Genomic DNA, 144,179 nt, shown 5'->3' on the forward strand with positions numbered 1-144,179 from the left:
CTTTGCCTCCTCAGTAGCAAGGACCCACAAAGTGTGGATTTATTGACCTGCAAAGAGTTTCACATGGAATCTTACCAATTTATGTTTTGAGGTCCCAAGCCCAAGGACTCTGGTTCAGAGGTCTGGGCAGACTCTGTTCAGACAACCCCTGCAAAGGCTGGGTGGGGCTGCCCTCTCTGTCCTGTGCTTTGCACTCAACACTCTACACTTACAGAGCAGAATCAGTATCTGAATGGAATCTATCACCTTCTCCATCAGTTAGAGTGTTCCCTGAGTTCATGAAGATGTAGTCATGAGTCAAGAACCCAGCACAAGTCAGAGTCAGAGCTCCTCACACACCATATGCTCTGCTGTTTAGAAATGCTTCGTGTGTTTTACTCCCCAAGTAATTTAGTCCTGGATTTTACTTGGAATAGATTTTAAAAGATAATTTTTTCTTTCATTTAATTTTTTTGTGTTGTAGTGTGTGTGTGTGTGTGTGTGTGTGTGTGTGTGTGTGTGTGTACGTACATACATGCACAGGTCGATTCCTCTGTGTTAATATAAGCATGTGCATGCTTTTGTGATGTACACCAGGCTAGAACAGGATAGTTGACTCATGCACTTCCTGTTGGGCATTGGCTTTCCTGTCTGTGCCTCCCATCTGCCTGTATGAGGGCTGAGATACAATTGCTCACATGGAGCATCTGGCTTTTCCATGGAGTCTGGGCATTCGAATTCAGATCCTTCCCTTCTGTGGCAAATTCTTTTACCCCACTGATGTATTGTCATAACCTGAAATAGGCATGCTTTAAAAAACACACATAGTGTGTGTGTGTGTGTGTGTGTGTGTGTGTGTGTGGTGTGTGCATTTGTGTGTGTGTGTATGTGTGTGTGTGTGTGGTGTGTGCATTTGTCTGTGTGTGATGTGTGTGTATGTGTGTGTACATGCATGAGCGCCATGGAGCATGAGTGGGGGACAGAGGACAACTTTCTGGAGTTATCAATCATTTCAGCATGTGGGTCCCAGGGATTAAATTCAGATCCTAAGGTTTGGTGGCAGGTGCCTTTGCCCACTGAGTCCATCTCCCTGACCAGAAGCAACCTTTCTCACAAGGGAAGTGAGCCTCACTCAGTTCCATCCCTGCTTCCCTCATCACTGGTGCCGCCTGGGAGGAGATATGAGCCCGTTCTTAATTCTGTACCTCCTCTTCTCTCCTTCCATTGAAACCTGCCTGTTCCCCTGTTCACTCTTTCATTGGCCCTGTGAATGTTGGCTGCCCAGTGCTAACCCTGGGAATGCAGCCAAGTAGAACAGGCCTTGCCATCAGGACCAAGGTGTATGTGATGTAAATAGTAAAGATACTACTTCCTGGCTTCTGCCTCTTCTGCTGGGCTGATGCTTAGAAAGTGTCCGGTGCTGACAATGTGACTCTTTATTCTTGGCAGTCAGAAAGGACTTCGGCACTGCAGCCCATGAAAGAAGTGAGCTGTACAGAGGGGCTGGGGAGCAGAGTCAGAAGGGGGCCTCTGTAGAGGGACCTCTCCTGACATTTCAAAACGTGTGGTATGCAGTTAGATGTCTATCCCGCCTGACCGCTCTCTTCAGGTCATTTCAGGAGCATGTCCTGAAGTGCTGCACACATTCTATGGTGGCACACAAGTGTGACAGGTGTCTCGGATGTGGCTGGTGTCCTGAAGTGCTGCACACATTCTATGGTGGCACACACAATGTGACAGGTGTCTCGGATGTGGCTGGTGTCCTGAAGTGCTGCACACATTCTATGGTGGCACACACAATGTGACAGGTGTCTTGGATGTGGCTGGTGTCCTGAGGTGCTGCACACATCCTAATGGTGGCACACAAGTGTGACAGGTTTCTCGAATGTGGCTGGTGTCCTGAGGTGCTGCACACATTCTAATGATGGCACACACACTGTGACAGGTGTCTCGGATGTGGCTGGTGTCCTGAAGTGCTGCACACATTCTAATGGTGGCACACAAGTGTGACAGGTGTCTCGGATGTGGCTGGTGTCCTGAAGTGCTGCACACATTCTAATGGTGGCACACACACTGTGACAGGTGTCTCGGATGTGGCTGGTGTCCTGAGGTGCTGTACACATTCTATGGTGGCACACACAGTGTGTAGGTGTCTCGGATGTGGCTGGTGTCCTGAGGTGCTGTACACATTCTATGGTGGCACACAAGTGTGACAGGTGTCTCGGATGTGGCTGGTGTCCCGAGGGTACCAACAAGGCACTCCTTCCTCTCTGTTGATGGCTTCTAACCATACAGGTCTGTGACCACGTGCCTGGGGCAGCCTCAGGTGGCAGGAACTGGCTTGGTCCACTGTGTACAAGAGGCTTGCAGTGCAGGGAGTGAATTCTCTACGTAAGAGTCTTCAAAGGATGAAGAAGGACATGGTGAGTGAGTGCATCTCTGAGGCCCAGTCTGGGGCATGGCAGTATTGTGTTCCTGGAGCCTCCCCAGATAATGGCCTTTATGCTCCCTGGTTCCCTGGTGATCCCTCCTGGGAACCACCCCCCCCTCCCACCCCGGCCAAACAAAAGGTCTTGAATCCTAGTTTGAACCCAACCTAAGAACAATAGCACGTATTTTAGTATGTAGTGAAAAAATTTGAATTGATAACTTTATCTGTGATTCCATGGCTATTACTGAAAGTTTATAACATGAAGCTGAGAGTTACTGGCACAGGCCTGTAATCCAACCCCAGCACTCAGCAGGCTGAAGCAGGAAGATTGTGAGCCTGAGGCCAGCCTGGGTTAAGTCAACATGTGGAGAGCAGTGTATTGGTGGAAGACCAATCACAAAGCCACTGTGAATGGTGACTGTTGGCAGCTACTGCTGACTTTGTCACAGAATCCGAGGGTTCCTGCCAGGGTGAAGCTCCTCAGGTGCCTCAGGAGCACACAACCCTTGAAGAAGTTTGCAATTTTACATGATCAAATCCTCTCCCCTCTAAGTTGTCTTCCCTTAGTCTCATAAAGAGGGAGGGGAGGAGGGAGAGGGGGAGAGAGGGAGGGAGGGGGAGAGAGGGAGGGAGGAAAGAGAGCAGAGGGAGGGAGGGGGAGAGAGGGAGGGAGGAAAGAGAGCAGAGAGAGGGAGGGGGAGAGAGGGAGGGAGGAAAGAGAGCAGAGGGAGGGAGGGAGGAAAGAGAGCAGAGGGAGGGAGAGGGGGAGGGAGGGGACAAGCATGAAAGCTGTTAAACAAAGGAGGCTTCTTTTCTTTAAAAATTAAAACGATGTTTATTATTTTTTTCTTAATATTTTTTAAGGTAATAACCGTGATGGTGTTGTTTTATAAGGAAAGACTGATAGCAGAGCCAGAAAACACAAGGAACCCAAGTATCTTAGTGCCTGATTTTGATGCATTTCACAGGTAATTGTGTGCTGTGCCATCAAAAATGATTCAGTCTGAATTAGAACGAGCTGTAAGGGACAGAGAATCCAAAATAACATCTGCCTGAAAACAGCTGGCTTTTCTCGTGTGAGACTCTGGGTAAATGGTCTCAGGTCATGTGACAATCCACAGCATGGGGACCTTGTGCTCTTTCTCCATGCTGCTCTTCACTCTCACGCTCAGTTACTGCCCAAGAAGACTGCTGCAGCTCAAGCCATTATGTCCACACTCCAGCAGCATCAGGAGATAGAGAAGCTGCTTCTTAGGGGCACATCTGTGAAATTGTACACATCACTTCCATATATATATATATATATATATATATATTTGCCAGAACTCAGCTAAACTTTGCAAAGAAGACTCGTCTTTATTTTGGGAGGCCACATGCTTAGTAAAGCACCCTACTGAAATGTGAGGGGGTGAGCGCAGGAAGTGGGTAACACAGGCATCCCAGCCACCCCCTTGTCTCACTCACACGTAGTTCCAGGGGGTTAAATTTGGCCTGCTCTTAAACCATCCGTCCTATTTAATGTACTAATGACCTTGCTTGGCCCTGAGATTACTCCTCATTAAACCTTTGCTGAAGCCCATAGGCAAAGCACATTTTTCCTTTGCCTTTCTGTCTGATGGGCGAAATCCAGCCCATGTTACAATCATACAGACGCTTTATTCTCTTTTCTGATCATCATCATTTGACCATTTTCTCATTATTCAAAACAGGGAATGATGAAAAAGAATGCCTGGCTGTTTTTTCTCTTCACGCCATTTGCAGAGGACCGAAGGAGAAGATATTGAAATAATAACTAAGCCGTTGGGTTATCTGCCCTAGAAACAGTCCCCGATGCCAGGTGCTGGCAGAGTCCTTTTCTTTGCTGTCTGTAATTGCAGCAGCAGCAGCCTGGGGAGGAGGTAATGACACCTCCATTTGGGAGAGGAGATTTTCGAGATTTGCGGAGGAAACAGTCACTACTGTCCTTCCCACTGCTCTACCCACTGACTCCCTCCTGCAGGAGTTCAGAAGCATTGTCTCTCTGCTGGAGAGACCATCTCTGCGTGCACACGGGCTGGACTAAGAGTCTGCCCAGAAGATGCAAGCAAAGTGGCTAGGCCTGCTGCGTGCCCACCATGGTCTCTCTGCCACCCACATTTTGAACTTTGCTATTAGCAGCACTTAGGGGCACTTGAAAGAGTGGTCCCTGGGGTGTTCAGGCCAGGCACTCCATAGAAGATGGAGCAGAATACACTCATGCTGCAGGACTCTGAAAGACCAAAGATGGATTTGGGATGGTATTTACTTGGCATCTCATCTTGAGAGGGGGCAGCCACCACTTGTACACATACTCACACACTCATACAGTTACACACACACTGTTTGGCCCAGGGACTCTTCTTTAAGGCCTGATAGCAGAGCCTGGGAGTGGTCCCTCTGTTAGTCCCCAGACCATTCTGGCCTCTGTTCCAAAGGGTCCAGGTATAGGATTTGGATACAGAATCTTGAGTACTGGAGTATGAGGCAGTACCACTGGCTGGAGGTTGAAATGTAGGCAGCGGAGAGTCAAGTCTGGAAAGAATGGGTAGGATGCATATTTGAGGACATTTTTAAGGTGAAGTGGTTTCAACAGATCATGTGATGGGCTTTGGACTGGTAAGCAGGTGCAGAGGTCCTCCTCCTCACCCCTGTGAGAGAGCAGGCTGCAAACTGATTAGAATGCACTGGGCCACCTGATTGGCAAGCCTCCCTCTGGGCTCCTTCTGCCTCATCCCTGGGCTGGAGACTTCCCTTGCCAGATGTCTCATACTCAGCTGTTTCACATCTGTATTACCACACTGACCTTCACTGTTGACATCTGTTCTGACTGGCCAGACCGTGTAGGAGATATTTTAATGATCACCCTTGACCCTGTGTTAATATCCTTCAACTCCCATCAAGCAAGAGGGTTGTGGCTTTGCTAGCACAGTTGGGAGGCTTGAGAGAATCCTCGGAGTTGGGCATCTCACATTCTGCACTTGAAATGTTCATGCTGCACTGTAAGGGAATTGGGGAGAGAGCTGGCTTGTACAGTCTGGTGGGAGGCTGTGCACGGGAGCAGTCCAGAGGCCAGCCAGTCAGTCTCTGTCTCTGTGGGATGGAGTCAGGGGGCAGGTACATACTGGAAAAGCCATCTTTGCTAGGCCACTATTTTAATCTGGATTCCCGACTCCAAGCTGATGCTACTATAAGTTGATGAAGGAAATGCAGGCAAAGTTTGGGGAAGTGACCCTGGGAAAGGGACGACAGGCAGCAAACAGTGGTCTCTAGCTGGTCATCTCTGCAGGCAGCTGGAACTCAGGTGTGGAAGTGCCAAGAGATTAGCAGAGGGCTGGGCCTGTTGTTAGGCGGTCTAGCTGGTTCGAAGAGTCAGAGGAATGGCCAAGAAAGTGAATACAGAGGTCTGTGTTGGAACCAGGCCTGGTGCCCCACAGTGGTTCCCCTGAGGGCTGAAGTGGAGCATTGGCCAAAATTGGTACAGTTGTTAATGTTCTAGGCAAGGTGGAGAGCTGTAAGCATGTGTGTGTATGGAATGGAATGTGTATGTGTGAGCATGTGTGTGTGTGTGTGTGTGTGTGTGTGTGTGTGTGTGTGTGTGTGTGTGAGTGATTTTAGGGCTAGAGATTCAGTTACCAGAAGCATCGCAACAGACACTGGGAATCCAAATGCCAGACTTAAGTCCCACTCTGGGTCCTGAGGTCTTTGGCCTCCCACTCATTGCCTGCTGGGAGCTTCCCCTGGATCAACAGGGTTGTCCAAGCCAATGTTGACTGGTAGGGCCACAACTTCATCTCTGTTACCAGGGCAGCCAGTAGCTCTAACTGGCTACTGTGCCTTTGAGAGGGGACACTGGAACGTTGGAACCGAGATAAGAGTCACTGCTGTATTCCCAGAAGACATCTGTCAATCACACGTACTTCCCCACATGCCCCTGTTCATTCTCTGTGACCCTTAGAGGCAAAAGCATTTGAGAATAAAGCTGTGAGAATAATCCATCTTGGGGAAGATGAGAACTCACATCCAGACTGCTGACAGAGGCTTTGTTTCACCGCGCCGCCTCTCTGGAAGGGAACCAGAGTGAGTGAGGGGAGCTTTGGGGTCTCCATACTGGAGCCCGACATCCTCCATGTCTCCAACTAGGAAGCTTTTCAATTCAAACTGTTCATTTCCCTTTTTCTTCCAAAGATCAATATATATATATGTGTGTGTATGTGTGTATACACATACACACATACACACACACATATAATGCATCATTTTAAGTCTTGTTTACATAAATAACAATATTTATTGTTAAATAAAGCACTTCTAAATGATTCCATTTCTGATTGATATTTCGATATTTAGTATTGTAAATCCCTCATCTGGATCAGTGGTGAATGGCAGATGCCTTGGGGAGCATACAAATACATGTGCTTCTTCCAGCCTTCTGAGTGGCATTAAATGGGTTTATTTTTCACCCTGCACCCCCTCTGCCCACTGCACATCATGACCCTTATTAACCTTAAGTGTTCTTGCTTTGTGCAGCTTGAATGGCTGGCACACGGGATGTGTTTCAGGGAAAAAAATTAGATAAGAGTTAAAAACTCATGATTGTAAATATTCAGCAGGCATTTATTGTTTCAAAACAGCTTTTGTGATGTAGGGAACATGTTTTTCTGTCAGCTGTTCAATATTTATTTTAACATATTAAACAGCCTCAGAAATATTCAATGCACGGAAACCTTTCTGTGTCTGAGTGGATTAAATTCACAAGCTGAATTAATGGTATAAATTGCATTTACATAATTCATTTCCCACTAAGCAGAATTTATTTAGCTGGCATCTCTGCTAATATATATATTTATGGAAAAGGCAGCCCCTTTCTGTTGGCCATGTAGTTAATTTAGCCTAAGTAGAACTTAGAAGGCATCTTTGTGTTTCGCTACCAGATGTCTCCCCTCCACCAGACACCATCTAAATGTGACAATTAAATAGCATACGTGTGCACAGTCTCACGCAAGGAGACAGATCTGCTGAACAAGCCAGAGTCCCTTATTTGGCTTTCCAGAACACTCCGTGATATCTTTACAAATCATCTATTATTTGTACTTTGCTAATTTTGTGTGAAATGGCAAAACCAGTAAGAGATGAACAGAACAGGCTGAAGATCTCACGGAAACTTTGAAACTGTCAACTCAAACCAGAATGATGTAAGATGGAAAAACAGGTCGAAAGAACCAAGTTGGGATGCTGGCAGTGCACACAGGGACCGGAAAGGCTGTGATCTGTCCTTTAACTGTCCTGTCGTTCTCACAGAACAGGGTGACAGCCACCTTGCATTTGCTGGTACAATTCTGAGTTTGAGAATGTTTGGAACAATGTGTTTTAAACAACATCAATTGTTAAGGGCCCCGTCGTTGTCCAGTGTTGGGTCTCTTACTCTGTCACTGGCAGAGGGGACATCACTTCACATGTGAGGCTTGGCTTCCTGAAGTGGGCGCTAAAACAGGCATTGTTGCCTCAATCTCCCCTCTCCCGAGTGTTCCCCTCAATCTCCCCTCTCCCGAGTGTTCCCCTCAATCTCCCCCTCTCCCGAGTGTTCCCCTCAATCTCCCCCTCTCCCCGAGTGTTCCCCTCAATCTCCCCCTTTCCCAGAGTGTTCCCCTCAATCTCCCCCTCTCCCCGAGTGTTCCCCTCAATCTCCCCCTTTCCCAGAGTGTTCCCCTCAATCTCCCCCTCTCCCCGAGTGTTCCCCTCAATCTCCCCCTCTCCCCGAGTGTTCCCCTCAATCTCCCCCCTCTCCCCGAGTGTTCCCCTCAATCTCCCCTCTCCCAGAGTGTTCCCCTCAATCTCCCCCTCTCCCAGAGTGTTCCCCTCAATCTCCCCCTCTCCACGAGTATTCCCCTCAATCTCCCCTCTCCCGAGTGTTCCCCTCAATCTCCCCCCTTTCCCGGAGTGTTCCCCTCAATCTCCCCCTCTCCCCGAGTGTTCCCCTCAATCTCCCCTGTCCTGAGTGTTCCCCTCAATCTCCCCCTCTCCCCGAGTGTTCCCCTCAATCTCCCCCTCTCCCCGAGTGTTCCCCTCAATCTCCCCCTCTCCCCGAGTGTTCCCCTCAATCTCCCCCTCTCCCCGAGTGTTCCCCTCAATCTCCCCTCTCCCCGAGTGTTCCCCTCAATCTCCCCCTCTCCCTGAGTGTTCCCCTCAATCTCCCCCCTCTCCCCGAGTGTTCCCCTCAATCTCCCCCCTCTCCCTGAGTGTTCCCCTCAATCTCCCCCCTTTCCCGGAGTGTTCCCCTCAATCTCCCCCTCCCCCCTCCCTGAGTGTTCCCCTCAAGTGTCCTATTAAATCACTTTGTGAAGAAAGCCAGCTGCTTGTTTTCGCTCAAGATAAGGGCTGAAAAGAGCATTTAAAACACTCCCGAGGAGCCTTCTTTCTGTAGGTCGTCTCTGTTCTCTTGGCTATCATCTGTCTAGAAGATGGCATTTACTAATTCCATGGTAATAAAAATTCACAGAAATACAAGATCATAATATGGTGTTGGAGTCACCACGGAAACCGAGGGTTCTCACCTTCGCAGGGCTTCTTCTTTCCCCGTACTAGTTTTTAAACTAAGCTATAATTTTTATATACAGTTGGATGTGCAAATTTTAAGAACATAATTTGCTGAGTTTGGACAAGTGTGTTTTCACACATCGCCACCATCTCCACTGAGATATAAGACATTTATTACCCCAGAAAGTGCCTCCCCACCCCCTGAAAAGCCACTGTGGTTTGGCTTGTGGTCACCGTCAGTGGCTTTGGCCAGATTTTGTACTGTCCATAAGCAGAGTCTTATAGGGTGTGTCCTCCTGGGTCTGGCTTCTTCCTCAGTACACCACTCTCGAGATTTACCCATCTGGGAACACAGACCAGTGGCTGGCTGCAATGTCCTGGGCAATGTCCTTGAGCTGTTCTGTTCCTGGGCTTGTTAGTATTTTATTTCCAATTTTGGTTATTTCTAACTACAACAGTTATGAATGTGTGTCTATATAATATACATATCTGCATACACACATGGTTTTGTGTTGATATTTGCTTTCATTTCTCTTGATAAATGTTAAAGTGTATAATCACTAGTTTGTATGGTAGGTATGTATTTTACTGTGTAAGAAACCATGACAAGGCAAGACAGTGCAGAGGTTCCCCATCTTCTATTCTGGCTGAGGCCATTTCAGGTTCAACAGTAATTTGATATCCTCGATGGGAAGCCCTGTGGAAAATTACCCAACTCTATTCTAGGAACCTGACAGGGTCAAGATGTCCCAGCTAACTTTTCTTAACTTCTGTTAAACTGCCTGCTTGTACAAACCTCCCCATCTAACTGCACAGAGAGATACCAGGATGTGGTTTTTGCCTTAAAAATCCCTTGGTCTAAATGCTCAGAGCTACACATGAGTGTCCAAATACCTGAGTGTAGCCCCAGCCAGCTGGAATAAATACTTTCAATTGGCTATAAATTGTGTCTGAGTGATCATCTTTGGTGGGCTCCCCATGACAAAAGTGACAAAGAGCTGTCCAAAGTGGCGATTGAGTCCTTTTCTCTTTTAGGAAAAATGAAACATAGATATTGAAGAAATAATGAATTTTGTCTCTGGTGGTTAGACCAAGAGACTATGGAATTTACCTGGGCGTCAAGGCAAGATGTTACCTGTCCTGTTTTATTATTGTGGTTGTTTTGCTTTTTATTTTATGTGTATGGTTGTTTTCCATGTATGTGTCTGGTGCCCATGGAGACCAAAAGAGGGACTTAGATCTCCCAGAACTGGAGTCACAGATAGTTGTGGGCTGCCTTGCGGGTGCTGGAAGAGCAGTGAGTGTTCTTAGCTGCCGAGCCTTCTCTCTCTTGTTTCTGCTCTTCCTCTGCCTCTGCGTTCCATGACCATGTGACGATGCACATGCGCCACATACCCAGCTTTGCCTTTCTTTTTGGCACACTTACTTTGGGGTCAGTGCCAGGTCCAAAGGAAACTCCAGTTCCCTAAACTCCAAAAGGGAGTCCATGTATCCAGAAGTGAGGACTACAGAGGATTTCTGGTGGTAGATGAAAGCCAGATTTCCTTAGGAAACCTGGAAAGTGGTTCCTGTCTGCCAAAAGGAGCCATTCCCTTCTCTTCTGGAAGGGACAAATGATTACTAGCAGTTGTACATCAAGCACTTGCCAGCCTCCAGCCTCCCTCAGTATCATATTTGTTATGTATTTGATGTACATTTCAAAGACCGTGCCAGTAGCCCTTCTCACCTCCACAGGCTTCCCTCCTCCCAGATACTCAGCCCCCCATTAGCATATCAAAGTGGACCCTGGCTGCCACGCTCTTCCAGGATCTCTTAGTCCCCACCTGTTACAGGGTCCTCCAGGCTGGCACACTCCTCTACTCTGAACTCTTCGGCCCAGGGGCTGGGCTGCCCTTCCCCAGCGGCTCTTCCCTGTATAATCGAGCCATTTTGGCTACATTGACCATTTGCCCTTTTTAGCTTTTTTGTCTCCTGGTCTCTTGGTCTCCCCTCCCCGCTCTCCTCACATGGCCTGATCGAGTCTGCCCCGTATGTCCACTCTGGACTCTCCCAGATGTCTCTGCTCATTCCCATACCTAGGAGCCGTCATGTCCTGTATGTATGTATATATGTATTATTTTTCATTCATACAACAGCTGGCCTTGAACTCACAGACCTGCCTGCTTCTGCCTCCTGAGCACGGGGATTAAAGTCGTGCAGGTCCTTCCCACAGCCTCTGCTGTTCTCACTGTCTTCTCTCTATTCTCAGCTCCCTGCTATTCTCCCTCCTCTTGAAGACAGTCCCCACCACGTCCAGACTGCTGGCCATGTTCAGTCCACTTCTTTCTCTGCTCTGGACTCTTCCAGATGCCTCTGCCCACCCCCTTCCCCTGACAAAAGAAACCCAAAAAACCTTCCCAAACTGGAGCAGTTACCTAGGCAGTTTCTTACTGAACCCCCTCAAGTACAGAAAGGGCCTAGTTTTGCTTTTTGTCAACAAAGACATTTGAGGTGTGACAACCCTACCTTAGTTAGTGGTATTTACTTAGCTTCTCTTCTGCTTTAAGAAGGAGGACCTGTGCCCACGACCCAGGCTGGCAGGAGCTAGATATAAATTTGAGCTACATTGTTAAACAATCAAGAATGAGACCCGGGGAAGCCTGAGGCAAGTGTTCCCAGGAAATATGACTATGTGCCCCAGCTGTATGCTCTAATAGACACAAGACCAGATCTGCAGGTTCCCCCACGAAAGGAGTTTGTCTTTCTGTAGCAGAGCTCAGTCCGCATCAGTCTCTGATGCGGGCCACAGAAATATATCATAAGAACTCAGCTGGTTATGGCAAAGTCACTACCTAGAGGGATCAGGGAATTCCTCCAGAGGAAGCCAAATTCCAAGGAGCTTTTGGTGTTATTTGGCTTGTTATATATCAGCTGTATTATGTTATGAAAATCATGTGTGCCTTCATAGTTTTCCCAATTGATTTTTCCCTAAGAAGGGCTAACAGTGTGGACTAATCACTCTCTGGACATACACATTCCAGGTGTTTGGAGAACAGCCTCAGGAAAGGCTTTCTCTGGAATCAGATATCTCCCTTAGCCACTTTCAAGGACTAACAGTAATAACAGTCCACATGAAAGTCTCCTGATTTAAGGTAAATTCCACAAGGAGACACCACCTAGGTCAGGTGGACCTTAAGTAACAGCTTTACACAATTTAGCTCGGACCCTCCTTTCTTACAGCCTTACTAACTTTATAGACCACTAACTCCTTACCTAACCACTTCTAGGAATATTTAGATAACCTTCTGCGCTGACAGCTATGCTCAGCCAGAACTCCAGTTCAAGCCTCCCTGTAATTATCATCATTGGCAGCATCTGGCCAGGTCCATCCCCAGATAGAGGAAAGTACCTTATCAGAGATACCTCTGTACTCTCTAAGAACAGACTGAAGCATCCAGGCTACCTGTTTGAGAAGGCCTGGCAGATGTGCCAATTAAGCTTAACTTCCTCCTTCCCCAGACCTTACCTCTAGTTCCAGATCTCCCTTTAACTATCACCAGAGGCATCTACCTGTACACAGGTTGCTTAGCGACTGAGCATACCTTCCCCCACCCTACAGAAAAACGGCAGATAGCTTGGACAGATAGGAGCCACAGGAAAAAAGAAGACAGTTTTATTTTCTCCCATTGACCTAGCAACTTATAGATTCTTAACATTTTCTACCAATCATGTTTAAGGTTATAGTTGAGCACATAAGATCCCTCTTCTTAGATATTACCCGAATTTAGCTTTTAGTTAATTCATTTCCCCATTGGTCACTTCCCTTTGGGGTTGCAAATGATAATTAATGGTTATTGCCCCTCTATGTGATTCTTATCACCCCTTCGTTTGACCCTGGAAGCCTGGCTTTGCACTGCCAAGGGATTACTGCTTGTAAGTGTATATATACTGGGACTTCCGGGGCATGTGGAGAACAGAGAGACGGAGAATGGGGAGGAATAAGGAGGATTTTGACCAGAGAGTACATATGGACGAGATGGAAGATGAGGAAGAGTCAGATGGGGAAGTACTAGCTGGGTAAGAACAAGATAAAAATGAGATGAGGCAGATGAGGCAGAATTAAGACGAGAGAATTAAGATAGAATTTGGAGGGAGCAGTAGATAAATACACAGAGAAATCAGGCAAGAAAGGAGCTAGACACGAGAACAGAACTAAAGCTGTGTGTATAGGATGTTATGCCAGAGGAATTAAAGCAAGTGGACTATAGAGCTCGGTGTGCTGAGATTCCATTTCCCAAAAATAGTCCTCACTGCTAGTAGTTCTCTCTTCTGAGCCCCTGGGATGTATAATAATAAGGCTGGTCCCTCTAATATTATACAAGAAGTCTCTCCATGGCAACACAGATGTCCCATGCTGATCAGTCAGAGGAAGGAGAAGAAGGCCGGAAGCTTGACAGCTTTCTCGTGAGCTCTGGGACAACGATGAAGACTCATGGATAGTGTCATGCCCGACAAATGTGTGGACCTTCTTCACACACAAGTTGCTCAGGTACCTTAAATTTGCCATAAGCAAACTGGCTTGGATATTTTGTAATGTTTCTGATCCGTTTATCTTGATGTGACTGAATACTACTAATAAAGAAATAACACTGTATTCTGCCATCTAGTTTTCCAGTTTGGCAAGGCGAGCCAGGGCCTGTGGTGTGAGCAGGGTCGTGGGTATCTCCCTCACCTCTCCCCAACTTTACAGGCAAGTTATCTAACCAGCAGAGTCCTGCTTAAAGTTCAGCATCCCTGGCTTCTTGGTTTTGAAAATTAACACCATACTAACTCTAGAGCTGCCCAGTCATATAAACCAAAAACCAGAAACCAAACAAAAGGAATGAAAACAAAAACAAAAAACCAAAAGAAGAAGCCTGGGAGATGCTCAGAGGGTGTCAGCGTTTACAGCATAAACCTGAGTTTACTCCTGGGACCCACAGAAAGGTGGAGGGAGGGACTGTCACTTACCCCTTGGGTTGTGGGCATGCTATGTAAGAAAGGCCTTATTTCCGATTCTTAAAACTTTTTTCTTCTGAAAACTCAGCAATATTATATTATATTATGCATCACTATACTATGCTAATGTTAATCATCACTACAGCTGTACTCGCTGTGCCTTGAAGAGGTGCTGAGATTTTGCTCACTGTTGCGTTAGATCTCACATGTCCCTGCTCAGCCCATCTGCCACTTCCTGTTTCCTGTTCTCCTTGGTCTACAGCCTGTGGTGTTCTTGGGAGGTGGCCTGGCAGGAGGTGGGGCCTACCAGAAGGAAGTTAAGCCACTGGGGCAGTAGCCTGGAAGGGGAGCTGGGTGTTGGCTTCTCCCTCTCTTTTTGTTTCCTGTAGAGCAGCCTCCTCTACAACCTGCTTCCTCCACTGTGTGCTGTCTCAGAGCCAAAGCAACGCAGCCAAGTAGCCACAAAGCTTCTCCCTCATGCGCTAATCATCTTAGGGTTTTGTCTGTGAGAGAAAGTAGACACGCACGCATGCATGCACGCACGCACGCACGCACGCACGCACGGCTTTGGGAGATAAGTCCCTGGCCATCTTACCTCCAACTGTTCACCCCTCCAGCCCCTGCTGCAGCTTTGGGAATGCTTCCCTGCTCTTCATTCTTCAAGCCTGAAGCCTTGGAATCCACCGAGAGGCAGAGGCGCCTCCCCACCCCACTTGCTGCTTAGTTCATCCCTTTCCAGTTGGTGGACAGCTGTACTGAAAGATAAGTGTTGTGTGATGTCACCACAGACCAAGAATTGGTGACACACGGGAGTAAGATTCCACCAAGTCTCACTAGGTGGACCAGTGAGTTCACTGGGGTCACTTACGGGAGCTGAGATGGCTCAAAGGCAGCAGCATCCCTGATGCCTACTCCACACAGGTGATGGCTTATGGAAGTGGCATCCATGGAGTCCTCTGCACTGTTGGCCGGTAGCGTGGCTGCTCAGAGAATCCTCTCTGCCCAGTAATTGTCTGGGGAGGAAGAGGAAGATCAAAGAAGGGTGAGAGAAGAGGGGGAGGAGCTGAGAGAGAAGGAAGATTTAATGAGGGCCAATGCCAATATGGTGTTTGGGGCTCATGGCCAGCCTGTCTGGTCATTGAAGTACCCGTCTTAGCTGGATGATCTTAGAACATTCACAAGTGTGCCACCAAGTAATGGGCTTTTCCTCTTCTTTGGCACCAGTCCCTGAGAACCAGCACAATATCAGGTTAGAACATTTTTTTTTTCATTTGGAGCTTGTAATGAGAAATGTCATTTGCCATGGGCAAACCAAGAGTCTGTAGTAAGGAAGCAGCGCCATGGTCTTTGTCCCTGTGAAAGGGGCGAGTCCCTGAGGGTGAGAGGTGTGGTGGGGGACGGTGAGGGAGCAGATGCTTCTGAGTCCCATTGCTTTCCTGGGCAGTTGCAGCGGCAGGAATTACCATTTTTCTTAGAAAGAATTCCAATACCTCTAGGCTGGAGAGACAGCTCAGAGGTTAAGAGCACTGGGTGCTCTTCCCGAGGACCTGGGTTTGATTCCTGGCACCCATATAGTGGCTCCAAACTGTCTGTAACTCTAGGCCCCCCGAGATCCAATGCCCTCTTCTGGTCTCTGTGGGTACTGCATTGATGTGGTGCATAGATACATATGTATACAAAAACTCACACATATACAAATAAAAATGTTCTTAAAAATTAAAGAATACAACATGACCATACTTCTTGCTAGTTTCTAGATGTGTATGGGAGTCCCAACAGGAAAGCGCTGCTCAACAGAGTTGAGCCGCTGGAGATAATGTCTTGTTTGGGACATCGCTACTGCCAATCAGCCCAAAAGGATTTGGGATCTAGGACCCAATAGTGTTGAGAAGGCAAGTCAGGAGCAGGGGAATTCTACCTTCTGTTGGATCCTTCGGCTCCTAACAGAAGGAACTTGAGGATGCCCCTAGTGGGGGGAGTTTAGCTAAGTACTATGTCAATTGCCCAGTCCTTTCCTTCATTGGCAAAAACTCCCTTTCTTTTAACTCCAAGACACCATCCCATCAACTCCTTTAAATCTATATATAATATATTTAATTATATAATATATATAACATATATAATATACTGTGTGTGTGTGTGTGTGTGTGTGTGTGTGTTTCTGCATTGAGAAAAAGTCAGAGGAAGGGTCCATCCTGGGGGTGCATAATAGGACAGTTTAAAAAAGAACAGATGCAAAGCAGGTTCAGGGACCTTAAGTTCCTTGGCGGCAGCAGGATCTTTCCAAGGCCCAGGATGCTTTCAGAGAGGAAGTCAGCACTGCAGAGTGAGAAACAATTTCATGGGGCCTGGGAATGGTGGTAGGAAAACTAGATCCCCTTTCCCCCTCCCCACCTCACAGGACAAGGTAGGTGTGAACTGAGGGTCCATAGCTTTTACATCATAAAGAATTGTAACTGTGAGGCTGGAGAGACGGCTCTGAGGTTAAGAGCACGGGCTGCTCTTCCGGAGGACCTGGGTTTGGTTCTTAGCACCCACACAATGGCTTTCAGCCATCTATAACTTCAGTTCCAGGGGATCCAACACATTTTGTTCTGGCTTCTATGGGCATCAAACATGCATGTAGTACACATATGTACATATAAGAAAACCACTCATGAACATAAAATGAAAGTAAATAAGTATGGTGGTATTTTATTTGTACTAAAATGGAGAGGAAAATTAAAACCATATATGGCTAACATAGCTATGAACCTGTGGGGTCGAGACTTGTTGTAACAATGGAATACTCAGATTAACATTCTTCCAATCTCAGAACCAAATCATAAACTAGCACATGTTTCTGAGAGAAATATTACAAGGCATTATTCTGAGTGGTTACCAGCCAGCCATATTATACAAGAACAGGGCACAACAACTGATGATCTTCCAAAGACACCAACAGCTCTACCTTTAAAATGGTTAACAGACAAGCCTGTATGGGTTCAGCAATGGCCTTTAACAACAGAGAAACTCCAGGCTTTAGAAGAGTTGATAGAACAGTTAAATGCTCAGCATATTGAAGAATCAACCAGCCCTTGGAATTCTCCTGTATTTGTTATTAAAAAGAAATCTGGTAAATGGAGAATGGTAACAGACCTTAGAGCAATTAACAAAGTAATTCAGCCAAGCGACCTCTCCGAAAGAGAGCTACTTCCTGTCTATTTGTCTTTATATAGACTTTCTGTTCTGCCTTCTCATTGGTGGTAAACCCAACTACATGACTGCCTCGTCACTGCCTGTCTGTACAGACCTCCAGGTCTTCTATGGTTGGTATTGAGATTAAAGGTGTGTGTCTCCAATGCTGGCTATATCCTTGACCAAACAGAGATCTACCTAGCTCTGCCTCCAAGTGCTGGGATTAAAGACGTGCACCACCACTGCCCAGCTTTTGCTATGGCTCTAATAGCTCTGACCGGGCAACTTTATTTATTAACATACAAATATCATTTTAGTACAAATAAAATACCACCATAAATAAGTCTTTTAAAAATGGTGATTAGAAAGTTTTATAACTTTATTTTGTTATTTTAAGCTAGTGAAGCCTGGGCACTTGGGCTTTTTGACACATAGGACTGAGTGAGGCCTGCTTGATGTTCATTTTTGCTCATTTTGATTATCGGGCAATGGGAACAAGGCCACCGGCCCTTGAAAATGAGGAGTAAACTGTATGGAGAGGAACGTTCAGCTTTCATTCTGTCAAGTTAGAGACACAGTGTAACACTCCATATCTGATGAGCTTTCATTCTGTAAAGTTAGAGACACAGTGTAACACTCCATATCTGACTAGCTATCATCACTGACGTTAGTGTCCCTGGGCTGGATCTCAACACAGGCTGCTCCATTTGTGACTGTCATTCACCTTAGCGAACAGGATGGCAGTTGTTCCCCTTCTAGCCTTGAGTGTGGCATCTGTTCAAATCATTTGCCTAGCCAACCACTCAATGTCTGAATCCCATGTCTGCTCCGACATCTGGGGCTGGCTCGCCGACTCTCCACTTGAGCAACCCTGAGTGCTTGCCTGAGCTGCGTTGCTAGCCAAAAGGAGAGGAAACTGAACAGCTGCGTCTGCAGGAGCCTGAGGAAGTAAACAGGAGCAGGACTAGTGTCCGGCCCAGGATAAGAGTGACTCATTTATTTTATTTTTTTATTTACTTAAGTTCATATGCTAATTTGAAAAAAATGAATGAATACTGTTTGCAGAATAATGATGTTTAAAATTTTAATACCACCATGGGCTGGAGAGACTGCTCGGTGGTTAAGAGCCCTGGATGATCTTGCAGAGGACCTGGGTTCAGTTTCTAGAACCTGCATGCTGTCCCACACCCTTTATAGCTCCAGTCTCAGGGGATCTGACGCCCTCTTCTGGCCTCCTTGGACACTGCCTGCATGTGGTGCACAGTATGTTTTCCAGTGCCAACACCAGGCATGTGAGTTCATCCTGCAGATACTCACGAGTCCAGTTTCGGTTCGTCTATAATCAAATGAGTGACCCCAAGTGAGAACCACCCAGCTGAGCCCATCCTCTCAACTTGAGGAGCAACATTTAATAGTTGGTTACTCTATTAGGCTTTGGGGGTAGGTTTTTTGTTTTGTTTTGTTTTGTTTTTTTGTGATAGTAACAGGAATGACTTAATTATGAGACAGATGTGATAGGTTGTAGTTTGAATTTTAGTTACAATTCTCAGTCCTGTTAAATTTCATGATAGATGAGACTAGCTTGAGAAAATGCCATGATTTATGGTTTAGAACAGCATTGGCTAGAGTGCATTGAACTCACTGATTTTATGCTTGGAATGGGCTTTTATCTGAGATATATGTATGTATTTTATCTCTGTAAATGTCCTGAAATGTAGCTCAGTGTCAGAACGCTAGCCTAGCATGCACAAGAGGCCCTGTCATGCTTTTAATCATTTCCAAATAGAAAAGCACCCTAGAAGCTGAACGTATGACCACCTTGCCTAGCCAGTATCACCACTGTCCTGAAATCGGAGGCTTAGGAGTGTGGCCCAAGGTCACATAGCTAGTGAGTGTGGGAGCAGGGTTTGAATCCTTCTGACTCGATAAGTTTGGTCTCTGGGCATTTGACTGGCAACCCCTGAGGTGACTCATTTCCTGGCATTCTATGGCTAAGGGTTCTTCTTCTCTCTTCCCCTTTCCTCACTAATCCCCTCCGTGGGATGGCCTACCCATGCAGACTTCTGTTTCTGGCTTAGTGGAATGGTGAATATAAAGCATCCCAAAGTTCATATGGTATAATCGTCGTTTCACATGAGCACTCTAGCCAGTGGGTGTCCTGTATCCAATGACTGTTTGGAAGCAGCATGGTAATTTAAAAATTTTAAGTGAGAGGCAGATAATGCCTATTTATAATAACTAGAAGCATCATCTTGCTTAATAGTTAAAAATTAAAAATAGAACCCTCTAAGCAGATAGCACATACCTTTAACATAAAAAGATTGTCTGTAGGGGCTGGCAAGATGGCTTGTGGGTAAAGGCACTTGCTGCTAAGGTAGATGATGTGGGTTCAATTCCCAGGAACCACGGTGAAAAAAACGGACTCCAGCAAGTTGTCCTCTGACCTCCACATATACACCTCACCCTCCTTCATTACACACTAAATAAATAAGTGTAAACAAGAAACCAAACCCACAAACCTGTGTTTTGGAGACTCTTTTCATGAAGGGTTTTATGTATGCAGTCAAAGCTTACATGTTTTTGACAGGTTAAAAAAATGAATCATGTATAAAACCTCCATAAAACTGTGAAAGAAAGAGCAAGGAAACCTGAGAACGTATTTGGTTACGATGGACAGGGAACATCTTCATAAAGGGAAGGGCACGTGAGCACGTGCGGGTTGGAGATCTAGCTGCAAATCTGCCCGGCCCTGCATGCAACGCTGCAACGCAGAGGAGAGCCCTTGGGAGCTGCGCCAGTGCAGAGCAGGGACACCTCACCTTCCTGGACATCAGGTCCCACCCCTCCGCTCCCTCACACTCCATTCCCTCAGAGCTACTCTGCTTCCTCCTCACCCTCCCTGCCCTCAGAGCTCACTTCCCTTTCCTTAATGAAGGCAACCTCTTTGGTCTTAGCCTTCTTAGAATCCACACTTTCACCAGGAGCTGTGAAAAGGCTTTAGACATTGCCATGTGTGGGCTGTGGAGATAGTTCTGTGCCTGCTGTGCCAGCAGGACCTGAGTCCAATCCCCAGAACCATGTTCAGAAAGCTGAATGTGGCGCCATGGACTCACAGTCTTTGTACTGGGGAGGTGGAGACAGGCAGGTCCCTGGGGCTGGTTGGTCATCTAGTCTAGCCTATGTGGCAATTCCAGGCCAGTGAGAGACTCTGCCTCAAAAAACCAAGGTGGACGGTACTTGAAGAATGATACCTGAGGTTGATCTCTGGCCTCACATGTGCACCTGTGTACACACGAACACACACGTTTCTGTTTGATTACAGGCAGCTTAATAACTTGATCATTGAGTTAAGGGTGTGTGTGAAAAGAGATGAAAATTAAAAATTCACATTAGCCAGCGTTTTCTACAAATACAGTTTAGGAATAGAGGAATAAGATGAGTGGCTTTTTGGTAGGAAATACTGGGGTCTCCTAATGCCAACGTGACTCATGCCGCATCTACAGTCCTGTCCCAGGGCTTTGTGGTCAGTCTGAAATAGATGAGCGCTGTTATCTCAGCAGCAGAGTTGGTGGTGGGAGGAGGAGGTTGTAGGGGAAGGTGCTTCTCTGATGCTAGTTGGGGAAATAGTTAGGGAGGCTGTGTGTGTTTAAGTCTGTGGCTGGAAAATTCCCTGAGTTAGATGAGACGAATTCCAGGATTCCTTCTGAGCTGCTGCGTGTGTGTGTGTGTGTGTGTGTGTGTGTGTGTGTGTGTGTGTGTGTGTGTGTTATTAACCATCTTTCCTGTTTGCTCTTGGGTTGGGTTATGTTCTCTCAGAAGCCTACTGGCTGCCAACTATTAGCTTGGTTTGGACTGACGGATTGTGTTCTATTAGGGAAAGCATCTGTAAATACAGCCCTGAGTGGGAATTAATCAAAGCATTTACTACAGATCCACTCCATGGAACTCATGTAGAACTGGCACTTGAAGTTCAATGTGTCACAGGCCCTGGCATCCTGGGCATCTCCCCAGCCTGGGAGCATGTGTGTCCATGGCCAGGGCTCGATGTGGGACAGACCTCACATGTGGCTTCCTTTTCTTTCCTATTCTCTCCAAGGCTAAGAGTTTCACCTAGATACATTCCACAAAATGGACCCACTTAAAATGTGAAATCCCACGTTTTTAGTGTGCTCAGGATTGTGCGACATCCGCAGTTAGCAGAACCCTTTTTCCCCTCCAGAAAGAGCCATCATTCTGCTCCACAGCCAACTTCTGTTTCATTAGCTGCTGCCCTGCAACACTGAAGCGTCTTCCGTCTGTGTAAACGACTCTGTTAGAGACATTTCTGTGAAAACAGAACGGTACAACATCGTTTGTAACTGACTTTAAAAATTAAGAAAAATGTTTTCAAGGTTCACCAATGTAACTGTTAGTATTTTGTGCTTTTTTTAACTGTCAAATAGTATTCTATGATATGAACATACTACATTTTACTCATTCATGTTAAAGTTAAGGGGAGTATGTGTGTTTACACTTATTGGTTCAGCTCTAAACAGTGCTGTGTGAGTCTTTGTGTAGACACGCTTTCGTTTCTCTTGGCTATATACCGAGGAGAAGCTGCTGAGTCATACGCTAACAGCTCTTGCCTCTGGAGGGACGCCAGGCCAGGCCACTCTGAAGTGACCTCACCTCCTCCCATTTCTTCCACGCTGGGCAGGCTTCAGCTTCTCCGTATGGCTGTCATCATCCTGCTTTTCAATTGTCACCATCCTAAGGTGGCACAGCCCACAGGGGTTTGATTGCAATTCCCTGATGGCCAGGGATGTAGTGTATCTTTTCCTGTGACTCTTGGCGATTTGCGTATCTGTCTTCTCTGGAAAAATCCGTTTAAAGTCTTTGCTCACTTTTACATTCAGTTATTTGTCTTTTTTGTGATGGAGGTATAAGAGTTCACTGCAATGCCGGGCGGTGGTGGCGCACGCCTTTAATCCCAGCACTCGGGAGGCAGAGGCAGGCGGATCTCTGTGAGTTCGAGGCCAGCCTGGGCTACCAAGTGAGTTCCAGGAAAAGGCGCAAAGCTACACAGAGAAACCCTGTCTCGAAAAACCAAAAAAAAAAAAAAAGAGTTCACTGCACGTCCTAGATACAGATGCCCTTCCAGATGTGCTGCTTGAATTTCCCCCTTCACTCTCTGGTCCTTTTAACTTCCTGGACGATGCCATTTGAAACAGAGAGACATGTAGTTGTTATGAAGCTCTTTGTTGCTCAGGCTCTTGATTTTGTATCTAAGAAACCAGAGTGGCAGAGACTGGCGGCCACTGTGACTTTGTGTTCTCTATCTCACCAACAGGAAAGTGCCTCCCGAGGTTCAACCCCCCCCCCCCCCTCCGACCTCGAGGTCTGTGATACCTCACTTGCTGATACCTCCTGCTCCCCAGCTTGCCATCTCTTCCCACGCACTCCCAGGGCCAGCCTCCTTCCTCTTTAACTTCCTGTCTGTTCCGGTCAGGCTCCCCAAGCCGTGAGCCACACTGCTCTCACAGAGGACCTGTGTTGTGGGATATTTGTACACTGTGTGAGGATGCGTTGCTGTGATTGGTGTAACAAAAAGCTGGATGGCCAATAGCTAGTCAAGAGAGTATAGACAGGACTTCCGGGCAGAGAGGGAACTCTGAGAAGAAGAAAGGAGGACTTGCCAGCGAGACACAGTGGAAGCAGAACACACACCCAGAGGTGTGTTTAATGTGACTCTAAGCCCAGTTGAGTTGAGTTGACAATAAATATCAACCATCACAGAGCCTGCTACTTCAACAAGGTGACACTTTACAGACTCCAGGACTGACCTGTCACAGGAGATGAAGCAATTTGTTCCTTCACTGTTACACTGACCAATTATTTCTCCATTGTAAAATAAAAGATGGTGGTTTGTGGGTATGACCTCATATCCATTCTGAAATTTTTATCAAATACTGACTGGTGTGTCTCAGCTAGGAAATGAAATACATGGTTTATAAACCTGGCCGACTTGATGCATGACCATGTGATGACCGGTATAATGGGCATAATTAGTATGAAGAGTCAATATTTAAAAGTGATACTGGGTCCTGAATGTTGTTTCTTCTCTAAAGTTATTGGGACATCTTGCCTTTGCGGTGTGTGTGTGTGTGTGTGTGTGTGTGTGTGTGTGTGTGTGTGTGATCTCTCCCAGCAGACGTTTCTGAGGGATGATGTTGGCTGAATAGTTGACATGGCTGACACCCCACAGTGATTTTCCTGTCTTGCAGGGTGTGTGGAGGGGAGGGGTGTCTTTCCCAGAAGCCCGTGTTGTCATGAGGCTGTGTTCACACTTGGTGTTCCAAGACACAGTTGACTGCACTCGTAGACACACACTAGAACTGCACAGTTCTTTACTAATTTCTCTTCCCCAGCCATTGTGACATTTGAGGCGAGTCAGGTGGCCACGGAGGGTCAGTCTGTGCCTGTGGTACCACACCTCAACGCTATACAGAAGTGGTTTGCCCATGGTCGCTGCTAAGCGGAGTTTCTGTTCCTGTGACAACCTAGTTTGGAGTCTGGGGAGGCCTGCAGGAAACAGCCATTGTCACCGAGTGTGTACAATTCCCAGGAGGGTCTTCTGACTCAGTAGTACCATAAAACATCCCAGGCTAGAACCCAAAATGCAAAAGACATTGATCCAGTCTGCGACTGTGTGGCTGCCTACATCCAATACATGCCGAGGACTGCCACAAACTGGGGTATTTGTGACTGAACGTCTGGGGCGCCTTCCTCAGGCAGCTTCTAAGCACTTGTGGTATCCAGGGGTGGAAGTGTGGCCAGGACAGGTGTGTGACAAGTGGGCAATGCACCCAGGAGCTGCTGTACTGACCCCCGCCTCAGGTGACTGACATGGAAAGGCACCCGTGCAAATGCAGGTGGCTGTGGACCCTCAGGCACTGGCTGCGTCTCTTCAGACTGGGCCTCTGTCTGGAACTGGAGGAAACGTCAGTGGGGAGGCACTGCTGAGGTGGCTGTGAAGGAGACTGAGGCTGACTGGGAAGCAGTGGATCCAGCCAGGACAGCAGAGCTTCAGGGAGTGCGAGGTGCAGACAAGGGGCCTTCTTCCTGTGGGGAGGTAGAGAGGCGAGAAGACACAGTAGTGAGAGGCCAGGGGTGGGAGGTTCAAGGGAAAGACACAGGACAGACTTGATTGGGGGAGGTGTGAGTGCGGTGTGGACAGCTCTGAGTCCATTAACACTCTGGGAAGGCATCTGGGAGCTTCTCTTCCCCTAAAGATCATTTTGTTTTGTATGTATGGGCATTTTGCCAACATGTATGTGTGTGCACCATGTGTGAGCACAGTGCCCTCAGAGGTCAGAAGAGGGCATTTGATCTCCTGCAATTGGAGTTACAGACAACTGTGAGCCTTCATGTGGGTGCCAGGAACTGAGCCTGGGTCCTCTACAAAAGCAGCCAGTGCTCTTAACCACTGAGCTTCCTCCCCAGCCTGGGGAAGCAAAGCCGCTTTTATACATCCTATAAGCAACCTTATTTAAGGAAAACTGTGTAGGAGGAGAAAGCCCTCTGTCAAAAGCCTGAGGCCCACCGACACGCTGCGAGATGAGCCACAGTGCAGAGGGCAGCTGTGGTGGTGGCCAAGGCACCTGGTGCATGCTTGCCAGGCGTCTTGGTAACCTCTCCTCTTACCAGCAAACCCCGGCTTCCTACCATTAAAGCCAAGAAAGAGGTCAGCAGGGCACAGGAGGGTGAGGGGCGAGGAGCTCTCAGCTGAGGAGAAAGAGTTGGCAAAGAGACTCGTGATCTGAAAGAGGTTGTTTAAAACAAGGCAGGGCTCACCGCTGCGTGGCTGCCATCCCCCCCACTTAAGAGGTTGAGTTGTGAAGACCAGGAGTTTGAGGCTAGCCTACGCTCCTCCGTGGGTTCAGGGCAAACCTGGGCTACGTGAGACTGTTTCAGAGAGAGAAAGGAGGAGGAGAGAGAAATGAGATTTAGGCCAGAGGAGATATAATTCTGTGGATCAGGCCCTGATTCAGCTACCCCTTCCCCATAGAGTGGGGACTCCAATGAACATGAGTTTCAGGAAGTCAAGAAGCTCCATTATTGTGTACATTTGTGTTGAAATGCACAATATATCTGATCCCGCACACACGGTTCTGTTTTACTGGGAGCATATGGACGTTTGCCCTCTCTCAGTCTTTCTACCCTTATTCTTCCCTCTCTGCATGTGTTAATGAGGCAAATTTAACAAACTGCGATAAACTTGTTTACTGTCTTCAGCACATTAGTGAGGGGTGAGAGACAGCATTCCCTGTCTCTAAGCGGCACAATGTCTCTCCGACAGGGAGGGGTGTGGTTGGTTGTTTAATTCCTCAGTGGTGTGATGGAGAGATCTTTCCTAGTCCCATATCACTAATCTAGAAGCTCAACGTCAGAAGACCTGGGAAGATGGCACAGATGAGGCGAATGAGGAACTTTTAAATTCTACAACCATAAATTTTGAAGACTGATGCGATTATTGGTGTTGGGCATGAAGATGCTCCACCCTCAGGAAATCCTGCCTACCATCCTCTTTAAAAAGAGAATAGCCAACAGGTAATTTAAGATGTAAAATATATGTATCCTGCACACAGCTAAGTATTCGGTGGATTTCAATGGTGACAAGCAGGTTGTCATCATGTGGGTGAGAGGCGTCTCTCTCTGTGTTTCATCTATGTTCTTTCCTGTAGCATTTTGCTTGGGTAACAGCAGGCTTCATGAATGTTTGATGAATAAACATTTATGGTACAATAGGATTCCGTTTTATAGGGGTGGCAGGACCCCGAGGGATGGATGTGGGCTGGGCCTGCAAAGCTGGGTAACTTCACAGGCCTGCTGGTTATGTGTAGAGTAGACTCACAGGGAAGCCAAATGCTCAGAGATTCTCCATCCACCTCCAGCTAGTCTAAGTTCCTGATGGATAGAGTCAAGAGAAGTAATATTGGGAACCAAATAGACATTGGCTTCCCACCAAGTCAAGAAAGTGGTCTCCCGAATCCAAAAGAGAGATTGTATTCAAGTGAGGCAATAAAGACTGGGATGACATTCACATCCAAATGCCACTCCCTCAGGGCCCAGGTGCACAGGGGTGGGGGTGGGTGGGTGGGTGGGGTGCTCCCTGCTTTGGCAAGAGAGGCCACCTGGAAGCTGTCTAGAGCCAGGCTAGCTCTAGATAGGCAATCTTAGAGACAGTCTAGGAGATTGACTGGCATTGACTTGGAGACTCGGGTCACCAAGCTAGAGCATCAGGCTGTTCTGGGCTCTGTTACAGCTGATGCTCTAAAACTACTGCTGTGTGTTTTGATACATGGCATGTTCTCTTCTGGGGCTTCCAGTGTCCATGGAGTTCCTTCTGAATCTTTTTATAGGACCCCCATGGGTTATCACTGATGACCCCTTCTGCACAAAGAAACCAGAGTAGTGGCTCTCGACCTGTGGGTCGCCACAGGGTCACATATCAGTCATCCGACATAGCAGATATTTACGTTACTATTCGTAACAGTAGCAAAATTACAGTTATGAAGTAGCAACTAAATAATTTTATGGTTGGGGTCACCATACCATGAGGAACTGTATTCAAGGGTCGCAGCATTAGAAAGTTTGAGAACCGCTGGTCCAAAAAATCTATTCCAGATCTATTCGACCGTCTTCCCAAACTCTACTCCAGCGAGCTCCCTGAATGCTCTTGAGCATTGGCACAGACTTTGTAACAGGTCTTAGAGCCGCCCTCCTCCATTCCAGGCAGCTTTGTGGTCTTAAAGACACCCAGATTCCAGCAGTTGTTTTCAAAGTCTCTACTGATTTGGGCCATGCTGTTGTGTGGTGATTTGGGGGAGTATCTGGCAATGGAGTGTCCAGAAATCTGCCTTGCACTTTGGAATGGGAAGTCAGATCCCTTCCAGGCACTCATTGGTGCTGGGAGTCCATAACACACAGACACATCCTCTCTGTTCTGAGAGCAGATTTCTTGTCTTTGTGTGCACTGTGGGTGTTGGGCTGCAGGCGGCCTTCTCTCGGCACTTGGCAGCTGTGGTCCATGTAACGTTTCATTTTGAGAAATGTCATTTTCTTAAGACCCTGTCGTAATGAGATGAGGTGAGGTGATAATGTGTTGTGAAGCACTCAGAGGGAATTTAGAGACATAAATGAGGTCACCCGTGTTAAATGTTGACAGCTTACAGCACTTTTTGGCATTTAAATAAATTATGAGTAAGGAAAAAGGGTTCAATCAAGTCACCCCATGATGTGAAATTCCCAGAGTTCTCTGAGGCAGCTGAGTTGGGCCCAAAAGGCAGAATGAGAATGTGTGGGGCCTCAGTGGACTTTCTCGGGTTCTTTGTGCGCCAAGGACTGGCCTGTCACCCCCGTCCATTTCCCTCTCTGTCTTCTTAAACATGGGAGGGGGCAGGCAGTCTTGTTCCTCTCTGTTTTATGTTATCATATAATCTCTTCCCACCAAACTGGGTGGTTTCTAGGCAACAGATTTCTAGTCTTCAGCCTGTTGACTTTGAGACGAGTCTCAGTACAGCAAAAATAGTGAAATACATTCTTTTGAAATGTGTTATATCGGATTTTAGTCACTTATTAAAAACAAATATTCACATATGACATAGGGCTGTTTCCTTTCTGTTCCAGGTTTTTAAAATATTTATTTGTATTTTTAATCATGATTACAGTGCTTGTGGAGACATAAGGGATTGGATCCCCTGGAGCCAGAGTTACAGGTGGCCAGTGTGGGTGCTGAGAACCAAAAGCAGCAGAACCCTTCTGTTCTAGTTTGTAAAATTAATTATCTTTTCAATTCTTTCCTTTGGTTTTCTTTGTGTGCATGGGGGTGGGGATGGGGAATTCAAGACAGGGTTTCTCTGTGTAGCAGCCCTGGCTGTCCTGGAACTCACTTTGTAGAGCAGGCTGGCTTCGAACTCACAGAACTCCACCTGACTGCCTCCTGCACCCTGGGATTAAAGGTGTGTGCATCACTGCCTGGCTCCGTGTTTAAGTAACTTTTAAAAAGATTTATTTGTATTATTTTTAACTGTGTTTAAGTGTGTATATCGGCATATGGATATGTGTCTGTAAGTGTAGGTGCCCGTGGAGGCCAGAGGTTCAGATTCCCAGTGTTGGGAACCAGACTCGAGTCCTCTGGAGGAGCAGCAAGTGTTCTAACCACTGAGCCATCTCTCTGGCCCCTTAAGCAACTTCAGAAGTCAGCAGCATTTCTGGATGTTTGAAACCTGAAGCAGGCTGTGCCTCATCTTGTTAGTCACAGTTTTCTTTTACCTAACTGGAAAAGCAATCAAACTTTATCTATATGAATACAACTTAAAGAGCTAGGTACTACTAAGACTTCCCTTTTTTTCTCCACACAAATCCATTTTCTAAAGACAAATATTAAAATCATCTGTAACGTATCCCCTGTTGGCTGATCTATAGCTAAAGAATGCCTAACAGTCTTGATTGGATTTCATACTTTCAATTGTCTTCCCATTTATCTTTAAATCCTGATGAAAAGTTACCTTTTTAAAATTCTGTCTTCCTTGTCATACATAATCAATTACCTTTATTCACAGAATCAATAATCAGCCTTTACATGCTTATGCCTTAGTTGTAGAGGGACATAATGTATTATGACTTCCCTTCTGCCGGTCACACGCTGACCAGCCTTACTTTCCCAAGAGGCAGATGTGTGTGACAATTCAGCCGCCAGGTTCCACTTGGCTCTGGACTCAACAGCTGTGCTGAACAACCCTGGGTGGTGCTGGACACTACCTTCCTGGCTCCCTTTCCTGATCTTTATTCTTTTTCTTTAAAGTATTTATTTATTTTTATGAACATGAGTATTTTGCCTGCATGTATGCCTGTGCACTGTGTGCATATCTGATGTTTGAAGAGGTCAGAAGGTCTCAGATTTCCCTCAACTGGAATTACAGACAACTGTGAGCCACCGTGTGGGTGCTGGGGAACTGGAACTGAGTCCCTGGAAAGGCAGCCAGTGCCCCTGTTGGTCTGACAGTCTCTAACCCCTTTCATTCTGGCTTCCATTGCCCTTTGCTAACTGCATAGCACCTGGTGTTTGGGGCCCAACTTCACCAGGAAAATGGCAATAATGAGGTGTTTACTTCCCAGGCCTTGGGGTAAAGAGTCAATCGATCTGTATTTGTAAAGCAGTTTGAATGGTGTCTGGTCCAGGAAGCACTATGCATACAGGAGCCATTATTATATCTTGTCAGGACACCGATGCGTTAGTTTCCCTGAAAGAGGTCGATGGGAAGTGGATTTTAGAGAACTGATCTCAAAGCCTTATTCTCACCATTTTCCTTGTCGACCCTTTGACTAAGAGGCCTTCCAGGGTGAGGGCATTTTTCAGTTAGTTCGTATGGCAATGCTTTGTCTCTGTGCTTAAGCTGGTGCGATTCTGGTGACATCCTCTTTGCACAGGAGTCCTTGTTTTTCCTGGGAGCTGCTGGAATCATCGTTTAAGATTCAGTTTTGGATTTCTGTTTGATGTTTCATATTCATTCACTATGCTGAGAGTTTCAGTCTGGTAGATATTATCATTATCATTGGAGTTGTTTCCATTTTTATAATCTTTAAAAGATTTCTTTTTATTATTTTAAATTATGCATGATGTATGTGTCTGTGTAGATAGATTTTTTTTTGGTTGGGATCACTGGCTCCCCAACAATGACATGTAGACTTATTATTAATTATAAATGATTGGCCCATAGCTTAGGCTTGTTACTAACTATCTCTTACAACTTAATTTAACTGGTATTACTTATCTATACTCTATCATGTGGTGGTACTTTTTTTCAGCACAACGTGTTTATCATGTACTTCCTCTGCTTCTGTCTGGTGACTCCACCCTCCTTTCCCCCAGTGTTCTTTCAGTTTGACTCTCCCACCTAACCTCTTCCTGCCTAGCTATTGACCAGTCAGCTTTTTATTAATAATGAGAGCAACACATCTTCACAGTGTACAAAATGGTTATTCCACAGCATTTCCCCCTTTTTGTCTAATTAAAAAGGAAGGTTTTAACTTTAACAGTAAAATTATATACAACAAAACAGTTATCAGGTAAGAATTACAGTTATAATATCTAGTCCATTTCTATTTGGCAAATTTAGAGTATATCTGACAGACATTTCTGAAAAGCAGGGAGTTTTGAAGGACTGTCCTACCTTGTTTTGGCAAAGTTTGGTAGTTGCTTTTCTTTGCATCCAGGTCCAGTTTGGACAGCATACTGTCAACAGTCAAAGCAAGGACAGTTTTCCCCCCAAATGACTAGGTTTTGCCATAAAGAAAGCAAATTCCATATGGAGTTTTTTCAATGCCACCATGTTCTCTGAAGTAAATTGGTGCTGCCAGGAGCAAACATGTCTCACTGTCATGAAAAGCCTTACATTATTAAAACATTTAAAATGCCATATTCTGTAGGTCTTTGAAGTGTTTGAAAACCATCTACCTATCTAAATATATCTGTTTAACCTTGAAAACATACCTAATATGACTACAAGTTTAATTATTATAGATGACTAATTACTAACCTGTATTTCTTAATTATACATTACATTTTAAAATGAGTTACATAAACACAATACCTAAAACAAGAATAGAAACATACATACAGCACAGCAAAAATAACTTTAAATTTGTATTAATAAACCAAAATCCATTCCAGTGTAAAATAATTTGAGATTAATAGGTGTTTTTTGGATTAAAGTAGATTCAATAATCTACTTTTTTCTATAATTCCTATATCCCCCTTTTTAAAGTAGATCCAATAATCTACCCTTTTCTCTCTCATTCCTATATCTTCCCTTTTTCTTCAGAAAGAGATCTTTGAATCTAACTCTTGTTTAGCATTTTTTTTTTGACCATGACCAATAACAACTTGTAACCAACCTCTGCCCTCTCCCCAAATAATGACAAACACCCATAACCCATTGCTTGGCAAAGTAGGTGTTTTGTTTTTAGACTGCTTCCTGCTATCTGGGGACACTAGTGTCTTTGGGTACCTTGAAAAAATCAGGATAATGGTTAAGTTTTCACTGGCATAGTCTGTGATGCTGGTTCATCTCAGCCAGCAACCTTGATGTCATTCTGGATACAGAACTCTGAGGAAACTGCAACAGAGGTGCTCTGAAACATTGGATCACTTGAGCCATCCATTTTTATTCGTGTCTGGTCTCCTTGTTCTGAAAATGCATAAACTTTTATAGGTAATATGCATATCTGCATTAACATAAGTATAGACTGTGTGTTGTTCACAAGTTAGCCAAAGATCATTTTTTTGTTTTATGTTTGAGTAGGTAAAATATATGTTATGTGTCTTATAGTTTTTCTAGGTTTATTTCTTTATGTTTATAGCCAGGAGTTTCAGGGGGTCTTCCCCAATCAAAACTGATCATTTTCAACATTGAACAAATCCACAGCCTTTCATTTTCTGTGGGAACAAAACAGAAACTCTTCCTCAAAGTAACACATCTTTTGACTTCCACTTTGAAGTCTAGACACTTTTAAAATACATAGGCTGGTTTAACCCAGCAGCCTTCACAATCAATGTCTCTCAGCAGCTGTTGTTTGTTCATCAGCAATCAAAGAATTCAAAGACAACACAACACCATACAGGGACCAGACTCCCTGTGTATTTTCCATCTTTACATGGCTTTTTTCTTTTATGTTACTTTACTCCTTTTTTAAGGACTTTACTATTATTTTTAAACTTTTTTTCCATGACTGTCTAAATCCTCCTTTCCTTTTCAAGCCTATGTATGTTTTAAAACACACTGTGACCTATTTAGAGGTTTCTTCCTCCAGGATCTGTCTTGATTGAGCATCTGTAGTGTTCTCTGATTGCATCATATGAATCTTAAACTGTTATGTCATCCACTGGCAGGGCTCAGCTTAGTGTGTGGTGGCTGGTGGCTGGTGGCTGGTTCCATGTTGCAGGCAGCTTCCAGGAGACATATCTCTGTACTGTGGCTGGCATGAGACTGTGAGACTAGAAAGCCACATTTGGCTTCATTTCTGTGTGTTTGGAACCTTTTCTTAAACTTTCTCAGGTCTTGTGTGGGTATACATGGCCAGATGATGGGTGCCATTTGTAGGTGGAAGTTTCTGTCCTGCTAGCCAGCTCCCAAATAACCACACAGAAACTTATTATTAATTATAAATGCTTGGCCAATAGATTAGGCTTGTTACTAACTAGCTCTTACAATTTAAATTAACCCATATTTCTTATCTATGATCTATCACATGGTGGTACCTTTTTTCAGCACGGCATATTCATCTCCTGTTTCTTCTGTGTCTGGCTCATGACTCTGCCCTCCTTTTTCTCAGTGTTCTCTCAGTTCAGCTCTCCCACTTCACCTCTCCCTGCATGGCTATTAACCAGTCAGCTCTTCATTAACAATGAGAGCAACACATCTTCACAGTGTGCAAAAGAATTATTCCACGACAAAACACCATTCCATGAGCTGAGGTTCTGGACTAAATAAGAAGGGGAAAGTCAGGCAAGCACAGTATTTCTCTCTGCTTAGACTGTGGACACAATATGATCAGCCTGCGCTCCTGCCTCATGCTCTCCTACCATGATGGACTGTATCCTCAAACTCTGAGCCAAATAGACCTTTCCTTCCTCAAGCTGCTGTGATGGCTGATCTTGGTCATCAACTTGACTACATCTAGAATTAACTAAAACCCAAGTGGCTGAGCACACCTGTGAGGGAATTTTCCTCAATTAAATCATTTGAAGTGGAAGGACCCACCTTTGATCTATATTTTTTGAGGTGGGAAGAGCCATCTGAACCACACCTTCTTCTGGCAGTCTATATAAAGGACGTGGAAGAAGGAAGCTCACTCTTTGCTTGCTGTCATTCTCACTGGCAAGTCCATTCCTTCACTAGCATTAGAGCCCACTTCTCCATGAGCCCAGTAACTACTGAAGACCAGCTGAGACATCCAGCCTCGTGGCCTGAACAACACCTGGATTCTTGGATTTTCTGTTGATAGACAGCCATTGCTGGACTAGCTGAAGCACAGCCTGTGAGATATCCTAATAAATCCCATATATATATTCATTCATTCCATATGTTCTGTTCTTCTAGCCCTGGCTGACACAGTGGCTTTTAGATGTACTCTGTCACAGCAATTAGAAGGTAACCCGCCCACTGCCATCTTGAGGGATGCTTAGAAGCTCCATGATGGTAAAATCTCCAGGTGAAACCTCCCACCCATTTTGTCATTCATGGGTCCCCAGAAGGTGAGGTGTGAGCTCATGTTGGACATCTTACTCTGAGGGACAATGGAAGGATGGAGCTCCAGGCTGGACTTCAGGGCCAAGTGGATACTTACAGGGAGAGATCAGTGGGTTTTCCTCCCTCTCATTTGCCAGGAACCCCATGGTGCTGCACACTTAGGGCAGCCTGTGACTACTCACGAATCTGCTCAGATTTACCCTTTCCAGCACACTTTGAGCTCTTACTTGTGACCTTGGCTTGTAAAGCCTTTCAATATCCGGCTGCAGTGCTGCTCTCTGGATCCTGTGCACTGATCCAAGCATGGCCACTCCATCTTCACCACGTGAGCCCTCACATCCCCACTCTGCACCTTTGGTCATCATGAATGTTCAGAATGCCTCCTTGTTGCTGGAGAGCTTATCTCCAGGTTCCACCAAGCCCCGCAGTCCCACAATCCAAGTATAAAATAATCACTCAGATGCTTATATTGCTTATAAACTGTATGGACATGGCAGGCTTCTTGCTAACTGTTCTTATAGCTTAAATTAACCCATTTCTATAAATCTATACCTTGCCACGTGGCTCGTGGCTTACCAGCGTCTTTACATGTTGCTTGTCCTGGCGGTGGCTGCAGTGTCTCCCCCTCCTTCTTCCTGTTTCCCCAATTCTCCTCTCTCCTTGTCCTGCCTATACTTCCTGTCTGGTCACTGGCCATCAGTGTTTTATTTATATAGAGCGAGATCCACAGCACCTCCTCTCTTTCACCTCCATGGGCCTGCATGCTGTCAGGGTTAAGGCATCTCATCTTCCTGGAAGCCACTCTGTGTGCCTCCCAGTCAGAGCTACCACTTCCTCCTCAGAACTCCTGTGGCATGCTTCTGGCCCTCTCATGACACCCTGACCTTTGGTTAGTTATTTGTGTTATGACTCATTTATCCTGCTACACTGAAGTTTGTTGAGGGTGGGTCCACGAAGAATGTGTCTAGTCCTTGGGTGATATGCTACACATAGCAGATTCCTGGTCACCATTTGTTGAATAAACAAACTGGCAAACACTGACCAAAATCCATGGATATTAATGTTCTTGGAGCAGTGTGTGTTAAAGTCCATTCCAGGAACTATTCACTTAGGATGGAGTCAGGAATGTATCAAAAACACAGATGCATGGACCCAACTCTGGATTAGAATCCACAGAAGGGGAAGGTGAGGCCTTAGAACTTGCTTTTAAAATAAAATCCCCGAGAATCCAGTCCTTGAGAGTTCATAGAATTCTGAATAGGCTCAGCTTGTTTTGACTCAGACTCCCTTAAGTTAATGATCTAGAGAGTGAAGACTGCCGTGTGCAAAGGTTTGATGTGCTTGTGAGAGGTTTGACTTCTTGTGTAGTGCTGTTGGGCCTGCTAGGGGGTTCATAGATCAGTGGAGAAGCCTGAGATAGACCCCCTGGAACCTCCTGAGATAGCTCCCTTGAACTTCCTGAGATAACCTCCTGGAACCTCCTGAGATAGCCCCCTGGAACCTCCTGATATCTTTTCAAGAACAGACTGTCCTGAAAGCCTGAGCTGGGGCCCACCTGCACTTGCCTCCTCTCTGGCTGTGTGCCCACTTGCTCATGGTTGAATACCCATCCCCACCCACACCCTGCCCACCATCATCTGACTCACTTGGGAAGGGAGAAGGCTCTCACCAGGATGGAGCTCTGTAGGCACCATGCCCTTGAAGACCCCAAACTAGAACAAGCCAAGACAGAACTCGATAGACATGATGCCCTTGAAGATAAACTGTGAGCTGAATGAATATTCTTAATCTTTTTATTCTTCTTTTTAAAATTGGTATATACTCAGTGTACATACTACTGGGTTTCATAACGATATTTTCATATACATATATAATTTCCTTTGACCTGTGCTCCCATATCATCCTCTCCTCCACTCCTTCCCCACCCCTCCTCTTTGAGCCCTTCATTGGCCTAGACAATTTTGGGTTTACTTTCATATCATTTATACATGTATACATAACTTTATGTATCTATATAAAATATAGTAATCATAAATTAGAGAGAATGTGATATCAGTCTTTCTGTATCTAGCTTAACTAATATGATTATCTGCAGTGGCATCCATTTTAATTGCCTTCTTTATGACTAAATAAAATTTGTGTGTGTGTGTGTGTGTGTGTGTGTGTGTGTGTGTGTGTGTGTGATCTGCTTCATTGATTCTTGTTACTGGACACCTGGCTTGGTCCTATGATTTAACTGTTGTAAATAGTGCTGCTGTGAACATGGATATGCAAGGATCTTTGACTCACTGATCCTGAGTCCTTCAAGCCAACACTTAAGGTGGTACAGCTGGGTCAACTTTTAGTTTTTTTTGGGGTGGGGGGTGGGGGAGGGACCTTTAAGCTGATTTCCACAGTGGATGGACTAATTTACATCTGTGAACAGTATTGCTCTATTTAATGAGGCAATTCCACGTAATTTATCTGGTAATCAAGAGAGGTTTATTTCTGGGACAACTTACAGCCAATAGGGATTGGTGACAGGATCCAGGAGAGATGAGGTACCATCCAGCAGAGAACTCCGACTTGGTCTCCCATCCAGATTCCAGGACCATGAGGTATCCAGAAGAGAGAGCAAGCACATATGCACCTTGAGTCTTAAGGGGGTCCCTCTTGGCCACGCTCCAGAGGCAGGTCAGCCCCAGGGGCAGGTCATAGTCAGGTGTGGCAGTTACCTGCCATCACTCTAGGGGCAGTGTTTCAAGCTCAAAGCTGGAACAGCTACCCACTACAGAACAGTATATACAGGCTCCCTTTTCTTTGCATGCTGGTCAGCTTAGTGATTGCTATTCAAGTCCCCCTTCTCATACTTAATCTGCAGCAGGAGTTTTTATTACGGTGTCAGGGCTCCAGGGGAATCTCTATTCCCCTGATAGAGAGATGGCATCTGTACCACTGTTAAGGTTAGAAAAGGCAGATTGAGAGGAATATTAGTCATGGTTTGTTGGAAGCCTGTCAGGAACTGTACCCTGGAGCAGACAGTTTGTGTGCACGTACTAATTTGTGTTGGGTCCAGCGTCGGACACCTGGGTAGAAAGTTCAAAGACAACTGGTTTGCTGAACGGACTCAAGCACTCACTTATTAATCACAAGCTAATTGTAAGTGAGGAGAGCAATTAGGGAAAGCAGCCAGGCTTAGTGCTCAGAGTGAGGCAAGTTCTGAGGGATGTGAAAGAAAACACACAGCACCCAAGCGAGCATTTAATGGTTCTGAAAGTAAGTGTTGATAGGGAAGGAAGATGGATCCCTGTGGACTTTAATTACTATTGCCGGAGGGTACCAAAGGGAACTATTCGTCTGTACTGACTTTTCAGGTCACTTTAGCCAGGTGGAAAAGCTATCAAGAAAAATTTAAAAGAAGCATCTCTAGCATCCTGCAGAGAAGAGAAATCCAGAGAAAATCACCGTGATCTTTACGGAAGAAGTCTTCTCCTGCAGTGTCGAGGCTGGGGGTGCCAGGCGAAAAGGGAAGGATGCTGGCTGCTGCGTGGGAAGACGGTGAACGAAAGAGGTGAACCACAGGGAAAATGGACCCAGTCGCTCCCAGCTCTCCCCCAGGTCAGAGTCTGCTAATGAGGGCTGTCAGCACGGCATGCACACCTTTCAGCTCTAGCGCACGCACACACATGGTTCTGGTTCTAAAACAGAAGAGACAGGCTTTTCAGTTGCTAGAGCAGGTGAGCAGCCACTAGCCCGTCCCCCCATGATGCTCTCTCTCTTTTTTTGTTCAGTTTAATTTTCAACTTAATACTGTTCATTAGTAGAAAGTTCACCTGGTTGATAATTTATTATCTTTAATTTCTTTATGGTGCTGGTGATGGACCCCAGGGTATTGCATACTCTAGTGTGGCAAACACTATGCTACTGAGTCACAGCCCCCAGCCCTGGCTCGGTCCTTTACACACAAGTCATGGACTATTGTGTGGCTAACGGCTGTGAGTCTACCAGCTGCGCGATGAATCCTTTCCACTCAGTACTCCGAAGAACACTGCCACTCCGGGTTTCCCATGGTGGCCCTGGAGACTTTTTGAATCTCCTCTTTACCTGGTAGGGACAACAGTGGGACGTTTCAGAGGACCGACAGCATCATGTTTCTCTTTTTTCATTCTGAAAAAGTGAACAACCCAATGCGGACTGTCAGGGCTGACGAGGTCACTGGGCCATACTCTGGTGGCCTGATGGTATGAACACCTGGAAGGACCTCATTTGCTGTCTCAGTGTTACCCACACAGAGTCCTTGTCACAGTGTCTTATGCCCCAGGGTGGGCACATTGCATAAATGGACGAAAAGATGCGGCCACAGCGCTTGGTTGCTGCTTGGCTGGGGTGACAATTTCCACCTTGCGTCTGCTGCTTGAGTAGGTGCTTAGATCAGGCTCCTGGGGAGGATCAAGTCAGTTTCTATTCCTGAAGGATTTGCATGTGTAAGCCTGGCATTACCACTGCGGCTACTGAGTATTAAAAGAGAAGTCAGAATCCTGGATCATCCCCTGTGAAGAGCTTTGCAGCTTAAAGACAGACAAAAGACTATCCAATGCCTGGTGCTGACTGTAGTAACTGACTCATCGCATCCCTGGCTTGTGAGTGTACATCAGACTTCAGCGCTCTGTCCATCACTTTGGACTGTCAAGGGCCCTTGAATGCTGTACTATTCTGTCTTCCCTGTGTACTCTCTCTCCCGGGGCTGTTGGGATCAGAATTACCTGGTCTGCTCTTTGTTATTTACTTTTGGTGTAAATTTGAATCAGGATATTGGCACAAAGGTTCAGAGCCTGGAAAGTAATTTGTCAATTTGGAGTTATTTCCTATCTGTGTAGACCAGGCTACCATTCTTCCTAATGTAGCAGACAAATTTAGCCTCACTAATGGGAGCACCTAACTGTTCAGTGTCTCCTGATGTAGTGTGATATGAAGCATAATACATTTTTTTCTGATGTATTCTAGCAGATAAATATTATAATTTAATACTTTGGGTATACTTTCCAGTTTGCAGATAATATGATAATGGGAAAATAAGCTTGGTGACAGAGCCTAGGGAAGCAAAGAGGCGAAGAAATGCCGAGGGTGGGCCTTCAGCTAGACGACTGACGTGCTCTCTTCCAAGGCCTGCTGATGTGTGATTGTATTTATGTATTTGTGCAGACTCATAAATATCATAAGTACATATAAGTGTGTGTGTGTGTGTGTGTGTGTGTGTGTGTGTGTGTAACAAATAACAATCGGGGGGAAGAACATGCTCTCAGTCTGGAGTGGGGAATATGGGATGAGCTGGAGAGAGGTGTTTTGGAAGGTGCTGGAGGGAGGAAATGGAAGTGATGTCATTGTATTTTAATTAATATGTATAAAAAATAAAGTAATGATATTAGAACAATGTTCGGGATGAAAGGTGATCAAGGAAAGTAACAGTTTTTATAATGTGTTGTCCTGGATGGAATGTTGGATCAGCTAAACCAGAAGAAACTGGGACGATGAGGGATGTTTGAAAGGTATTAGAAGAAAATGAACTGACATGGAAAGGCAATTTCCCCTAGACACAGCTACATGACTATGTGTAATCTATATGCATAGATGGTACAGAGGAAAGGTGTGGAACATTCTATGCGTAGGCATAATAGGGAGCAAAACATGTTAATTTTTGTCTCTTTTTTCAAGACAAGGTTTCTCTGTACAACCCTGGCTGTCCTGGGACTCACTGTGTAGACCAGGCTGGCCTCAAACTCACAGAAATCCACTTGTGTCTACCTCCCGAGTGCTGGAATTAAAGATGTGTGCCACCACTGTTCAACTTCTAACTTTTTAATACTGGACAGGTACTGCTTTTTCTCATTACAAAAGGTCATTTTTTAAAAAGTAAAGAGACCATCACTGGGCAGCAATGACAAAAAGAAACCTTGAAGCTAAGTCAGCCCTGTGCTCACTCACACTGAGGACTTGTGAACACTTAGCACACATCTCAGAGGACCCCACACACACTTGTGAACACTTAGCACACATCTCAGAGGACCCCACACACACTTGTGAACACTTAGCACACATCTCAGAGGACCCCACACACACTTGTGAACACTTAGCACACATCTCAGAGGACCCCATACACACTTGTGAACACTTAGCACACATCTCAGGACCCCAGTGGAGACTGTAATTCTTCAGTCATGTAGCCTCACTTTTTTCAATCTGAGTCCAGATGAGCAGTTTAGTATTTATCACAACAGCAATGTATGAGCACAGGGACTTCCTCTTGGTGGCACAGTCCAGTCCAGTCAACCTGATCTGGAGGGTCTGGAGGGTCTGGAGGGTCTGGAGGGTCTGGAGGGTCTGGAGGGTCTGCTTTATTATTATTATTATTTTAAAATTCATCTTATTTTTAATTGTGTTTATGTGACATAAGTACAGGTAGCCACAATTATGAGCCACCCAATGTAGGTACTGGGGCTTGAACTCAGGTCCTCTGGAAGAGCAGCACATGCTCTTAGCGGCTGAAGCATCTCTCCAGTCCCGGGTGCCCCCCTTTACAGTGAGGTATTCTTTTTCAGTGTGGATAACTCCAAGAGCTGCTGCTGTTGTCATTCTCGAGTGCTGTCACTGAGCATCACTATGTTGCTGTGTTTTCATGTGACTTTGTGAGTGTCTCAGTGTGAGGAGAGGTCAGGATGGCCGCAGCGTCTGGGAGACAGAGCTTGGCGGCGGCTGCGTTGTCATGTCAGGGTCCACAGTTGGCTGACACCTCAGCATACAACTCTCTGTGGTGGTATTGTGTTCCCCAAAATATTGTGTCTCTTAATAAACTTATCTGGGGTCAGAGAACAGAAAAGCCACTAGTTAGGCAGTGATAGCACACACCTTTAATCCTAGCATTCTAGAGGCAGAAATCCATCTGGGATCTCTGTGAGTTCAAGGCCACATTGGAAACAACCAGGCATGGTGACTCACACCTTTAATCCCAGGGAGTGATGGTAGAAAGCAGAAAGGTATATAAGGCGTGAGGACCAGAAACTAGCAGCCTTTGGCTGGTTAAGCATTCAGCTGGTTAAGCTTTCAGGCTTTGGAGCAGCAGTTCAGCTGAGACCCATTCTGGATGAGGACTCAGAGGCCTCCAGTCTGAGGAGACAAGACCAGCTGAGAATCCGGCAAGGTGAGATAGCTGCGGCTTGTTCTGTCTCTCTGACCTTCCAGCGTTCACCCCAATAACTGGCTCTCGGGATTTATTTTATTAATAAGAACTTTTAAGATTCCTGCTGCAACTCTCTCCTTTGACTGCTCACCAAAGCTGGGCTCTGGGATTCCCAGAAATCACCCTACCCTCGTGCAGGAAACTTCATGCCTGTGGTAGCAAACTGAGGGGTGCAGACAATCCCCAAAGGAGTGAGCCTCTCTGCGCGGCTGCAGCATCCCTGCACTTGAGACAGCTTTCCGAGGCTGCTACTTTGGAGGCCACGGGCTCGCTCAGATGTGTAAGGGCTGGTTGTGTTTCTTCTAAAGCAGCTGCCTTACTTGTTACTCTATAGTCACACCTTGGAGGGAAGATCTCAGGGTGTCCAGGGTCTCTCATTTCCCAGGTGAGGGTTGTGATCTGAGGTTCTCTTCCGAGAGGCTCGGAGCTGGATCACTGGGGGCTTTATTCTGTGATTTGAGTTTTTCCTTCTGCTGTAGCCACAATGCTCCTTGGACAGTGGTGTCCCCAACACCATTTTTCACAGGGACAACTGTTGGTCACATAGCACAAGCTGGTACTGATATTTTTCTCTCCCTGCCTCTAGTTTTCTGGCGGCTAGGGTAAAGAAAAATAAAAGACTGAAATTAGTAACACTTCCAAAGAGATGAGGGAGTCTGAGGCTCAGTCTGAACTAATTTTCTGTGTCATTTTAGGCAAGTTTATCTCCCCCTTGAGACAATTTCTTCTTAAAAAAAATGAGGACATTGAAATAGACAAGGCTCTAACCATACAGTAACATGTGCCTCCATAAGACCTTGTAGAAAGCTAGGGAATTATTTAAATTCTATTACATTTAAATATTTACCATCGCAGAGGAGGAAAGGGAGAAGCAGCTCTGGAACAGGGAGGCTGGTAGGAGTTGGAAATATTTGAAGGTGTTTCCCTCTTCCTAAGAAAACCTAGTAACAGAGTTCCAGGGATCCCAGAGAATGGCTGTCAACATTCAGTTTCTTGATCCCTTCACACATTTGAAAATTGGAATTCATGCAGTGAGTTATTGGTGTTGGAATGAGACTATGGCTGTGTGTGAAGGCTGATAGTGTGTCTTCCGCTGTCTTGAACACAAGTCATCAATTAGACAAAAGGACGGCATTTACAGGATTTTAACTTGGTTTTGGGCTGATGTGAGTTGGAGTATTAGCTTGTCGTTTTGTATATCAGATGTGAAGCAGGATCAAGACCAGAGTAAAGGCGTGCTCTCTCCAGTGACGGTAGAGTGCATGGCCCTCACTGGGGACAGTCTGCCACCTTGTGGCCAGCTGTGGGGTGCACTGCACACCGTCACTGCAGCAGGCGGCCTTTGGCTGAGTTCACACAGGAGCAGTATGTGACGGGCATTTCCAGGTTTGGGGACTGAAGCGATTGTGGTGGATCTGTTTGTGACCAGAGTCTCATACTGACTGTAAAGTGCTGGCATGCACCTGATCCAAGGAGCTCAGTGGGTTCGTGGATGGCAGGAGCAGAGGCTAAGTATGGGGCACTTTTGTGCTCCTGAGCTGAGTCTTGTTAATTCTGGAGCTGGAGATGCCTGTTTCCTGGCTCTTCAGCTTAGCCTGAACTTTGAGAAGACCACCAAACTCTGTCAGTCACAAATCACGCTTTATTTACTATGGTTCTTGGCGTCTGCCTGTGGCAGATGATTAAGACTTGGGGCATTAAGTAACTTGCACAAGGCCACTTAGGTGACAGACAGTGGAACTGGGGTGTGACCCTTGGCAAGCTGCCTCCTAGTAACCTTTCTGCCCCGAGTGAATGAAATGATGTAAGAATGCCTACTCCAAGCTCACAGGAGGCAGCATCAGACTCAAGATAATGATATAAAAGCAACTTCATAATGAAATTAATTTGTCCCTACATAATTAAAAAGATCAATATTCCAAAAATTGCAGACACTTCATCTCTCCTCTACCTGCAAAGCTCCTGGCTTGGAGATGGCATGGGGATAACATTTTGACAAGTGCTGGGCTAGCAGGTGCTAACTTCTCAAAGTCTAACATTTCAAAGTGGTATAAGCTTGAGGATGGTATAGAAGCAGGTATTTAAAGAGACAGAGTTTTCTCCAAACACTTTACTTTCTAAGTTGTAGAAGAGTTCGGCACTCTCTTTTCTTCCTCACCAAGACCTTATGTGCTCAGTTGAGTGTGACCCTAAAGTGTAGTGATTTGATGAGGCACTTTTACTGTTGCAGCAGATCTGGCCTCCTGACATCATAAGAACCAATGGGCATGGAGAAAACATCCCTTCTCACCATGGCAACTGGTGCAAACTAGTCCCCATCTATATGTTTCCAGGCTAGGGACTCTGTACAGAGCCTACCTGTATCCTAGCAACAGGAGGATGCTACAGTTGACTTTGGTTTTCCAAATGCCCTGGAAACAGTTTTCCCTCCCAACCCCCCAACTCCTTTCTTTCTGTTGTTTCTCAGGTGCAAAGCTGTTGAAGTCAGAGCCTGAAAGAAACAAGGTGGGAAGAAAGAACATAGGACATTAGTAATGTTGGTAGCAGGTGTGTGCGAGTTGGGCCAGCGGGAATTGTGAAGCATGAATCTTAGGGAAGGGAGTGAACTGTATTCACTGAGGCAGCTTGGGAGATAGGTAAGGAGTGAATTACAAGATCTTTACTCTGTGAAATATTAATTAACCATGCCTGGTTTTTGAGCATAGAAGACGAAGAATCATTGTTGCAGCTTGGTACCATGGTGCTGATCCCCTGAAGTTCACTGTATGAATGCTTCTGTGAACCCAACATTCTGAATTCACTTAATTCCTAAGGCTAGTTCTGTAACATAGAGATGACAGACAGATAGATGGTAGATAGAGAGATGACAGACAGGCAGACAGATGGTAAATAGAGAGATGACAGACAGATAGTAGATAAATGACAGATAGACAAGTACATAGATAAACTGATAGATAAATATACATCTAATGCTGATTAGAATAGATAGATCAGTGAAATAGAACAGAAAAGCCCACAAAACTCCAGCATGTGAAACTTTATCATATGCTAAATGGCGTGTCTACCTAATAGAGGTATGGATGAGGGATAGATTGAATATTCTAGAAGATGAGCTGCAGATGGCTCATATAAACATACAAAGAGATGCAGAACCTCACTTAACTAAAGTAAATTAAAGCTGCACTGCAATGCTGTTCTTTTGTATTTTGTATTTGGTAAAAAAAAAAAATCTTTGAAGTTCAATAAAAGACAGCACTGTTGATGGCTGGTGGGGATGTTACTTGGTTAAATCTTCACAGAGGGCAACATCTTTTGAAATAATGAATTATTATGTCCTAAGTTTCAATAGTCTATTTTCCACAACATCTCCAAGAGGTGAACTCGTACACGTGAAGTTGATATAGACCAGAGGATGATTACAGTTCTCCAGACATCTGTAGAAAGGACCCTGTGTGTGTCCCAGGGGAGACTAGGAAGAGTGTGGGGAGTTGGTATTATCAGGTACTACAGACCCCATAGTCTTGGAAGAGCCTGAGCCCAGATGTCCAGGAAGACAGGAAAGAGGCAACAATCAGACCGTGGACATCATGAATTCCAGGGGGGACATAGCCAACCTGAGGCCACCTGACCCCGGAACAAGCTGGGGCTCCTGGTTGATTAACTGCCTTTGTTCTCCTCCCTTGTGAGAACTGCCAGCTGGAGATGAGATGGTAAGGCCTTGGCTCTGGAGTATCAGCCGGCCACCTTCTCAGGGGACGGGCTTTCTGCATAAAGCACAACTTGGAGATTCAATTCCCGCCTCCACTCCTGACACTTGTGGAGAGATGTAGCATGAGCCCTGGTGAGCCACTTACGGAGTGATGTGTGCAGAGGCTATTGTTGCAGCATTTTGTAGAAATGAAAAATGGATGCAATATAAACAAGGGCTACTAAATAAATCATAACAAAGACATATGCTGTGTTCAAAATAATGAAAAAGGTCTTTTTTTGTTATTGAAAGGTAATGGAAATTATCTTTCATTTGGAAAGAGTCCAGGATGTATTGTTAGAGGATCGAGCAGGGCTGAGAACAGTACGCGTAGTTAGCTGCCACAGTGGAGCAGCTGGTCACCCTGCACACATGGGAAGCCATGGGAGTAGGACAAAGAGTTCTGCTTTTGCCATTTGCTGATGGAATTGCTAGCCTTCCTTTGACTGGATAAATAGATACCAGATAATCAAGGACTTAGATGCACACTGGCCACTCTGCTGTTGCTGTTACATTGGTGGGATCTCTGTGAACTGGGACCCCTTCATACTGCACTGAACCTAAAGATTATAACCACTCAGAGGTCTTTGTTTTTCTTGTTGAATTCATGTTGGCATTATAAAGGCTGAAGACACAAGGAAACCCTGTTAAGTTAAAATTCTAGAAAATGCCTGAGTCAGATGACGGTAACCTGGTTTGTCATTTCCCCAGTGAGTTTTTACAGGTGGTTTAGTGGAGGAAATCCTTCATAATGGGCTGGTGAGACTGCTTAGTAGGTCAAGGAGCTTGCTGTGAAAGTCTGGGTGACCTGAGTGATTTCTGGAGCCTACAGTGAAAGACTCCACAAGGCTGCACTCCCTCTCTGCATACAGGCAGTGGCATATGTGTGCATGTACCCGCCCACATACATCATACACATCCACATGTCCTCTCCCTGCAACACAAATACTCACATACATACATATTAGATAAAGCTGATTTTTTTTGGGCGGGGGGTGGAGACAGGGTCTCTCAACACAGCCCTTGTTGTCTGGAACTCACTATGTAGACCAGGCTGGGATCCACCACCTCTGCCCCCCAAGCTTGGATTAAAGGCGTGCACCACCACTGCCTGGCTGTTAGTGTTTTTTAAACTATTTATTTTTTAAATGTATGAACTTTTGCATTTATACATGTGTACCAGTGCCTGAGGAGGCCAGAAGAGGGTGTTGGACCCCTGGAGCCAGAGTTACAGATTGTTATGAGCCTCCGTCTGTTGCTGGGAATCAAACCTGGGTCCTTTACAAGAGTAGCCAGTGGTCTTAATGGCTGAGCCATCTCTCCAGCCCCAGGGTTATTAATATTTTCCTATAACGAAGCTGAGTACTTTCATAGGAGCATCTTATAAAGCCGTGATCACAGTAGGTTCCCACCAGTGCAGCTGGAGTAGCCCAGCACAGGGCCTGGGAAGTCCCCCTGAACCTGAACCTCTGTCTGGCCTTCCCAGACCACTCCCAGGTTTCTATGAAGTAGGTAGCCCCTGGGTGATGTTGGTGTACACCTTTAATCCCAGCACTTGGGAGGCAGAGGCAGGCGGATCTCTATGAGTTCAAGGCCAGACTGGTCTACATAGCAAGTTCCAGGACAGCTAGAGCTCCATAGTGAGACCTTGTCTTGAAAAATAAAAATAAAAAAGAATGAGAGAGAGAGAGAGAGAGAGAGAGAGAGAGAGAGAGAGAGAGAGAGAGAGAGAGTTCATTTCCAGCTGGTTATGGTGGCACATGCCTTGGATCCCAGCATTTGGGAGGCAGAAACATGTGGATCACTGTGAGTTCCAGGCCAGCAAGGACTACCTGGTGAGACCCTGTCTAAAAATGAATTTAGGGGCTGGAGAGATTGCTCAGTAGTTAAGAGTACTGGCTGCTCTTCCAGAAGACTAAGATTCACTTCCTAGGAACCATTTGTAACTCTAGTCCCAGGGGATCTGATATCTTCTTCTGACTTCTGTGGGTACTGTATGTACATGGTGTCCAGACACACATTTGGGAAAAACATAAAAATTTAAGAACATGAGACAAAATTAATTTCGTTTTCATATTCTCTAGAGGACCAGGAAGGGCAGAGCAACCTCCACTCATCCTGCTTTAAATAGAATTCTGATTGGATTCCTTCTGAATACTTAGTAGCATTTGAGCAAACAAAAACCCTGAGTATCCAGCTGCAGTCTCCCTGAGCACATCACATTCTGCACCTCTCTCTAGTTGGAGGACTCCATAGTCTGTTGCTATGGAAACAGTAGTCAAGTCACTCTTCGACAAAGGACCTCTCCTGGGTTCGAATATATTGTTTCCTTCTGTTTGGTTCGGTATCCATGGAAACCCGCACCTTCTGGACAGTCTGCTCTCCATGGCTGACTGATGAATGGATGGAAGGGGAGCGCGTAGCTCTGCTGTGAGATGCTCCTGCCAGGTGGGCTACAGGGTCTTACCTCACCCTTCCTCCCTCCCTCCTCACTCCTCCCCCAGTCCCTCTCCTCTTCTCTCTCCTCTTTGCTGTCTGTTTCCCTTCTCTTTTTGTGGAGTCTCACTGTGTAGCTCAGGCTGGCTTCCACCTCATGATCCTCCTGCTGTAGCCTCTCAGTGGTGGGGTCACAGGATTGTAGGCTGTGTTCGATCAGATAATGTTAATGAGACACACATGTTACAGAACTGGTCCATCTTCCAGATAAGCAGGAACAATTTTTTATAACAACCAAATAACACAATTTTCAGCTGGTGGCACGCTGTGACTCACAGGCTGCTGGAGGCAGACTCTGTTACCGAGCAGAGCTCAGTACGCATGCACAGTGACTTTTCCATAGTACTTTCAAACAACTGCTTTTCATGTTTCTTCCCCACTCCCACTACTGTTCGCATACTATATCCATATGACGTCAAAGCCAAATGATTTTTCTCAAACTTGTGGGAGACAGTTTCCACATCCCCTTCAGCATGAAGGAACCTTGCGGCGTTCTGTCTTGCTCCTTTTGGAGGCTAATCATTACTGGCTGTCTTAATTTGGTCTCTGTTGCTGTGATAAAACACAGACCAAAAGCAGCCTGGGGAGAAAGGGTTTTATTTCACCTTAGTAGATCACAGTCCATCATGGAGGGAAGCAAGGGCAAGGAACTCAAGGCAGGAGCCTGGAGCCAGGAACTGATGCAGACACTGTGGAGGAAGGCTGCTGTCTGTCTGGCTCTCCGGGGCTTGCTTAGGTTGCCCTCTATGCAGCCCAGTCCCACCTGCGTAGGGTGGCACTGGCCACAGGGGACAGGCACACTCACATCAATCATTAGTCAAGAAAATGTCCCCAAGACTGTCTACATCAGTCTGATGGGAGCACTTTCCCAATAGAGATTCCCTCTTCCCAGGTGGGTCTGATTTGTGTCAAGTTGATGAAAATGAATCAGCACCCTGGCCTTCCTGGTGGCCTCCTGAATCCAGGAATCGTTTAAATCTCTCAAAGAAACCAGTGAGTACAGAGGGTCCCCAAGTTTGAATCAACACAGTTTCTGCCTCCCGCTGTCACTCTGCTGGTTGTGAAGGTCACTGGAACCCTCCTTCCCTATCACAGTTCATCATCAGAGGCAGTTAGGGCAGGGATGCAAACAAGACAGGAACCTGGAGGCAGGAACTGATGCAGAGACCATGAAGAGTACTGCTGACTGGCTTGTTCATCATGGCTTACTCTGCCTGCTTTCTTATAGAACCCAGGACCACCAGCTTAGGGGTAGTACCACCCCAATGGGCTGGACCCTCCCACTTCAATCACTAATTAGGAAAATGCCACATAGGCTTGGCCACAGCTTGATCTTATATTATTATTGTTTTTTTTGAGGACAGGATTTCTCTGTGTAGCCCTGGCTTTTCTGGAACTCACTTTGTAGATCAGGCTAGCCTCAAGCTCCAAGAGATCTGCCTGCTTCTGCCTCCTGAGTGCTGGGATTAAAGGTGTGCGCCACCACACCTGGCTCACAGCTTGATCATATGGAGGCATTGTCTCAACTGAGGTCCCCTCTCTCAGAGGGCTGTACTTTATGTCTTATGACGTAAACCAGTACAAGCACTGTCCTTCCATTTTTGCAAAATGCACAATAGTTTAGAAGGGCTGACCTGATATGAACAGACTTACTTCTCAGCGCTTCTTGAAGCACAGCATAGACGGTAATGAGCAGGGTTGGACGGACTCCCTGCAACGGCCCATAGTAACATGGCTAGTGTGAGGTAAAGGATAACAGACTTTTTATCAGAAGCTTGTATGGTCTTCAGAGCAGGAAACAGAATGAGTCAATGTATTCATTTGCTTGAGGTTAAAAACAAAGTTAGTAACAGCCTGTAAAAAGTGGCCTCTCCGAGGTTGAGAGACAGATGACTCAATGGTTACAAGCACTTCCTGTTCTTCCCAAGGTTCAGGTCCCAGTACCCACATGGTGGCTCACAGCTGCCTGTAACTTCAGTTCAGGAGATCCAGTGCTCTCTTCTGGCTCCTGTGGGCATCAGACATGCATGTGGTGCACAAACAGACATGCAGGCAAACACTCGTACAACATGAAAAAGAAAACCAAATAAATCTTTAAAAACAAACAGACAACCCACAGAAAGTGACCTCTCTCAGGACCCCTGCCAGCTCATTGGACCACAGAGCTTAGCGGAACTAGATGATTCCTTCTTAGTTCCCAGCCCTGCCCAGTTGGTGTCGTCTTTTCTGATGGTTTTCTGATGGGCTGTGTCTTTGTTGGCTTTAATGCCTTCTACAGACCTATGCCTGAGAAAATCATCTGGGGTGGGAACTGAGAATCAGCTCTTCTGCGCAAGGCACATCATTGCTATTTAGAGTTCCCTAGCAGCCTAATTAAAGTACAGAAATCTAAGAGCAATTAGGTGGGAATATTTGCAAAATGAATGCATATTAGTACTCTGCATAGTTACAGGGACCTGTCACTCAGGTATGTGGATATGTTGATTTTACCAATGTAGGGGGAAAACAAAGAAAATTATCTGCATCTCATGACTCTAGTCTATTCTTGGCTGAGGTGCTAAGATTTCCCCAGGGATAGAGGGTTTATTTATAAAATTGGGAATCACTCACATTTGGAGCCATAATGCCGTGTATGAATAGGCACTTTCAGATTAGTGAAAAATAAACCAACGTAAAGACAAATTGAAGGAAGGTTGGAGATTAAAAAATTATTTTTTTTTAAATCTCTGAAAATATCACACATGCACCCAATGTATTTTCATTACACCTTAATTTCATTGTACTTAATTCTGGAGTTCTTTGCTGTTGAGGCTGCACCTTCACCATTGGCCGCTCACCAGCCAGCGCAGCCGATCTCCATGATGCTCCTTGAGCCTTGGAAAAGGGTATGATGCTGTGGATATTACTCTATGTAAATAAAACACTGATGGCCAGTGACCAGGCAGGAAGTATAGGCGGGACAAAGAGAGAGGAGAATTGGGGAAACAGGAAGAAGGAGGGAGAGACACTGCAGCCACCGCCAGGACAAGCAGCATGTGAAGACGCTGGGAAGCCACCAGCCACGTGGCAAGGTATAGATTTATAAAAATGGGTTAATTTAAGATAAAAGAACAGTTAGCAAGAAGCCTGCCACGGCCATACAGTTTATAAGTGATATAAGCGTCTGAGTGATTATTTTATATGTGGATTGTGGGACTGCGGGGCTTGGGGAACCTGGAGAGAAGCGCTCCGGCAACAGTATGATGTAAATTTCTCTTCTAAGGCTGAGAAGAGACTTATTTTCTACACCTTGATTAGTTGTGAGTTTCTGCATTAACCACTGTCCAGTGCACAAAGGAACTTCTCTGATGAGGTCTGAGAGATATACTAATTTATATTATGTAGAGAGATGGCTACTTAGAAGACAGTGGGATACTATTCATTTAGAAAACAATAGTAGTAGGTTCACTCTTGGGGGTCTATGAATTCCAGAGTCCTGGACTCTTGGCCAGATTTACAGTATCAAGCAAATACTTCTTCCCACGGAGCAGGCCTCAATCCAGCCAGGGAGCAGCTGATTGGCCCATAATCTTTGTGTCACTCTCGCGTCATGGGCATACTTTGCCACCCAGTCACCACTGCAGCTTTCAGGGTTCAGTGAATAAAGTTGTTGGTGAATCTTCTCCCCCAGCAGCCTGCATGGTGCCTTCTGGTATCACAAAAGCTGGCCAGCAGGGAGGATGCGTCCCAGTCAGTACCAAGTCTCAAGTCAGTACCATGTCCTGTGAGCAAAGTCATCAAAGACAATGGGGTTCTCCTGGACATCCCTAAACAACTGTAAGGCAGGTGTTGTGGAATAATCTTTTTTTTTTTTTTTTTTTTTTTTTTTACACTGTGAAGATGTGTGAATCGGATTGATTTAATAAAAAGCTGAACGGCCAATAGCAAGGCAGGATTTTTGGGGCAGAGAGGACGCTGGAAAGAAGGTGGAGTTGACAGCCAGACATGGAGGAAGCATGGGCAGTACAAAATAAAGGTACTAAAGCCACAAGGCAAAAAGCATATTAATATAAATGTGTTAATTTAAGTTATAAGAGCTAGTTAGAAACAAGCTTACACTATTGGCTGAGCTTTCATAATTAATAATAAGTCTCTGTGTCATTATTGGGGAGCTAGTGGTCCTGACGAAAAGATCTGACTACAGGCAGGTATCCCACACTTGATGTTGAACTTTTTATTTGGTGTCCTGTGGCTTTTGGGAACTTTTAGTCTGAAGAATTTTCCAAAGTAAATGTCACAGCATGGACCAACTGAGGCCTTAGACACATGAGCACACAGAATGGTTAGCAGGCGGGTACAGGACACACTGTGAGAACAAGCAGCTGCTGCTTCTGCGCCTGTGGAAGTGAGAGGAACTCAAACAGCACCAAGCTTGAGATATGCACACTGCATCTTAAAGACTTTGTTTGATAAGGGAATATAAAACATCTCCTTGAAATACTTTAAATTAATCTTACTCCTTACTGTTTTTCTTTCTTTCTTTCTTTCTTTCTTTCTTTCTTTCTTTCTTTCTTTCTTTCTTTCTTTCTTTCTTTCTTTCTTTCTTTCTTTCTTTCTTTCTCTCTCTCTCTCTCCCTTCCTTCCTTTCTCTTTCTCTCTCTTACTTTCTTTCTTTTCTTTCTTTCTTTCTTTCTTTCTTTCTTTCTTTCTTTCTTTCTTTCTTTCTTTCTTTCTTTCTTTCTTTCTTTCTTCTTAACAAGATGGCTAATTGGGAATCTTAAATTACATATTATTTGTTTGTATCTCATTCCTTTTAGGGAGAGTCTTACTGTAGTTTAGGCTGGTCTAGAACTGTGTAGCTCAGACTGGTCTTGAAATTGGGACAATTCTCCTGCCTCAGTGTCCAAGCACTGGGAATGTAGTCATGAACCCCCACACCCAGATGGTATTATTTTCCATGAGACAGCACTGTTGTAAGAATAGGAAGGCACTGGTTTGTAAAGAACATGTACACATGCTATTTGAAGTAGCAAACCAGAATTGTGCTGGAGATGACCAGCATGGGGACAGACACATTTTCTAGACAGGAATGGATATGTATTTTAATAAAGAATACACACTGTAGTCAGAAACAGAGGGTAAGCACTCACATGTGTAAACTTGCCAAAGAACAGATTTAATTTCTTAAAGTGTGGCTTGATCATAACAGCTTGGAAGGGGAAGGCGGGTATCACAGCCTACCTTTAGCTGACTCAAGCATAAAATCCCACATTTAGCCATGGAACTACTGGCAATTGTTAGTTTCTGGGAGAGGGAAGACCAGTGTTTGATAAGAGTGTGACCCCTATTGAGTTGGCCAGGCCGCGGTGGAAGACCACTCATTGAGGAATATTGGGGCAGTACAAATTGGTTTTGGTGTGTTTCAAAACAAACAAACAAACAAACAAACAAACAAACCACAAAGTTGGGTGGGAAAGAAGGGAAGTGGATCTGGGAAAACTTGGGGGAGGGAGATGAATATAATCAAAACACGTTGAACAAAATTCTCAAACAATCAATATTTTTTTTAAAAAAATGTGTCTTAAGAGCCAGGCAAAGCAACCATACCTTTAATCCCAACACACAGGAGGCAGAGGCTGGTAGGCCTCCATATTTGAGGCCATCTTGGTCTACGTAGTGACTTCCAAGCCAGGTAGGGCTGCATAGTGACAGCGGCCACTTTATCAGGTGATCTAACTTGATTATATCTACATGACCTGGGGACAGTGGAGCAGAGGCAAGCAGAAAGAAAACAGAATGCATCTGTGCAGACCACCTGGCCCAATTGACTTCTAAGGTTAGAAGAAAGGTTTATTTGGGCTCACTTTCAGAGGTTTCTGCCCATGATAGATTGGATTTCCAGTATTGTGTCTGCAGCAACATAGTATATTATGGTAGAGGTGGGTAGTGGAAGGGGCTGTCCTACTTTCTGGTGACTGGGAAGTAGAGACATAGAAAAAGGAGAGATTGGAATCCCAGTACCCCCCTCAAATGCATACTGCCAGCACCGAACTTCTTTGCAGTGGGCTCGGCCTCCTAAAATATCCTCCACCTTCCAGCAGTGTCACAGGCTGAGAAACAGACCTTCCACACATAGACCTTTGGGAAATATTCAAGATCTGAACTCTAGGGAATGTCTAACTCCATCCCTCCTTGGCATTATATTATCTCACTTATAGAGTGCCACACACGTGTGTATCCAGACGTTAAAAAAAAAGAAAGAAAGAAAGAAAGAAAGAAAGAAAGAAAGAAAGAAAGAAAGAAAGAAAGAAAGAAAGAAAAAAGTGGAAGGTAGCCTGCAAATACTGGCTCTTTTGTAGTCGCCAATGCTCTGCGTGCTTCTGTGTGTTGGTGTAAACAAGAAAGGTGTGTGTACTAGTCAATTACCAGTGAGCTCTGTGACTCTGCTGGCCAGAGAACCAGGGTGGGCAGAGTGGAGAAAAAGACACTTAGTTATGTTTATATAAAACTATTATATATGTTAGGTTTTTCTATCCCAGTTTTTAACATAATCATTGTTTTCATTACAAATGTCTATTTTGCAAACTGAAGAGGAAAACCTGTTGACAAACATGGTAGTAATTGATTTCCCTGAAGCAAGCCAGCAGACTCAGAGAAGAGTTAAACATTCAAGGAATCATAACGACCAAAGACAACAGTTAAAAAACAGCTTGACAGAAGACAGGCACACTAGAAGCAGCAAAGAGGTCTTCTCAGGGATTCTCAGGAAGGAAAATACACTAGAGAAAAAAGTCAGTGAGTTAGAAAGCATCAGAGAGGACAGTAGTTACAGCAGACAAAGAACAAACAACATACGAATAATTGACACTCATGATGTGGAACCGTAGGCTGTAATTAAACCTTATGGAGCACAACGACATGCAAATGGATTTTCCTAAAGTCTAAAGACTGAGATTGATGTAAATAATAAAAAAATTAGAATTATCTTGATCTATTTACTTCAGAAATAAGAAGTCATGTAACTCCTCCTCCCCCACCAAATGTAAAGCAAAAACAACAAATAATTCCAACTATTTATATGTAGATTATTTTTAAAAAATTGCTCTTGTGCATGATCAGAAGGGGAAACAATAAATCATTTAAGGTGTTGTGTCACCCTTTCCCCATGGAGTCTCTTCCTTTTGAGAACCTGTTTGACTCAGAGGTGTCTGCACTGCCCTGCTGACATGTCCCAAATGCTGACGCTCAGGAGGCACGTGGTGATGCCGGTGTCTGTTCGGCAAGTGTGGTAATGCCGGTGTCTTGCCGATTGATGGAAGAATCAATGAAAGGCATTCCCATCTCAGTCAGCATTGATTTTCCTTCATGGTTGGTCCTTACATGGCTTTTTGACTGTGGACTAATGTTTTACAGTCTTGTCATCAGGACTATAACAAAATTGCACAGTTACAGGCCTATAAATACAGTCTACCCAATGACAGAGACATGGATAACAGGCACCTTGGTAGTCTACTGTATTATCTTCTGAAGTGTTCACCATTCTCTTCCTGTGACAGGATAATTCATTTATGTCCGCGGATATCATGTCTGTCACAGGACTTACTTTGGCTCATAGTATATAGTGGAAATGAAGAATATTACAACCTTGCAGAAGTTCTGTTGTTATGCTTGGAGACATGGTCTTGCTAGGTACCATATGCTGGTTTGGAACTCATAATCTTCCTGTCTCAGTTCCCAAGTGCTGGGATTACAGGAGGGTCCCACCAAATCTGGCTCCTGGCAGAAGTTCCAGGAGCTGTCATGTTGTTTGTGCATGTTCCCCTAAGGTCAGTGAGCCCTACAGGGGCTGCTGCTTTGGCCTGGATACTGGAAATGGACACAGCATAGATTAAGTCCACTTTCAGCAATGCAGAGACTCAAAGCTGATGAATGTGCTGAGAATAAGAGACTACTGGGTGCTCAGCCCCAAACCAGAGGTTTCTACAAACTTCCTCAAGGCACAGGAGTAGCACACAGGCCGGGGGTCGGGGGTGGGGGAACAGAAGAGCCAGGGAATGGGGAAGCGTGCTGTGGAATCCTGTCTTCTGAACACGACTCGGCTCTGCCTTCCTGAACTCACTCTAGATATGGTTACTTGCACAAGATCAAGTCAACATTCCATCGGGCAGCACCAGACTCAGTGAGTTACAGAACGAAGAGCAGACATGAATGTGAGATGGGGCGTGTTGAGGGATGTCTGAGGAGAGGGAAGGGAGACTGGGAGTTGGGGGTAGGTGTGATCAAAATACATTATATGCATGTGTAAAACTATCAAAGCACAAATGAAAGATATTCTTAAGAAAATACAGTATTAACTTTAAAAAGATATGACCTGAGTACTTACAAGTCTCTGAAGTTTATGAGACTTAAATCTTGAAATCGAACATTTCAAACATACGAGGAAAAGATTTGTAAGATGTTGAAGTTTGGGGGAATTATTGCAACATAGGTATATATAAGCTGATTGCTTAGAAGTCTCTAAGTTTATGGACTTATATTGGTTTTCATGTGGCCTGCATGGTTCTCTGAAGGACTCTTGATTTAAGAAGAGGGTAGCCAATGAGTGGGTCATTGCAGATCAGCCCTCTTTCCCATGAGAGTCAAATTGAAGGTATTTCAGATAACTAGAGCGAAGGTGGGATGACCTTACTTGAGATGTGTTTAAATCATATCACCCTCAAATACTTAGAGCACTGTAAGAGGTATGGCCAAGTCATAGCCCAGTTGTTGGGGGGCTACCACATGTATGCACACACACATATATTTTCTCATGAGATCCTTGAAAATAGGAAGAGAACATTATTTGGACTGAAGATCACACCTCGGTTCGGGACGTCATCATAGAAGTTCTCCATGGAGAGAGGGTGGTCTAAGAAGGGAAGGGAGGGAGGAGACACTCCAGACTTTCTTCCTCCTTTGCCATTAGAGCTGAGTCCGTGGTGGATTCATAACTTGTGGCAATAGCTTTCTATGCCCTCCAGAGCAGAAAATCCAGCATCTGCACAGAGAATCCCATTGGATACATGGTCGAGCTCATGGTGTATTGGGGACCCAACTGCAGTTCAGTGTTGATGGGTTCAACAACTCACAGCAGCTCTTCACAGCGTAGAAACTGAAGTTCCCTCCCGGGATGACCTCATTTGGTCCCTTGGCAACAGTGCTGGTGGGAGCAGAACCAAACTGTTAGTTGGGCCTCAGCAGGCACAGGAGGGACAGTGATGCATTGAAAATGGTAAAGGCAGGAAGCTGATTTCCTTGTTCCCAGGCAGAGACCCCTCAGGGTTAGTTAGTTTTGGTTCTCAATATTCTGGGTGGCCTTGAGGACTCCCCCTATTTATCTCAGAATAGCAGTGACCGGATAGGATCAATTCTTATTAAAACAAAACAAAACAAAACAAAACACTTGAACAGGAGTTGGAGAGATGAGTAAGAATTTAAGAGCCCTGGCTGTTCTGGAGGACCCAGGTTCAATTCCCAGCACCCACATGGCAGCTCACAACTGAACCTCCAGTCCTGAGGGAATCTGATGCCCTCTTCTGGCCTCCATGGGCACTGCATGCACTCAGTGCAAAGACTTACAAGCGTATACACTCATACACACAAAACCAAAATCTCAATAAAAACAAAAAACAAAAACCAACAGCTTGTACATTAATAAGAACTGTGAGGGCACTGATCTTGCAAATCAAAACTGTAGAGGGTGGAGATGCATGGCAAGAGTCACTGGTAGCCTAGCCTCTCATCCGCCTTTGCCCTTCACCATGCTGCCAGAATCGCCAGGATTCTTTTGAAAATGAGGCAGTAAAAGGAGGAAAAATGGTAGGTAGCTAGTTAGAAAATAGCAGTCTTGAGGTCCATCCCACGAAATCAGCCTCTGCCCCTACTTCCTGTGTCCCTGTTAATTTTGCAGGTGACAATCAGTGGCAGGCAAAGGAAGGGTCCAGTTCACAACTGGACCACCTTAATTTTTAAATTCTATACGAAATTCTAGACAGAAGGTCTGCAGGCCGAGGTAGCAAGCAGGGTTCTGTTGCTATCTGCCAAAGAAAGGCAATTCCTGGGGAAGCATGGCTGTGTTTGCAGATTTCTTTCTTTAGTTCTTATCTGCTCTGTCACACATTCTCTGTGGGTCCAAGAGTGGGATCTGGTCCTATCTCTGTCCCTGGGTGGAGACAGGACATTTTAAACTGCCTAGGAGATCCTGACATCTCTATCTAGTTAGAAGGTTTCTGTAAGGAACAAAGCTTTGCCCTCCCCTTTAAGAACTAACCTAAACAGACCTGCCAATCACCCGGACAGGAAAACACTCCTCAGGAAAGGATTTTAAACAATAGCATAAATACAAAGCTTATCTGAAAATGTAGGTTGGCCTTTGTCCACTCTCATCCCTTGAGGCTGCTCCTCTTTACTCTGGAATAAATATTACACTCTGTGTGTCATCCAAATTCTTTCAACTGAGATCTCTAGGACTGTGGACCTGAGGTGAGGCCAGAGCGAGATCCTTGCAGCAATAATTAAGGACACTGGCTTTGTGGACAGGCCTGAAGTTCTTGTCTTGATAATACCGAGGCTAATGTTGCTTGAATAGACACAGCCTCAGCAAGGTTTCATTGTGTCAAATGCAAAGGCAAAGTTGATTGAGCCTAACTTACATGGTGACTGCAAAGTTTAAGCGAGTTTGTTCACACAAAGTGTATAATGCCAAACACTAGGGAAGTGTTTTAGTTTCTAGTTTTCTAGTCTTATCTGAAAAGGAAAGGCACAGGGTTGTCAGAAATACCGTGAGTTTTCTCACATGACAGTTGAAATAAACAGTTAAGGAAGCCATGAAAACAAATGGGTGTGGTCTTTATGCTGGGACTGTAGTATGGCCGTTTGCTCCTAAGATAACCGTGATCACACTATCTGCCTTTCTGCTCACCGTCATGGAGCAGAGATAAGCTTGGCCAGTCGTCATGGCAACCAAGTAAGTGCAGTAATACCATGATAGCTAGGTCTATGGTAATAGTAAGAGATCGATTAGCATTCCCTATAAGAAGATGGGGGAGGAAGGCCAAGAAGCTTTTACCTGGGATCTCATCTACCACTTCCCACCTCTCAACCACATGCAATTTTGGGAGGTGCTAGAATATGCATCACATGGAAGGTTAACTGAAGGTGGGACCCTATGGCACAGTAAGTCGTCACCCTTACTGGCATGAGACTTTTCATTGATACTGCCATTTTGGGGCTACCCACACTTCTGGAAGGAAGCCTACTAATCTCACTGGTTTACCGAACAGGCAGGGCTTTGAGGAACTGTACACTTTGTCTATTGTCCGTGCCCTACCTGGAGTGAATAGATACTTGCCCACATCTCCCCCAGGAAAAGGCACACAACAGTTGGATTTATTATTACTAAGAGATCACAGAATAATAAAAAAGAGTACCTGTTCAACAGACTTTGGCAACAAGACACCACTTCCGTTGTGTTGCTGAGTAAATTGGTGTTCTCTAGAATGTGATGGCAGTTGATATCTACGGGGGTGCTAGAGAGTATGCCTGGAAAGGAACAGAGTGCCATTTATTGTCATAATTTACAGAACTCGCCTTCTGTTCTCAGCTTCTCCACTCCATCCCACGCATTTCACTTTACAGTGTGCTTAGCCCTGCTCTGGTTCTCAGCTTTCTGAGGCAGCATATGCTGCACATGCAGCCTGGAAGCCTGCCTCCCTGAAAGCTTCTGTCCTGTGGGCACCCAGGGCGTGAAGGATGAATGTCATACCTGCGATACAGGCTGTCATGAAGCAGGCAATGGTCCCCGCAATCAGGGCTCTCATGGCTCCAGAGGCAATGTCACGCTTTCTGGATGGAGCTATGGATGCTGGAAGAGAAAGAGGCATTTGAGGATTAGGTCGATTAGAAACCCAAGTTTGTAGCTTCTGATAACTCTTTTGTGACTGGACTCTCAGGTCAATTGAAAAGAAACAAGTCGTAAAATTATCCAAAGGGCCCAAAGAGCACTGAGAACACAGCAATGTCAACGGGTTACCAGGAAGAATCAATCAGCAAGATGATGTCTAGCTAGCTGTTGCCATCTATGTCTACATCCATGGCAGACATCAGTAACAAATGACAGCATCTTCTATAGTAAACTTCCATGGGTCCCAGAATTCCCCTTCAGATAGCTGTTATAAATCTATGAGCATTGGTAACCAAGAGACTGGTGATATTGGCTTGAGAGAAGTATCTGTGTGTTTGAACATATTTATCTTGAATACTAGAGTGTGCAGAAGAAAACTGTAGTCCAGAGCAAGGACAAAACACAGACCCTCGGGGACTTTATTCCTGAAGAGCCATTTTCCCTGACACAACATTATAGAGCAGGATGGACTCATAAAGTCACAACTGTTGTTGAAGAATATTCTTTTCACTTACTAAGTCCGCCGATCACTATTCCTAGGGAACCAAAATTGGCAAAACCACAGAGGGCATAAGTCGCAATGGTCTCTGAACGAACCTGTAAGCAAGCATAAACACTGATGTGCACATGATCTGACACACCTTCAGAAATCTGACACCTCAACTGGGCTTCATTGGCTACAAAATTAATGTTGATAAATAAGTACACACTGTAGACTATCTAATAACCATTGATGGTTTCTTTGTGCTCTTTAATTTTGAGGGAGAGTGAAAAGAAGGGTGTAGATTCAAGGAACACTGACAACAGACTGGGAATTAGTGGATTTGACATCTAGAAATGCTACTTCCTGTTGATTAATAACTTCTAATATTCCATATGACTTGGTCACCTGCTGTATTATAACAGGCACAGTACTAGTTGGTGGAGATAAGTTGGTCTCAGAAAAAATTTACACTATATTTATCTGACAAAAGACTTACTTAGAATATGAAAAGAGCTGCTATAATTAAAAAAGAAGACTATTGTCCAAGTTTTGGATACATTGCTACAAAAGATATGCAAATGGATAATAAGCATATGGAATGATGCTCAGTATTAGTCACCAGGGAGGTGCCAACCACTGTATGGAGATCCAAAATAAATCCTTCTTTAAGTTGATTTATTTTAGGTATTTTGTCAGTTACTGAAATAGCTAAAATTAAAAAACAGAAATTGCCTATACTAAGTATGTCAGGATGTAAAGCATCTAGGATGCTTATGCGTTGCCTTTAGGAATGTTATACAATGTGCTCTCCTGGTAAACCAGTGGAGTCTCACTGAGGTCACACATGCTGCCTGAATTATCATTGAAAAGAAAATAGAATGCATCACATGATGCATCCAAAGGGCCCACAGATTCCTGAGAATGTGGCAAAGCCAGCGGTTACAAAGAAGAGCCCGTCAATGAGATGATGTCTCACTCAGCTGTCACTGTCTGTGTCTACACCCCAGGAGATGTAACGACGCAGGCTCACAGGAAGACTGCTCATGAATGTTTGTGCAAATTTGCTTAGAACTCAAATGTTCTTCATTAGAGGAATGTATAGACAAATTGTGAATATCCATAAAATAGGACATTGCTCTGCCAGAAAAGGAAAAGTGGTATGCATGATGGATGGCATGGATGCTAATGCAGTCTATTTATTCAAACACACAAAAGTCAGTATTACGGTTGATCTTGAAGCTCACGTTGAAGGCCTGGTCCTCAGCGTAGCAGTGTTTAGAGGTGGGGTCTTCGGGAGATATTTGGCTTATGAAGGCTCTGACTTCATGAGTTGGATTGCTCCCTTTATGGATTCATAGCTCGATGGGTTTGGAGGAAGGGGTTTGTTGTAATACTGAACCTTTTCTTTAGATTCCTGACCTACACCATGCACGTGCCTTACCATTACCAGCAACCATAATGAAACCTCTAAACAGGGGTTCTGAGTAAACCTTTTGATTTATCTCAGGTATTTTGTCACAGTAATGAAAAGTGATTAATACAGTCATCTACAGTGAAAAACAAAACGTCATTAGTTGCCAATAGCTCTTGGGGGTGTGTGTTGTCTTTTAATGGCCATAAAGGAAATTAATTATATCAGTAAATAGGAATTCTTGAGCTGTAACAGGAGCTCCCTTACAGTCTAGCCTGCCTTTGTTCTTCAGCTCAGACAATCCCAGGAGAATGTTAGGGTGTCCATTTGGAAATGCAAGAGTGAGTAGCCTTTCCTGGGGCAGTGGGAAGACAAAAGTGAATTATCGAAAGGGGGCGTGTGGGGCTGGCTCTGTTCCTACTCGAGGCTGCAAGGTCTGTGACTGTCTCTCAGGTTGAATAAAGGGTCCAGCACAGAAGTTTCTGCTGATTGGTGAGTCACTGCTTCTCTGGAGCACACTGCTTCTCTGGAGCACACTGCTTCTCTGGAGCACACTGCTTCTCCGGAGCACACTGCTTCTCCGGAGCACACTGCTTCTCCGGAGCACACTGCTTCTCTGGAGCACACTGCTTCTCCGGAGCACACTGCTTCTCTAGAGCACACTGCTTCTCTGGAGCACACTGCTTCTCTAGAGCACACTGCTTCTGCAGAGCACACTGCTTCTCTGGAGCACACTGCTTCTGCAGAGCACACTGCTTCTCTGGAGCACACTGCTTCTGCAGAGCACACTGCTTCTCTGGAGCACACTGCTTCTCTAGAGCACACTGCTTCTCTAGAGCACACTGCTTCTCCACAGCACACTGCTTCTCTGGAGCACACTGCTTCTCTAGAGCACACTGCTTCTCCGGAGCACACTGCTTCTCCGGAGCACACTGCTTCTCTAGAGCACACTGCTTCTGCAGAGCACACTGCTTCTCTGGAGCACACTGCTTCTGCAGAGCACACTGCTTCTGCAGAGCACACTGCTTCTCTGGAGCACACTGCTTCTCTGGAGCACACTGCTTCTCCACAGCACACTACTTCTCCGAAGCACACTGCTTCTGCAGAGCACACTGCTTCTCTGGAGCACACTGCTTCTCCACAGCACACTACTTCTCCACAGCACACTGCTTCTCCACAGCACACTGCTTCTCCGGAGCACACTGCTTCCCCGAAGCACACTGCTTCTCTGGAGCACACTGATTCTCCACAGCACACTACTTCTCCGAAGCACACTGCTTCTCTGGAGAACACTGCTTTTGTAGACCATATCCAACCTTGTAAAAGCACTGTTGAGGTCAAACTGAGGACTGCCTTGAGCCATTGCACATTATATAAAACAGTGGGTTTCCAGATTGACCCTTGTTCTGAGAGATTCCATTTCACAAATAGCATTTGACTCTATATTGAGTGTGAACACAGGATGATTATACTTGGTGGACACTGAAAACAGCTCCACCTGCCTGGCACCATTGATGAGGCCCAGACTAAGTCACTTATCCTAAAAGGAAAAAGAGTGTTACCTATATGCTTATCAGAGTAAGTATGGCATATGCACATATCAGCATCACACCAAGAACGAGGCCTGAGAGGCCCCTGGACACAGAAGATTGAGGAAAATATGCAGCACCTTGACCCAGACCCCATAGGAGACATCTAACACTTTAGTGCTCATTGCTGACAGGGATCTGGCAGAGGTGTGTGTAGACGTGGCTGTGTATAGTTTTATCAGAAGTAGACAAGGAGGCTGGATGATGTCACTTTCTTTTGCCCCCAAACTCAAATGATTATGCAGTGGAACGAGATGGGCTGTACTAAGAAGATAATGGTCTCCCGTGTGTGAGCCAAGATGCTCAGAAATTTGGAGTAACTGCTTTTCCCAGTGCGACTCAATAATAGCAGAACTGTTTTCACATGGACCCTGTGTGCCTGCATTCAGCTGGACTCTCTCCCAAATGGAATCATCTCTACAATTGGGGCCCCGCCTTCCCAACAGGCTTTTCAGAGAACCAATTAGTTTTGCCAGAACTGGCAGCTTGCTTTGCTCATTAACAAAAGTACTTTCTCCTGGCAACGGGGAAGTAGAAAACATGTCAGTTAATTTAGCCTATTGTTTACTCTGGGCAGGGAAACAAACGCTTTAGATGGCATCCAGACAATGAAGATAGCTGTCCGTGTCCCACTGTCAGGTTACCTGAAAAATGAACAGTGGGGACAGAAGACCCACGACCCCCAATCCTGTCAGATTGGTGGGCAGTGCTCCTGCCAAAGCCATTGACGTGAGGATGCCCGGGGCACTCACTCCACTTATATACTCCATGTTTGGTTTTGGGGAGTCCAGGGAGGAAGTGGTGGTCTCTGGGTGAGTATCTAAATACTGGGCAATAAGCTTTAATGCTGGGGACATTAACTCCAAATGTGTTGTTTCAGAGAGAGACAGAGATGGTTAGAAATGCCCATTTCTCTTACTTCTTTATGTGATGATTCTGATCTTTGGAGGGAAAAAAATTGGTCATTCAGCTACAAATACTTCTTCATCCTAGTTAAGTTCCTCACTCCATCAAAGCCTAAGAAGACATGACTGCCTCTTGGCATGATGATGGGGTGACTGACCAAGGTTTCCATCACAGACGGAGGCATTTTATCTCCCTCCTCCCTGTCACAGCGGCAATTGGGCCTCATTATCTTTCGAGGGTGATAAAATGCAGAGGGATTTGTAGTCATTTTCTCAGAACCTGCGATGCTAGAAGAGGCCTTTATGATCAACTATCAGCTCCAAGAAGGTAAGACCTGCTGTACTGAGTGTCTCCCACAGGCCTCTGTGCTGAAGGTGGGAGTTGATGGAACCTTCAGAAGGTATGAGGACAAATCTACTCGACACACCCTTACTTTCTGAAGAGGGACCCTCAACTGAAGAATTGCCTATATCAGTTGGCCTGTGGCATGTTTGTGGGGTATTTTCTTCATTGCTAATTGATGTAGGAAGGCTCAGCCCACTGTGGGCAGTACCATTTCTAGGCAGGTGGGTTGTGTAAAAAGGTGCTGAATGTGAGCCCGAAAGCAGCCAGTAAATAGTGTTCCTCCATGGTCTCTGCCTCCAGGTTCCTTCCCTTGGCTTCTCTCAGTGATGAACTTTGCTGAAGATGTAAGCTGAACGAAACCTTCTCTTTCCCAAGTTGCTTTTGGTCATGGTGTTTATCACAGCAACAGAAAAGCAAGTGAGGACAGGAAGTCAGGTCCAGGAAAGGAAGGTAGGTCCCTGGACCATGCCCTTGAAGGGATTTTGGGACTCTGTCCTCTCCTCTTCCCCTCTCTTTACCCACCAGTTTCTTTGTGGTGAAAGTCCATCCCCACCTCGATGAACTGCTTTGTATAGAAGATCAACGAGGCCAGGGGGTTGAGAGCCAGAAGCTCTGAAACTGTGAGCCAAGAGGAGCTGCCTTAAGTTGCCTACCTTGGGTGTTGTGTTACCATATCACAAAGGTGACTAGCAGAGGCCAGTGGTGTCCTGGTGTTGTTACCTTAGTACCCGCCACTCTGAGCATAGAGGGCACTGGATAAATCTGGGCACCAATGCCAGTCCCAGCTCATATGACCCTGGGTTTGTGTTTATAGTCTTTAATTCCCTCTTCTCCCTCCTCCCTCTGTCCCTCCTTCCCTCTCTTCCTTTCTCCACACAAATATCACATGGTCAAGATAACATGACTGCAAATTATGCTGTGCTCATTATAAGCTCTACAAGATCAAGGTTTTGGACTGTTCTCTTCTACTATCACTCAAGTTTCCGACAGACAGAGGAACAAATCACAATGCATTTGTATGATAATTATACATACCGACATATATTGCTGCACGCCATTTACAAATTTGGGTCCAGCTGCTTTTCTCAAATTGATCCATTTTGAGAGGTAGTCATAAGCCACAAATTCATTGAAGAATGTCTTGTAACCTATGAGTTTGGCGACCATAAAGCTGTCCTGCCAGTCGACTCCCATCATGAAGGAAAAGGGCATGAAGATGTAGGAACAAATGAACTGCAGAGACAGAGGTGTTGACATGGATTAAACAGCACTTTGCCTCTAATTCTGCCACCCACCCCTTAGTGACTGGGGTGTTCCTGCCTCTTCTGGGCACAAGGAACCCCTTACATTCAGCTGCCCGTCTTTATATATCAAGAGCATGTGGGTAGTCCTCAAGAAAACAGGTGCCAAGGCTCGATTCTCATGTAGTGGCATCAATGGGCACATGGCCCTTAAAAATCAGTGTCTTTCTTATATTGCATTAGTTCTCTGTGGAATCAATTAATTTGAGAGAGTATTTGTTTAAAGACGGTCAGCTCCTCAGTTCCCCTTCCATTTTGAATGTGCCTTTTTCTCTTCTCTGTCTTACATGTGACCCTCACCAGATACAATCCCTTGACTGTGGATTCTTAGCCTTTAGAAAGTTAGACAATCCTTTTTTCTTTATAAGCTTCCCAATCAAGTGTCCTGTCATAGCATAGAAAGCACACTAAGCAGGAATTGGGTTAGAACTGGGTCGTTAGAAACAGCATGTATTCTTGGGAAGAGGTCAGCAGAGAATGAATGACTGCTCTGGGGGAAGAGGGTGACAGAAGACAGTGCAGGGCGGGATGATGGGGGTGACCGACGTCTGCCTATAGTGTATGAGGGAGTGCAACATGGTTGGTTAGGAAAGGCTGCTACACTTTCATGACTTGTTTCCTGGGCCTAGGTCTCATTCTGTAGCCCACACTTGGCAATCCCTGTCTTGGCCTCCTAAGTGATGGGATTAAAGACATGAGCTATCATACCTGGTTCCTAAACTTAAACAAAGATAGTCAGAAACAAAAAACGACAGAATCATACCTCAAAACTCAACTGTGGGTAGTCGAACATGTTTCCAAACCAGGACAGAGCCGAGTTCACAAAAGACAATAAGGCCAGGAAGGCGATGAGATTCACAGCAATGTTTGCTACCAGGGGAATGGACGAGGATGCACCCTGTGTTGCCGCCTCCAGGAAATTTCTTGAATCACTTCATCAAAAAATGGGAATTCCAGAATTACCACAGAGTATCTCTGGATGGATACTTCAGCACAGCAATGGCCCAATCTTGGTTGCTGGGTAAGAGGTGAACCCTTAGACACATGCCTTCTTCGTCAGAGTACTCAGTCACTTACAGCCTCAAAATCATCATGGGGCTTAGAATTGTTGATTCTCAGTGGTGGGGATGTAGGACTCCACTCTACTTCATGCACACTAAGTATACATACCCATTCCCACCCCTAATCCAATAGTGCTTTTTAAATTGGGGGCAATTATAATTAAAAAAAACAAGAAGTGACAAAATTGTATAAGTTTAAAAACTATTTATCAAAAATAGCACCAGGGAATATTTATAAAATCTCCTGGCTCTAAAAACTAGCAGTTGAGCCGGGCGGTGGTGGCACACGCCTTTAATCCCAGCACTCGGGAGGCAGAGGCAGGCAGATCTCTGTGAGTTCGAGGCCAGCCTGGTCTCCAAAGCGAGTTCCAGGAAAGGCGCAAAGCTACACAGAGAAACCCTGTCTCGAAAAACCAAAAACTAGCAGTTGAAAGAAAGCCTGTATCACTGCCACATGGTTAAGATTGAATCACTGGGCGGCACGCACGCCTTTAATCCCAGTACTTGGGAGGCAGAGGCAGGCGGATCTCTGTGAGTTTGAGGCCAACCTGGTCTCAACCTATAGAACTTGTTTCAGGATGGCCAAGGCTACATGAAGAAACCTTGTCTTAAGCCCCTCCCCCCAAAAAGATTGAATCTCTCTGTGGGCTCGTCTCTGACTTCCCATTTACCCCTGTAATCTCAGAAGCCTACCCCTAAATCTATCCATCCCTCCATTTTCTTTATCACTCACCTACATGGCTGTATCCTTACATAACATACCTTATGTAATATACTAAGCAAATCTTCATGGTCTGACTCTAAGTAGAACCTTCAGGATGCTATTCTTTATCCCAATTATTTAGACCAAAAGTGTTTCCTATTTTGGTGTTTGAGATAGTTGCATTATCCATAACAAGGAGTTTTGTAGAAGGAGGGTAAGGCTTAAAATCTAACTATATTAACTGATATCTCATATATACCTAATACACGACTTGAGAGTAATTAAATATTTATTATTTGCTATTACTTTTCGTGTGAGCATGATGTGTATGGCCGAGGTCATAGGACAACTCCGTGGAGTTACTTCTCTCCCTCCACTCTGGGGACCAAACGCAGGTCTCCAGGTTTGCACTGTGAGTGGCTTTACCTGCCGAGCCCTCCTGCAAAGCCCTATACACTATCTTAAATAACCCGCGCCTAAAACAGAGCTGGGCGGCATGGATTTTCCACTGGTGCCATCGTGACAGAGCTCGCAATTTCAGGTTTCAGAGCGGTTTGGATTTCAGATTTCTGGGTTAGGGATGCCCACCCTTTATTTAATCCCTTTGACAGGTTCTTTTCATACTTCTGGTTATGACTATTTCCATGTGAATAAGGGGTGAAGCTCAGACACGCGCTGGTTAAGTTATGTGACATGTGAGATACTTATAAATATCTTCGCTCCTGCGCTTCCTCTGCCACTTTGTATTTCTTTTTCATAGAGCAGAGGAAAATGAAGCGGCTTTTTTATTCCACAAGGGACCTTGGAAACAGTCACCTGTGACTTCCCAACAGTGTTAGAGCAGGGCTCAGGGAACACTGGGTGTATTTGCTCAGAATCACCTTTATCACGGGCACTTAAGAAGCAGATGTTTGAAAAGGCTCTCCTGAGTATGGAAAGAGTTTGTTTTGTTCCTTAAACTCTAAGAAGTCACTGTGAAATTAAATGTAATACCGTTCTGATGCCAAGATTGGCTGTGCTTTCTTGCTATTATCAAAGTCGATTTTGGCATCCCTAGCCCGTACAATTATTAATTAGGTGACATGTCGACTTACCCACTTTCAATTTTCATGGCATTCTTGAGGGTCACTTTGGGTTTTTCTGTTTCAGGCCAAAAGAGTTTGGCCACAGCCAGGGATGCCGGCGCCGACATGACCGAGGCGGTTAGCAAGTGTGTGGCTGACACCTGTGGTGGAGAGGAAGAGGTTGATCTTGGGCCAGAGAACAGTGTTTCCTAGGAGGTCTGGAAGAACAGCCATTCCCAGTGTGCCCCATCCTACTGGAGCAGAGGACAAGACAGGAATTCATGTCACCTGACACCTCCTTGGGAAAAGCACGAAACTTAAATCTGATTATTTGAGATGAGAACTAATCCTGCATTGTAAGAATTTTCAAAGACTTCTCAACTCCTTTGCTATCTCTGAACATTCAGCTGGCCCTACAGTCCATATTCTGTCACATTTCCAGTTCAGATGGGGGTGTGCGAGGCGGAAGGACGTGGAGAAAGGACAGAGATGGACAGTGCCTACTCTTCCTGCCTCTTCTCTCTTACACATCATTAACTCATCCTCTCTCCCTTTGTTGTGTGAAGTATTTCTCCTTTCCTCATTGTATGTCTAGTCCCTTCTCACCTACTCCACACTAGAATTGTTCTGGATTTTCTCCCCTTCGGCAAGGGCTCATCTTGGTTGTCAACTTGACTTGTGGTGGTTTGAAAGAAAATGGTACCCAAAGGGAGAGGCACTATTAGGGGGCATGGCCTTGTTGGAGGAAGTGTGGCCTTGTTGGAGGAAGTGTGGCCTTGTTGGAGGAAGTGTGGCCTTGTTGGAGGAAGTGTGGCCTTGTTGGAGGAAGTGTGTCACTGTGGAGGCGGGTTTGAGGTTTCATATATGCTCAAGATACTGCCCAGTGTCTCAGACCACTTCCTGTTGCCTACAAGATGTAGGACTCTAAGCTACTTCTCCAGCACCATGTCTGTCTGCACACCACCATGTCCCACCATGATGATAATGGACTAAACCTCTGAAAACATAAGCCACCCCAATGAAATGTTTTTCCTCTATAAGAGCTGTCACTGCCGTGGTGTCTCTTTGCAGCAATAGAAACCCTAACCAAGATACTACATCTAGCATAAACTAAAACCCAGGCCTCAGGCCACTCCTGTGAGTGATTTTCTTGATCAGATTATTCGAAGCAGAATGATTCACACTAACTGTGGACCTCACTTGCAGCCCAGGTGAAAGGACATGGAAGCCAGCTTGGCTTTTTGCCTGCCTGCTCTCACTCTCAATGGCGAGTCCATGTATCTGTTTGCTGTGGCATTCTTCCACTGGTATTACAACCTACTTCATCTGGCTTCCAGTGTAAACCGAAAGACCAGCTGCTTGCCAGGAATCCTCTGCGTCTTCAGGACCAGGTTGGGATAGCTGAGACAGCTGGCTCATGGACTGAACAACTGCTGTGCTCAGGGCCTCTTTAGTGTAAGACGGCCATTGTTGAACTGCCTGGACCATATCCTACAGGCCAGTCTAATAGATCATATCTACATATGTACACACACACACACACACACACTCACACACACACACACACTTCATTCTGTCAGCTCGGTTCCTTTAGAGAATCCTGACTATATTTTCAGAGTCCCAGAAACAGTGTCTCCCCCACTCCCATTACCATTACACCCAGCTCATTGATGAAGACAGCGTTCCTACCTACAGCAGGGGAGGGTAGACCATTTGTGAACTTCATAGATTGCTTATTCTCATAGCAGCCCATGATTTTTTCCCCTTTTCCTACTCCGGGTCTTTGTGAAGATCTGGTATGAAGTTCACATATCTTCTAAGAAATCCTGATGCACACTGCATTGCTAATTTCCCTGCTAGGTTCTGTATCAATGTGGGGCCACAGCATGTGCCAGTCTTAAAAAGTGTCCACCAGCTCTCAGAATTCAAGTTTGCCAAAAAATATTGATGACTAGGTCTCATTCCAAGAAATTCTTCTTTAATTACTCATGGGTGTGTGCCAGAAAATTAGGAACTTTACTAAATTTCCAGGGGACCCTAATGAATCAAGGTTTAAGAACACTGCTCTGCATAAGAAGCCCTTTCTTTCCAAAGGGTCAGGTAAATATATTTGGCTTTGATGGTCAAACTATTCAACCACACAAAACAAAAGAATAGGAGAATCTCGTTTTCAACAAAGCCTTCTAGAAAAATCTAGCAGGATCTATATTTGGCTCATGGGATATGATTTGCTTACCCTTCGTTTAGACCAGGGTTCTTACAACTTCCTAATGCTGTGACCCTTTAATACAGTTCCTCATGTTGTGGTGACCCCCAATCATAAAATTATTTTAAATGCTACTTCATAACTGTAATTTTGCTACTGTTAGGAATTGTAATGTAAACATCTGTGTTTTCCAATGGTCTTAGGTGATCCCTGTGAAAGGATCTTTCACTCCCCCAAAGGGGTCATGACCCACAGGTTGAGATTCACTGGTTTGGACTGTCTTTGTTGATGTCAATAATGGGTTTTGTTATTTCCCCCAGATTGAAATTTTTAGGCAAATAACCTTGTCATATACCATCACTTTGTGTCGTGCAGTGGTGGCAGCGCACACCTTTAATCCCAGCACTCGGGAAGCAGAGGCAGGTGGATCTCTGTGAGTTCGAGGCCAGCCTGGTCTACAGAGTGAGATCCAGGACAGGCACCAAAACTACACAGAGAAACCCTGTCTTGAAAAACCAAATAAAAATAAAATGCTATCACCCTGTTGTGGTTAGGTACAATTGTAGGAAGGTGGCAGGAGTACGACAGCAAAGCCCCCAGTCTCCTTGGGGTCACTGTGTTCAAATGCCAAAGCAACAGTGGCTGCTTTTGTCACGCTAACAAGGGGGATGCTTTCTTGGTGTCATTTTCCAACAGCAACAAGAAAGAAAAGGAAACAATAAATAAAAAGTGAGAGATCGAATTTACTTCAGTTAGTTATATACCAAACATTCTTACCCCAAAAGAGATGTAGGCACCCAATACGCTTCCAGCGATCGTAGCAAAGCCAGCTGTCATAATGGCATGGAGTTCTGACCTGGTGACATGTGGTAAATATGGTTGGACCAGTAGTGGAGATTCTGTCTGGAAACAAATGTTAAATGTTAGCTTTCAGATGTTTAATGTTGTATTCCCTATTGCAGTTGTTAGACTCTTAGATCGTCTCCAGTGTCACCAAGAACTCTGGAAATGCAAGTCCTCCAGCTGGAGTCAGAAGCGCTAAGGTTGCTCCCCCTCCCAACCCAAGTCTGTCCTTTGACAGCTTTCCAGGTGATTCCTGAATATTGGCCAAGTAATTCTACCTAGTAGTCTCCTTACAGAGTGGGGATTTCCAAACCACTGTAACTTTCCATCTTCCAGGTTGATCTTGACAGAATCAAACATGTTTTGTGGAAATAGAGACCATTATGGAAAAAAGAATAGCATCAGGTACCTATAGGTCCCTTCATAACTAAGACTTTGACAGGCCAGGGTGTAGTGGAGCAGGCATGAATCTCATTACAGAGGCAGGCAGCCTGCAATGCAGGGCTCTCCATCAATAACAGCAGTACTTCGGGCATATTAACTATTAAAGTGAGCGCCACAGACACATGCGTCCTGTTTTACAATTTTCTGCTCATTATTTCTAATTGTTCTGTGAGATTGAATGTGTTGGGTCTCAATTTACAGACTACATGGGAACCCAGTATGTGAGACCCTTTACCCCACAGGTACTAGCCATCATCTCAAGACTGCACCTTAATTAGTCCTGAGAGATTTTATGACTATAATTATTATAATTGCAGCTCCCAGGGAAGGAAGCTTTTTACCACCACACACACTAAAGACGGCTTCAGGCTAGTGAGCCAGCCTTACCCAGAAGGCTCAGCCTGCCCTGAGCAGCTGCAAGCCTGGGATTTGGGACTATGTATTTTCTCTGGCATGGTTTTTGCTTCAAGTCCACTTTCTTTGGGCAGTGTTGCTGGCAGCATTGTGGGGTTTCATTTTCCCTGAAGCTATATATCTGGAGCGGTGCAGCTCAGTGGCATTCCTAATCTCTCCATTCCTTACGGTTGCTCCAGTGTTGAAGGATTACAGTTCTTTGTTTTAATGAGCTTCAGGCAAGGGGGTATTTATTCATCTGATGGATTAGGAAAGTGAGAATCATAGCCTTAAAGTTTATCTTTGGGCCGGGTGGTGGTGGTGCATGCCTTTAATCCCAGCATTCAGGAGGCAGAGGCAGGTGGAACTCTGTGAGTTCGAGGCCAGCCTGGTCTCCAAAGCGAGTTCCAGGAAAGGCACAAAGCTACACAGAGAATCCCTGTCTCGAAAAACAAAAACAAACAAACAAACAAACAAACAAATAAAGTTTATCTTTGATGAGAAGAAAAAACCCTGAAAGCATTTTCTGCAGGCTCAGCAAAGGTGAATGGCTGAACATGTCATGGATGAGGCTGGTTTACATGTCAATAAGACTGTTGGTGGCAGCTTTTCTCTGTCTTCTTCACTGCCACAAGCATTGTAGGAAGGACTTGAGGGTCCCTATTTACTATCTACAGCTCAGACAGGGAAATCCATCTGAGGTGAACAGATACTACCCTCTGCAGACTTGACCAAAGGCCTCAATAGATAAAAGATTTGTGGAGAATGTGTACACGAGAAGCCCTATGATTTGATAAAAATAATGGTGTTGTCTCTGAGCTTCTATATCCCTTCCTCTTTCTACACACACACACACACACACACACACGATACTAAGGATTTCTTATTTTATACTCTTCACTCTACCCTAAAGAGGTGATGCATCCATGGGCATCTTTATCTGCTTTGGAAAGAGAGCATCCCTATCAGCAACTGCTTTGCTTTGCTTAGTTTTTGTTATTACAACTTACCTGCCCAACAAATATGTTGCCAGCAGCAACTACAGACTCAATGGGAGATGACCCCATAGTGACAAGCATTAACCATCCAACCTAAAAAGAAGAAAAGGACAAAGTTAGCAAAGAACTATTTATATAGCAAAGACTTAACAGTCAGCTAAAAATTGAATCTGCGTTAAAGTCACTGGGCTCTTTAACGACTAATGGTGGGTTAGTGATGGGCTAAACATGTGTGGAACTCCTCCAGCCACAGAGCCAATCAACCAAGCCTTCCCACTCTAAATCTGCACTACTGTATCTACTTTTGATCACTATAGAAATGGGTTTCTGTAGATCAAATAAAAGTAATGAATAAATAATTGCTACCATTGACAGAAACTTTTTCTGTGGTCCAAGAATGACTATAAGCAGCAGACCTGAGTAACCCATCTATTCCTGGCTCCTTGGAGCAGATGCTGTCGTTCCCTGTATTGCAGAAGAGGGGACACAGGCTCAGGGCAGGTACTCAAGGCCAGCCCACAGGAAATACTAAGATGGGTGTGGCTGAAGATGTTTTCCCTTAATTCAAATGAGCACATTTTTGGGGTTCCTCTTTTGTGATGGCTTCATGGGATAGTTAGATATAGAGAGGCCTCCAAATGTCTACACGTGAAATGTCTGGTACACAGCCACAGTGTTATTAGGAAGTGGTGGCTTTTAAAGGATGGGACCTAAGGGGAGGCCAGAAGCTGTTGGAAGGCGCCCTTGGGGAGATCTGGGGATCCAGTTGGTCTCCCTCTATTTTGCTTTCTAGGCATGAGGCCAGCATTTTGCTCCACCTGACACTCCTTTACCTTTTATTTATGTGTGTGTATGTTTTGTGTGGCTGTAGGCCACATGTGTGCAGATGCCTACAGAGGCCAGAAGAGGAGGTCAGTGGAGCTGATTGTGAGCCCTGGTTGTGAGTGATGGGAGCTGAACTCAGGCAGAGCAGAAAGTGTTCTTACCCACTGTGCTCTCTCTCTAGCTCCCTTGGGTGCTGATAAAGATGAGGACTCAATTGTTGGGGCACAAGAATACGACTAACTTGCTTAAAAGAATTCTATGCTTATAAAACTCTTTCCAGAGCGAAAGCAACTTCTTTTTGTTTCTATTTCTGTACCATCTGCAAGGCCTGGAGGACCTTTGGCAGCCCAGTGGGAAGCCCTGACTATGACAAGGAGAAATAATGCTGCTTCCCTGGCAGGCATCTGCCCTCTGTCCCCTCGCTGCAGAAGTAACTTTTATGGATTCATGGAGATATCCAGTGAGTTGCAAGTCAAAGTCCCTTTGAAGGTTCCTGAGGTAAAATTCTTGATATGGACACATGAAGGATTATGGGCTGGGACTTAAGAACTTAGACGGTGGTAAAGGAGAGTCTTTGTAGAAAGAATGGGATATATGTAAATGCCGGAATAACATGTGTTAGGACTTTGACTGAACTAACTCTACATCAGCCAAGTGTACCCCAGCAAAGTCTGAGTTCAAGAGAGAGAGGTCATTTTCAACAGCCCAGCACCCCAGTACCTTTCTGATGATCCATTGCATCAGCCCCACATAGTAGAGCACAGACATCACGGTGCTGAAGAAAACCACGATTGGCAGGACCTGGGGGGGGGGATGGGCACAGACGTGGCCACTGGTCAATGCAAAAAGTACCACGAGTTTCCCACTAAGCTTCCCCTCTGCCTCCCTTTTGGCCCTCGAAACATCGTAATAGAAGCAAAGTCCCTCTGAGCTAACGACTGCTTCTATCCAGCGTTTGCCCTCTGGACAGCCTCCAACTCTTTAGTTCTTTATTGAGGTACTTTGGATGTGTCTCCTAAAGTCCATGTGGTGGATATTTAAATATTTCCTAAATTCAATGGTGATATGTCTGGGATGGAGTCTTTGGGAAGTAATTAAGATCAGAGGAAGTTGGGGACTGAGAGGTGGCTCAGTGGTTAAGGACACTTGCTGCTCTTGCAGAGGATACAATTACTACATGGCAATTGCCTATGACTCCAGTCCCATGAGATTTAATGTCTTCTTTTGGCCTCTGTGGGCAATGTATGCATGTGATGCATATACATACATGCAAACAAAACACTCATACCCATTAAATAAAATAAATAAAGAAAAAGATGAGATGAAGTCATTAAAATGGGACACCCATAACAGAAGTAATGGCTCCCTTCTCGGACCCTGCCCTACCTCGCCCTTCCCCCACAATCCATAGCTAACTGGTCAGAGGCAAGATGCTGGGAAAGGGCCTGGAGAGATGGCTCAGAGGTTAAGAGCATTGACTGTTCTTCCAGAGGTCCTGAGTTAATTCCCAGCACCACATGATGGCTCACAATAATCTATAAAGAGATTTGGTGCCCTCTTCTGGCCTGCAAGCAGACAGAATGCTGTATATGTAATAAATAAAATAAATCTTAAAAAAAAGAAGATGCCCAAAAAATCTGTACAAGACCTAATTTAGAAAAATCTATTAATAATACCCCTAAAAACACATTTTGTCTCAGCATTAGTGTTCTTTTCACTTTAATAAGCAGGCAGAGAAAAGGTGTCTGGAGTTACCTTAAATGCGAAGAAGTGGTCTGTATACTTCTCACCGAAGACAAACATAGCTCCAGTATCAGTGTACCCCAGGAAAGTCTGAGTCCAAGAGAGAGAGAGGTCATTACAAACCATGAACCAGTACTACGAGCCACAGACGAACCTGAGGCCCTGCAGAGGATAGCTGGGCCAGCACACTCATTAAGCAGACTTGGGAAGTCAATATTCTCAGCATTGATGCTCTAGTGAGTGCTATGAATTCCTTCTTTTGAATCATCCCTACATGTAGACTTCCTGCCATTTCTGACACTTAGTCTGACTTGCATGGACTGTGGTCATGAGCTCCAATAAGCCATGGGTGCTGTATGAGGGTGACTCTAGTTACCACTAGATGCAGAGAAAGGCTCTTTCTCTGTTTTGGGGAACTGTCTCAGAAGTTTGGCACCCCTTGGGGGATGATGGGGCGGTAGGGGTCAGGGTGTGGCCAATGGATGACACAGGTGGGGGCGCAGCAGGCTCAATCAACTACACAGGTGAACATGTGATACAAGCAGCAGCCTAACCTGTGCTATGGAATTACAGTTAGGGCACAATATTACAGATGAATTACCTACTTAAAAAAGTCCTGAGGGCCACACTTCCCAAACGTTAAATGTAAATGTACAAGTACAAGTGTTTTTTTTTTTTTTTTTTTTTTTTTTTGACAAAGTCTCATGAGGCTCAGGTTGGCTTCTCACTTGCCTTGTAGCAAAGGCTGGTTTTGAACTCCTGACCTCCTGTTCCAGATCACTCAGCTCTCTTTTGAACTGCTCACCTGAACTTGTTTTCCCAGGAAATCAAAAGTAATAAATCCAGGCTTAGTCCTTAGAATTAAGAGCCCAAGAAGAAACTGTAATCCAATTCCCCAAAAGACAGGCCTCCAGTAAACCTGTGGAGAAAGATGGAGACCGTTAAATATCGTGCTAACTTCAACATTGTGATGAGGCTTGCATGAACAACCAAAATTGGGCATACAGAGCTTTCAGAAATGGCAGCAGACACATTTTGGTCATAGTTATCTTATTAGGAAGTTAATGATGACCTCAACATAGACGTCCAAGAGGCCACTGTTCCCTTAGGAACATTCTCATATGTGACATGTGGCTGGGGAGGCCAAGCAGCCAGAAGCAGAGGATTGTTTTCTAATTGATTAAATTTGCTCTTTGACAATTTCATACATGTATATAATCACGCCGATTACTCTCACTCCCTAGCCTTGCCTGTCTCTCTCCCAGCCCTGTCTATCCTGCTCATCCTTACAAATCTCTTTCTCACATTCCTATTTGCTTTGTTTCATAACTCACTCAGTTTAAACAGGGTTGTCGGTGTGACCATGGATTTGGAGCGATCCATGGGGTCTGGTGGGTTCAGCAGTGGGTGGCACAACTGAACACAATGACCTCACCTCTCCTGGAATTTATCAGTAGCCTATAGTAATGGGACTGATGATTTTAATCATAAATATGACACACATAGAACTATCTGGGAAGAGTCTCAATGAAGGATTGTCCAGATTAGGTTGACTATGGCTGTATTTGTTAGGGATTATCTTTATTATATTAATTGAAGTGGGAAGATTTGCCTACTGTGGGTGGCACCATTCCCTACACAGTCTCTTCTGAGTAAGGATGGAGAAGGGAGCTGAGTTCAGGCATGAATGCATTGATTTATTGCTCTCCGCTCTTGACTGTGAATAATATGACTAGCTGCTTCATGAAGTTCCCGCCATTTTAATTTTCCCACAATGATGGATTATAACCTGGAATTGTGAACAAAATAAACCTTTTCTTTCTGAAGTTGATTTTGTTGGGGTACTTGTCAAAGCAACAAGAAATGAAACTAAGACAGGCCCCACAGAAGTAAATTCAATGCAGTGATTGTGTTGTGTCCAGGATGACATTTCAAAGCCCTTCTTTCTTTCTCTGGATCGCCCATTCTTCTTGCACCCTTTTCCGGTGTTCTCTGAGCCTCAGAGGGGATGTTATAGAGGTCTTATTTAGAGCTGGGCTCTCAGCCACCACTCATTCTTAGCACCACCGGCAGCTGCAAGTCTGCATTCACCCACCACTCACTACAAAGAGAGACCTCAGAGAATGTTTAGATAGAGAGACATTCTGTAATATATATCAGGGCTGTATCCACTCTTTATAAACCTTGGTGCAAAATCTGAAAAAGTATGTAATTATGAAGTCCTGATAAATGACTTGGGCACAGAGAATCGTCTCTGAGACACCTGGTCAAATTGTAAATGTTACATGTACAACTATTTCTCCATTTGGAAAATGGAAAGGTAGAAATTGATTTTTCTGTGTTCAAAGCTTGTTTATCTGACAATTTATAAGTGAATTAGATGAAATTTGGCCCGAGTAAGGGACTCTTGTTCCATAATAAAGGAAGCAATGACCTCTAATGCAGACCTAGGATGACAGAGGAAATGGACTGTCATCTACGTTTATCTCGTAGCAGAAACGAGTGACCTAAAAACTTGGGATTGATGGCACAGAGAATGGAGATATTCACCTGAGCAGGGCAAATAATTTTCCTTGTATTAGGTCAACTTGTTCTCTGATTAATGCTTTTTCCGTGGGTCATCCTTTTAGCCAGAAAGGACTTCTACAGCTTGTCATGGTGCAGGCAAAAGATTTTAGTCCCAGAATTCATACCCATTTCATGGGCTGAAGGCTGATATATATATATATATATATGGAAGGGGAGTGAGAATTGGATACAACAGGGGAAGAGTGTATCAGGACAAATTTTGAGAATGAAAAAGCCCAAATCATAAACAGAATTTTCATAAAATACAGGATTGAATTTTATGAGAGACATAGCTCAGTTGCTGGAGGACTTAGTTAGCATGCGCAAAGCCTTAGGTTCAATCCCCAGTCCCCTATAAACTGGGCATTATGGCACCTGCTTTGAATTCCAATACTGAGGAAGCAGGAGGATCAGAAGTTCAAGGTCATCCTTGAGAGAGTTTGAGGCTAGCCTGGGATATACAAGTTCCCATCTCAAAACTAAAAAGTACAGGACTGAGTATAAAATGGGCCAAAGGGAATGAGTTTTCCTGTGTGTTTGACAGGAAAGGAACCTGAGTGGACACGAGGAGTATTTTACTTGTATAACTGGAAATTACTAGAAATAAAACAGTCAGACAAGCACCCTTGCCACCTTAAGGACTCACATGGGGGTGGGGGAGAAAAAAATTTTCATAGTTAGATTCTTTCCCATTCATTATTTTGGAGTCTCATGCATCCCCTCTTCCCATGACCAGTTTGTACTTACTCTGGTTGGATGTTTGGAAAATAGAAATAACAGCACAATGTACATTATGAGTCCACCAAAGGATACCAGATGCTGTTTGCCCAATTTGGCAGTGTCGAGGATCAACCAGAAAATAACCGCCAGGATCAATGAGCTCCACATCACCCTGCGAGAATGGAAGGAAGGAGCTGCTGTCCTTTATTGTGACAACCTGAGCAACATGATGAGGCTTACACTAACAAGTGAAAGCTGACGATGAGGTAACACACTCCAGACCGGAAGCTGTGCTTTCAGTCAGTCGTGGCTATAGTCACATGCGTCCCTCTTACCTTCCAGCGCAGACCCTCATAAGTTCAAAGATGAGCATCAGAGAGGAGAATGGCTGTTTGTACAGGAGTGTCTGGTCTCTGTTTAAAGGTCTTTGAGAGACATGATAGTCTCCCTCTGTCCTTTTTGGGATGGGTATTGCCTTCCTTCCTTCATGAAAGAACATGTTTTCTGTATTTGGGGGACCTCGGCAGAGCTGAGTCAGACTGTGCGTCCTGTCTTCCCTCATGAGAGTCTGGTGGACATGACAGGTGACTCATGACTCTGAAGGCAATAAGGAGTATGTGGCGAATGCACTGTCCTGGTGAACTAGATGAAGGTGGGTGATGTGTCCAGAGTGGCCCACGCGGTTCTCAATGGAGAGAACCAGCTCTGTGAACTGCCCAGCAGGGCCATCTCTAAGGAGAGGAGAGAACCAGCCCTGTGAACTGCCCAGCAGGGCCATCTCTAAGGAGAGGAGATCCCATGGCAAAAAGTCAAAGAAAAGCCCTGGGGGTCATTGTGGAATGTGGGTCCCTTTAAGGGGGAGTTAGGTCCTGAGGAGCCAGACCCATTCCTAGAGCAGGAAGCCCCTCCCTGAGTCAGAGCTATCCATGTCCTCATCTTGGCACTGGCTGTGAGGCAAGCCTAGAATCAGGACATGGGGAGAGAGAAAAGATGGGGCGTTTGTCTGAGTCTTCTCTAGCCAGGGATGGAAGGAACATCCCAAACTGAAATCTTTACATTTTTGTACAACATAGAAGATAGATATTTCCCACTAAATAAAATGGGATGAGGGAAATAAAAATGTCATAATTTTAGTACATAGCTGACACAGAAACTGGTGTGCTAGACCTTCAGCATCAAGTGGATTTTTAGAGATCTAGGTTTTTTTGTTTGTTTTTGATTTTTTTTTTTGATACAGGGTTTCCCTGTGTAGACCTGACTGTCCTGGAACTCACTTTGTAGATCAGGCTGGCCTTGAACTCAGAGATCTGCCTGCCTCTGCTGGGATTAAAGGTGTATGCCAACACTGCCCAGCAAGATCTAGTTTTTAAGGAGCAAAAGACATAGAAATAAATGAGAGGAATTGAAAACCTAATCTAAAAATTACTGAATTCAGTAGCCAATAAATAAATGCAAATAATGGGATACCAGTTGGTCCAACTTAGTATATAAAAATATTGTGTATCTTCATTGTGCATTGAAAACACACACACACACACACACAACCCCAAACAAAACCCTGAGTTATCATCTCATCTTGGTCTTCATTTCCTGTTTGAAAACTATGGATAAATAAACTAATAATAATAATAAATAATAAGTGGAATAAAGCATATTCAAGATAGAATCTAATCTATGATTTCTATTTTGTAGAAGAATTTAACAATATTATGCATAATTATACAAAAGGGAAAAGGTTAGAAAAAATGCAAGATCACATTGTCATCAGTCTTTACTGTTTTGTACTTATAAACCAATCTAAAATCAGCACTGAAACCAGACGGCATTGTGCAGCTGTTCTCTGACCTGGGGCAAGACAGACATTACTGATTGATCATGATCTCATTCTACTGACAAGGTGGAAAGAGAGCTCATGCCATCCCTGTGTGACTAGAACATTGCATTGTCCTATGTTCTTGGCTAATTCTTAATATGTAGATACCTAGGTATCTCTCTAATACAGACATGAAGATAAGCAAATTGTCTTTGGATATTTACCATTGAACCAAGGGGCTTGGTAGTACACTTGAATAACTTCCCCATAATCCATTATCTCAGCCTGGTCTTCATTTCTTGCTTGTCAAATGGAGGCACTATAACTGATTGCCTAGCATCAGTTATTTCTAGCATCAATATCCCATAAATGAGGATGGAATTTTAGAATACATTTTTGGAAGAGTGTTGGAGAGAGCCAACATACCTCCACTGCAGTAGGAGAAAAAGTGATATTTACCATTTCAACCAGAACCAATGTCTGTTGAGAAGCCTTCTGCCTGGAGACAAGAACTCTTCAATTCGCTGCTCATATTTGGCCATCAAGTGATCCCAGATAACAAAGAAGATGGTAACCACGGTGATAACAAAAAGAGGAAGGGCTCTGTGGAAGTTCAGTACACAGGCTGCAATCAACAAAGCCAGGAAACCTGTCCAGGAGGCAAATCCAGACGGTGAGTGTTACCAAACCAGCGGTCCTGGGCTTCCCACCTGGGTCCTTCCCCTGGGCAAGGGGAGGCTTAAGTATCTACTGAATACTTTAGTGTGGATACAGTCTTGTTAGCTGAGCCCTGTGCTTTTCTTTCAAGCAAGTCCCTAAGATTTCACCATGTTGGAGAAAGGATGCTGTTTTTGTTTTTGTTTTCCTCTTACAGCACCTTCTTAGTTTTTGAATCCTGACACTTAGTCACTACTGCTGCATTTAAAGAACAGGTTCCAGGATAAGAATACCAGGTGTGGTAGTGCACACCTTTAATCCCAGCACTTGGGAGACAGAGATAGGTGGATCTCTCTGAGTGCAAGGCTAGCCTGGTCTACATAATAAGTTCTAGGACTCCAAGGGTTATACAGTGAGACCTTGCCTCAAAAAAATAAAATAAAGTTTCTTATCCTAAAAAGTCAGCAAACAATGGCCCACAGGTTAAGTCTGACTTGCTCCTAGGGAGGTGGCAAGATCAGTGGCATTTGCTGTGTGTACTTGTACCCTCCAATCAAGCAGTATTGCTCCACAGCTGTGCCTTTCTATTCACATATTATCTGCGGCTGAAGGTCCAATATGGCCAGACCTAAAAAGGCTCTCTGCCCTGCCAGAGGAAAGATGGTTAACCCTTGCTATTCCTGTTCCAGCTGTTTGAACACCAACACAACTCTTGGCTTTGGAGGTGTAGCATTCTTTACAAATGCCTATGGGCTTAGTGTGAAGGTTCACATTTTATAGACAAAGTTTTTTTTTTTACAATGAGCTTTGAAGACTTTTGTTTAGGGAAGACAAAAATCAGGGTACATTTTCATGTGCCTGTAGGATAAATGCCCTGGGTCTTACTTTGTATTCACTCCTACAATTACTTTTTGTTCTTGTTTAACCTGGTGTTCATTGCAAAGTCTGCCAGTTGCCCAGGTATTCTGGATTTGCATTAGCCAATGCACTTCCTCAAAAGCATGTCACAATAACAAGGGCTTTGTGAGTCCCAGGAATAAGGTAGTACTATGGTTTGAATGTATCCCCCCAAAGTCTGTGTGTTGGAAACTTGATCCCCACATTAATATAGTGATAGTAGCAGAGGTGGGGCTTTGAGGAGGTAATTGGAATTGGATGGATCCTAAGGGCGGAGCCTCCATGATGTTACTAGTGGCTTTAAAAAGAGCAATAGAGACATGGGTCAATATTTGTTATCCCATGCTGCAAAGCCCCCTCCATGTTACAATGGAGTAGAAGGCCCTCACCAGTGCTGGCACCATAATCCCGGACTGTGTTCCACAACCTGGAGAACTCTGTGACTGAGCCTACAGTATTCAATTACAGCAAAGAAAGTGGACTAAGACAGTAGGAGACTCAAAAACAAAACTTCTGGCTGGCTTCATGAACAAGGTAGGCAATCGATCTGTGTAGGCACTCCCTCCTGGGGCTTGTCGATCGACTTCACCACTTCTCTGGATAAGTCTGTGAGGTCCAGCAGAAGGAGCGATTTCTTTCTTTACACAGAAAGCTAACACTTAAAAGATTCCAAGAAAAGACAACAACATTCCCACAGCTCTTTGGTATTTACCAGTCAATAAAATGCCCCCAATGATGCGCCGAAGAATGATTCTGTGCTTTCTACAAATCTCACAAATCATATCATACTTTCTTTCCAAACACCTGCAACATAAAAGCAAAAGACCCACAGAGTAAACACCCAAACAGAAGATATCTGGCATTTGAAGCCTGGGCTAGGTTTCGTAAGCAACACAAACAGGTTTCTGAAGTCATGTCTCAAAGATGAAATGGAACATTCGTCTTTGACAGACACTGGCCATAAGGTGGATTAACGACTGAATGAGTGTGCCAAGCTTGGAGGGAGAGAACAGAATGGGGATGGATAACTGTTATATACCACCAGGTATACAACCAATTAACCAAAGGAAGGGCAGGGCTTCTGACTGGAAGACACACAATGACACCATCACTGTAGGAAATGTTCGTGGTTAGGAGTGTATGTGAAAACTTGTGCTGAGATTCCAAAATACCACTCTAGAAGATGTTAGGTGAATTGAAGTGTCGGGGTCTAGTTCAGGAAAAGCCAATAATGCGTTACCCCCTCAGTGGAGGAGATAGTGTTTTGTTTGTTTTTAAAGTAGCAACAGTACAGAGCTACTTTAAATAGACCCTCTGTCCGCTGCACATTGACTTTACCAGATCTTTTAAAAGCAGAGAATGTGTGTAATTCATTGCAGCCATCGACCCTGTGAAGCAAAGTCACTGGCGTAGACACCAGCTTCATTCGGCCGTCTAGGATGAAATTCTCAACCCACTGGTGATTGCTTCAGTGCCGTGAAAACTGGTGAAACCCGAGGACACGTGACTCCTCAAGAGACTTTCGCAGGCCCCTGGATCAGAGCCTCATGAAGTAAATGAAGGATGAAACTTGACAAATGTCCTTGACAGTGTACATACATCAAGAGCTCTCAGCCTCAATTCTAAGTGGTGTGAGACACGTTATTCTGAGGCATAAGAATAACAGTTCTTCTGGAGCTGGAGATGCGCTGTGGTGAGGAGTGCACACTACTCCTGAGGAGGACCCGGGATTCCCAGCACCCAAATAGTGGCTCACAGCCATCTATAGTGCCAGCTCCAGGGGATCCAATGGCCTCTTCTGGCCTCCACTGGCACCAGGTACATACATAGTATGTGCAGGTAAAACACACATACACTAAAAATAGAGAAATCTTTAAAAAGTTCTTTAGCAATTTAAACAAAATTTTACATAGGAATTTAGAAAATGGACCCATGTAATATGACACAGTATCAGCCTGAAGTTCTGGACTGTTTGCTCTCAAATGGACTGACCTTTGGTAGGTCACTTCTTCAAGTTTCATTATGCTAACCCAAAACCAAGATAATAATACTGCCTCAGCCAGGTACGGTGGCTCACACCCATAACCCTACCATTGGAGAGCAGGCAAGAGGGATGGTAAGGGCAAATTCAAGGTCACACCCGATGTCTCTCCTGACTTAGGAGATTATAAAAACTTGAACTAATGCAAGGCTACAAGATAAGAAAGGCGACAGTTTAATTTTTGTCACTGTGTTTGTTTTATGTGTGTATTTGGACATGTGTGTGCACAGAACAGATGGGGAAATCTGGCAACGCTCAGCAATTGGTTCTCTCTTTCCAGCAGGTAGGTCCTGGGGGTTACCTGGGGGTTGCCGCCAGGGCACCAGGCTTGGCAGCAGGTACCTTTACCACCAGCCATTGCCCCGGACTAGTTCCCTGAGATTTAATGTAGGCTTTGAGAAATCAATTGCTATTGATTGCTATGGAGAAGATGAATTGACTCTTTATGTAGGGATTGGAGCCATTAGTTAGTAATTTATACCTTTAATGAGAAGACTGTCCTGGGTGAATGTGAAAATAAATACTGGTTCCTAGAACAACATCTTTTCAAACTGACCACATCTATCACCCCCAAAGGCCATTAATTTTTTTCCAAGTAGTGCTGGATGGGTGAGGCTCGAGGTGGTGACAATTTCTAATGAGGCATAGTAAAATTTAATTTAGAATAGAATAAAGCAAAATGACAAAACATGGAATAAAACACACAGCGGGTAGATGTGGTGATGTCTCTGGCTTAAGAACGGTACCCTTTTTGATGCTCATCTTGGTCATCATCCTCCACGTCTTCTTTGTTTCCTAGAGACTCCTGCTCAATCGTGATCTTCCTGTCACCCTGGAGATCAAACATTGGAGAGAAAGAATAATGAGAATCTGGGCACCATGGACTCTGGACTCCTTTGCTCAGCATTCAAACAAAGAATGTTCAACAATCCTTTTAAAATTATCATACAGGAAATGGCTCCCCTTATCTACTGCATGGGCATTTTTTCCCTTTTATAATCAGAAGAAATTCAGGATCACACTTACTTCCTCTTCCCTCCCAGAGGAGCCTCTGGTACCCACCCCCCACCACCACCTTTTTCATTTTTTAAAAGCGAACATGTTTGCATTTCTGATCTTGTTCTCGTTTCTGCTGTAATCATTCGACACCAGACACCAGCTCTGGTTTTGGAAAGGGGTAAAGGAAGTTAACAACAAAGGCTGTGTAATTCTCCCTTTACATTGAACCAGCTCATTTCCAGAGTACTGAAACCAAACCAAGGCTTGGCTTGCAGATATGAACACCTGCCTCCTCCTTTAAGAGACTCCCCTCAGGACTCACAAAGGCATTGCCCTTGCCCTAATGACTTAAATGTAACATGCACCTGAGCCACTTTCCGTGAACAGTTTTTCTGGGAACAGTATGAGCTTTCTCCAAATATCCATGACCTATCTATCCTTCCCCCAGAACAGCTCCCTCTGTCCATCCCACAATAATTCTTCAGGTGCCGGGGAGCGTTCAGGTGCGGATCGGCTCCGGCTGCGCACTGGCAGATGTGATGCTTCTGCTCCCTGCTGCTCGCAGAGTGGCCTTTATCCTCTGCACTTAAAACACAGAGCTAGACACACTTCTGACCAGAAAGACACCACAGGTCACACAGCACGTCGAGGACTCTCCCCGCTTCTGCCTCCTGTCAGCTTTGTTTCTGGAGTGCTCCTCAAGAACTAGGAAGGCATGGGCCACAGGAAGAGTCCAACCAACTTCCAGATGCTACAGTCGGCCATTTATGTCTTCTTTTAAAAACAGACTTACCTATTTTTATTTTATTTTATTTTATCAATGTTCTGCCCATATGTGTATGCACCACATACATGTAGTGCCCGCAGAGGCCAAAAGAGAGTGTCAGAGCCAGGCGGTAATGGTGCATGTGAGAGGCAGAGCCAGGTGGATCTCTGTGAGTTCGAGGCCAGCCTGGTCTACAGGGTGAGATCCAGGAAAGGCACCAAAACTACACAGAGAAATCCTGTCTCGAAAAACCAAAATAAAATAAAAAAAAAAAAGAGGGTGTCAATCCTATGGGGCTGCAGTTACAGATGGTTGTGAGCTGCCATGTGGGTGCTGGAGGTGGCAGCCAGGTCCTCAGCAGAGCACCCAGTGCTCTTAACTGCTGAGCCATCTCTCCAGTCCCTTATCCATTTATTCCTACCTGACATCTAGCTTGGCCAACTTTAGCAAATATTTGATTTAAATGGTTATGATGTTCTGTTGTTAACGTGTCCCAAGCTGCCTGCCACCTATGGGATGCTTCTGTTTAATTTACCATGGACACCAAATCTATCCTGAGCCTCCATCATCACAGGTTCAATCTATCCTGAGCCTCCATCATCACGGGTTCAATCTATCCTGAGCCTCCATCATCACGGGTTCAATCTATCCTGAACCTCCATCATCACGGGTTCAAATCTATCCCGAACCTCCATCATCATGGGTTATCTCCCACTTCCCGTCACTGCTGGAATTTGTGTGTTTCTTCCTGCCACCATCTGCTCACACCCGCTCCCTGATGGGTCCACTGTGTGCACAGATGTGTGCACACCTACCCAGTGGCTTCCTTTAACTTCACCCAATGCTTGTTGCCACCAAACCAGCTGCTACTCAGCCTGTGCATTCCTGCTTATAGTTATGAAGTATGGAAGTTTTGCTCTGTTCTTGTGTGAAACAACGAAAAAATAGACTTTAGAGCAATTGCAGCTTCACAGAGAAGTAAGCTGTAAATATGGAGACTTCCATAGATCCTCACACGGTCCTTTCCCCTGCGAACAGCCTGCGCCAGAGAGGTCCATTTGTTACCACAGATGAACCTGCTGCACTGGTGACCACACAGTCCCATAGTTTACCATCAGGGTTGTCACGCCTATTATCGTTTGTCAATTGACTACATCTGGAGACTCAAGTGGCGGGTATACCTATGAGGGGTTTTCCTTAATTAAATCTTTTGAAGTGAGAAGACCCACATTTAATCTGGCCATACCTTCTGCTGGCAGCCTTTGTAAAGGACATGGGAGAAGGAAGCTTTTGCTGTTTGCCTGCTCTCTCTCTCTCTCTCTCTCTCTCTCTCTCTCTCTCTCTCTCTCTCTCTCTCTCTCTCTCTCAAGTCTGTTCCTTCACTGACGTTAGAGCCTCCTTCTTTAGGATTCCAGTGTGTAGTGGAGACCAGGTTGAGACCTCCAACCTCATGGACTGAACAACTACTGGATTCTGGGACCTTCCATTGTTAGCCATTGTTGGACTAGCTGGACCACAGCCTGTAAGCCATTCTAATACCTAATACCCCCCCACTATATATATATATATAGTGGGGGGGTATTAGGTATTATATATAAAATGTATATATATATATATATACATTTTGTAAGTTTTTTCCTGTAGAGAACCCCGGCTTATACAAGGGTCATTTCTGGAGCACTCAGTCTATGGATAAATGGTTAACAGTGGATCTTCACTGTTGTAGTGTACAGGATGGTTTCAGTGCCCTAAAATTCCTGCTGCTCACCCTCACCTTCTCCCTAAGCCCTGGAAACCAATATCTCTTCACTCCTCTATGGTTTTTCCTTTACCAGGATGATGTTTCTGGGGTGGCATGGGGTGTCCCCATTGTAAACTGGCTTCCCTCACTGTGATATGCATGGACAGCCCTTCTAGTTCTTCTCAGCCCTTCATCATTTGTTTCTAGTGTTGAAAAACATCGCATTATCTGGACAAACCACGGTTCATCAGTTTTACTGACGGGTATCTGGGCTGCTTCCAAGGTTTGCCAATTATGAATAACAAAAGCTGCTGTAAGCATCTGTGTGGTGGTTTTCATGTGGACTAGCTTGTTTGCTGGGGGACACTTAGTGACACTGACACTGTATGGAATGAGATAAGTGGTAAGTAAGAGGGAATGTGATCCCAGTATCCACATGCCCAAGAGTCTGTTTGCGTAAACATAGGCTACGTTCCAAGACATACCAAGACACTCCCCTCGGGTAAAATGACAACTTGCGTCATTTTGCTGCAACAATTTTTCCCAGTTTTTGGTACTCAGGACTAGTTTTCAATGGATGATCTACATGAGTAACTACTCACTTTTCCCCTCCAGCAACTGAAGAAATTCTACCTAAATCTAATTACCCAGAGTTCCTTGCCAGATGTGGTGTCCATGCCTGTCATCCCACACTTGGGATGCTGAAGCCAGAGGATCAGGAGTTCAAGGTCACCCTATGTGGCATATTGAACTTGAATCTAGCTTGGGTCACTTGAGGCCCTCTCCTCCCCTCCCCTCCCCCCCCAAAAAAAATTAAAAACAAAACAACAATAATAAAATGAAAACAATAAACAAAGGCTGTGTAAACTGAAGTCCTGTAAGGGACTCTCCGGCTCGATGGAACCGAGCCACCCCCCCACCCCACCCACCCAGTAGCCGGGCTACAAGGCTGCTCATCCATGCTGGCCTATGCCTGGGCTTTTGGCCTTGGGCTGGTTTCCCTTTTGGGGAACTCTGAGGCTGTCTGTAAAAGCAGAGTCTTGTTGTTAGGATATGTGTGCTTCCTAGCTGACTCTGCCTTAGACACACTAACCACACTTCCTTCACAGGCGGCAGAGGATCGCCATAGCAACAGTTCCTTACCCACCCTCCACACCTGTCCTACCTGCTTGGTGTTTCCTTCTTCCCCATTCTGTACAACTCTGCTCCTGACTGTGCCGTTTCCTGGTGTCTCCTGCTCTTCCAAGTCTTCGTCCTAAGAAAAAAGCAAAGTGAAAAGATATGGAGTCAGAGCCCAAACACAAGTGTCCTTCAGTGAAGATTCCAGGAAGGATTGTGAGAAGTGGCAGGAGGCCAGCTTCAGGGTTCAGATGAGGCACCTGATTCAGGGAACTGCCAGGGAATTGTGGGCTCATAAGGAAACAGATGAGTTTTGCTTTATTTTGCTCTGATGGGAAAGATCCACATGCTGCACACTGAAGAAGGACAGACAGCTTCCCACCTTTGGCTCTGACTGCAGAGTCAGTACCAGGGGACTTGGGTGGGGACCTAACGTTTCAGCAGGGCAAGTGAATCACCCAGCTGAGGGACCACCCCTCAGGGAGGCAGCTCCACCTTTAAGCCATGCGCAAGCGATAGGAGAAATGATTATCCCTTTCCTTCCCAGAATTCCTGGCCCTAGTGTGGACATGGGCATGAGCTCCAACTCTGGAGCTTCCTAAATTGGAGTAGTTCCGAGAGGCAAGCGCTTCCTTTTCTTTCCATCTCTTTTCTGGCCACAATTTCTCTAAAGTTTCCTTCTCTTTAGGAAGGAACATCTTGCTCACATGTTGCTCACCTCCATGCCTGTTTAACTCAGCGGGCACGGCCTCTTCTTTCTCTCTTCTGGGTAGAAGTTCCATGCCCCCGGGCTTCAATTTTAAACTCTAATAAAACTGTCCTTGTGTGTCTGTTCTTAAATAGTCTTCCTTCCTTCCTTCTTCTTCCCTCCTTCCCTCTCTCCTTCCTTTCTCCCTCTCTCCTCCCTCCCTCCTTCCTTCCTTCCTTCTTCCTTCTTTGTGGCCCTGGCTGTCCTGGAACTTGCTATGTAGACCAGGCTGACCTTGAACTCACAGAGATTCTCCTGTCTCTTGAGCACCCGGATCAAAGGTGTGTGTTACCACTCCCACCTTTAAATTCTTGTAAGGAGACTAAGACTCCAAGCGGGTGCCGCAATCTGCCTGTAACATGTGGCATCTCTGGTGGGTCTCTCAGGAATTCCTGGTGATGGTATGGGAGGAAATGCAGTGTATGTATACAAAGAATGGGAAGAGGACAGAACAGTGGCCATTGCACTGAGGGCCCTCTGGGCTCTTTACTATTCTGCATTCATGGATTCTTACATGTTCCTTAACATTTAAGTTGAAAACAACAGGTTCCAGGATTACACGTGTGAATAAAATCAGGGTCCCTAATTAAAGATGCAGTAAGTAGAGGATTGAGGGGAAAACTTCAGCACCGGCCTGAACCTGAACCCTGAGACCAAGGGCAGAGTACTCCCTCAGCACACTAACTCTCCCCTGGACCTTGGGGCTTTTATTTGTAACTGTGTGTGACACTCCGCAGACCATATCGTTCTAAACCTCAGTTGTTTGTCCACACAACAGCATTTTCTTTCTGGCTCTTTCCAGAAACCTGAGATTTTTCTCCCTGGATGAGCTTCAGCCTTTTGATGCTGACCATGCCTGCCACCTGCTGGCAGCGTCTGAAATCTTTGCTGAGGGACTCAGACTGTGGGTTTAAATCGATGATCACGAAAAGTGCATGTGATCGTGTGTATGTGTGTGTGTGTGTGTGTGTGTGTGTGTGTGTGTGTGTGTGTGTGTGTGCAGCTTTGCACACTCACAGAGAGAACCCCAAATGGGTTTTACCTTGTGTTCTGGGATTGCTCTGTCCAATGGACTCACTCCTTGGTCTTTATATTTCCAGGAAGACAAGGGCCTCCCACTCAAGGATTTAGAACAGAAGTAAGGGTTATTGTGGGTGTGGGTGGGTGAGTGGAAAATGACCAGCTTCTCTCTAAGTTGGAACTGTGGGTCTATGACAGAGGCATCTATCACTTATTAGCCACCATTTCTTTCTGTCTATTTAATAAGTCAGATTACTGACACCTTTGATTCTCATACCTATAAGCACTACCTTCTTAGGTAGAACCTCCAGGACACTGACAGGAGGAATCACATATATGTTTCAAAGCAATGGAACAGGGGCTGAAAACATGCATGCATACATGTAAATAAAACTTAAAACATATTTAAGATATTGAAGATTAATATCTTATCAAATATATTTAATGAGATATTAAACTGTATTTCTGATAGAACATATTATACATCTCCATTAACAGTTGCGCTGGCTGGTTTTGTGGTCAACTTGACACAAGCTGGAGTCATCAGAGAGGAAGGAGCCTCAGCTGAGGAAATGCCTCCATGAGATCCAGCTGTAAGGCATTTTCTCATTTAGTGATCAGTGGGAGAGTCCAGTCCATGGTGGGTGGTGCCATCCCTGGGCTGGAGGTCCTGGGTTCTATAAGAAAGCAGACTGAGCAAGTGATGGAGATCAAGCCAGTGAGCAGCGCCTGTCCATGGCCTCGGTCGGCATCAGCTCCTGTCTCCAGGTTCCTGCTCTGTTTGAGTTCCTGTCCTGACTCCCTTCAGTGCTGAACAGTGATGTAGAAGTGTAAGCCAAATAAACCTCTTCCTCCCCAGGTTGCTTTTTAGTTACAGTGTTTCATTGCAGCAATAGAAACTCTAACTAGGGTAACAGTTAAAAAGGTACAAGGACAATAACACTCCAGGCAATAAAACCCAAGGTCCAGGGGGAGAGTGTATTGAGGGAATGCTCTGTCCTTGGTCTTAGTGAATGAGCTGTGCTCCCCTCAGGCCCAAGTTGAAGTCTTCCCCTCCTACCCTGGGGAGACAAAGACAGGTGGATCTCTGTGAGTTTGAGGCGAGCCTGGTCTACGTAGTGAGTTCCAGGACAGCCAGGATTACATAGTTAGATCCTGTTTCTAAAATTTATTTATTATTCATGAGTGCTTTGCTTCATGTATGTATGTGCATCATGTATGTGTGCAATGCTCATGGGGGCCAGAAGAGGGCGTCAGATCCGTGGAGCTGGAGGTTCTGGGAGCTGAATGGTCCCTCTGCAAGAGCAGTCAGGGCTCTTAACCTCTGAGCCGTGTCTGCAGCCCCCAAGAAGCAGTGAGCAGATTCATCTGTGAGCATGGGAGCACTTTCATTTTATTTGTACACGGTGGGAAATCTCAGTTTTGCCTCTGGAGCTGTCCGCACTATAGTCTGGAAAGTGAGTTAGTGTGAGAAGCGTAAGCGTGTCTGGGAGCAGAGGCTTCAGCCCTGTGGCCATTTAGCTTCTTAAGCAGTAAGTGAACAGTTTGAACATTCTTCTTAGCTGTCTAAAGTCCTACTTCATGGTTTCTCTCACAGGGTTTTGCTTTTCCCCACTGGAATTCACGAGTCCTGGTCTTATTTCCATGAAGTGCACGGCTTCCAGCACCAGGATGCTGCTGTGTAGTGTCCACTAGGGGGCTCCACTCCACCAGAGCTGTTGGGACGGTGACTCCTACACTCCACCCTGACTCCAGCAGGCTCTGCCAGTGGGACCAGCTTAGGAATTAACATGCGGAAGTGCTGGGCAGCCAGACAGGCACCAGTAGATTCGGTCCTCACCAGCGGCTTTGTGTTCCACCTCCCAGGCACAATACGAAAAGATGGAGTTTTCAGGGGAAGCTAGCTCCTGGTTTCTGGTCAAAAGAATGGAACCCTGGGGCCAGAGAGGTGGCTCAGTACTCAAGAACACTGGCTGCTCTTGCAGAGGACCTGGGTTCAGTTCCCAGCATCCACATGGTCAAGCATCTATAAGTCCAGTTCCAGGGGATCTGACACCCACTTCTGGCCTTCATTGGCACCAGGCATGCACATGTGTGCACAGACATACAGTAAGGCAAACATTCATACGAATAAAATAAAATTAAACCATTTGTGTGTGTGTGTGTGTGTGTGTGTGTGTGTGTGTGTGTGTGTGTGTGTGTGTGTGTGTGTGTTTTGAGACAGGTTTCTCTAGGTAGCGCTGGCTGTCTTGGAACTTGCTCTGTAGACCAGGCTAGCCTCCAACTCATAGAGATCTACCTGCCTCTGTCTCCTGAGTGCTGGGATTAAAAGTGTGTATCACCACACTGGGCTTTTTCTTTTCTTTTTTCTTTTTTATTAAAAATGTATTTTTAAAAAGGAATCTAAGTCCTACCTCTGGCCTTGGTGGAGAACAACATTCTGCTGCCCTAAAAGTGAGAACATTCTATGTATGTATGAGGGCCATTCTATGGCCCTCTCCCTTAAGAGCTGACCCAGCTGGATCTGCCAATCCCCTTGCTAGAGCACCCCAGCGATCTATTTGAAAACTGTATTGAGTTATGACTGTGTTTGCTTTGTGGCTGTAAAAACTTTATGAAACTTATCACATTGGAACACAGAGTTTGGGGTAACCTCAATCTGTGTTCCTAGGTTATTTGGCTCCAGAAGAAACAACCTCTTCCCCCTTTTTTGGTGAGAACTATTTTTTTCCTTTTTATCAATCTGAACTATTTCAACTGCCACTGCCATGAAAAACAAATACAAATAAGTATTGGAGAACATGGTAACTGCAAGAAACTAAAGACACATAACCAAGTCATTTGTGGTGTCAACTTGATGGGACGTGGCGTCACCTAGGAGACAAGCTTCCAGGCACACCTGTGTGGTATCAATCAGGTTGACTGAGGTGGAAAGACCCACACCAACCCAGGGCAGCCCCATTCCCTGTGCTTGGCTCCTGGACTGAGGAGAAAGTGAGCCGAGCACCAGCATCCGTATTCCCGATGGTGGGTGTCATGTGACCATCTGCTTCAAGCGCCTGCTGCCTCTATGTCCCTGCCATAGATCGTAAACTCTGAGCCAGAGGAACCCTTGTCTCCCCTAAACTGCTTTCTTCGTTTGTTAGTTTTTGTTTGGTTTTGAGACAGGGTCTCCGTGTAGCTCTGGCTGTCCTGGAACTCACTGTGTAGACCAGGCTGACCTCGAACGCAGCCTCCGCCTTCCCTGCAGGGATTAAAGGCGTGTTCCACCGATGGGCCTAAACTGCTTTTGTCAGAGTAGTTTATCATAGTGACAGGAAAAGGAATTAGTGTAAAAGATATCTGGGGACACTTGAGAAACAGAACCGCAAACAACCCACTGGGTGTTATTGAACTGATGTGTGGTGTTGCTTTTCCTGGCGATGAAGGAGCAATCAGCCTTCTTGTGAACTCAAAAGGAAGTCCAGAGAGACCAGCAACAGCAAAGTCAGACGTGATGGTTGTGGGCATGCCTGTGTGTGTGTGTGGGCAGTAGTGTGGTTTCAATCATGTGGAGGTGGTTAATGACAAAGACTAGTTAGTTCCTTTTAAACCTTCAACCTTTCTGCAGGTGAAAATTACTTCACCCATTCTTCCGCAGTAAGAGACCCGAACAACCACTAACCTGGCTTCTAAACGCTGTGGGCACAGAAGAGGCAGAGGATTCCTGAACTCTCTGGAGCAATGAGAGGGCTTCCTTGATGTAGAGAGCCCTTCACTAGCCCTGAGAGGTGGAGAGAACGTCTCTGCCCAGAGCTGACTTAACCCTTTGCAAGGTCCTGGGAGGCGGCCTTCCAGTCGGCCAGAGGAAGAGCCTGACTTGAGTAAGTGCCAGTTAGCAAATCCTCCTACCCTTGCCTGCTTTTTGCAACTTCCACACCTCTGACTGGGCCTGAACCTCTCCCTGTTTCCTCATTCTTCCTCAGAAGGCGACTCACCTCTGCACAAACTGAAAGCTCAGACCAGTTCACGAATGCAATCGGTCCTCACTGATTGTACTGATATCCGTGTCTTGCTTTGTTCTTTGGGGGAAAACTATCCAAAGCTCTGAATCCATCCTCCTCAAGCGACTGATCTCAGGTATCACTCAGATGCAACCGGAGGTAGAAACTCCTGTCCACTCACTGCCCACACCACAGACTTGTCTTACACCCCCACAGGACGATTATAAAAGACAACAGTCAGGATTCAGACGATGAAGTAGGTGTGAATCAAGAGGACATTCCCCTTCAAAAAGGAAAAGCCAAGCATAACTAGCTGACAGCTGGTGCCACTTTAAAACCGATGGGGCAAATGTGCATTAGTCACATTGATTTCAATTTTCAGAAATAAAAGATTTGCACAAGCCTCACCACTGTCAATGGTGCTGTCTGTAACACCCGGCACATGACTATGATTTGACCCAAATAAATCTTCAACACACAGAACTCACACAAGAGAGACCTTGTCTCCAAAAGACCAAACAAACAAACAAATATCCCAAACCAAACCAACCAAACAACCAAACAAAACAACAACAAACTTCCCCCTCCAACCAACCAACCAACCAACCAACCAAACAAACAAACAAACAAACAAACAACTGAACAACCAACCAACCAAACAAACAAACAAACAAACAACCAAACAACCAAATAACAACCAACCAACCAAACAAACAAACAACCAAATAACAAACAAAAACAAAAAACCAGTGCTCTTAACCACTGACTCTCTCCCTTGTATCTAAGGTGGTTCTGGGTTTAAATTAAAGCAACTCAGGAAGGAAAGGGTTAATTTTCCTTACACTTCCACATCATAATCAGTATTTGAAAGAAGTCAGGACAAGAATTTAAACAGGGCACAGGGCAGGAACCTGGAGCTGACAGAGACCCTGGAGGAGGCTTACTCCCATGGCTTGCTCAGCCTGCTTTCTTGTGGAACCCAGAACCACCAGCCCAGAGGTGGCCCCACCCACAATGCACTGGGGTGGAGCCCATCAATCACTAATTAAGAAAATGCCATATAGCCAGGTCTTATGGAGGCATTTTCTCAATTGAGGTGCCCTCCTCTCAGATGACTCCAGCTTGTGTCAAGTTGACATAAACTGGCCAGGACAGCAGGGTCCCCAAGAAAAGTGGGGTTATGTGGCAAAGTGATGCCACCGGACATCTTACCCTGTAGATTCATTGTTTTTCTGAAAAGTCTGATGTTACAGAAAGACACAAATAGGTTAGTCTGTTTCTGACTTGGTATGCTCATGACAGCAATCCTCCTGCCTCCACCTCCCAAGTGCTGAGACTACAATATGCATTGCTATGCCTGGCTCTCCCTTTGTTCTTAAAGGTTGGTTGACTTCTGTGCCCATCATTTGTGTTGGACTGTGTGCATAATGATTTCTGCCTGATCTAATTTCCAGTACTGTTTCTCGCCTTTCTCTGACTTAGCTTGGCCTGTTTGATGTAAAGGAAGATATTCCCATGAAAACTTCTAAAATATATTCTGGAGCCGGGCGGTGGTGGCACAAACCTTTAATCCCAGCACTCGGGAGGCAGAGCCAGGCAGATCTCTGTGAGTTCGAGGCCAGCCTGATCTACAGAGCGAGATCCAGGACAGTCACCAAAACTACACAGAGAAACCTTGTCTCAAAAAACCAGATATATATATATATATATCTGGAGGGAGAGGGCCAGAGAAGTCTAAAAGCAGTCTGACCATGCTTCTGTTTCTCTGTGCCAGCCACAGCTTGCTGGGTTTCTTCAAATGGCGTTGCCGAACCTCTTCACTGTAGTCCGAATGTGTGGCCTTTCAGTCTTTTTCCCTTTGAGGCTCCTGATGGAGTCTGAGACTAAGAATGTTTATATGCTGTCTAATATTCACAGGCAAATGACCCCAAGATGGTAACAACACTTGTCTGAGACACTATTTGGTCAGATATTTTTCAAAAACTGAGAACAGAAAGCATGGCTTCAGTTTCTCTCCCTCTCTCTCTCCCTCTCTCTCTCTCTCCCTCTCTCTGTCTCTCTCAAAACAGAGTCTTATACCATAGCCCAGGGTTTTTACCTTCCTGGCAGGAGAGCAGTAGAGAAGGTATTTCAAAGGGAGATGCTTTTGCTATCAGATTATCTAACAGAATCTCATGCTGAGGGCAGGGAAGCCTGCTGCTAGGCAGAGGGGGAAGAATTTACACACAGTTCTGATAGCAGATCATCACACTTGACTGAGCAGAGCAGACACAGGGGAGGTCAAGGGTCAATGACGTAGGGACACATCTTGGCCGGGAATGCTTAATTACATACACCCTCTTGTCCTTTCCTTACACCCAACTCACACCCACATCAGAAGATGCCTTGAGATTTATCAGTTGTTCCTCTTTCCACTGTAACCACACTGAAAACAGCTCATTTCTCTGCTTTTCACCATTTATCTCTTTAATTGGTGTACTAGGGACAGGTGGCTGAATCTAACTTGTGGGGGCTGGCAGACCAGTGTAGACCCTAAAAACTCCTGTACCAGGCTGGACCACGCACACACTGTTCCCCTACCTCTGCCTCCTTTGGTCAAGTGAGACTGGGCTGGGACGTCAGCTGAAGTGGAGGGGTACAGGAGGGGGGTACAGGCGAGGCTGAGACAGTGGTGGTCATTACTGACACTTTCAGCCCATAACTTCCTCTCAGATTATGGCTGCTTCTGTAACGATCGACTTAATCTGATTATCACAATTTGGTTTGAGACAAGATTTGTCCATATAGTAACTTCCAGACCAGCCAGGGCTACATAGCGAGTCTCTTCTCTGTCTGTCTGTCTCTCTCCTTCCTCCTGTCTTCATTCTCTTTGAAAAACAAATATCAAACGCATGTTATAGGTTGGGACTTACTGCATCTTCAGTGACAGTCACTGACCTCCAGTTACATTTGGAAAACAGTTCTTTTGTGGAGATTTCTAAACTTGGCCATGTCACCTACATCAAAGGGTTGATGATTAAATAGATATGGGACCTCATGGCATGCATTTATATACCATAAAGACTTTAAGAGAAATGTTTGCCGGCGGTGGTGGCACACGCCTTTAATCCCAGCACTCGGGAGGCAGAGGCAGGCAGATCTCTGTGAGTTCAAGGCCAGCCTGGGCTACAGAGCGAGATCCAGGAAAGGAGCAAAGCTACACAGAGAAACCTTGTCTCAAAAAAAAAAAAAAAAATCAAGAAAGATTGAATTTTGGGGCTGGAGAGATGGCTTAGTGGTTAAGAGCACTGACTGCTCTTCCAAAGGACTCAGGTTCAATTCCCAGAACCCATATGGCAGCTCACAACTGTCTGTAACTCCAGTTCCACGGGACCCCCCCACAGACATACACACAAACCACCAATACACATAAAATAATAATAATAATAATAATAATAATAATAATAATAATAATAAAAAGAAACATGTTTGCCTAAATAGGAAATAGGTAGACATGACCAGGCCACAGTCGGCGTCAGTTGTGAGCTCGACACACCTGCGAAGAAGGAACCTCAATTAAGAAAGTGCTTTACATCCACGGCCACAAGTTAAATCTGATGGAGGCAAATTTCCAGTTGAGGTTCCCTCTCCTGGGTGTGGCAAACTGACAGTTGAAGCTGTGACCTACTCCAGGCCTCTGAAGAGTAACTCCAGAAGCCCTCCCAGGCACAGCTGGGAGCCATGCTTGCCTCAGGGGCTTCATACCGAGTGGACCGATTAAGTCAAAGCTGGGTATGGACACAGGGTGGTGGCACAGGCCTATCATCCCAGCTACTCAGGAGCGGGGTGGGGAAGCATCGTGTGGCATCTTCACAGGCCTCACACCAGGGACCCCAGGGTTTGTTACAGGCAGAAATTGACGTTCTGAACTCAGGTAGCAGTCCAGCTACAGGGTGTGAAATCATTGCTGATACTGGAGCATTTACCGAGGCTGGTACTTTACACTCACTGCTCAAGAGCGCTGAGGCAGGGGTGGGGCCCGCTTCCCCAGGGGCTCCTGGTTTGGGGCTTTCATTTCTCCATAGGACTATAATGCTGGGCATTTATTCACCTATTTTCTTAAATCATTTATTAATTTTATTTTGTGTATGGGTATTCTGCTTGCATGCATGTATGTGCACCATGTGTGTCCCTGGTGTCTGTGGAGGTCAGAAGAGGGAATGGGGTAATGGATGGTTGTGAACAACCACGTGGGTGCTAGAAATTGAACACACATCCTCTGTGTTCAACAAGTGCTCTTAAGCACTGAGCCATCTCTCTAGCCCTTCACCTAAATGTTTAAGCATTTATTTTTATTTCTAATCATGTGTATGTGTGTGGGTCTGCATGTGAGGATGCGCATGTAGGTTTGCACAGAAAACAGAGCGTTCAATACCCAGAGCTGGAGTTACAGGGTGACCCTGGTCCCATTCCTCTGGAGTAGTTCCTGCCCTTAACAGCTGAGACATCTTTTGGATGAGAAAGAAGTAGAAAAGTTAGAAAACCTGCCTGAGTAATGTGAGTGTGCATGCATGTGTACATGTGTGTGTATGTGTTGTATGTGTGTATGTATGTGCATGTGTGGGTGTATGTGTGTAGTTGCAGATCCAGACGGCCTGACTTAACTCTCCTGCACAGCCTTTGCTTTTCCTGCCTCACAGTGCATGGCTTTTCTCTTTCCCATCTGCGGGGCCTCCTGTTTCAGAAGTTAATCACTGTCTTCCTGTTGGCAAGAGGCCACTTGTCATATCCAGCCAAGGTCTCTGCCACACTGAGGACAGTCAGTACCTGGAGCACCGGCAGCAGCCTTCCCGCCCCCCAGGCTGCCCTGGCTCAGTTCCCCCAGAACTTTCTTCCTCTTCTGACATGAAGCCTGCATTTTACAGGGGAACAAGGAAGTGGCCGTGTGGGCCAAGAGGATGCTGGTGTTTGGTGGCCCCTGAGATGTCGTCTCTGTTCTTCCCTGCCGATGTGTTACCGTTCACCAAGCATCTGCTGCTCTATCTCCTGTGCTTTACCTGTGCTGGCCGGTGTCTCAGTGAAATGTTTCCCTTTCAGAGCTTCCTGGCCCTCACACTAGGCCAAGGCTCTCTAACTTCCTCTTTGTATATCCCTGACCCAATGGAAACTCTGAATTCAGTTACTTTAGTTAGAAATATTCAGCCGGGCAGTGGTGGCACACACCTTTAATCCCAGCACTCGGGAGGCAGAGCCAGGAGGATCTCTGTAAGTTCCAGGCCAGCCTGGTCTACAGAGTGAGATCCAGGACAGGCACCAAAACAACACAGAGAAACCCTGTCTCGGAAAACCAAAAAAGAAAAAGAAATGTTCAAGGTGGGTGTGGTGGTGCACGCCTTTAGCTCCAGCGTGGCGGTATGTGGGGGTGGGTGGTAGGAGGACTGGGGGGCACTGGAGAGGCAGAGGTAGGCAGATCTGAGTTTGAGGCCAGTCTGGTCTATAAAGCGAGTTCCGTGACAGCCAGGGCTACACAGAGAAACCCTGTACATGTTGTAAAACTCACAAAGCTTTAAAGTCATGAGATTGAAAGAGAGGGACACTGAAGGAAGCTGGGGGGCTGTCAGGGGACAACCACACAACCCTACAGCTCCTGTTGGTTTGGTACCCTCCCGACGATGGGGAGGTGAGGAGAATGTGTGACTCATCTTGGTCTCTTTCGGACTGTGGCTGACACTTTTCCACGGCATAAAGAACTTCATCTCACATTGGCAGGCTGCTTTCTGACTGTATTTCATGGAGAATTCGTACACTACTTTAGTTCTAACTCTTTATCATTCACCTTACTAGTTTATTCTAGAATGTTCTTGAGTACATAGAATATAGAAGTTCAATTTTAAGTCTGTTACTGATTGTAGAATCTTAGGGCCAGGATTTTGTAGTCACCAAGGAGCCTTGAGGTAAGTCAGAGGACGTGGTTTGGGCTGCTGTCTGCCTCCCTTTTCTACCCTGCCCACTTGCAGGATCAAAACCCTACCTTCCCATCCCAGATCTGATTCTTCTTCGTAAAATAAAATATAGGAAATAGCTCAGGCGGCAGCATCCTGTGTGTCCTCGTCAGTGTTTCCTTCTGTCTAGCACCGGATAGCTGCGTAGGAGAGTTTGACTGAATGAAAGTATATAAAAAATGTTCATTTGGCACAGGTGGAAACAGTGACTCCCACCTAAGCCGGGAATACAATTTTGCACACACACAGAGTGGTACTAGTTTGTCATTGTTTGGTGAAAGCCAAACAGAGGCCTTCTGTTTGTGGTTCCTGTGATGCCTGGCACGGTGTCAGGCCTGGCACGGCGTCAGGGCTCACTACACTTCTGATGAATTCGTAGGTCACCCTTGAAGTCAAACAGCTTTGGCTCTCGGAAGCAAAGCCAAACAAAAGCAAAGGTTTGAGGGCTGGGGAGATGCCTCAGCTAAGGGCATGAGCAGCTTGTGTAGAGGCCTGGAGTTCTGTCCCTAGCATCCATGTGATAGACCAGCCTGACTCCGTCTTCAAGATAAAAGCCATTTTGTTACAAGGTCAGAGGGAGTTCGTTTCTCTTTGCTGCAAACTTCAAACTGACCGGGCTTTCACCTGTTTCTGGAATTTGACTTGCTCCCCATCCCATGGAGTTTGACTCACCCCTCAATGTACTCTATCCTGATAAGATTTTCTGCCAAGGAATCTTGAGATATCTCGAGATGTTCTGCCAAGATGATCCGTCAAATAATCTAGTCTGCTGTCTGCTTCTGTAAAATTTGCTTGCCAAGTCCTTACGTTACCAAATTCCTTTGAAAATCCCCAGTTGGCACTTTTTCCCTATAGAAGAGGCCTGAAAAGTTAACCCACACTGCTCTTCAATCCTGCTTTGGAGAGTTGCTCCTATACATAGTAAATAAAGCTCGCTTCACTGGCTTTAATTTGGGTGGTGGTTTTCATTCTCGCTCAGTGGGATCAACACAGTAGCGTGGTTCACGGGCACCTGTAAGTCCAGCCCAGGGGGATCTGACGCTTCTGGCCTCTGTGGACACTCACATGTTCATACCCACACACAGACATGTGCATACTTTAAAAGCAAAGGTCCGCATCACAGAAGCAGAAGATCAGAGGGGGAGACGACTGTGAGGTTCCTGGTAGACATGGGCTCTGTTCTTGGACAGGCCCACAGAGCTCTGCTTTGTTCCCTGGCAGTGGACAGAGGCCGGCATAGGACCATCCTTCCTTCTCTCTTTGGTAAGAAGCAAACAGCAGCGGTGCTCCTGACCTCAGCCCCACCCTCCTCCTGACAGAACACGCGTGTGCTCCCACCTCCAGATGTGCTCAGCACTGCTCAGCACTCCGAGAAAACCATCAAAGTTACTTATCAGAACACTAGGGGAAATGACAGCCTTCTGAGGCCCAAAGGGTGTTTATCGAGTAATATCTCAGCGCAGCCAGCTCTGAGATGCCTTATTGTGAAAATACTCCTGCAGCCTCAGAGGGTAAAATACATTAAATCTCCCCCAGAAAACTGCCAGTATTTAACCTGCCTTTAAGGTTCTTAATAGCTCCTGGGAATGAGTTGTCCAAAAAGGGCTTTGAAAAGTAAGTGTGTGTGTGTGTGTGTGTGTGTGTGTGTGTGTGTGTGTGTGTGTGTGTATGGCTGAAACCCATTTCTCCCACTATTTTTTTTGTCTTTTGTTTTTTGAGACAGGGTTTCTCTGTGTAGCTTTGTGCCTTTCCTGGATCTCATCCTGTAGTCCAGGCTGGCCTTGAACTCACAGAGATCCGCCTGCCTCGGCCTCCTGAGTGCTGGGATTAAAGGCATGTGCCACCACCAATTCTCCCACTATTATGAAACCAGGGCCTTCCTAGTGTTAATATTCTGATCTGCCCCTTGAAATCCCACCCCTTAGCTCCACCCTGCATCCTGACGTAAAAGCCTCATTCTAAGGAAAAACTCCCTTTCCTCTCTCTTCCGCTTTCCTCCCACAGAGGTGTGCACCCTTGACAATCCCCCTCTCTCCCCCCTCTTCCTCTCTTTCCTATCTTTCTCTTCATCTATTATAATAAACTCTCCATGTGGATGCAGCATCTGGTTGTGAATTACTGGCCACCGCTTCCATGCCTGCATGGCATGCATCTGCCCAGCCCACCACTGCATCTGCCCAGCATGTTTCCTTACGTACACAGGATAACCTTGGGGTGTCCTCCCCCGCCCCTGCACATTAATTCATAACACCCATGCTAGGTAAGTGCTCTTCCCAGACCACAGGCTTAGAAAAGCTGCAGAAATCCTGGGAGAATCACATATAGCACATGGACCGGAAGACAGATTACAAAGAATGAATTTCGTCCAGTCACCAAATGACCAATGAGAACAACCAAACAACTAAACAACAAACCGCTCAGAAGGCAGAAGCAAGTTCATTGCAAGTTCAAGGCCAGCCGGGGCTTGGTACTGAGCTCCAGGTCAGTCAGGGCTACAAAGGAAGCCCCTGTGTCAAAAACAAAAACAAAACTTTAGTGATGAGTGGGAAATCTGTTTTCTAAAACTGCCACATTATTATTATTATTTATTTATTTTGATTTTTTTTGTTTTTTCGAGACAGGGTTTCTGTGTAGCTTTGGTGCCTTTCTTGGAACTCACTCTGTAGCCCAGGCTGGCCTTGAACTCAGAGAGATCCTCTTGCCTCTGCCTCCTGCACACTGGGATTAAAGGCGTGTGCCGCCACCACCTGGCTGCCACATTATATTTTTAAAAGTCCAATTTTAAATAAAAAATTTATGAGACACACAAATAGATGAGATGGTTCATACTGAGGCTGTTGGACTTACAAACACATTATGGTTCCTATTTTAAATGTGTTCGGAAAGCTAAAGGAAATTAAGCTTAAAAGAAGCCTAGAGTCTGTACTAGAATAATAGCCCAACTAGAGAATATCAATAGAGAGATTCCGAGGGCTGGGGATGTAACTCCTGGGTTCCAGCTAGGTGTGATGCTGCACCAGGAATTCCAGCACAGCGCAGGAGACAGGAGGGTCAGAAGTTCAAGGTCATCACAGCTGCACAGCTTGGGCTACATGAGAATTTGTCTCAAAAAAAAAAGGGCACTATCTAAAAATTAATGATTGGCCATGATGATAAACGCCTTTAATCCCAGCATTTAGAGTTGGAGGCAGGTATAATTCTATGAGTTTGAGGCAATACTGGTTTACATAATGAGTTCCAGACCAATCAGGGTTACATAGTGACACCCTGTCTGTGCTGGCTAAATTTATGTCAACTTGACACAAGCTAGAGTCACTGGAGAGGAGAGAGCCTCAGTTGAGAAAATACCTCCGTGTGATCAGGCTGTAGGCAAGCCTGTGAGACATTTTCTGAATTAGTGATTGATGTGAGAGGGTCCAGCTCATTGTGGGTGGGGCCACCCCAGGACTGGTGGTCCTGGGTTCTATAAGAAAGCAGGCTGAGCAAGCCATGGGGAGCAAACCAGTAAGCAGCACCCTTCCATGGCTTCGGCATCAGCTCCTGCCTCCAGGTTCCTGCGCTGTTTGAGTTCCTGTCCTGACTTCCTTTGATGACGAACAGCGATGTGGAAGTGTGAGCCAAATAAACTCCTTCCTCCCTGGTCATGATGTTTCATCATAGTAAGTGACCCTAACTAAGACGCTGTAATAAATAGATGAATCAAAAACAAATACGTAAAATGTATGAGATGAAGCTAAATGAGAGGCTAGAGGGAAATTCAGAGTTTGTAATTGCTTGCCCTACCGAGAAAAAGACTTTAAATCATGGAATGGAGAGATGGCTCAGCAGTTAAGGGCACTGTCTGCTCTTCCAGAGGACCCAGGTTAGACTCCCAGAACCCACATGGCAGCTCACAGCTGTCCATAACTCCAATTGAGGGAACTCACACCCTCTTCTGTCCTCTGAGGACAGCAAACATGTACATGGTGTACAGACACACGTGAAAGCGCACACATAAAATAGACCTAATCAATAACCTAACAGTTCACAGAAAGAAAATAGAAAAGAACAGCAAACTGAGCTGGACGGAAGAACTAGTGATTAGGAGAAGGGATGGAGTCTGGCTGCGATGGAGTGCTTGCCTAACACGCTCAAGGGCCTGGGCTCAACAAGCAAAGCAAAGCAAAAGAAGATCAGAACAAAGGTAAAAAGAGACAAACTAGAAAAATAGAGTAAATCAATAAAACACCAAGTTGGTATTTTAAAAGGAGCAAGTGGCAGCTGTTTAATAGGCTGACACACAGAAAGAAAATAGAACCAACTAGACTCAGGAACGCAAGCGAGGGCATCGTTTTGGCACCGAAATAGAGTGCTGAGGGAGATGGTCAACCACTGTGTCCAACAGAACAACCTGCCCTGTGTTCTCCGCCCAGGATGGGAGTAAGAGGGCCTCTCAGAAAGAATCATTCAGGAGTGTTTGAGCCTGGAAGGCCGGAGCCCAAGTGCTTTTCCTGAGGGGTCAGGGAAGTGATTTTGTTTTCAGTCACTTAGGTTTCTCCCCAGATGAAAGTTAGTGTAGACACATTCATGCCCATTTTAGGAAGCAGTAGACTTTTTAAAAACGTTCTTTACCAATATAAATAATAAATAAAATGGACATAAAGACGAGAGGGGACGTGCTGACATGTTACGGCAGCAGGGAGGGAGCAGAGAAGGGGGAGGTGTGGATATGATCAGAATTGTGTGTGTGTGTGTGTGTGTGTGTGTGTGTGTGTGTGTGTGTGTGTGAAACTGGCAAAGATTAAATAAAAATATTAAGAAAACTTCCTTTACTGGAAGTCACTGGTCAGGAGCCAGAGGATCTCTGAGTTCAAGGCTAGCCTGGTCTACAGAGTGAGTTCCAGGACAGCCAGGGCTGCTATATGGAGAAACCCTGTTTCAAAAACAAACAAACAAACAAACAAACAACAAAAGCAAGTCACTATCCTGAATTTTATACTTCTTAGTTCATGTGTGGAAAGGCTCAAGGCCGTTCTAGTTAATCTTGTCCGGAGCCCCGAGAAGAAGCCCTGAGCAGCCTACATGTGACTCGTGACTGGTTAAGATGCCGGCCCTCCTCTATTCTGTGTGATTCCACCCAGCCGTGAAGTCATCTACACCTGCTTTCCAGCTGGTCACATCCTTGCCGGATGGACTCACTCTCCTGAGCTCTCTCCAGTTTGAACTCTGCTGAGCAGGCTTTCCAAACCTGCCTGGCTGGGTCCCCACCCTATTCACTGAGTCATTCAGCTGGTGCTCAGGGTTTGCAGAGTTGAGGTGCATTTCCAGACTCGGGTCGTGCCCCAACCTTGCCTAAGTGGGTCCCACCCAGCTGACTCTTTGTTTGTGTTTTTGTTGTTTGTGGTGCTGGGCATGGAACTCAGGCCCTTGTGTGTGTCAGGCAAGCCTTCTATCCTGAATCTGAGGGTCACCTGTGGTAAGGCTGATGCTCGTGTACAGGAGGAAGAAAGTTGAATTAGGGTACTAAGGGATACCTTTTAACAGAAGTGTTCTTTCAAAACTCTGCCTGGATTGTCACCTTTGGAAACTGAGCTCTGTGTGACTTCCCCGAGTCAGTTCCATCTCCTCTGGATTTTCTCCCACTTCCTCTGAGTTTGAGGAATTCTTTCAGATTTCCTATTCTAGAAAGTGTACCAGGTGTCGATACTTGACAAACATGTTTATGGAGTGGGAAAAAGACTATCTTTAAAGAAACAGAAGGGTTGGAAATGACTCCCCATTTACACTGTACATTAAACCCAGTTTCTGGAAAACTAGAGACCTCAATGAGATGGAACCCAGGACCTGGTGCATGCTAAGTAAGCACATGTCACTGAGCTATAGAAGAGCCTATTTACCTTTCTCCTTCCCTCCCTCTCTCCCTTCTTTCTTTTTGAAACAATTTTTAGACAGGATTACACCACATTGTGTAGGCTGACCTCAAATTCACCATGATGCTCCTGCCTCATCCCAATCCTGGGGTTGGCCTGTGGCACTAAGTCCGTTTATACTACATGTCTACTTTGGGAGACTTACTCAAAAAGTCTCACTGTGTGGCTCAGGCTGGCCTTGAACTTGCTATTAACTCAGGATAACCTTACGCTTGTGATTCCCCATCTCAGCCTCCTGAGAGCTGTATTACAGGCGTGGGTCACCACATACATAGAAAACAGCTTACTATTTATTTTCTCTCTCTCTCTCTCTCTCTCTCTCTCTCTCTCTCTCTCTCTCTCTCTCTCTCTCTCTCTCTCTCTCTCTCTCTCTCTCTGTGTACAACTTGCCCCTACATGAATGGAACTCAGTCACCAGGCGTGGCAGCAGCCCCCTTTTGCTGCTGAGCTGTCTCTCGGGTCCCTCCAGAGCCTTTCCTGCTGCAGAGTGTGGGTCTTTAGCTTACAGAGGGAGACTGTTTACCCCGGCAAGGCACATCCTGCTCACCACATCTCACTCTGGCAAGCCCAGAGGCTGGCCTACACTGTCTAGTCTGTGTAAAGAGGGTATTTGTACAACAACAATATTGCCTGATGATGTATATCTCAGGGTGCTGTGTTAATTGATAATTGTATAATTGTATTGCCACACACCCACCAGAGTGGCTGAACTCACACAGTCAACTGAAAACTGTGAAGCTGAGGAGAAGAAACAAGAACCCACAGCCTTCTGATGGGTCTAAATTGGCATAATCATCTGGGAAGCCAGTTTGGGGTTATTAGTGTTGAAAGTGTTTGGGCTCAGTTAGTAGTGTGCTTGCTCAGCATGCGCAACATCTCCCTTTGGTCCCCAGGACCACTTAATCCAAGCTTTGCTGCACACACATCTCATCCCGCCTTAGGAAATAGAGGTAGGAGGATCATAAATTCAAGGTCATCCTCAAGTACACAGAGAGTCAGAAGCTAGCCTGGGCTATACGAGACCCTGCCTCAAGACAAAACAAAAAGCAAATACCAGGGCAACAACAAGAAGTATAGATGGATTTCAGTGTCACGTCCTAGCAATTCCACTCCTAAGCACAACCCAGAGTGAATTGTTTCTGATGTTCCAGGAGGGTGTACAAGTGTGTCCAGTCCTACACTGATTTTAGAATCTCCAAGAAAATCTCCATCATGATAACGCACATGTCTGTTCACAGTAATATTTATGGGACAGAGAGCTTATGTCAATGCAACTGTAGGGACTGAGAATAGCCCACAACATGACTGACTCTTAGAAAGCCCGCCACAGAGGCTGGACAAAGCCTCCGATTTTGTATCCATGTGAAGACAGCAAAGGTGCGTTTCCTGTTTCTCGCTGTAAGGTTTAAAAGCAGCGTGGATGTTGTGGAGGATCCGTAGCTAGAGGTTAAGGGTGTCAGCAAGGGAAAGGGGCTGGCCAGGATCCGCTCTGTGTGGGGCTTCCGGTCGCCATGCCTGGTCCTCCCGGCCGCTCTGCCTTTCTTTCTGTGGACCCTCTTTCCTATCCCCGATGACCCTCACACTGGTCTGACTCTGCCTCCTTCTCCAAATCCTCCAGCTTCCTCATTCTTTGAGCCTTGTAGAGGATCTACACCTTGATGGAGACACTTGGGATCTCAACCAACAGGCCTCAAATGGAATTCATCCCTTCCCTTGACCCAGCCTTACTCTGGATGTCTTTGATAAACAGGAGAAATCTCTGACATCCTGGGCTAGAAAATTTCACTTTCCCCTGCCACACCACCAAGTACCACTGTTATTATTATGTTTATGCTACGTGCCAGGCTCTGTTTTTCACAAACACATACATGTGTGTTACAGGTCCTTCTTTATAGTGCGGTATACTCGCACCTTGGGTTTTCTCAACAGTTCCAACATAGGTAACATTCTGATCCTATCTAAGAGAGGAAAACTGGAAGTTCAGAGGGAGACTCTCACACACCCTGTCCCCACCCTGCTCTTCACCCTGGAGCGGCTCATTCCTTGTCAGTGCCTGGACTGTGGCACCTGCCCATGCCTGTGGCCTGGTCTCCTTGCTGGTGTCCCATCCACACAGCCATCCTTCAATAGGGTCACAAAGAGCATCTTTGACAATCTGTCACTGGAGATTTCCTCTTTAGTGCTTTGCTCAGAGACCTCATCATCAGGTGCCACAGCCTCTTCTCACCCTGCGCTCCTGCCCCACCTCTGCTGGGACCTGCATTCCTCTCTTACCCCGGCCCCTCTCTTACCCCAGGCCTGTGGACAGACAGCTCGTGACCTCATCAGACAGCCCCACCTGAAGCCCTCCCTCCCTCCAGGGAGCCCTCATGCTCCCAGTAGGTTCAGCTCCAACTCCGCACTGGTTTTCAGGTCCTCCTTTTCTGTTGCATCTTTCTGTGAGTTGGTGCCCTGCTCTGCTTCTTGAGGGCAAAGGCTGTGGCTCTCTGCTTGAACCGGCCTTCCCTCTTAGGGATGGCCACATTTAGGGTGGCAGGCAATGGTTCTGCTTAGCAAATATGGGTGTACAAAAATCCCCCAACTCCTGGCAAAACAAACTTGGGAGGAAGGAGTAACTTGGACTCTGTTTGCCAGGGGTGGTACCTGCGCTGTGAGAGAGAGAACAGGAAGGGTTGAAAAAAGAAATGGAACCGTCACCGCACCTTCTGTCCGAGTAGCCAGCTGCTGGTGACACAGACCTGCAGAGCCCTCCCCCAATCGCTGCCACCTCCACTGTGACGTTATTCTACACCAAGCTTCCTTTCCCTCTGAGTGGCAGCTCCCGTGTCTGAGCTCCCTTCCCTTCGTGCTTATGACAGCACCTTTCAAGGCTGTGCCACCGTCCAAGCATGCCAGGGTCCCCCAAGAGTGTGCCAAGCTGACTCCGTGCTCCTGGCCTTCCTAATGCAGCCCACAGGTTTCCCTCCCATGTTGCACCGGGAAGAGACCTGAGCCAGTGACCCTTTAGCAGGGAAGTCTGCGTAAATAAAGCTCAAGACAACAACCCTTATCTTCCATGAACTCTCCATCTACTTCTAGTCACTGCAATAACTTACTGACCCAAAAGCCCAGTCCCTTGTCTTTCCCGGTCACATCTGCACAGTACACAGCTGCGTGGTGAAATGGTGCACATGCCCTGGACTTCACACACCACCCCTGCAGACTCTCCGCCTCTTTTTTTCTGAGACACCATACATGAGCACTTTAAAATGCTAATAAAAATTGTATGATTTTCCTCCTTCCCACCAACTTGTCTTTTACCAGTTTAATGTGTAGGACTCCTTATACCTATAAACCACGGGCCGGGAGCCATTGTGACTACTGATAGACAATCAAACCTGGTCTTCCGGAACTTACAGTAACTTGACGGTGGAAGAGACCAGGCTCATACCAAGCACTTCTACCTTCCACTTCTTGGGCTGGCATTTAAAAGTTGTGTTCTGCCCATTGAGTGCCCATGAAACCCAAGGGTTACTGAGCCCTGCTTAAGTCAGCCTCCTATCTTTTCAAAACTCTGTTGCTCGACAAATAAGGAGCAACGCAAATCCAGGTTCCCGGGCAGGGCGAACATTACAGCAAGCTCAGATACTGACCTCCCTCTTGGGCCACCTGTGGCACCCAGCCCCGAGACTAGTAGTATTAATCACTCACTAGTCCTGGCTGAGGACACAGCTTTGCGTAACTAGGCTGTCCTGGCCAGGCTCCTGGGCTACATTCCACGGGGGCTGAGAACCCACTCGGGTTTCTGCTGCCTCCACTGGGGTCTGAGGCCCCTGCTCTTCCCCGGTCCAGATCTCGGGGAAGAAACCTGAGGGTAAATCCTGAAACTTGCTGTGAGTCCAGAGGCAGAAAGGAAAAAGGCGACAGTCTGTTTCCCGAGTGACGAGTGCAGTCTAGATCAACACAAGACCTTGAAAGACACTTTTCAGGTTTATCAACCAGAGGAGTCCAAGTCGGAAGAAATAATGGGCTTAAAGCGTACCCATTACAGATTAACATTCTTTCCGTGGCTCAGCGAGCCCACGGCTCCAGTTACTAAGCTTGCCAGATGTGAAGACAGCAGGTTCCCTGGTCCCCTTCAGCCCTGCTCACCTGGAAGGCTGCGTTGCTGCGACCCTGGTTGCCCGGGGCTGTTGGCCTCAGCTCGATGCTCATCTCGCTGCCACTGGGCTTAGAATTCTTTCCCTGTTCTGACCTGGAGGACATCCTCTGCCTGAGAGCAAGCTCTGCCTCTGCTATGCCAGAGGGCCACCTGCTGCTGCCTCAGTTTGGAAACCCTTCCAACAACTTTTTAAATGACTTGGGCTGGAACCTGGTTGGGGTGGGGCAGGCGGGGCAGGCAGGAGGGCGGAGTGAGGTCTCTTTCTGAGCACGCCCACCCCCTTCCTCTTTCCAGGGATGCCCAACATAGACTTCCCATCACAAACGGGAACCTCCGTTTTCTCTGTAGTCCTTTGCAAAATCGTCTACTTCCTGTGGATGGCGTTGGGGGCTAGGCGGGTGTTGCTGCATCGATGCCAGCCAGGCGCGGGATAGGTACAATGTGCATGACTTTGTATTCTGTCTTTGGGAAAGACAGAAAAAGGGTAAGGAGAATCAGATGCAGGTCTGGCGGCAAAGCCTTTCACTGCCCCCCTGCTTCAGAGTGAGGATTTCAAAACCTCAAGAACAGAAATGCAGAGGTGTGCCGCATGTGTGGCAGGAGACTGTTCACTCCCTAGTAATATACTTCCTAGTATTTTAAATGAACCTCGCACTGTACAGCTCCTCTTCCTCCTCTTCATTATTATCATGTAGTTTCTCATTAGTGAAAAACTAGAATTATAAAATTTAACACCTGGAGACAGTAGATATAATAGGAGAAAACCCCTCCTAGAGTCCATATCTGGATGGTGGTTTTATAAAAGATTGCTAAAGTGTCCTTTGTATTTTCTATGCAGTTCCTGGCTTTCATTTTCACTTCTAGACTGTAAATAATGCTTAGGGGATCATCCAAACTTGTTGTGTGGCTTCAAATCCTGGCTTTCTTCCTCTCAGATCATCAAACTATGGCTTATGAGCTAAATTCAATCTACTTCCCATTTTCATATGGTCTAAGAGCTAAGCGTGAATAATTGAAAATAATTAAAGGGAAGAATATTTCACTTTTTAATTTATTTATTTATTTATTTTGGTTTTTTGAGACAGGGTTTCTCTGTAGCTTTGGAGCCTGTCTTGGACTAGCTCTGTAGACCAGGTTGGTCTTGAACTCACAGAGATCCACCTGCCTCTGCCTCCTGAGTGCTGGGATTATAGACGTGTGCTGCCACCACCGCTCGGCCACTCTTTTATTTTAAGTTAATGATTTTAGACTGGAGTACAAAGTAATGGGCTTTATCATTGCATCTTCATATGCATGTGTCCGAGGGTGTCCTGTTGGTTACTGTGGTAGTGTGAATGTAACTGGCCCCCATCATCTCATAGGGAGTGGCACTACAGGAGGTGTGGCTTTGTTGGAGTGGGTGTGGCCTTGCTGGAGGAAGTGTGTCACTGTGGGGGCGGGCTTTGAGGTTTCCTATGCTCAGGATACCACCCAGTGTTGACTTCCTGCTGCCTGCAAGATGTAGGACTCTCAGTTACTCCTGCAGCACCACATCTGCCTGCATGCTGCCATGCTCCCTGCCATGATGGTAATGGACTGAACATCTGAAACTGTAAGCGAGCCCCCTCAATTAAGTGTTTTTCTTATAAGAGTTGCCATGGTCGTGGTGCCTCTTCACAGCAATAGAAACCCTAACTAGGTCAGTTATCCTCCCCACAGGCGCATTGCCCCATCCACTCCCCAGCTGATTCCATTCTTCTCCAGTTAGATTTCTCTTGTACTTTCTATTACACATAGGGAGGAACATTTTGTGACGCATGAAGTCATATGAGATTCTAATTTCAAGCTGGGTGCGGCAGCACATCCTTGTAGCCGTGGTACTTGGAGGCAGAGACAGGGTTGCTGCAAGTTTGGGGTCAACATGGTCTAGATAGTTTTAGCTCAGCCAGGATCAGTAGTAAGATTGTCTTGGGGGGGGGAAGAGCAGGAAGATGTCACAGTGGGTAAATGCACTTTTGGATCAAATCTGAGGACCCAGTTTTGGTCTTGGAAATGGTAGAAGAGGAGAAACAACCCCTGAAAACTGTCTTTGGACCTTTGCACTGTGGTAGTCAGACTCCCTTGAAGACATGTAATGAAGTCTTTTTTAACATTAAAATGGTAGTGTCAGAAACGGTTTGACTGGAACATGAGATGCCCATTTGCTTATGCACGGTTTAGGGTGGCTTTATGTGATTGCAGGGACCTGACTGATGGTTGTCATTCTCTCAACTGCCTGTTAAATGCTACAGTCTTGGAGCTAGGTCTGCCATGCAGGGGTAGGACTTTTGTGGAGCAGCAAAAGGCCCTGGGTTCAATCCCCAGTCTAGGGCAGTAAGCCATAATCCAATGTGTTTTCTGCCCATCGGGTAAAGACACAATGCATGGATATTTTTGAGCCTATCCTCTGGCAACAGAGAGGACTGTACAGTCTGATTATAAAATACAGTAATCTGGATACAGTGGAGCATACCGCAGAGAGGATAGGGAGGACTGTGAGTTCACGATCAAACTGGGCTGTGTCCCAAGACCTTATCTCACCCCACCCCTCTTACACAGTAATCACTGCTTCTCATTCTCCAACCACACCATGAACACTTGCAACCTGAGGAAGTTGCCTATACAACCATGACCCTGACATGCCCCAATGGTCACGTCCAGACTACAGGTTGATCTCATATGCAACCTGGAGCCTGTGCAGATTTAACCACCAGAACCAATGGGTTCCATTGCTGAAACATGAGCACTGACTGGACTTACGGTGGTGTCCCTAGAGTGGTGATATCTGCTGTGAGCACTCTGGAAACAAGCCAAGCAATCAGAAGAAGAGATGAGAATTCTTCCTCGTTTTCTAGGAGTGGATTTTATATCATCCAGACTCAGGTCAAGTCCTGGTTGTTAGAAATGCTGCGTCTCTCAACCCCTCTGGCTCTTTTCATCTGCAAGTCCTCCAATCTCATGTTTTCTTTCTTTCTTTCTTTTTTCTTTTCTTTCTTTCTTTTTTTTTTTTGAGATTAGGTTTCTCTCTGTAGCCCAGGCTGTCCTGGAGTTCACTCTGTAGACCAGGCTGGCCTCAGAGATCCACCTGCCTCTGCCTCCCGAGTGCTGGAATAAAGGTGCACACACACCACCATCACCAGGCAGCCCCAATCTCATTTTCAAACCTTGAAAGCACCACATATCAACCAAACCAGTGGGCGTTTCAGCCAGTCGATAACTGAACCCTTTGCCTCATGATGGCTGAGAATCCCTGCGTGTATCCACTGAAAGTACGAGAGAAAACACACTCTTCCTCCTGCCTATGCGTGTCATGCTGTGAGCAGGCCGCTCTTTGTGAGGGCATTTTCAAAAGGAAAACAAATAATTAAGGCCACTGTGCGTAATCCATGTGCAGCGGCAAGCAGGCCATCATGGGCTGCTTTGCAGCCATATTTGCCTCTGCTGTTCTCTGGAGACTCTTCCTGTGTCACACATCATCACCTGTCTGTGTGCTGCAAGATGAAAGAGCATTATTAACGATGATATCCATACTAAAGCTAAAATAAAACACACTGGGTGCCATGGTACATGCCTGTGCCCCTATATTCGAGAAGCTGAGGCAGGAGGATCATGAGTTCTGAGACTAAACTGGGCTTCACAGTGAGGTTTTGTCTAAAAAAAAAAAAAGCCCTCCTGCATGGTTTGTAAATTGCTTAACCTAACCCACTTTAATTTTCCAGATTACCCAGTGGCAGAGAAGTTGATATTTGGGGATAAAGCTGCATGTGTATGAAGTGTAGAGAATATGTTAGTGTGTATGAGGCCCCGCCACCAGCCTCTAGCCACCAATAAACAAAAACAAATAACTTCAGGCAAAAGGAAATATATTGAAAACTGGGCCGCTGCCAGGCTTTTCTTAGCACTCTGGGCGGCAGCTGGGGTTCCCTTTCCTCTGCACACGCTGCTACTGGGTCCCAGGAATGGCGGCTGAGTGCTCTTGGTGGCAGAGCCCTGCCAATGCCTTTGTGTGGCTTATTTGGCTGTCTGTTCACTTCGATTAGAATTCCAAAAAGGACAATTTTGGAGGCAGGAAGGGAAGAAAAGGAATGTGTGCTGAGCACACTGGGTGGCATTAGGCATTTGCGTTGTTTCCATGTCAAAGCTCAATCCAAGAAGACAGAGGGAGTCTCTCAAGGGCCTGACGACGACAAGTCACAAAGTCAAAATTTGGGCTCATGTCCCTGACATTTGTGCAAACTCCACAAAGTAATAATGCCTAAAGGAAGCAAAAGAATGTCCCAAGTTTTCCCAGTGTAGGAAGCAAGCTACACAGTGTGGCAAAGGAGCAATGGTAAATAAAACACCAAGAAGGAGGAGAGCCGCCAGGAGACTGAGTCTAATTCATCTCTGCACGGTGAAGCCCTCAGCGGCCTGGGCTTCAGTCGGGGCACGGGTACCACTAGCCATCTCCAGTGCCCGGAACTGAGTGCTTGGAGTGTGAGAGCAGAGGCGGGAATCACAGCCCGACACCCCTGCTCTCTGCAGTGTTTTGAGGGCTCTGGCCAGGGGTGGGCTCCAGGCTAAAGAACTTACTCATTGATCAGAGGCCAATGGAAGAAGGAACTTGGAACTCTGGGGATTGAGAGGGTGATGGGGAATCCCTCTTTCCTGCCTTCCATCCTTCCTGATCTGCCTTTTGTGTTTGTTTGTTGAGATAGGGTCTCACTATGTAGCATTGACTGCCTTGGTACTTGTTACAAAGTAGCCTCAAACTCCTGACAATCCTCCTGCCTCATGCTCTTGAGTTCTGGGATTACAGGCATACACCACCATCGCCAGCTAGTAAAATTCCTTCATTATTTCTTCTCTCCCTCTCCCCCTCCCCCTCTCCCTCTCCTCCCCCTCCCCCTCCTCTTCCCCCTCCTCCTCCCCCTCTCCTCCCCCCCCTCTCCTCCCCCTCCCCCTCCCCCTCTCCTCCCCCTCTCCTCCCCCTCCCCCTCCCCCTCTCCTCCCCCTCCCCCTCCCCCTCTCCTCCCCCTCCCCTCCCCCTCCCCTCCCCCCCTCCCCTTCCCTCCCCCTCCCTCCCCCTCTCCCTCCCCCTCCCTCCCCCTCTCCCTCCCCTCCCCCTCCCTCTCCTCCCTCTCCCCCTCCCCCTCCCCCTCCTCCCCCTTTCAGCGTGATCCCTGATCAGGTGTGGACCTCCCACTCTGGCTGGGTCAGAAGAATGGTAACATTGTGTCAGATAGGCTGACAGACTTGTCCTGGGTGAAGGCCTTAGCAACGGTCAACGTCTGGGTCAATAAAGATCTTCTAGGAAATCCATTCTGAGAAAGGATGTGCTGAGATAAAGGCTTTTCCTTTTAATACCATTATTCCTTGTGTGACGTTCTGAGAACAGCGTGCTCGGTAGGCGGGCAGCAGACACACCTTTGCATGGACACCTTGGATAGAATTCTCTGTAAAAGAGGCCCTTAGCAGCAGTGCCGGTTGCATCCCTCTGCAGCAAGTGTGTAATTTAAACCTCTGCAGACCCAGCCCAAGGTGTGTGCGGCGAGTGCACGTGCATGCACATACATATTGTGTGCATGAGTGAGGCGGCCAGGGCTTGATGTTAGGCATCTTTTTCAGTCCCTCTCCAGCCTCTCCATGGGTCTCTCATGGAACCCAGTTTGCTGCTTTGGCTAGGATGGCTAGCCAGCAAGCCCAGGAATCCTCCTGCCTATCTCCCCAACTTTGGGATTACGGGCATGTACTGGCTTTTTATCTTGGTGCTAGAGACCTGAACTAATGCTTGTGTGGCAAATGCTTTACCAGCTTTGCTGTCTCTCCAGGCCCTCCAAAGTTTTCTTTTTATTATTATTTTGAGACAAGACCTCTCTATGCTTCTTAGGTTAGCCTGGAAGGAACCATATAGGTCAGGATGGCCTCAAACTTTGCAATGCTCCTGTCTCAGCATCTTGATTTCACAGCAGGCCAGTGTTTGCTGTAGTGCAGAGCATGGTAAGAAAGTACTCTGGGGCTGGGCAGGATGGCACATGCCTTTGATCTCAGCACTCAGGAGGCAGAGACAGGTGGAAGTCTATGGAATCTGTGGCTTCAGGGCCAGCCTGGTCTACATAGGGTTCCAGGCCAGGTACAGGTACTCTGTCTCAAAAAAAAGAAAGAAAGAAAGAGAGAAAGAAAGAAAGAAAGAAAAAAGAAAAAAAATGAAGAAGCTCTACTAGCTGGCCATGATGGTGTATGCCTGTAATCCTAGAACTCAGGAGCATGAGGCAGGAGGATTGTCATGAGTTTGAGGCTACTTTGACAGTCAGTCAGACAGACAGACAGACAGACAGACAGACAGACACACACACACACACACACACACACACACACACACACACACTAAAATAAATGGATGAACTTTTTTGTTTTGTTTTGTATTTTTGAGACAGGGTTTCTCTGTGTAGCTTTGGAGCCTTTCCTGGAACTCACTCTGTAGCCCAGGCCGGCCTTAAACTCACAGAGATCTGCCTGCCTCTGTCTCCTGAGTGCTGGGATTAAAGGTGTGCACCACCACTGCCCGACCCTAAATGGATGAACTTTAACAAAAACAGGAGAACACCAGGCAGTGGTGGCACACGCCTTTAATCCCAGCACTCAGGAGGCAGAGGCAGGCAGATCTCTGTGAGTTCAAGGCCAGCCTAGTCTACAGAGTGAGTTCCAGGTCAACCAGGGCTGTTATACATGGAGACCTTGTCTCAAAAAAGAAGAACAAAACCCAAAGAATAAACAAACAAAAAACCCAACACCACCACTAACAAAAAAATCCACATTAGAACGTAGAGTTCTGGTTCTCATGCTGTGACTGGAAGCCAGAGCAGAGGCTCTCAGTCTGGAGGCCTCAGGCACCACCCTCTATCCTGGGTCTCCAGCTTGCAGGTACATTCCCAGACTTTTCAGTTTCTTCGTACTGTGAGCCCATCCCTCTGACCGAATGTCAAACATCTGCGTTTACATCTGTTTCTCTGAAGAACTCTGATGTAGGATTCAATAGTCTCATTTTACAGCAGAGAAAACTGGAACGAGGCTGTCCCCTCAGTGCTTTTGGGATTTGTTGCTCTGAATAAGGAAAAAATCCTAGATTCTAACCATAAACCCATGTGCTTTCTAAGAACCTACACCGTTTCTCAAAAAGCAAAGTAAGCTTTAATCCCAGCACTTATTTATTTATTTATTTATTTATTTATTTATTTATTTATTTCTACTATCAGCTTGATACAGTACAAATTCTTATCCTAATAGTGAAATGTTCCACTGAGGCTTGCCCAGTAATAGAGTAAAACCAAAATTTATTATAAGCCACAGTTATCCTAGGGTCCCCCCTGCTATGTAGCCTCCCTGGTTCTGTGGGTTGCAGTCTGATTGTTCTTTGCTTTATATCCACTTATGAGTGAGTACATACCATGTTTGTCCTTCTGGGTTTGGGTTACCTCACTCAGGATGATATTTTCTAGTTCCATCCATTTGCCTGCAAATTTCATGAAGTCATTGTTTTTCTCTGCTGAGTAGTACTCCATTGTGTATATGTACCACATTTTCTTAATCCATTTTTCAGTTCACGGGCATCTAGGTTGTTTCCAGTTCTGGCTATTACAAATAATGCTGCTATGAACATAGTTGAACATGTATCTTTATGGTATGATTGAGCATTCCTTGGGTATATGCCCAAGAGTGGTATGGCTAATCCCAGCACTTTAATGGGATTAAAGGTGCCTTTAATCCCAGCACTCTGGAGGAGAGGCAGGTAGATTTCTGTGAATTCAAGGCCCTTCTGGTCTACACAGAGTTACAGACCTGCCTAACCCTGTCTCAAAAAAACAAACAAGCTAACTAAATGTATATTGGCAGGGCATAGGATGGTACCTGACCATACCTGTAATCTCATGCCTGGGGCTGGCGGGTAAGGCTGAGACAGGAGCATCTTTCATGAGTCCAAGGCATCCTGGGTTATACAGAGAGATCCTGATTCAAACAAAGAAAAAAGGGGCATTCCAATATAAGGACAGATGACCAAATCCAAATTTTGGATTTTGGTAATATATTTATGCTAAACATCCTGACCTTGAGAATTGTATTGTATTGACTTTTTTTATTGTTTATTTTTCAGAATGGTTTTAGGACACACACAAATGGTTTATTCATAACAACAGCAGCCATAGCAATACAATGAATATGTGAATGAGCTTGAGACGCAATAAGGAAAGCAGACCCAGCAGTGAAGGAGAGCCTGCTGCAGGGATTTGGATTATTCTTGTAACTTTTCTACAAATTTGAAATTATACTGAGTAAAAATGTAAGAGAGACATTTTCTGGATTATTCATATCTATAATGTACTCAGCCTTCCAAGCTGTCTGTCTCAAAGCTATTGACATACCAAGTATTAGTGATATTAAATTAAAAAAGAAGGATTTAGATTGGAGAGATGGCTCAGTGGTTAAGCACTGGCTGCGTATGCACAGGACCCAGGTTCAGTTCCCAGCACCTGCATGGTAGCCCACAACTGTCTGAAATTCCATTTCCAGGGGATCCAGCACCCATTTTGGACTTCTACCAGCACCAAGCACATACATGGTGCACATGCACACAAGCAGGCAAAACAATCACATAAAATAAAATAAAAATCTTTAAAAAAATTAAAAATTAGAAAATCACATGTAGAAAAGAAAACAAAATAAAGAAGGGGCATAAATTTATGTGATTGCAGCTGGGCTGTGGTGGCTCACACCTTTAATTCCAGCACTCGGGAGGAAGTGCCAGGTGGATCTCTGTGAGTTTGAGGCCAGCCTGGACTACAGAGTGAGTTCCAGGAAAGGTGCAAAGCTACACAGAGAAACCCTGTCTTGAAAAACCAAAAAAAAAAAAAAAAAAAAAAAAAGAAAAACAAAACAAAACAAACAAAAAGAATTTATGTGATTGTAAGTGGTCCTTACAATTTACTGTAGGTCTAAAAGAAAATGTTTCAAATTATATTTCTAATGAGCATAATTTTTGCGTTGTCTCATTACTTCACACCCCACAGAAGAATGACAGATCAGGTGGTGGAGTATATGCAAGGTGAAGAATTATTTGTGGGCATTGAGAATGTGGATACTTTTGGTTGTCTAATTTCTTTTTCTTTTTCTTTTTTTGGCTTTTCGAGACAGGGTTTCTCTGTGTAGCTTTGCGCCTCTCCTGGAACTCACTTGGTAGCCCAGGCTGGCCTCGAACTCACAGAGATCCACCTGGCTCTGCCTCCCAAGTGCTGGGATTAAAGGTGTGCACCACCACCGCCCGGCTAATTTATTTTTGATATAGGATTTGCTGCATGGCCCAGTTTTATGTCAAACTTTTAATCCTTTGCTTCAACTTGGAGAGTCCTGGGATCCTGGGTGTGCACTACTCTGCCTGGAGTGACAGACATGTATTTAACTCTGTTCCCTTCATTGCTGTAGAGCAGTCGATGAGCAGAGAAAGACCGACTTTCTACACAGCGCAACAGTTACATCCAAAACCAGACAAGCTTAGGGAAAGAAGCGCTGTTCATGGGTTTCTCAGTTACTGTTAGGGTCTTATTTATGTGTGTTGTTGCCCTTCGTTAGCATCATTCAAAGCAGTTATTCTAATAAATTCCAGCCATTCACTCAATATACACTAGAGCTAGTTAGAAAACGGTTGTATTGCCCAGCTTCCTCTTGTGACCCTGTGTGATGGAGGGGTTGGTGTCCTGGCTTTCTGTGATGGAGTAGCGTGGGCCACTTGGCTCTGGCCTCCTCATCTAGTCTCTTTTCCTTGCTGGCAAATCTTTCTGGCCCTCAGGACTCAGGACTCTGATCCGGCTTGGAGTTTCACTTGAATTTGCATTGGCCCCTGGACTGGTGCTCTATCAGCGATGGGTCTTAGCCTCTAAGTCGGACTGTCCTAACCTTCCACCAGCTCACTTCTAGCCAGGGCCCAGTCTTGAGCACCATAGGCTCTCACAAATCAGATGCAGAGCCTGACATAGAGGCAGCTCAGGGATGTAAGATCTCTGGGCAACTGGTGCCTGCCTCCTAAGTATCTCTGCCTACCAGTACCTGATCAGGTTCAATCAACAACAATCAGAGAGGTGTTTTTTTTTTTTTTTTTTTTTTTTTTTTAAGTTGCCTGTCATAGTTTCTAAAGAATATAGGTGAGACATGGGGAAGAATAGTCATTATAATGTATCAAAACACATCAGAGCTATGAATGTTCAGAAGTTCATAAGCATACTTACAAATACCCCTGTAACTCCACCCAAGTAGTTAATTGTTACATCAATAAACACTTTGAATAAATATATTGTTTTTGGAACAAGTGTGTGTGTGTGTGTGTATGTGTGTGTGTGTGTGTGTGTGTTTGTGTGTGTGTGTGTGTGTGTCTGTAGTTTCCTTCCTACCTCTGTGTTCTGACTGCTGGGATCACAAGCGTGCTCCACCAGGTCCAACCAGATATGTATTTTATGATTCTTAGAAGACGAAAAGAAAGCAACTCTAGAAAAATCCTAGCAGGAGAAAAGCAAGCATTTACTCTGCCAACGAAGAGTATTTCAGGGTAACCAAATAGCTCCCATGGGCAAGAAGTTAAGTCTTGAGTAGCACAGATAAGGGGTGGCAGACTTTGAGAGCATGATTCTGAGGCCCTTCAGCAAGGATTAGCAATTGGTGTTAAGTCCAAGGCTGGCTTGTTAGTGATGTGCTGGCTGTTAGAGCCAAAGGTCCAGGGGACAGTGACACAGCTTGATGTGGATATCAGATAGTCACAATACAAGGGGGTAATGCGCTTCAAGTGGCCCACAGACATGGTGAGCCTCTGTGGAGCCACCAAGGCCCACAGACATGGTGAGCCTTTATGGAGGGGGTAATGTGCTTCAAGCGGTCCACAGACACAGTGAGCCTCTGTGGAGCCACCAAGGCACATACCTTCCCTTCCGCTTCTGTATGTTTGCTGCTTATTTTTCTTAAGACCTTTTAAGATCAAAGCTGTCCCAGGAAATGCATGCCTCTAATCTCAGCATTCAGGGAGGGAATGGAGACTGGAGAATCAAGGGTTCAAGGCCAGCCCTGGCTACATAGGGAGTTCAAGGACAGCCAGAGACTCCTTGGTTTGGATCCTCACATGTCTAGGTTGGGGTCTTGAGTCATTCTGCAATCTGTCGGAGCCTTTAAGGGCTTGTGTGGATCTAATGAGAATCTGACTTGAAACATTATTAGATTGGCAAACCAATCAGATATTATTACAAATGTTGAGTGTTTCCCAAATGAATGCTTGTGATAGTCATGATAAACATATATAATATTAATGCCTCTTCCATCAAACCATCTTGGCCTGGGTCCCAGGATTTTAGATTTCTAGTAGTTATCAGGATGCATCCTCCAGGCTCTCCGGCCAGAAAGCCACCTGCAGGGCTTGTGTAAGGCACTTAAGGGACTAGAAGACAGGTATGCAGGGTGGGGAGGACCTGAAAGGTGTGGCATCTGAGGAGAAAGGGTACCTACGCACGCACACATGTGTACACATGTATGTACATACACAGGGTCTGGAAGGCTATCCAGAGTGACTGTGCTCCTGGTGTCTGGAAATCATGCATAAGGTGACTTGGTGGGGAGAAATACTTTACTCTGTTGGTTTCTGATTTCCCTGGCTAGACTGTGGGCCCCATGAAGGCAGGACTTTTTAACTCGCTGATGAACTCTGAGCCTCTGTAATGGTCCTGGTGCACAGTATGTGTTTGATAATATCAAGGCCTTCTTATTTGTTCTGTTCCTGATGCCAGGGGTAGAACCCTGGTCCTGGTGCATGCTGGGCAAAGGCTTTGACCTCTGAGATGTAAGAACTCCAAGAGACTGGACTCTGCCTCCTAAACACCATCTCCTAATGGGACCAGTCAGAAGTACACACGTCTGGCCCAAATCTTAATACAGTTGCTCAAAACTTGTCCACTGAGTGTGAAGTGACTCTTACCTGGGTCTCACAGTCCTAAGAGGAAGAAGCGAATGCGTGGCTTAGGTCTGCAGCCTGCAGAATGGCTGTACACACCTGTCTCCATCCAGACTTACGTCATGGAAATGTCAGAGCTGAGTGCTTGGGTGAGAGGCCTGGAATGAGCTGTATACTATGTGTCACTCACACAGCAAGGCTGGAGTTTCCCAGCCACTCCTCTGCTTAGTTTCAGGAAGTGACCAGGAATCCTGATTCCCCAGCTCTGTCTTTCTCTTCTTTGGTCTTACCAGGGTGTGGGTGATCACAAAGTAGCCAGAAGAGGCTGAGAACCTTAAGTTCTTTGCAGCAGGATGGAGAAGGGGTCAGGAAGTGGAGACCGTGTCTGGTATATGACTCTGGCCAGAGAGCAGATGGAGCAATGTTGTCTACTAACACAGGCGCCACACTTAGCCAGTCACCCTGTCTAGACCGGAGAAGCCAGGAGGCTCCGAAGTTAAACCCCGTGGCTGCAGGTGGCATCCAGTGCCAGAGTGCTTGCTTACCATGACTAAGGTACTGAGCCCAGTCTCCAGAAAATAAGTTAACCCATATCTTTTTTTTATTAAGAGATTTTCTATTCATTTTACATATCAACCACAGATTCCCCCATCCTCCCTCCTCCCACCCCCTAGCCTTCCCCCCCAACCCACCCCCCATTCCCACCTCCTCCAAGGCAAGCTCTCCCGTGGGAGTCAGCAGAGCCTGGTCCATTCCCGCGAGACAGGTCCAGTTAACCCATATCTTGCTCACATTGCTAGACTTGAGGGCTTCTCCTACCCTTCTTTTGTCACCTTGGGCATCTCAAATATTTCCCGAAAGTCCCTGTGAGCAAAGCACCATCAGACACGGGGAAGTCACCGCGACAAGCACACTAAGCCAAGGTCCCTGATCTGACAGGCAGGATGAGGACAGGAGAGGAGCTGACGTCACAAGGGGAATGTCCTGAGTTCCTGGCTGGAGCTGCAAAGCCCAAGCTGGGAGAGCAGAGGGAAGACCCTGCCTGTGCACCCCTGGGAGTGCCATTGCCTCTCCTGTCCCCCCTCAGCTTGTTCCCCAGCAGCTCCCTGCTAGCCTCTGCACCTGTGTGGATGCACCCCAATCTGTGGTCCAGGGGGCTGGATTTGATGGAGGGGAAAGGTCACAGTCTACATCTGAAACAGGACAAAACAACAGTCAGAAATGGCAGAAGAGGCTGGAGAAATGCATCCACACTCAGGATGGGGATCCATTCTGTGGTAGTGAGTGCCTCTGGCCCCCCTGAGGAGGCTGAGCTGCGGTCTGAGAGCTGCCTGTGACCGTTGTTGGCTTGTGTGCTCCATTGGAATTTATTAGAATGGTTTGTGGGGTTTTTGTTTTGTTGTTATTTGTTTGTGTTTGTTTTTGTTTTTCGAGACAGGGTTTCTCTGTGTAGTTTTGGTGCCTGTCCTGGATCTCAATCTGTAGACCAGGCTGGCCTTGAACTCACAGAGATCAGCTTGGCTCTGCCTCCCGAGTGCTGGGATTAAAGGCATGCGCCACTACCACCAGCTATTTTTTGTTTTTTTGCTGCCTTTTTTTAGACATGTAATCCAGACTGACCTCTGACTTGCTGTTGGGTCTGGGTCTTTCTGCCGTCACCCCCTGAGTTCTGTGCTGAGACCTTAGGGACTGAGTTGTAATTCTGTGTGTGTTTGTGGGCACAGGTGTGCATGTGCACTGCACACGTGTGGAAGTCAGAGGACAAACTCTGATGCTCCTCCTTTTTGTTTGAGACAAAATCTCTCATTGGCCTGGAACTTTGCTGCATAGGCCAGGCTAGGTCTCCAGGCTTCCAGGGAGCGTCCCTGCCTCCTCCTATCTTGCCCTTGCTGGGATTAAAGAGGTGCACCACTGTACCAGGCTTTTGCCTCCTCCTCCTCCTCCTCTTGCTTCCCCCATCCCCGATGCCCAACTTTTAATGTGGATTCTGCTGTACTGTAACCTGCACACTGAATGTTTCCATCAATATATTTTAAAAATACTCAATTTATAATTTTTATTGTCCTTTCACTATAAAAACTTAACAAAACTGCTACTACCTTGGTTCATCGGGATGGTATGAATCTGTGTTCCTGGGTCATATAGTGACTCATATTTGGCTCCAGAATTATCTATGTACTCACTTTGAGGTAAAAGTTGTGCTTTTGTGTTGACACAACCAAATTAAGTCAGGCTCAAAAGGCAAATCGCATTTTCTCTCAGATGAAGACTCTGCTTACACGTATATTATTATATTATATATAAAGGATGAAGACTCAGATTACAGGTATATGATTATATTATATATAAAAGCTATGAAAGTAGAATCGTAAGTCTAAAAGGGGAAGGAAGCATCTAAGTTTCTTTTTCCATTGTTGTAATAAAATTCTTGAAGAAAAGCATCACAAAGGAGAAGGCTTTATTTTAGCCCACAGTTCAAGATACAGTCCGTCGTGACAGGGAGATACACAAGCTAATGCCAGTTCTTCAGTTCTGGATCCCCTGCTTGTGATTGACATTTTATTTATGCTTTGATAAATAAAGCTTACCTGGAGATCAAGGGGAAAGGCCAGCCATTTTAAGTAAACAAAGTCAGGCAGCACACACCCTTAATCTGATTACTTATCAGGCAGGGTCTCTGAGTGTTCAAGGCCACACTAGGGAACAGAGCCAAGCATGGTGACACAGACCTTTAATCCCAGTACCAACCATAGAGGCCTGGAGGTCTGTACAGACAGACAGTGACAGGGAAGTGAGGTGACTGGGCTAAGGTAGCCAATGAGAGGGCAGAACAGCAAGGTAATAAAGGTGTGGGTAGACAGGAAGTAGCTCGCTTTTGGAAGCTGCAGAGTTGGTGAGCTAAGATTGGCTGGTGGCTTTCCCTATTTCCCGATCTCTCTAAAGCTTTCACCCCTATATTTGGCTCCGTGTTTTTATTTAATAAGACCATATAGAAATTCGTCTACACCTGCTGAGGGAATGGTTATATCCACAGTGAAGATGGGTCTTCCCACATCAGTCAGGACAGATAATCCTTCAAAGGAACACCCAGATACCCATCCCAGGAAATTCTAGACTCTGTCAGGGTACAACACCAGCACAGGACGCAGACAGTGGGGGACAAGAGACTAAAGAGGGTAATGAAGGGCAAAGGTCATAGAAGGGTCATACTGGTGTCATTTCCTAGAAATTAAAACTATAGAAACAACAACAACAATGTCCGGGGCAGGAATCTGAATGATGAACCAGAGAGAGGAGACACAAAATAGGAAGGACATATGGGAGAACCACAGGAGACAACATGGCTGCTATCTACTGGGATACGAGGCTTCAGAGATGAGCACTGTGGTGGTGTAGGGTGGCGAATGCTTGGAGACTCTTGAAATGCTGAGGACCTCATGAGGCATCTAAGCAGAGAAATTGAGAAAGAAGTCTAGGTCAGATGCAGCCCTCAGAAGCCAGGATGCAGGCCTGTGAGCAGACAGGAATTCAAAACAGTGTGGACAGGAAACCGTCCACGGTTAGCTGTCGCACCTCTTGTTCTTCTCGGTGAAGATCACACTGAACAGAATCACACATCTAAACCCCAGCACAAGCCAGACACGCTGCCCTGTGCCTGTGACCTGAGCACTGAGGAGACAGAGGCAGAGGAGCAGGAGTTCAAGGTCATTCTCAGAAACATATCAGATTTGGGGCTGACATGGCATACTGGCTGGTTTTGTGTGTCAACCTGACACAAGCTAGAGTCATCAGAGAGGAAGGAGCCTCAGCTGAGGAAATGCCTCCATGAGATCCAGCTGTAAGGCATTTTCTCAATTAGTGATCAATGGGGGAGGGCCCAGCCCATCGTGGATGATGTCATTCCTGGGCTGGTGGTCCTGGGTTCTATAAGAAAGCAGGCTGAGCAAGCCAGTAAGCAGTACCCTCCATGGCCTCTGCATCAGCTCCTGCCTCCAGTTCCTGTTCTGACTTCCTTCAATAATGAACAGCATGTGGAATTGTAAGCTGAATAAACCCTTTCCTCCCCAAGTTGCTTTCTGGTCATGATGTTTCATCACAGCAATAGATACTAAGACACATGTACAGGTGACCCTGTCTCAGACAAACCAACCCTAACACAGAGCTTGAAATGCACTAGGTACTCAGTGAATGTGAGCTCCTTTCTCTCCCACCAACACTTGCCCAAATGAACTGACTTCACCGATGCCCTCAGACAGTGAACTTTAAGAATAAACACGCAGATGGATAGAATGGCAGTTTCAGAAGCCATTGCATGCTTGTTTAATTATACAAAGAAAAGAAGGTGATCAAACTGAAGTCTCTCTCTAGTTCTCTGCATTCGTCAGTTTAAGCCATGGATGGTCTCTGTATTTCCCTGTCTCCTCCTCTGCTGTGCCAAAGAAGGACCAGATGGCAGACTTCGGCTGGCCTTGTGTCTGTTAGGCTGCCTATAAGCCCTACTGCCCAGGTGTGTGACCCTGTGTCCTGCCAGGTTTGTTCTAACCTAGGATAGACTAGGGAAGAACAGGTAACATGAGTGCATGAATGTTTAGCACCAGGAGAAACACACACACACACACACACACACACACACACACACACACACACACACAAACACACACACACACAAAACCCATTATGTCCTAGCTGTGAAGGGGATTTCCGGTTTGAAAATTTGCTAATGGGGAGCATCCTAGCTGTTCTAGGCTTACAGGATTTGGGGTGCCCTTTCTGGAAATGACCTGGCTTCTGATACTCTGTGTACTACTTCCTGATGGCAATGAGTGAAGATAGAGTAAGGAGAGGAACTTGGCCCTTCCGCTAGGGCTTTAGTGGCTGAGAGGCTGTGTAAGGAGCAGATTGGAAGGGGTAAGATCCTGAGAGACATGGGGCTGTTTTCATAGTGCTGATTCTGAAACAGCATTGGGCTTCCAGGGGTTACTGAATGCCATGCATTCACCCGAGTCTCAGGTGAGAGCTGGAGCACAGGCAGAGCTGAGAAAAGCTTGGGACTTCTTATGCTTCCAGCCAAGGGTGACTGTTTTTATGCTATGAGCGCCTGCGATGGTCTGGGTGAAGCCTACAGCTCCCTTTCCAGAGTGATATTTGTAGATGCATCATTTAACATAACATACAAGAGATTACAAAGAAAAAAATCAATGTTCACATGTAATTAGGAATTTAAAACGTGAGACCGAGGCAAATCCCCTGGTAAGTTGCCACACTCTAGCCAATAACACAAGCAGCTCTACCTAAAGTCAGTCCGCCCTGAAAACGTAAAGGCAGAATAAGGACTTACTGGGAAGGTGGGGTCCAGAGGGGTGGGGGTGGGGAAGAGAGTTGGGGTGAAATCATTAAAATGCACACATAAAGGAGACTTTTAAAGAGTGTGACACTAAGCCAGGGTAGTGGCACACATCTGCAACCCACTACCTGGGAGGCCAGAGGCAGGAGGATGAGCACAGGTTGAAGCCAGTCTGGTCTACATAGCAAGTTCCAGGTCAGTCAGAGTGATGTAGACCCTGTCTTTACAAAACGAAAGCCAACCAAACCAAAACAAAATTTCAAACAACAAGAATGAAAATAATGTAAGAAAGAATCTAAAAAAACCAACAAGAAAAAAACACCCTCCCTCAATTTATGCATGGCCTGCAGTCTCTCCACAGGTGTATTGTGTGGACCATCCCCACTGTTCATCCATCCGTCCTGTGTACTGAATACTGGACCATCCCTACTGTTCATCCATCCATCCTGTGTACTGAATACTGGACCATCCCCACTGTTCATCCATCCTGTGTACTGAATACTGGACCATCCCCACTGTTCATCCATCCATCCTGTGTACTGAATACTGGACCATCCCCACTGTTCATCCATCCATCCTGTGTACTGAATACTGGACCATCCCCACTGTTCATCCATCCTGTGTACTGAATACTGGACCATCCCCACTGTTCATCCATCCATCCTGTGTACTGAATACTGGACCATCCCCACTGTTCATCCATCCATCCTGTGTACTGAATACTGGACCATCCCCACTGTTCATCCATCCTGTGTACTGAATACTGGACCATCCCCATTGTTCATCCATCCATCCTGTGTACTGAATACTGGACCATCCCCATTGTTCATCCATCCTGTGTACTGAATACTGGACCATCCCTACTGTTCATCCATCCATCCTGTGTACTGAATACTGGACCATCCCCACTGTTCATCCATCCTGTGTACTGAATACTGGACCATCCCCACTGTTCATCCATCCTGTGTACTGAATACTGGACCATCCCTATTGTTTGTCTGTCCATTCATTCATTCAATCTCTAATTCTTTTTTTGCCTCAACAATGCTTCGGGCAACATGTCCTAGGGCTGGGAGTTCAGGAATAACATCCGCCTGTCCTGAAGATTTGCTGTACCCACTAATTTAGTCCCCACAAACACCCCTTGACCTATACTGCTGTTACGACCACTCAGTAAGTGAAACTGGTATAATATGCTTGGTATTAATGCAGTACAGCACACTCACATATCTAATAGTTAACGTAAGTTCAAAGCAGTAAAAAGTAAATTTGGCTATCTGGAGTAATACGCACACACACACACACACACACCACACACATATGCATGTACACACACACACACATCACACACATATGCATGTACACACACACAGTGGGGGACCAGTGGATAAAACAAAATAAAAATCTTTAAAATCCCAGCTTTCTCCCATGTTCATTCACTTCTCCATAGGCTTCATAAATACCCAAGAAAAGCTGCCTTAAGCTCGTCAGCTGCTGTGGGGTCGGGTGTGGGGGGAGGCAGCTGCCATGCCAGCAGCCACCAGAGGAGTCCCTTTCTCCACTAGGTAAAGCTGGGACCTTGACCACACTACACACAAAAAACTTCAGGACCAGCCAGCGTGAAACAAAGTGAGTTTATTGTTTAGACAGAGTCATAGGGTAAAAGCATAGTGTACATACCAAATATTTCCAAGAGAGAGTTAAGAATTCCTCAACAGATGTAATTTATAACAAGATTTAAAGATGAAACAAAGCTTAAATTTTAAGTTGTTTAAAAATTAAGTAAAGCTGCATAAGCTTGTAACAGTCCTGGCAAGTGTGGAGAGAATCTCTAGGTACTCGGGCCCTTCCATCTGCCGTGAGACCATTGAGATGAGGGTCCTATGAAATTAGAATTTCCCAGGAGTCTCACGCTGGAATAGGCCAATCAGAAGAGGACCCTGTCTCCCAGGAGATTTCACACAGCTCTGACAAGTCAGTGAAGCCCCAGAAAGACTGGGCATGCATGGGGATGCAAGGGAGGGGACCCCCTCCCTCGGGCTCCTGATGGGAGCCCGGAAGCTAGGACTCCAGCACATTCGCGGCAAAGGCTGCTGACACAGGATTGTTAGTTCTCTACACCAAGACTTCGCGTTACACCCGGGCTTCCACATGCACAAGACGCTGGGGCCTCCCTTCCCGGACATCATACGAGAGTCTAAAACAAGACTGCAGACTCTGGACAGAGATGCCCTTCTCTTGGCATCCTGGGGCTTTTCTTAGCCACCGTGGGCCTGCTCCGAGTTCCCGGAACCACCCTGTGATCCCATTGGGCTTCTTAGCGGTACTGACGTCACACACCGCCACAATCCTGTTTATTGAGCTGCGGTGCCTCCTTGAGGAACCCACGCCCACACTTTGGGATGTCTCACTCGCTCCTTGCACTCTCTGTGCTGGGGACGCCCATACCCACGTGCTGGGCGTTCTTCCCTCGCTGTCCGAGAGTCTCTTTCAACAGCTGTGCATGAGCATGTATTAAAACATACCATCTTCATAGAGTGGATTTTGTGGGTTACTTCCACAACCCTTAGATATTCTAACCACACTCCCAGAATATACGTAATCTATATCAAGGCTTAAAGATTAAGCAAAAGTTAAGTTTGTTTTTGTTTCTTTGGTTTTCTGTTTAGAAGATTTCTTTTAAGGTGCATTCATGCCCACAGGTTGTTCTTGTGCCCTTAGCCATGTCCAATCGACGGATGAGCCTAGCAAAGGCATCCTTGTTTTCCATTATAATGTTTCATTCAAAATTATTTTATTTTGTTTTTAATTAACTAATTTAGATTTGTTTATTTTATTTTACGTGTATGGCTATTTGGCCTGCACACATGCCTGTGCACCACGTGTGTGCTGTGCCCTTGGAGGACAGAAGAGGGCATGAGACCCCCTGGAGCTGAAGTTATGGATGGTTGTGAGCCAGCATGTGGGTGCTGGGAATCATGTCCAGGTTCTCTGAAACAGCAGCTAGTGTTCTTAACCTCTGAGCAGTCTCCTCAGCCCCTATTTTTTATTTTGAAGACAGATTTCTTATATGCCAGGCTGGCCACAGACTCCGGATTCCCTTCCTTCGCCCACCGTGTATGTAGACTATGGGTCTTCACTGTCATGCCCAGGTTTTCATTGCAGTGTTTGGTAATTCCAACATCCCCATGTGTCTATTTAGTTTTGATATTTGCCCATTCAAAATAATTTTTCCTTTTATTTATATTTTTACATTTTGTTGATAGCCAGATTTAGTATACCATGAGAAGGGAAATACATTGAACAAGCAGGCCTTTGATAGTGTGTGATAAGGTGTGTGTGTGTGTGTGTGTGTGTGTGTGTGTGATTGTCTCATATCTGTGCCTTGGGGTATGGACTTCCCAGGTTTTCCTTTCTTGCGTGGGTCACGTTGGTCAGAAGGGGCTGCAGGGGCCACTAACAACCTCCTTGGCAGGAAGGACAGCAGGGGCACACTTCAGCACAGACCCTGGCGGCCCCAGGAGTTGCTCAACGCTGTGGAGTGCAAACTCATTGTGTAGCTGCTGAACATTAACTCACTTTTCAATTCCTGGTAACTTGAGAACAGGCACTAAGTTGCTTTGCCACAGCCTCATTGTCTCGTTGTTTCTTTCCTGGTACCCAGCGCAGAGCCTGGTCCCGAGAGACAAATGCCTATTGTTTTGACCAGAGCCAAGCACGTCCTCAGCAGGCACCCAGAGGTCTGATGACGGAATCCCTGTAAGTCCCCCGCACATGCGATGGTAAAGGTAACACCATCGTGCAGTCTGAAAAGGGTGAGAAAAATTAGAGTGGAGAACGCGGAGGCAGGAGAGAGGCCACTCTGGGAGGAACCCCAGGAGGCTGTGGGAGAAGAAGGGACGCCCTGCCTCAATCTGGGGCATGATGGCACATGGAGATCTGTGGCTGCAGAGATGATGGAGGGCACCAGTGCAGTTGTGTGTTGTCTGAGCTCAGGGCACAGGCACCGCTGGGTCTGAAGTCACAGCCTGCTGTACCAATCAGTTTTCAGATCTCAGTTTCTCCATTTATAAAATGGGCATGGTTGCTTGTACCCTTATGGTGTTTGTAGGGACTAGCAAATTTTTAGGATTAAGAGTTCAATAATGGGTCTGGAAAGGTGGCTCAGTGGTTAAGAGCATTGGCTGCTCTTTCAGAGGACTTTGCTTCAATTCCCAGCACCCACATGGCGGCTCATAGCTGCCTTCAGTTTTAGGAAATCTGATGCCCCTTTTTGGCCTTGTTGGGCACTGCACACACCTGGTGCACAGACAAACATTCAGGCATACATACATACATACATACTTACATAATACATACCCATACACATAAAGTAAAAATAAATGAAATCTCAAAAAAAATTTAAAAAATTCAAAAATTCAGAAATTAGCTAGGCTTGGGGGGAAAAAAGAAAAGGAAAGAAGTCACTAACTTTGTAGGTGGAGTGACTTCTACTTGTGGTCCTTGAACACAGGACAACGGAGTACTGTTAGCAGTTCACTTCAGAGAGAGATTATAAAAAGGTGGCGTCCTTTCTCGGGAGACTGGGACGATGTGACACTGTACTGCTGGAGTGATCGCCCCAGCCGTGAAGGAGGGACGGTGTGCACTCCAGTGTGCACAGACGCCCATCACGTGACCGCCGGGCAAGGCACTCATGTTTTTGGCTCAGAGCTCCTTGTCTGTAAGATGAAGGGGTAACCCTGCAGCTGTTCCTGATGGTGTCGTTCATGCAGAATGGTGTGCAACAGCGTAAGTGTGTAAGCAGCCATCCAAAGCCCCCAGGCCAGGCCTGTTATCAAAACTTGGTCTGAGTTCACAGAATTCACAGGGCCCCGGAGGGAACCGGGGAGTCCTGGTGGCGTCTTCCAGCTGTGTTCCCCAGGGAGTGGCAGTGTTGTAGAACACCAAGAGACCAATGATAGTTCCCTCAACGTCTAGTTACGTGGGTTCTTTTGGTTTGAGCTGGGAGAACGCGTCTGAGGGCAGGATGTCTGTGTCCACCCTCCTGAGGGAACTGGCCGAGTGGCGTAAGCTCGTCAGTCAGTGGTGTCTGAGGACGGACTCTGCCTTGGTTTTATCGTTCTTCAACACGGGGGTCTGTGTTTACTAAGTTGAAGGAGTCTGGGAAGCAGGTTTAGGGCTCATTCTGATGTCCCCAAGGTTCCGAGGAGCTGTGCAGCGGAGAGAAGCTGTTAAATGGTGACGTGGGAAGGACAGCAGAGCGCTGAGGCAGTGGAGTGGAATGGGCAGTGCTGGGGGCAAAGGGCACATCAGGGAATCTGGGTGTGTGTGGGGGGCAGCATCTCTTGGTAAGTGTCCTAGTTAAGGTAACTCTGGCTGTGATGAAACGCCAGGACCAAAAGTCTCGTGGAGGAGGAAAGGGTTTGTTCAGCTTCTGATTCCACATCACTCTTCATCATGGAAGGAAGTCAGGACAGGAACCTGGAGACAGGAGCTGATGCAGAGGCCATGGAAGGGTGTTGCTTACTGGCTTGCTCCTCATGGCTTGCTCAACCTGCTTTCTTATAGAACCCAGGACCACCAGCCCAGGGATGGCTTCACTCACAGTATGCTGGGTCCTCCCTCATCAACCACTAATTAAGAAAATGCCCTACAGGCCTGCCTACAGCTGGATCTTATGGAAGCATTTTCTCAGTTGAGGCTCCCTCCTTTCAGATGATTATAGCTTGTGTCAAGCTGCTATAAAACTGGTCAACACGGTCAACAAGGTATGAAGCAAGGAATGACCTTGAGGTTGTCCTCTGACCTCAGCACACAGCCTGTAGCAGGTACACTCATACTCACACACAAACATGAGCACACACATTCATACAATAAATAAATAATTAACAAATATAATTTAAAAAGCCCAATCAGTTTGGAAGAAATTCTGGGCTTTGTAGAATCAGTAGTCAGCCCTCCATATCCACAGGCTAAATGCAGCGTGGCTCCTGAAGGATTGTGTCTGTACTGAGCATGTGCAGGCATTGTTCTTGTCATTACTAAGCAGTATGGAATAACAACTATTCAACCTTTTTATTTATTATTTATTGATTCCTCTCTCTCTCTCTCTCTCTCTCTCTCTCTCTCTCTCTCTCTCTCTCCCTCTCTCTCTCTCTGCAGTCAAGACAACTTTTGGGAATCAGTTCTCTCTTTCCAAAAGCTCCAGGACTCAGACTCAGGAGGTCACATCTGCCATGAGCCATCTCACCAGCCCAGCAACTATTTAAATATCATGTGCATTGCATTAGGTATCATAAATGATCTAGAGATGACCTAAAATGCAAGAGGACGCGTAGGTTACATGCAAATACCAATGCTATCTCGTATATAGGTGGCGAGAGCATATGAAGCTTTGATAGCATGAGGATCCCGGACGGGTCCCAGTGTGCAAGGCTGGACTGAGGAAGTGACACCCTGTCTCAAAAAAAAACAAAAAACAAAACCAAAAAAAACCCAAAACAAATAAAATAAAATAAAAAACAAGAAAAAAATTGCTTAATTAGATCTAAGGTTTTTTTTTTTATTTTTATTTTTTTTAAAAAGGCACAGTGTGTTGGTTTCTGGCGAGACTAAGCTCTGTGAGCCACGAGTCACTTGAGTGAATTGGAAGGAGTTTGTGTATCTGTCTGGGCGCTGTGTGTGCAAAGCAGGCCAACCTCCAGTCCTTTATCTGGGGGTTCAAGCCATCTTGTGATTATGCATCCTATGCAAACTGTGTCAGTTTTTGTCAACTTGACACCAGCTAGAGTCACCTGAGAAGAGGGACCTTCAGTTGAGTAGTTGCCTCCATCAGATTGGCCTGTAGGTATATCTGGGGGTAATTTTGTTGATTAATGATTGATGTGGGAAGGTCCAGCCCTGTAGGTGTATCTGGGGGTAATTTTGTTGATTAATGATTGATGTGGGAAGGTCCAGCCCACTGTGGGTAGTGTCACCCCTGGGCAGGTGGTCCTGGGGTATGTATGAAAGCAAGCTGAGCAAGCCAGTCAGCAGGGTTTCCTTCTGTTCCCAAGCAAACGAGTCCCTGGGTTTTGTCATTATAGCATTGTCACTGGGCTCTACAGAGAGCAGTGACCCTGCCGGGGCTTCCTGTTCTTTGCATCTTGGGAATCCAGGGCTCCAGTAATCTAGACCGGACGCATATTTTCTTTTTCAGACGGTCTCACTATGTAGCCTCGGTTGGCCTGAAACTCATTGTCTAGATCAGGCTGGCCTTGAACTCATAGATCTTCATGCCTCTGCCTCCCAAATGCTGAGATCAAAGATGGGCTTTTCCCAAACACATCTGGGAGGAGTCGGCTCCACTCCACAACACCATCCCCTTCTGCACCCATGACAACTTTGTCAGGGAGAAGCTTCCTCAAGGTCAAATGAGAGGCAGGCTGTAGATAGCTTAGAATTCCTCCTTGGGCACATTAGTCTGTTGGGAATAGATGGAGTCTTGAAAGGAGGTGTAAAGATGGATTAATTTACAGTAATGGTTTGTGGCCTGTGCATGGCCACAGTGTACAAATAGATACTGCAGTGTATTTTAGTGTTGGCATTTCATGGGCAGGGGGTGACTGGGGAAAGCAGTCTTACAATGTTCCTTAATGGGGACAGTAATATCCAAGATGTCTATACTAATTTCTCAGGCATCCCTTCCTCTAGGAATACATCATTTCCAATATCCATGTTTTGAATGTGAAAACATCCATGTTTTGAACTGCTGGCTGCTGCTTCACGCTGATGCTTTCCATGAGGATCCCCCTGCAAGGCTAGCAACAGGATTCCACAGGTAGGTAGCCATCAACTAGGTGTAGGGGTTCTGTTCACTTCTGTAATGAGGGTCCAGGGAGGAGACAGAGACCCTGCTTTAGAGCAGCTGTAGGAGAGGGCCTTGTCTTGTCCTCTGGGACATGTGGATTATTCAAGTTAGACATAAGACTTTAGCTTGCCATAATGCAGGGAAACTGTCAGTGGTTGAGGGCACAAAGACAGCTTCAAGCCGCTACCTTCAGCAGCCGAGGACTTCCTCTAATCTTTTAGACATTTACTCAGGCAAAACCAGAGTCCATGGGTTCAACCCTGGAAAGAATTCCAGGAGCCAGTTTATGAAGCAGAACTGGAGATTTTGTTAAAGATGTTTTAGTATAGGCTTAGTTAACGTGCGGAGGGAGTGGCAGGCTGGGAGGAGGGGAGGGAGAGATCAGATGGAGAGAGACACACCTCTGAGTTTGACAGTCCCCTTTATTATCTCCTGTTGGTGACTGTAGATAGGATTTTGGAAAAGTTTCGGAATTTCATTGCTCCGGGGGCTTCTGGGGACCCCACCCCTCCTCTCCCTCTGTTTCCTTCTTGATAATTGCTATGACAGGTTGACTTTGGAGACAACTTGGATGGACTTACGATCTCACAGGTTGTAAAACCTGGAGCCACTTCTGTAAAAACCAGAAGCCACAAAGGTTGCTCAAGGAGTTTATCCATCCTTTCCCTAAAATGGACTTTCTGGTGAGATTCCTAGAAAACTGCAGGTTTGTGACTGGGAAGAGAAGGGCCATGGGCAGGTGATCACGTACTGGGATTCCAGCTTTTCTGCTACATCTGAACCCTGTTTCCCTCCCACACCCCAGCCTTCCCGGTCTTCTGTCCTCCCTCAGAACCACGGCAGTACCGGGGCTTGCCTTTTGGTCAGGTCATTGGTGAGTTGGCTTTAGGGATTCGGGTTAAATTCTAACCTCGCCTAGCCTGCAGTTTTGTTACAGGTGAGGCGTGAGCAGGGTGGTTGGAGGTACTCTACAAGCCACAGAACAGGAAGTGCTCTCACCGGCTGTGGAAACATAACACACACTGCACAGGGCTACAGCTTCTCTTTAAGAGGAGCATGGGTTTATGATTGCAGTTGAGTGACACTCTGAAGTGTAGAGTTCTGATTCAGGCCCTTCCAATAATAGTTACTGTTCCAAATGAGGAATTGCCTTCACTTGAGCAGTCTAGAGCATGCTTTGGAGGGGGCTAGGGGAAGGAGACACAGGACACCTCCCGGGAATGGGGGAGGAGGGCCCCTGAGAGCTCCAGCCTTGCTGACCTCTCTTTCGTTTTGGAAGAAAGTGTTCTTTTAGAAGGGCACATTTAAAAAGGGTGAGGGCAGCCTGGGACACACAACTTTGGAGTAGACATGTCTTTTGTGCAGAGCGGAGATGCCACCTTTCAGCAAAGGCCTGGAGCCAGGGCTTGGAGTCAAGTACAGGCTCTTCCCTGCTGTGGGGCCTCATTCTGTGGTCTCTATACATCTTAGATGTCTGCTGAAATCTCTCTTGCAGATTCTCTCTCTCTCTCTCTCTCTCTCTCTCTCTCTCTCTCTCACACACACACACACACACTTCTCTCCTTCCCTCCTTCCTCCCTCCCTCCCATGACAAACCCTGAAATGGGTTCTTTGTGGTATTTAAATCTTTTTGAGTTATAGTTCAATTACAATGTTTCTCCTTTCCCTTCCCCCCTCCAAACTCTCCTGAGTACCCCTCCTCATGCTCCTTCAAACTCATGACCTCTTTTTTCATCGATTGTTATTGCACACACATATGTGTTTATAGACATGTATAAACCTCTAAATATAACCTGTTGAGTGCATAACATGTCACTTGTGTGTGCTGTTTGCTCTCCCCATCCAGCTGGGCATATCCATTGGTGTCCTCCTTGACTCACATTTGGTCCTGCTGGTGAGACTTTACAGGTGTAGCTTCTGATGTTGCACAATCTCACAGCAAACTCCCTGATCCAATGGTTCTTACAGTAATCGTTCCTCCTCCTTTTCCACGAAGTTCCCTCAGCCTTAGGGGCTTAGGGCTCCACAACTCTGTGTTTTGATTGGTTGCGGTTTTCTGTAGTGGTCTGTTGTCTGTTGCAAAGAGAGGTTTCTTTGATGAGGGGTGACCACTACACTTATCTGCGGGCATAAGAACAAATGTTTATAGATTATTGTTAGGGATTATGCTGGTTTAGTAAATTTGTGGTTGTAGATTCTCCAATAACCATCATTTCACTAGTACTGACTAGTTAGTTAGCTAGGTTTCCAGTACTAGGCATGCTATTTCTCTTGTTGAGTGGGTCTTAAGTCTAATTATAGAACCATTGGTTGCCACTAAGGTATGTATGGCATTTAGGGTTATCATGCCGTGCGGGTCATTGATGTGGTTCATAGGCGTTATGGACTGTTGGTTGCCTTTCTCCTTTGGTAGCTTTCTGGTACCATGAAAGCTAGTTCTCAGGGAAGGGACATTCAGGCCAGTTCTCAGAGGTCCCGTGTGTGTGTGTGTGTGTGTGTGTGTGTGTGTGTGTGTGTGTGTGTGTATGTGTGTATGTTTGGTGTACGTATGTTTATGACCATGTGTGTGCCATGGTGTACTGTGGAGGCCAGAGCACAACCTTTGAGAATTGGTTCTTGCCTTCTGCCTTGTTTGAGGTAGGGTCTCTGCTGTTTCTGTACGCATGCTCCAGGTAGGCAGGCTGGTGGCTTCTGGGCTCTTCTATCTCTACTTCTCTTGTCCCACAAAAGTGCCGGGGTTCTAGATCTCACTCCCATATCCAGCTTTTCACATCAGTTCAGCGGATCTGGACTCAGGTTGTCAAGCTTTCCTGATGATTTTACCCACAGGGCCATCTCCCTGGCCTTGCAACTCTCTTGAACAAAGTTTTCTGTAACAGAGGAAACCAGGAGCAAGGTAGAACAAGGCTTAGAAACCGAGAGAGAAGTCAAGGTCAGGGGCGGTGTGTGTGTGTGTGTGTGTGTGTGTGTGTGTGTGTGTGTGTGTGTGTGTGTGTGTGTAAAACTGAGAGAGCTGGAGGCTGGAAGCCTGGAGGAGCCCTTTCAGAAGCTGAGAGAGAATCGACAGGCCACCTCCTGTGCCAGCGGTGGTGACTTAACCAGACCAGGGCAGGGGGCTGTTGGGCGCTCTCTAGAGCTCCTTTATCTAGGGTCTACCAGGTGCCCACATCCCAGCTAGACTTGCCTGGGCACGGGTTCAGCTTCCCCTCACTCTCTGGGGGTGGAAAAGACAGGCTTGACTGAGGACTGGTGAGGGTGAGTGGTGTCTTTGGGTTCATGTGCGGGCTTTGCATAAAGGGGTTCTTCTGATGGAAGCAGCTGTAATCCTTGGGATGGCCTGTTCTTTCTGCCTGACTCCAGGGCTTTAGGAGTGTATTTTCCAATACTCCCAGTTGCAGATTGCTGGGGGAGGATGCTTCAGCCGGTTGCAGGGAGTTTTGACCTCACTGCCACACAGGCTTGCAGTAGAAAGGCAGCCCCTGGGGGTCAGGCCAGCTGTGGAGGAAACTGCTTAACATCTGGAGCCCTCTGGACAAGAGCTATAGATGTGATGGGTCAGGGGGGCTGTGCTGGGAGGCTGTGTCTAGTTTCTGTTTTGCGGTGGGTCTGATTCATAGTTAATGTGGAGTGTTGGGCACCTGTGAAGGGCTGTTGGGAAATCACAGATATTCTCTGTCCAGTGTCATCATTTTGCTGATGAGGAAACTGAAACCCAGTGAGATTTGGAGGGTGCTCAGGAGTTTCCAGGCTGAGCAGGAACTCAGACTCTGGGCTCTCAGCCAGTATTTCAGAGACTAAATGGAGAAACCAATGGTCAGCTATTCTATCTTCCTGGGCCTCAGTTTCCCCATCTTATATGCACACATAATGTATCTGTATGTGTAAAGGACTCATGTGAGAGCTTCGTCACTCAGATGCCAGTCCCAGCATTTCCTGATTCTAGGTCCTTCCCAGTATACACCCCTGCCTTTCCATTTTCCTTAAACACAGTTATTTGGTTGACTCATTGAAGTCAAACTCTGAAAACATCTATGTTTATATCATTGAAAACAAAAGAATAATTCCATCAAGGAGCTCAACCTGGTCCATATTTGATAAAAGAGTTAAAATCTGCAGTGTGTCTGATTAGAGCCTTCTACTATCAGTTAAGGAAAAACCAGCTGCTTTCTCAGGAAGCAGAAATGTGAATATTTGTCTGATACTTCTCAAGTTACTATTGGGTTAAAAGAAGCATGAAGTGGTACCGACAGTTTGCTGATGAAGCCATGTAATACCACACCTTATATGAACTAGTGAAACAATCACGGCAGAACACATGAAGTCCATACAGGTCAGAAGGGAGTTTCGAATGCAATGCTGATCTTGTGTCCGTCAGCGTTTACTTTGTTATGGCAGGCCCAGTCATTATCATTGTCCACAACACACTTTGTCATTATCATTGTCCACAACACACTTTGTAGTTGGGTTAAATTATAAGAATAAGATTTCCATGGGACCTCCTGCCCATTTGAAGGTTTTCTTGGTGTGTGTCTGCCTGAATTTCTTGCTTGGTAGGTGACATGCGCACTCCCTGCCAGAAACAGACATGTTTGCATCTTTCCATCATGTCAGAATTTATTGACTAACAACAAATTCATAGCTCATTGATTTTGTTGGCCGAAGTGTGCCACGCTGTCCTGGTTTTCTTTGATAGCTGGCTGAGGCAAACACAGATTCTTTTTGTAACATAAATCCCAATTGGTCTTATAATAAAAACCCGGAGCCAGATATCTGGGTAAATGCTGAAAGATCAGAGAGACAGCCACCTCTCACCTCACCAACTCCTCAGCCGAAAGGGGAAGATCCTGTCTCCAGGAATCCTCAGACTGAATGCCCCTGAGTCCTCAGCTGAAAGGGAGCCAAACTCCTGTCTCCTCCTGCCTTATATTCCTTTCTCTGTCCAGCCATATCACTTCCTGTCTCAACCTTCCTAGTGCTGGGATTAAAGGCATGTGACTCCCAAGTACTGGGATTAAATGTGTGCGTCACCACTGCCTGGCTCTATTTCTCTTCTACACTGGATTAATCTCATGTAATCCAGGGTGACCTTGAACTCACAGAGATCCATCTGCCTCTGCCTCCTTAGTGCTAGGATTAAAGGTATGTGTCACCATTGCCTGCCCTCTATGGCTAACTCTGTGGCTGGCTCTGCCCTCTGATCTTCAGATAAGCTTTATTTGTTAGAGCATACACAAAATATCACTACATCTTTTAATTGTAATCACAATTATTAACTCTCAGGCCACAAATTATGCATCTCATAGTAAATCTAAGTATGTATTATGTATGTATCATCTATCTATCTATCTATCTATCTATCTATCTATCTATCTATCTATTTATCTATCTATCATCTATCCATCAGCTATCTATCTACCATCTGTCTGTCTATCTTTCAATCAACTATCAGCTATCTATCTATCTATCTATCTATCTATCTATCTATCTATCTATCCATCTATCAACTATCTCTCTGTCTGTCTGTCTATCTATCTGTCCATCTATCTATCCATCCAGTTACAGGATGACCACAAAGAGTTAAAAAGGACACACCAAAGTCCAAGGAGTACTGAAGAGGCCGCATGAGGCAATCACAAGGCTGCTGAGGATGCAGAGGGAATCTGCAGGAGTTAGGTACTAGAGGTTCTGCCTGCAAAGTCAGCCTGCAGGGTCAGAGTTGAACTCCAGAAAGGTGGTACAGGACCACCATGGAGGCTGTAGAGACAAAAGGCAGGGTGGGGTACAGGCAGACAACACATGAATGGTGTGTCCAGATGATGAACAACCAGATGAATGACTGGCAATGTGAAGAGGCCACATCACCAGTGAGGCCTGAGCAGAGCTGAAGGCCCTGGGCAGGTGGGACTTCTCTGCCTGTGGGTCTTTGGTGCACACAATAGTCAGACGACAGGTGAGTGAGGACCATCACCATCACTGTGTAAGCTCTTCCTCTTTGTGGGGTCCAGGGGGGCATGCTGTACCCATTCTTCAGGCGGTGTGTTTTGTGAGTTCTTGGGCCTGGATTCCTTGATAGGATTTTTATATACCCATGTACTCATGCGTTCCCATTTTTCCACAGTATTGATAAGGCAGCCCCCTTTTTACTTCAAAGAACGAGATATTTATCAGTCTGGCCTTGTGGGTAGCACCCTCAGATGGAGTTGTTTATGCAAACAGCAAGGTACAGAGTCATCCTGCCTCTGAGTTTTCACTCAAGATGGAATCAAACACTGCTTGTAAAGTGGAGTCACAGCAAGGCACTGCGTGATCTCCATGGCAGGAACATTCACGCCCTTTGGACAACTGAAGCCATTACAGTGATGTCTTACCCCATGGGCTAGTGTTCAGTGCTTTTCTGAATGGGAGGATCTTGGGGCTGTTCCAGAACTTAGCCTCAGGCCCTGGCTGCTGCTGAATCAAGTTTGGAATAAATGCTAAGGTGACACTGAGCAAAGCCTTGGGGATTAGAACCAGGCAAGCATGCTGGGACATCGCAGGCATGGAGTTAAAGACTCAGTACAGGCCCCGAGTTAAGCAGCATGCAGAGCTCTGCAGACAAGCAGGGACCACCTGGGTTCTTCTAAGTTTTATGCCATGTAGATCCCCACCTTCTCCATCTTCCTTCCCATGCCCTCCCCATTCTCTCTCCCCCTTCCTTTTCTCTGTGCGTGTGAAGGTGAATATGATGTGTACTTGTGTGTGGAGGCCAGAGGAGAACCATGGGTGTTCCCTAGGAGCCATCCAGAGTCTCACTCTGTCCTGGAGCCAAGCATGCCAGGCTGGCTGGCTATCGAGCCCTGGGGAGCTGCCTGTCTCTCCCTCTCCAGGGTTTGGATTTACACCACCATATTTTTTTTTTTTTTTTTTTTTTTTTTTGCAAAATAAAAAAAAAAAGAGGGTTTAGGAATGAAATGGGGGCTGCATGTCTACAAGGCAAGCACTTAACTAAGATATCCTTCAAGCCCTGTGAATACATTTCTATGAATATAAATCAAATGTTTTTTGTTTGTTTGTTTCTTAGAGGAGAAGGGAAGGGCTGTATTGGCCCAACTGAACTTTCAAGTTTTATCGCATCTAGGAGGCAGATACTTGGGAAGGAAAGAGCCCAGCCTGTGATGACTTGAAAAGGCCACTTGGTGGCAGTGTTTCACTTTGTTTGGTGCTAGGTAACCCATCCCCACGACAATAACCCCTTCTGGGGCTTTTTGGACAATCCCTCAAGATTCAATTTATGGATATTAGGCAAAGATGCGAAATAGGACCCTGAGTGGAAAGTAATGGCTGGAACAGGCACCTCCTGGCTCCTCCCTGTCTTCTGTCCTAACTGCAGAGGCAGAGGGAGAAGCCAGGCTGTTCAGGGACTGAACACTCCGTGAAGGGCCTGGAGGTAAAGAACACAGCTGTATCAACCAGGCAAGCATGCCAAGGAAGGATGTGAGACCCCAGAGCCCAAGCAAGTGACTTGCACCACTGAGTGTTGGGAGGGTGTTCAGAGCCATCTGAGTGAGACCCAGGTCCCTTGAAGGTTTGTCCCGAAGGACACATATGACTTCAGCCATAAAATAATACGCTTACTTAAAATGTTATGGGATTTTATTTATTTACTGTAACTTGATTGCATGATTCTCAAGTGTGAACTTTGCCAGTGACAACATTGTGTGATTATCTAGTCTGAGACAAGACCAACACCCACCCAAGAGTAAAGGTGCACACCTTTAATCCCAGCACTCTGGCAGTAGAGGCAGGAGGATCTCTGTGAACTCCAGACCAGCCAGGGACACACAGTGAGAAGACCATGTCTCAAAAAAAAAAAAAAAAGAGTGTCTACAGTTATCTTTAGGTGATGTGTATATGCATGTATAAAATCTAATGAATTTTGTGTTCACACTTGAACAAAACTCCCACGACACTCATGATGTATATGCAAATATTCTAAACTCAGAAAAAAAAATCTGAGTCTAAGCACTTCTGGCCCCAAGTGTTTCAGGTGAAGGTCACTCCACCTTGCAGGGACCGGGAGACCACCCAGCTCCTGTCTCCTCAGTACTAGGATAACCATGGCTGTGTGTGGTCTCCTCAGACTCCACTGTGGTACCCAGCAGAGGCTGGGAGCTGCGAATAGAGGTTTGTCACCATCCAGTTAAAGTTGGTGCTCACATTTCTCCAGGCTCATCTCCAAGATGATCTTTTTATGTTTTGTTCCACGTCTAGACTTTTGATGTCATTTCCTGATACCTCCCAATGCATGCAGCTGCAGAAATCCCTGATGGGACTTTGGGACTTGGCATTTAAACACAGCATGAAGCAGGTTTCTTTCTTTCTTTTTTCTTCCTTTCCTTTTTTCTTCCTTCCTTCTTTCATTCTTCTCTCTCTCTCTCTCTCTCTCTCTCTCTCTCTCTCTCTCTCTCTCTCTCTCTCTCTCTCTTTCTCTTTCTCTTTCTCTCTTTTAAACACCAAACAACCACCAAGCTCCAGAGACACCAGAATAGAAATTCCCATAGCTCTTGAGTTGGAGGGGCCTGGAGGTCACTTAGTTACTGTCCCCAGTAATGGACAAGACAATAGTTGTTAAAAATACCATTTCCTCAGACTCTGCTGTGGTTGAGACTAGACACTCATTAGCTCTTGGGGGTAAGGCCAGGATCTTCCATGAATGAAAAACCAGAATGGAGCTCTTGTAGACACACTTCCAGGGACTCTTTGCAGCCTGACTCACTTTCTGTCCATGTTGTGGGCTGCTAGGTCTCCATGCACACAGATATG

General features: G+C 45.8%; 1 protein-coding gene across 2 annotated transcripts; it reads right to left on the bottom strand.

Moving 5' to 3' along the window:
- Positions 1-53,905: 53,905 nt before the first annotated feature.
- Slc28a3 (solute carrier family 28 member 3) lies at positions 53,906-110,398 on the bottom strand. Of its 2 annotated transcripts, none has more exons than XM_006981683.3 (18): positions 110,195-110,398; positions 88,469-88,558; positions 84,544-84,629; positions 82,469-82,560; positions 80,662-80,851; positions 78,417-78,561; positions 75,907-76,020; positions 75,114-75,191; positions 74,079-74,159; positions 72,546-72,626; positions 70,633-70,758; positions 67,680-67,810; positions 65,585-65,753; positions 64,556-64,753; positions 59,301-59,382; positions 58,648-58,746; positions 58,313-58,424; positions 53,906-56,043 (listed from the first exon to the last, which is right to left on the bottom strand). In XM_006981683.3, the coding sequence occupies exons 1-18, from the start codon at positions 110,306-110,308 to the stop codon at positions 55,917-55,919; spliced, it is 2,115 nt and encodes a 704-aa protein (XP_006981745.1). In that variant the 5' UTR covers positions 110,309-110,398; the 3' UTR covers positions 53,906-55,916. The 2 variants fall into 2 exon arrangements, with proteins under 2 accessions (XP_006981745.1, XP_076429580.1); XM_076573465.1 differs by having other exon boundaries at positions 84,503-84,629; positions 110,195-110,367.
- Between the last annotated feature and the right edge of the window lie 33,781 nt (positions 110,399-144,179).

Source organism: Peromyscus maniculatus, chromosome 5 (assembly GCF_049852395.1).
Source record: "Peromyscus maniculatus bairdii isolate BWxNUB_F1_BW_parent chromosome 5, HU_Pman_BW_mat_3.1, whole genome shotgun sequence".
NCBI classification, from domain to species: Eukaryota; Metazoa; Chordata; class Mammalia; order Rodentia; family Cricetidae; genus Peromyscus; species Peromyscus maniculatus.

Coding starts and splice junctions, on each gene's coding strand:
- Slc28a3 (XM_006981683.3), bottom strand. CDS start 110,308: ATGTCCTCCAGGTCAGAACAGGGAAAGAATTCTAAGCCCAGTGGCAGC. Junction 84,630..88,468: donor AAGAAGGAAACACCAAGCAG/GTAGGACAGGTG, acceptor TTTGATCTCCAG/GGTGACAGGAAGATCACGAT. Junction 56,044..58,312: donor TGCCAAAGTCTGTTGAACAG/GTACTCTTTTTT, acceptor TGCTCCCACCAG/CACTGTTGCCAAGGGACCAA.